The following is a 144,179-nucleotide window of genomic DNA, read 5'->3' as shown; positions in this document are numbered from 1 at the left end:
ATCCAAATCTACTAATGATATGCATATTCTAGATTTTAGGACTGAGAAGCAGGTAGTTTACTCTGGGCACCTTTTTATCCAAGCTACTCAATACTGCCCCCCAGTCCCAAAGAAGTTAACAGTTAGTGGAGTTTGGTTGAGAGATTTAGGAGCAGCTGATGGAGATGGAATGAGAAAGAGTTGTGATTAGGCTACTACACAATCTCTGATGCCCCTCCGGGAAGAAGCTGGGTTCCCCTCACTCTCTGCATTCCCTGACACGGACAGACACCTTTCATTGGGTGCCAGGCTCATAATTTCAGTAATTAACCTACACATGCTTAGCAAAATAAGGGATGCTTTTTTACAGCTCCGGTGTGGCCAGAGCTGTCTGGTCTAGCTCTCGCTGCAAAATGCTCCCAGGGCACACTTTTGCGAGGGACCACACAAGACTGTCTATGCTGTCAGGTACTGGCTGAACTGTAGCAAGCTACACAGCGCTAGCCAGTCAGATGGGCAGCATCCAGTTCCCGCCATCTGCCAAGTATCCCAAATTGGACTCCCTCCGGTAGTCTCGGGGCCAGTAACAACTGTAATTGCACGGAATGTGTGCTTTTCCTGAGGTAACTGTGTTATTCCAAGCCGGGATAGTTTATTCCTTTTTATTGTAACGGAAAATGGGAATTGGTGGGAAAGTCGTTCCAAGTCAACGTTTGACTGTTTGTTTTAAAGCTAATCTCTTTATTTCATTAACTAATATGTGGCATGCCTGATTATTATTCCCATCATGGTTAAATAGGCTAATTATGTTTGAAGAGTTATGCTGAATATTATCCTAAAATGTAGAAGGACTGAGCCTAAATGGTAGTCTAACTAATGACAGGTGTGTTGCCTTTCACTTGTCTCTGTTGCAGCTTTCTTTTCTCATACAGTTGATGGTCTGAATGTCACTCATTGTTACTTGTCAGTACAAATTATTACAATCATACCAAATTAAACATATACTGCATGCCTTTTCAACAACAGCAACTACTTGAGTTCAATATTCAACATTGCAGCATTTCTACCCAAATGTACATCTCATGCCCAAATCATCCCAAAGGCTGTCACGACTTCCGCCAAAGTCGGTCCCTCCCCTTGTTCAGGCGGCGTTCGGCGCTCGACATCACCGGCCTTCTAGCCACTGCCGATCCACTTTTCATTTTCCATTCGTTTTGTCTAAGTCTTACACACCTGGTTTCACTCACCCAATTACCTGTTTATTATTTAATCCTCTGTTCACCATGTTCGTTTGTGAGTGATTGTTTTTTGTAAATCGGTCTGTTATTGTGAGCTCGTATATTTGCCTTGTATTTATGTATTTTGAGTAGAGTACGTTAATTACTCATTTCTGCTGTCCTGCACCTGACTCTCTACACCAGCTACACACAGGACCCTATTACAAAGGCTGTGTTTACACAGGCAGGCCAATTCTGATATTTTTTCCACTAATTGGTCTTTTGACCAATCAGTTCAGATCTTTTACCAATAATTGTGCACAATATGAGAATTGGGATGCCTGTGTAAACGTCGCCTAGTGTCTGAAAGTTATTGTGAATGAAGATACTTTGTGTCGGTAATTTAGTCTATAACATCCTAATTTGGGGATATGGACTTTTTGGGCAAGCATGGTAAGGTTAGTATTTAGTGACAACAGCCAGGTAAATTAAACCAAAGTATGAATCGTTGTCTTGCCTAGTCCAAAGACTGCTTATTTTTTAAATATGTTTTATTGTCACATACACCGGATAGGTGCAGTGAAATGTGCTGTTTTACAGGGTCAGCCATAGGCCTCACAAGTTGTCAACTGGCAGCTTCATTAAATAGTACCTGCAAAACACCAGTCTCAATGTCAACAGTGAAGAAGCAACTCTGGGATGCTGGTCTTCTAGGCTAAAGTTCCTCTGTCCAGTGTCCATGTTCTTTTGCCCATCTTAATCTTTTCTTTTTATTGACCAGTCAGAGATATGGCTTTTTCTTTGCAACTCTCCCTAGAAGGCCAGTATCCCGGAGTCTTCCCTGTTGACGTTGAAACTGGTGTTTTGCGGGTACTATTTAATGAAGCTTCCAGTTGAGGACTTGTGAGGTGTCTGTTTCTCTAACTAGACACTCTAATGTACTTGTCCTCTTGCTCAGTTGTGCACCGGGGCCTCCCAAACCTCTTTCTATTCAGGTTAGGGCCAGTTTGCGCTGTTCTGTGAAGGGAGTAGTACACAGCATTGTACGAGATCTTCAGTTTCTTGGCAATTTCTTGCATGGAATAGCCTTAATTTCTCAGAACAAGAATAGACTGTCCATTTTGAGTCTGTAATCAAACCCACAAATGCTGATGCTCCAGATACTCAACTAGTCTGAAGAAGGCCAGAAGAAAAAAAAAAAGTTTTTTTTTCAAATGATCAATAAGCCTTTTAAAATGATAAACTTGGATTAGCTAACACAATGTGCCATTGGAACACAGAAGTGATGGTTGCTGATAATGGGCCTCTGTACGCCTATGTAGATATTCCATTAAAAATAAACCGTTTCGAGCTACAATAGTCATTTACAAGTTTAACAATGTCTACACTGTATTTCGGATTAATTTGATGTTATTTTAATGGACAAAAAGTTGCTTTTTAAAAAACAAGGACCCCAAAATTTTGAACAGTAGTGTATATATTTATACATTTGCAAAACAACTATGTCATTATGGGGAATTGTGTGTAGATTGCTGAAAAAAAGTTATTATTTAATCCATTTTAGAATAAGGCTGTAAAGTAACAAAATGTGGAAAAATTCAAGGGGTTTGAATACCTTCCGAAGGCACTGTATGTAGCCTCAGCTTGTTTTTATTACGCAGAGTTTTACTGGGTGAAGACCAAATGTATAGTTCTCCATAAATATTAAATGACTAACTGCTTTTGACACATTTTGCTCATCTTTTCCCGATGGCTACCACATGTGAGTCCTCTGTGGAATGGCCTGCCATACTTCCAGGTAACAAAAGCCACTTGGCATATAGGCTTGGAACACAAGGCCTTTTTTGTTTGATCAAAAAGCTTTACCCCCTCCATTTTGAGTTGATGTTTTCTCTCAAAGACCCTGTTGGGTGAAATGGAAAGTGGTGTAAGTCATATAACGGTGTCTAAATGTCACCGTATAAGACTTCTAGATTGGGTACTCTGTGAATGTAATGTTTTGGAAACATGCGGTAGTTGTGATTGCGATACTATTTTGGTAGCCTTGATTTTCTCATAAACAATTGCAAGCTAGATACACAATCCTTAAAGATGAATACAAAAATGTCAGTAACCTTTTCTTTGAAGTTCATCATCTCTTACTTTAATCATGATCTACAGTAATAAATATGCATACATGGCCCTTGACCTCACTATATCAGTGCAACCAGTTTGGCTGTAGATAAAGTCCTTTTGGAGGCTTTAGAAAACTAATTATCTTCCCTGTCTAGAGGGACAGCCTCTTTCTTTGAAGAATGATTGTAGCCCATTACCGGTACTCACTATTCTATATCTCCACTTCTTTCTCTGCTTTCCCATAGTTCTGTACGTTGGCACCAATGTACTACAGAGGCTCTGCGGCAGCCATCATTGTTTACGACATCACCAAAGAGGTACAGTATCCCCTCCTGTTTCCCTCTGGTAACATGGTGTGACATGACATTTGTTTTTTTTCCTCAAATGTTTAAAGGGACAATGCCACTTTTTTTCTGTCATTCCTATGTCAGCAGGAATCATTTGCAAAATAAATCAGCTCTCTCCATCACTGAGAAACTCCGTTTTTAAAATATTTTTTTTATGACCCCCGCTGACATCATAGGGACAGGTTTTCTTAGGACCTTTTTCTTCTTATATTTCTGACTACAGAAAAAATGCTCCAAATAGATTGACCTTTGTAAAAACGTAGGTATCCATGCACGGCATACAGCTTGTATGTCTACTATAGGCGACTATGGGATCCCACTGGTCACTTTGAGTCAAATATAGGCATGTCCAGTAAACATATACTATTCATACTCATGTGTCTGCATGTCCTGTTCACATCTCCTATGTTTCACACCTGTTTAAATCCCACACACGCACAGTTATGCGTTGCATAACATTATCTCAAACTCTAATATGTAACAATGTAAGATATTTACTATATGTATACTATAAAGTAGTAATAACTTTATAGTATAGTTGCCATGGCACCCTAGTAGCAGCATAAGCAGAAGCTCCTGTGCATTTGTAAATATTTTTGTAATTAATAAATTAAGGCTTTGTATAATCTTTTTGTTTTATGGATGAACAATTAATATAACTAATTAATATCATCAGAATCAACCACGGCATTAAGACTGCAGGTGAAGTTGGCTATTCATTTCTTTGTTTTGCTAGCTAGCAAGCATCTATCATTAGCTGGCAATTTTTTAAAATTCATTTAACATTTACATTTAAGTCATTTAGCAGACGCTCTTATCCAGAGCGACTTACAAATTGGTGCATTCACCTTATGACATCCAGTGGAACAGCCACTTTACAATAGTGCATCTAAATCTTTTAAGGGGGGAAGGGGGGTGTGAAGGATTACTTTATCCTATCCTAGGTATTCCTTAAAGAGGTGGGGTTTCAGGTGTCTCCGGAAGGTGGTGATTGACTCCGCTGTCCTGGCGTCATGAGGGAGTTTGTTCCACCATTGGGGAGCCAGAGCAGCGAACAGTTTTGACTGGGCTGAGCGGGAACTGTACTTCCTCAGTGGTAGGGAGGCGAGCAGGCCAGAGGTGGATGAACGCAGTGCCCTTATTTGGGTGTATGGCCTGATCAGAGCCTGGAGGTACTGAGGTGCCGTTCCCCTCACAGCTCCGTAGGCAAGCACCATGGTCTTGTAGCGGATGCGAGCTTCAACTGGAAGCCAGTGGAGAGGGCGGAGGAGCGGGGTGACGTGAGAGAACTTGGGAAGGTTGAACACTAGACGGACTGCGGCGTTCTGGATGAGTTGTAAGGGTTTAATGGCACAGGCAGGGAGCCCAGCCAACAGCGAGTTGCAGTAATCCAGACGGGAGATGACAAGTGCCTGGATTAGGACCTGCGCCGCTTCCTGTGTGAGGCAGGGTCGTACTCTGCGGATGTTGTAGAGCATGAACCTACAGGAACGGGCCACTGCCTTGATGTTAGTTGAGAACGACAGGGTGTTGTCCAGGATCACGCCAAGGTTCTTAGCGCTCTGGGAGGAGGACACAATGGAGTTGTCAACCGTGATGGCGAGATCATGGAACGGGCAGTCCTTCCCCGGGAGGAAGAGCAGCTCCGTCTTGCCGAAGTTCAGTTTGAGGTGGTGATCCGTCATCCACACTGATATGTCTGCCAGACATGCAGAGATGCGATTCGCCACCTGGTCATCAGAAGGGGGAAAGGAGAAGATTAATTGTGTCGTCTGCATAGCAATGATAGGAGAGACCATGTGAGGTTATGACAGAGCCAAGTGACTTGGTGTATAGCGAGAATAGGAGAGGGCCTAGAACAGAGCCCTAGGGGACACCAGTGGTGAGAGCGCGTGGTGAGGAGACAGATTAATATAATATAATATAATAATAATAATAATATATATAATAATAATAATATATGCCATTTAGCAGACGCTTTTATCCAAAGCGACTTACAGTCATGCGTGCATACATTCTACGTATGGGTGGTCCCGGGGATCGAACCCACTACCCTGGCGTTACAAGCGCCATGCTCTACCAACTGAGCTACACAGGACCAGATTCTCGCCACGCCACCTGGTAGGAGCGACCTGTCAGGTAGGACGCAATCCAAGCGTGGGCCGCGCCGGAGATGCCCAACTCGGAGAGGGTGGAGAGGAGGATCTGATGGTTCACAGTATCGAAGGCAGCCGATAGGTCTAGAAGGATGAGAGCAGAGGAGAGAGAGTTAGCTTTAGCGGTGCGGAGCGCCTCCGTGATACAGAGAAGAGCAGTCTCAGTTGAATGACTAGTCTTGAAACCTGACTGATTTGGATCAAGAAGGTCATTCTGAGAGAGATAGCGGGAGAGCTGACCAAGGACGGCACGTTCAAGAGTTTTGGAGAGAAAAGAAAGAAGGGATACTGGTCTGTAGTTGTTGACATCGGAGGGATCGAGTGTAGTTTTTTTCAGAAGGGGTGCAACTCTCGCTCTCTTGAAGACGGAAGGGACGTAGCCAGCGGTCAGGGATAAGTTGATGAGCGAGGTGAGGTAAGGAAGAAGGTCTCCGGAAATGGTCTGGAGAAGAGAGGAGGGGATAGGGTCGAGCGGGCAGGTTGTTGGGCGGCCGGCCGTCACAAGACGCGAGATTTCATCTGGAGAGAGAGGGGAGAAAGAGGTCAGAGCACAGGGTAGGGCAGTGTGAGCAGATTATTATTATTCGAATGCAAGCTAGTGTCCAGAGGTTGAGGATGGAGAGAAGTCCGAAAGCAAGACGGCAGATCGGTGCAGTGAGTTTAATCTTGAATTATTATTGAAATGTTGTGTGCTTTCTGGAGCCACGTGACTGACATAGCATCATCCAAGTTGCTTCATTTTGGCAGTAGTGAAGGAGTAGCTAGCTACCTACTATGGAGTCCATGGACTGCAGTGCCACTGGCTAAGCTCAAACCTGATTCCTACTATGGAAAAGACAGAGAGACACCTTGATGAGACCGTGCTGCCTGCCCCCGGACATTCCCTCCCAGCTTGACCACCTCCCTCAGATGACCACTCCATTAATTTTCTAATGACTGTCCATGTTGTGATGTTTTTTATAAATTGCATGTATTTTTTTGTTGCTTTAAAGCACTTTGAGATTCTTTATGAAATGAATAGCGCTATAAATGCTGAATAAGTTATTTATCATTAATAATAGCCTAAACCACACGGCCCTCCCAATATCGTGGTAGCCATCGCTGGCAAAAAGTGTGACCTGTCCGATGCCAGGTAAATAAATCCCTCAAGTCCCAGGTCAAAAGTAGTGAACAATATAGGAAATAGGGTGCAACTCAGCCATTCGCTTATTTTTACAAGTCAGCAGCATGGCCAAAATACAGTATTTTTTACCAGACGAATCGTTGAATCTTTGACATGAGATTTGCTTGTACTACATTTTCTAATGAAGATTAAATGACTCGCCGACGCAAGGGACGTCAACGGCCGAGCCAACCGTGTATCTTCAAACTTTTGGCTCCAACAATGTGAACATACCGTGGAACAGTAACTGCCAGCCATTGCGGCTCTCTGTTGGAGATACGCTGGAGGATGTGTATGTAATGTCACTCAAACATGCTCGCTTAGATTAAAGGACTTTAACTACTAGAGTAGCCTAATTGCATTGGAGCAGTGGAGAGAACTGATGCTTTAAATAATCTCCCATCTACTGTCCATCCATTAGTATTAGTCATTATTGACTCGCTAAGCAATTATTAGAAATGACTGTACCTCAAAATGGGACACAGCACAGGTCTAGTTCATAAAGAGAAACATGTATATGCTATTGCTTTCCGATCAGAGTGGGCCCCTGTGGAAACACAGCTTAGGATGCTCGTTTGCTTCCATCATGTGTAGTTCTGTCACGGCCGTTGAATGAAGTGGACCAAGGTGCAGCATGGTGAGCGTACATGTTCTCTTTATTAGAAAAAGATACAGAACAGAACAATAAACACTACAAAACAAACCGTGAAGCTTAAGGCTATGTGCCATAAACAAAGTCAACTTCCCACAAAGAAAGGAGGGGAAAGGGCTACCTAAGTATGGTTCCCAATCAGAGACAACTATAGACAGCTGTCCCTGATTGAGAACCATACCCGGCCAAAACATAGAAATACAAAATCATAGATAACAAAACATAGAATTGCCACCCCAAATCACACCCTGACCAAACCAAATAGAGACATTGAAAGGCTCTCTACGGTCAGGGTGTGACAAGTTCATTGTAATATGATGAGCATTAGCTGGATCGAATGAAGGTATAGCAGTACTGGGGGAAGCACCACGCAACACATAAGTCTAGTAGAGATGAGTGATATGATACTGGTGGGGAGTAGGGCTGTGATGGTCATGGAATTTTGGATGATGTAATTGGCCAGCCAAATGACCGCAGTCACCGTAATAACCGCTCAAAAAAATGTATATACAGTTGAAGTCGGAAGTTTACATACACCTTAGCCAAATACATATAAACTCAGTAAAAAGTCCCTGTCTTAGGTCAGTTAGGATCGCCACTTTATTTTAAGAATGAAATGTCAGAATAATAGTAGAAGAGTGAATGATTTATTTCAGCTTTTATTTCTTTCATCACATTCCCAGTGGGTAAGAAGTTTACATACACTCAATTAGTATTTGGTAGCATTGTCTTTAAATTATTTAACTTGGGTTAAACGTTTTGGTAGCCTTCCACAAGCTTCCCAAAATAAGTTGGGTGATGTTTGGCCCATTCCTCCTGACAGAGCTGGTGTAACTGAGTCAGGTTTTTAGGCCTCCTTGCTCACACACACTTTTTCAGTTCTTCCCACAAATTTTCTATGGGATTGAGGTCAGGACTTTGTGATGGTCACTCCAATACCGTGACTTTGTTGTCCTTCAGCAATTTTGCCACAACTTTGGAAGTATGCTTGGGGTCATTATCCATTTGGAAGACCCATTGCGACCAAGCTCTAACTTCCTGATTGATGTCTTGAGATGTTGCTTCAATATATCCACATTTTCCTTCCTCATGATGCCATCTATTTTGTGAAGTGCATCAGTCCCTCCTACAGAAAAGCACCCCCACAGCATGATGCTGACACCCCGTGCTTTACAGTGGTGGTGTTATTCAGCTTGCAAGCCTCTCCCTTTTTCCTCCAAACAAAACTATGGTCATTATGGCCAAACAGTTCTATTTTTGTTTCATCAGACCAGAGGACATTTCACCAAAAAAGTATGATCTTTGTCCCCATGTGCAGTTGCAAAGTTGAGCGGCCTTTCAGGTTATGTCGATACAGGACTCGTTTTACTGTGGATGTGGATACTTTTTTACCAGTTTCCTCCAACATCTTCACAAGGTCCTTTGCTGTTCTGGGATTGATTTGCACTTTTCGCAACAAAGTACCTTCATCTCTAGGAGACAGAACACGTCTCCTTCCTGAGAGGTGTGATGGCTGCGTGGTCCCATGGTGTGTATACTTGCGTACTATTGTTTGTACAGATGAACGTGGTACCTTCAGGTTTTTGGAAATTGCTCCCAATGGTGAACCAGACTTGTGGAGGTCTACAATTGTTTTTCTGAGGTCTAGGCTGATTTATTTTGATTTTCCCATGATGTCAAGCAAAGAGGCACTGAGTTTGAAGGTAGGCCTTGAAATACATCCACAGGTACAGCTCCAATTGACTCAAATTATGTCAATTAGCCTATCAGATGCTTCTAAAGCCATGACATCATTTTCTTGAATTTTCCAAGCGGTTTAAAGGCACTGTCAACTTAGTGTATGTACATTTCTGACCCACTGGAATTGTGATAGAGTGAAATAATCTTTCTGTAAACAATTGTTGGAAAAATGACTTGTGGCATGCACAAAGTAGATGTCATAACCGACTTGCCAAAACTATAGTTTGTTAACAAGAAATGTGTGGAGTGTTTGAAAAAAGAGTTTTAATGTTTCCAACCTAAGTCTATGTAAACTTCCGACTTCAAATGTACACTGAACAAAAATATCAACGCAACATGCAACAATTTAGAAGATTTTCCTGAGTTGAAGTTCAAATAAGGCAATCAGTCAATTGAAATTAAATCCTTTAGCCCTAATCTATGGATTTCACATGACTGGGAATACAGATAAGCATATGTTGGTCACAGACACCTTAAAAAGGGGCATGGATCTGAAAACCAGTCAGTATATGGTGTGACTACCATTTTCTTCATGCAGTGCAACATGCCTCTCCTTCGCATTGAGTTGATCATGCTGTTGCTTGTGGAACGTGGTCTACTCCTCTTCAATGGCTGTGCAAGTTGCTGTTGATGGATATGTTTTATACATTTGCACAAATGTATAAAACCTGTTGTTGCTTAACCATTATGGGGTATTCTGTATAGATTGCTGAGGAAAAACATGTATTTTATCCATTTTAGAATAAAGCTGTAATGTAACAATATGTGGAAAAAGTCAAGGTGCCTGAATACTTTCCGAATCCACTGTATATACAGTACCAGTCAAAAGTTTGGACACACCAAGGGTTTTTATTTATTTTTTCTACATTGTAGAATAATAGTGAAGACATCAAAACTATGAAATAACACATATGGAAGCATATAGTAACCAAACAAGTGTTAAACAAATCAAAATATATTTAAGATTTTTCAAAGTTGCCACCCTTTGTCATAAATGACAGCTTTGCACACTCTTGGCAATCTCAACCAGATTCATGAGGGAGTCACCTGGAATGCATTTAAAAACAGGTGTGCCTTGTTAAAAGTTAATTTATGGAAATTATTTCCTTCTTAATGCATTTGAGCCAATCGATGTGTTGTGACTAGGTAGGGTTGATATACAGAAGATAGCCCTATTTGGTGAAAGACCAAGTCCATATTTATGGCAAAAACAGCTCAAATAAGCAAAGAGAAATGACAATCCATCATTACTTTAAGACATGAAGGTCAGTCAATCTGGAAAATGTCAAGAACTTTGAAAGTTTATTCAAGTGCAGTCACAAAAACCTCAGAGTGCAGCCCAAATAAATGCTTCACAGAGTTCAAGTAACAGACACATCTCAACATCAACTGTTTAGAGGAGACTGCATGAATCAGGCCTTCATGGTCGAATTACTGCAAAGAAACCACTACTAAAGGACACCGATAAGAAGAAGAGACTTGCTTGGGCCAAGAAACACGAGCAATGGACATTAGACTGGTGGAAATCTGTCCTTTGGTCTGATGAGTCCAAATTTTTTATTTTTGGTTCCAACCGCCGTGTATTTGTGAGACGCAGAGTAGGTGAACGGATGATCTCCGCATGTGTGGTTCCCACCGGGAAGCATGGAGGAGGAGGTGTGATGGTGTGGGGGATGCTTTGCTGGTGACACTGTCAGTGATTTATTTAGAATTCAAGGCACATAAGGATCATATCACCTCCACCTTACCTGACACCCTAGACCTACTGAAATGTGCATACTGCCCCAATAGATCCACGGATGATGCAATTTTCATCGCACTGCACACTGCCCTATCCCATCTGGACAAATCAAATCAAATGTTATTTGTCATATGCACCGGATACAATTACAGTGAAATGCTTACTTACAAGTATGAGGATTCTGTGTTATGCACTATAGCCCGTTACCATATGTGATTGAATATTATCTGCTGTTGGCTTGTGTGGATGTATGTATGTGTTATGCAACATAGCTGACTTGAAACATTGTTAACAGATTCAGGGCCATGAACCTTTCTCATGATGGAAAAATACAGAATAACATAAAAACGGACACATACAGAACGTAGTGTAGCAAACCACAGACTGTTTTTGGTTAGAACTCAAACGTAACAATAACAGAAACCAGATATGTGATAACGGTATCTAGGGAATGAGCGCATAGATACTCGACACAGCAACAGCTACATCTATCAACTGGAGCGCCCGGGGGCTGGTACCAGCTCGGACGACAACAATCAACGATAGGCTGGGTGAGTCTAAACCACGCCCAGTCTCCACTCTGACAGGCCGGCTCGGAAGCAGGAACTATTTCTGTCAGAGTATATTTATAATATCTTTGTCAAGAACAAGTTAGTTCTCTGTTTTGCCCTGCGAGGTGGGACAGAGCCCGTATATACGAAAATTGCATTTACCACTTATTGTTTAGCTAATAAAAAATACATGGCATACAATCGGTGACTCATTGTCATATTTATCCTGATACCAGATTTGAATTGATGCAACCCTAACACAAGCCCTTAACCAACAATGCAGTTTTAAGAAAAGTGTTAAATAAAATAAAAAGTAACAAATTATTAAATAGCAGCAGTAAATTAGCAGTAGCGAGGCTGTATACAGGGGGTACCAGTACAGAGTCGATGTGCGGGGGCACCGGTTAGTTGAGGTAATTGATGTAATATGTACAGTGCCTTGCGAAAGTATTCGGCCCCCTTGAACTTTGACCTTTTGCCACATTTCAGGCTTCAAACATAAAGATATACAACTGTATTTTTTTGTGAAGAATCAACAACAAGTGGGACACAATCATGAAGTGGAACGACATTTATTGGATATTTCAAACTTTTTTAACAAATCAAAAACTAAAAAATTGGGCGTGCAAAATTATTGCTATACCAGGCAGTGATGCAACTATGCTCTCGATGGTGCAGCTGTAGAACTTTTTGAGGATATGAGGACCCATGCTAGATCTTTTCAGTCTCCTGAGGGGGAATAGGCTTTGTCAAGCCCTCTTCACGACTGTCTTGGTGTGTTTGGACCATGATAGTTTGTTGGTGATGTGGACACCAAGGAACTTGAAGCTGTCAGCCTGTTCCACTAAAGCCCCGTCGATGAGAATGGGGGCATGCTCGGTCCTCCTTTTTCTGTAGTCCACAATCATCAACAGGAATGCTATTAATTGACTACAGCTCAGCCTTCAACACCATAGTACCCGCCAAGCTCATCATTAAGCTCAGGGCCCTGGGTCTGAACCCCGCCCTGTGCAACTGGGTTCTATAATTCCTGACGGGCCACCCCCAGGTGGTCATCGTAGGCAACAACACCTCAACTTCACTGATCCACAACACATGGGCCCCACAAGGGTGCGTGCTCAGCCCCCTCCTGTACCCCTGGTTCACGCACGCCTTCAATTCAATCATCAAGTTTGCAGACTTGATTGGTGGTGCCAGGAAAATAACCTCTACCTCACCATCAACAAAATGAAGGATCTGATCGTGGACTTCAGGGGACACCAGAGGGAGCATGACCCCATCCACATCGACGGGCCACAGTGGAGAAGGTGAAAAATGGAAAGTTCCTCAACATACTCATCTGAAATGGTCCCCCCACACTGACAGTGTGGTGAAGAAGGCGCAATAGCGCCTCTTCAACCTCAGGAGGCTTTAGAAATTCAGCCTGGCCCCAAAGACCCTCATAAACTCTTACAGATGCACCATTGAAAGCATCCTGTCGGGCTGTATCACCGCCTGGTATGGCAACTGCAGGGCCGTCTGCTCAACGCATCACCGGGGTCACACTGCCTGCCCCCCAGGACATCTACAGCACCTGGTGTCACAGGAAGGCCAAGAAGATCATCAAAGGACCTCAGCCACCCAAGTCACGGCATGTTCATCCTGCTATCATCCAGAAGGCGAAGTCAGTACAGGTGCAATAAAAAAGCTGGGACCGAGAGACTGAAAAACAGCTTCTATCTCAAGGCCGTCACTAGCCGGCCTCCACCCAGTACCCTTCCCTGAACTTAGTCACTGTCACTAGCCGGCTACCACCCGGTTACTCAACACTGAACCTTAGAGGCTGCTGCCTTAAGTTACATAGACATGGAACTAGGGCTGGGCGATATGGGCAAAATATTTTAACAAAATTTGACGTTATGACGGTATTTTATGTTTTTGAATGATAAAAGTTCCAAATTTGCATTATGAGTAGTTTTTGACCCTAGGGTGACCCTACATACATTCTAAGTGATTTGAATGGGTCTATCTCTATTCTGATTGTTTTACACTGTTCAGTTCAACCCAAAATTATTTTCATACATTTTTGCATTTCCTGCACTCATTTCAGGTCATTTCCACACCACATAGGGCTACACGACTTGGCCTGTGATTTAGAGAAAAACACTTCAGTGAACTGTTGGAATCATGGAAATAGAATGATTATGCAAATTATATAGTTAGAATATAATAGTGGGAACTTTCAATACAGTTTGATATGACAACAAATGAAAATGCCAGGGAGGAGTTATTGTGACAGGGTAGTTGGGTTTTTAGTTTAGTTTATTAATTCGACCATTTAAAAAAAAACACACATAAAACTTGAAAAAGCCATACATGCACATGAATAAAATCATCGAGGATAACACAATAAGGTCTGGGACTTATTTCCATTGTGGTCCTCTAAAGGAACCAAAGTGTTAACAAGTGTTTCCTATGGGACCCTATAATCATTGGCTGCATTGAAAGTTCTCTCTTAGCCACTTCATATAGCTGACATTCTTGCTTCACATATTCCTCTTTGAATTAGAAGATACTGTTGCGCAAAAAAACATTTAGATGTAGGTCTACACTATCAGGCTGTATACCGATAGCTTTGACTCAGTACATTTATTAGTTAGCTAGCAAGCAATTAGCATTAGCAGCTAACAAGATTTAGGCCTAGCAGTTTGCAGATGGAAGAAAAAAAACAGAATAGTGTAATTATAGAACGCTTGTGGATTAATATTAAGAAGAAAAGTGAAAATAGCATTGTTGTCATCAACATTGTTTCATGTGCTGCATTGACCATGCAGAGGCAGAAAGCAAGTGTCGAGGTAGAGGAACAACAAAAAGCTGGACACAACATGACATTTTTTAAGCTTTTTTTCTGATAAAAACTAGTTCATTGCATTCGCCATAGAGCCCAGTTTCAGAATATCACCATGTGTCCCAGCTGCTTGCCATAGTTTTGAAGTATTCACCAAAAAACAGGCCTTATTTTAGGGCATTTTTCACCCTGCCAGTTCCTATTAGTTCTACTGAGCACCGTGGCACCAACTCACCTAATGAACGTTTCATTCCCAGCCCATTGTTCTGCCTCAAAATGCCAGTTCGCTATTGTTGGCATTGAGAACTGCCCTTGTTAACCTAGTAGGCTTACCTCGGGTAATTTATTTGTTTATGGCTACTTGGTGAGCATCTCACTGTTCGCCTTGGTACACGCTGTCTTGACACTCAGTGCTAGAGTTGGCTGGCACATAGCAATCAAATGTTAAATATTTTCTGCCCATGGTTAACTATCTATTTTTTCAGAGAAATGTGTAAAACCTAAACAAATGCATGTCCCTGTTCTCTTTTTTAAGTTGTGGATGATTTATACAGTCAGAATATTTTTTTTAAATGAAGAAATAACCTTACATGCGTCAATCTGTTAATTCATAGGCATCATACTGAGCAAATGCTGCGCAGTTTCACTTATTTGCAAACCAAAGGGATAGGTCTAGCTCATTGATTTATAGATCGGACACAGTTGTTACCTCAGATTATGAGCCGAGCAAGTGTGGCGAAAGAGGTATGTATAGTACCCACAGAATGCCACAGGGAGGAGCAAGAGCGCTATAAACCCATAACCTATTTTAGCCTTAACCATAGCCCTAGCCCTAACCCGGTATAACCTATTCTAGCCTTAACCCTAACCCTAATTCTAGGGTAGGGTAGCCTTGATCACTTTTAGAAACTGTTTTAGTGATAATATTGTTAGTAAATACCAAATCAACCTATGTATGCATTTTTGCAGTTTGTTTTATTAGTTATTTTATGATATTTATTATTGCAAGGCAGACCACTTTATAAACAAGCCACATTTTATGTTTTATTTTTTGAACTGGGTATGTCCAATAGATGGCAGCATAAGTCTATGAAAAATCAGTTAGTCGACAAGCAGCAATATGAATGACATAAAATAGAATGCAACCAGACTATATGTGCCATGATTTTCTAAAATGGTCACTCATTACTTCACAGTTTTATATTTATATATATATATATATTAGACACATAGTGCCAGTCAAAAGTTTGGATACACCTACCCATTCCAGGGTTTTTCTTGATATTTACTATTTTCTACATTGTAGAATTATAGTGAAGACATCAAAACTATGAAATAACACATATGGAATAATGTAGTAACCAAAAATATTTTATATTTGAGATTCTTTAAAGTAGCCACCTGTTGCCTTGATGACTCCTTTGCACACTCTTGCCATTCTCTCAACCAGCTTCATGAGGTAGTCACCTGGAATGCATTTCAATTAACAGATGTGTTTTGTTAAAAGTTCATTTGTGGAATTTCTTTCCTTAATGCATTTGAGCCAATCAGTTGTGTTGTGACAAGGTAGGGGTGGTATACAAAAGATCGCCCTATTTGGTAATAGACCAAGTCCATATTATGGCAAGAACAGCTCAAATAAGCAAAGAGAAATGACAGTTACTTTAAGACATGAAGATCAGTCAACCGGAAAATGTCAAGAACTTTGAAAGTTTATTCAAGTGGAGTCGCAAAAGCCATCAAGCGCTATGATGAAACTGGCTCTAATGAGGACCGCCACAGGAGAAGCAGAGTAGGTGAATGGATGACCTACGCATGTATGGTTCCCACTGGGGAACATGGAGAAGGAGGTGTGATGGTGTAGGGGTGCTTTGCTGGTAACACTGTGATTTATTTAGAATTCAAGGCACACTTAACCAGCATGGCTACCACAGCATTCTGCAGCGATACGCTATCCCATCTGGTTTGTGCTTAGTGGGACTATCATTTGTTTTTCAACAGGACAATGACCCAAAACACACCTCCAGGCTGTATAAGGGCTATTTGACCAAGAAGGAGAGTGATGGAGTGCTGCATCAGATGACCTGGCCTGACCTCAACCCAGATGGTTTGGGATGAGTTGGACCGCAGAGTGAAGAAAAAGCAGCCAACAAGTGTGGCATATGTGGGATATGTGGGAACACCTTCAAGACTGTTGGAAAAGTGTTCTAGATGAAGCTGGTTGACAGAATGCAAAGCTGTCATTACGGCAAAGGGTGACTACTTTAAAGAAACTAAAATCTAAAATATATTTAGATTTGTTTAACACTTTGTTTTGGTTACTACATGATTCCATATGTGTTATTTCATCGTTTTGATGTCTTCACTATTATTTTACAATGTAGAACATAATAAAAAATAAAAACCCTTGAAAGAGTAGGAGTGTCCAAACTGGTACTATGTGTGTGTGTGTGTGTGTATATATATATATATATATATATGTATATATATATATATATATATATATATATATATATATATATATATATATATATATATATATATATATATATATATATATATATATATATATATATATATATTCGCACCGAAGTACGTTCAAATCATCCCAGAACAACAGCAAAGGACCTTGTGAAGTTGCTGGAGGAAACGGGTACAAAAGTATTATATCCACAGTAAAACGAGTCCTATATCTACATAACCTGAAAGGCCGCTCAGCAAGGAAGAAGCCACTGCTCCAAAACCGCCATAAAAAAGCCAGACTACGGTTTGTAACTGTACATGGGGACAAAGATCGTACTTTTTGGAGAACTCTCCTCTGGTCTGATGAAACAAAAATAGAACTGTTTGGCCATAATGAGTATTCAGACTTTTTTCAGCCTGATTCTAAAATGGATTACATCGCTTTTTCTCCTCATCAATCTACAAACAATACCCCATAATGATATACAGTGTGTGTGTATATGTATATGTATGAGTATGTGTGTGTGTGTGTGTGTGTATATATATATATATATATTACTTTTACCCCTTTTTTGTGATATCCAATTGGTAGTTAGTCTTGTCCCATCGCTGCAACTCCCCAACGGACTGGAGAGAGGCGAAGGTCAGGTGCCATGTGTCCTTTGAAACATAACCCTTCCACTAGTCTTGAAGGAGTTCCCACATATGCTAAGCACTTGTTGGCTGCTTTTCCTTCATTCTGCGTTCCAACTCGTCCCAAACCATCTCAATTGGATTGAGGTCAGCTGATTGTGGAGGCCAGGTCATCTGATGCAGCACTCCAACACTCTCCTTCTTGGTCAAATAGCCCTTACACAGACTGGAGATGTGTTTTGGGTCATTGTCCTGTTGAAAAACAAATGATAGTCCCACTAAGCGCGAACCAGATGGGATGGTGTATCGCTGCAGAATGCTGTGGTAGTTATGCTGGTTAACTTGCCTCAACTCACTGTAACGGATGTGAAACGGCTAGCTTAGTTAGCGGTGCGCGTTAAATAGCGTTTCAATCGGTGACGTCACTTGCTCTGAGACCTTGAAGTAGTAGTTCCCCTTGCTCTGCAAGGGCCGCGGCTTTTGTGGAGCGATGGGTAACGATGCTTCGTGGGTGACTGTTGTTGATGTGTGCAGAGGGTCACTGGTTCGCGCCCGGGTATGGGCGAGGGGACGGTCTAAAGTTATACTGTTACATCACTTCATGCATGAAGTGAGTGCTACGGGGCAATAGTCATTTACTTCAGCTATCTTTGTTTTCTTGGGTACAGGAACAATAGTGTACATATTGAAGTAAGTGGGGACAGCAGACTGGGATAGGGAGAGATTGAATATGTCTGTAAACACTCCAGCCAGCTGGTCTGCAAATGCTCTGAGGACATGGCTAGGGATGCCGTCTGGGCCGGCAGGTTTGCATTTACATTTACATTTAAGTCATTTAGCAGACGCTCTTATCCAGAGCGACTTACAAATTGGTGCATTCACCTTATGACATCCAGTAGAACAGTCACTTTACAATAGTGCATCTAAATCTTAAAGGGGGGGGGGGGGTGAGAAGGCTTACTTATCCTATCCTAGGTATTCCTTAAAGAGGTGGGGTTTCAGGTGTCTCCGGAAGGTGGTGATTGACTCCGCTGTCCTGGCGTCGTGAGGGAGTTTGTTCCACCATTGGGGGGCCAGAGCAGCGAACAGTTTTGACTGGGCTGAGCGGGAGCTGTACTTCCTCAGTGGTAGGGAGGCGAGCAGGCCAGAGGTGGATGAACGCAGTGCCCTTGTTTGGGTGTAGGGCCTGATCAGAGCCTGGAGGTACTGAGGTGCCGTTCCCCTCACAGCTCCGTAGGCAAGCACCATGGTGTTGTAGCGGATGCGAGCTTCAACTGGAAGCCAGTGGAGAGAACGGAGGAGCGGGGTGACGTGAGAGAACTTGGGAAGGTTGAACACCAGACGGGCTGCGGCGTTCTGGATGAGTTGAAGGGGGTTTAATGGCACAGGCAGGGAGCCCAGCCAACAGCGAGTTGCAGTAATCCAGACGGGAGATGACAAGTGCCTGGATTAGGACCTGCGCCGCTTCCTGTGAGGCAGGGTCGTACTCTGCGGATGTTGTAGAGCATGAACCTACAGGAACGGGCCACCGCCTTGATGTTGGTTGAGAACGACAGGGTGTTGTCCAGGATCACGCCAAGGTTCTTAGCGCTCTGGGAGGAGGACACAATGGAGTTGTCAACCGTGATGGCGAGATCATGGAACGGGCAGTCCTTCCCCGGGAGGAAGAGCAGCTCCCTCTTGCCGAGGTTCAGCTTGAGGTGGTGATCCGTCATCCACACTGATATGTCTGCCAGACATGCAGAGATGCGATTCGCCACCTGGTCAAGTGTTAACACACTTAAAATGTCTTACTCATGTCGGCCACGGAGAACAAGAGCTCACAGTCCTCGGGAGTGGCCCGCGAAGAAGTTGTTTAGCTTGTCTGGGAGCAGGCATCTGTGTCCGCCATGTGGTTGGTTTTCCTCTCCTCTGCTCCTGACTGCATGTGCTGCGTTAAGAATATAATTGATAGAATAGACATCCCCATTCAAGTCAATGATGGCATAATACAACCCCTTGCTTTTTTTCAGCAAGGAGCTAAGTTTCATCACGTTTAGAGTCCATGTTACCGCAGAAATGGACTCAACCGCACAAATGCCCATTCACATTTGTTTGGTGAAAACAGTAGGATAATTACACATGTAGTTAGTCCATTCTAGTAAGCGGTGTTACTTAAAAAGTACATTCTAATAGAAAAGTAGCTATGGTCCCATCTTCAGTCAGCTGTTTCCGTCATGAAAATAAAATAACCAACATAACTGTAAAAAATATCAAATACATGTGGAACAAGATCATAAACGTTGGTTACACGGTTGTACCATAATTGTGTCAGTCCTAGTGGGGAAGTGCTGGCATGGGTCCCTTTCTCCTTTTCTGCTCATCTCCCATTTGGGTCCGGTCCATCTAATTTTTTAAGGGGTGTGTCTTGGAGCCTCCTCATTTTCTGATGTGAAACAACTGGACAAGCAACAATGATTTCTTGGCTCACGTGCGCCATATTGCTTTTACCTATCCTGTGTTTTCAGATCAGTGCACCTCTTTCCACTATTGAGATGCACCCCGTTTTAAGACTTGAACACTCTTTACAGGGAGGTCTTGGAGAAGGATGCCATGGACTACGCAGACTCCATCCATACCATCTTTGTGGAGACCAGTGCCAAGAACACCATTAACATCCATGAGGTCTTTATAGAGATAAGTAAGTGTTTTAAAAATATATATGTTTTGGTGTCATCCCATCCTTTGGGCCTAATTTGTGCTTTGTGGGATACCAGTGTACTAGTGGTGTACAATAGCTTACATTGACCTCATGGGTTTTTATAATTTTGTTTATTTAGGTGTCCCAAGTAATATTGTGTGTGCGCTTCTGCTGCACTTTCCTTTTAACCAAAGGTCTCTGGGTGTAACATTTTTGTTTTTTATGTCCCCCCTGCACATTTTGTTCTCCCCTACAGGTCAACAGATCACTGTCCTAGATGAAGGAGGAGGGAATGCAGGGAAGGGCTTCAAACTGCACCGCTAGCCCTCAGAGACCCAGACCTGCTGCTGATGCTGCCAGTAAACCCTGATCTTAGTCCCACCCTGACTCTTGACCCCTGACACAATGACCTTTCTCTGCTTGCAGCCTCCATAGTCCCTCCAACAGAATACCACTCCTCCATCGGGGACCACTGACTCCTACCGCCATTGCCTCCTCCATCTAATACTTCACTCTAAAGAGCAAGCCTATTGCAATTCACTTGGATATTGCTTCGGCTTGGATTTTGTGAAGCTGTCGGTTTGTTTCCTGTCTCCCTATCCAGACCCCAAAAGGTTCAACCAAAGTTCACAGCCTTTAGTATTTTGCCTTTAGGTTCCTCAAGAAGGTCAATGGAAGTATCACCCGCTCTCTTGCTGTGTTCACTTCTTCCTATTCCTATATAGTGCACTACTTTTGACCAGGGCCCAAAAGTAGTGCACTATATAGGTAAAGAGGGTGCCATTTGAGATGTATCCTCAAAGGTTTTCAGCGTAAAATGTCAATCTAGCAGTCCAAAGCCACAGCAATTGCTATGATTTGCCCAAGTTATAAGTGTTCCCTCCCTGCCTGTCTTTTATAGGTCTTGTAATAGTTCTGAAAAGAAGAAGAACATTAACACAGATTTTATTTCTGTTTCGATCTCGTAAACCTCTATACGGGTCCTGGCATCATCGGGTTTACAGCATGCTGTGATTTTTTTCTTGCAATGGCTACAGGGTCTATTTTGTAACCGTAGACAATATGGGGGTTATTTTTAACATACCTTTACATTTTCAGTTTCTTCTTAAAAAATGGCTAGGTAGGCCTGTATAGATGTACTTTCTCCACCTCTAAATGGACTAATACCAATCTCTTACTAAATCAACTAGAGTAAGTCACACTAAGTATTTTTTATTTTTTTACACTTATTTTACCAGGTAAGTTGACTGAACACATTCTCATTTACAGCAACAACCTGGGGAATAGTTACAGGGTAGAGGAGGGGGGATGAATGAGCCAATTGTAAGCCAGAGATGATTAGGTAACCGTGATGGTATGAGGGCGAGTTTGGGAATTTAGCCAGGACACCAGGGTTAACACCCCTACTCTTACAATAAGTGCCATGGGATCTTTAGTGATCACAGAATCAGGATACCCGCTTAATGTCCAAAAGACGGAACCCTACACAGGGCAATGTCCCCAAACACTGCCTTGGCGCATTTTTAGATCAGAGGAAAGGGTACCTCTTACTGGCCCTCCAACACCACTTCCAGCAGCATCTGGTCTCCCATCCAGGGACTGACCAGGACCAACCCTGCTTAGCTTCAGAAGCAAGCCAGCAGTGGGATGCAGGGTGGTATGCTGCTGGCCTAAGTAACAACAATTTCATTAAACTGGAGCGTACCAATTTGTTTTTTTACAGAGTGCCACTTCAGTCTGAAAATATTAACACCTGTATGGATTTATCTAATCATTGTGATCCAGATTGATGAGTCAGAAGTGCATGACAGGAAATGTATTTGTGTAGTCTAACCTATAATGGCCCTCACACAGTGCTTTGCAGCATAGGGCCAACTAAGGCAGGGGTTTACCAAACCGTTTGATACTAGAGTAATGAAAATCCCCAATGGGAGTAATGCTTTTTTAAAATGTATTTTGTGTTTTGTTTCTCTGTTACAATTTTGTATTCGTCAATATCGTTGTCACTTTCTTTCCATCTGTTTTAGCCTCAACACTTTGGAGGGGAAATTGGTTTTGTGATGGTAACGTGGCTGGTTGATTGTTGCCACTGAAAATGAGAGGACAGTCCTTTTATGGCTGACCTCTACATTGAGAGCAGTGATGTAGTGGTAAAAAGTTTTTTTAAATGTAAACTCTTATCGCCAGACTCGGTGAAAAAAGTAACACTCTCTATACTTTTAATGCATTTTTTCCACAAAAAGTGGGTAAACTGTGTTTACTTGCGTTTACCCTCCAATACACCACTGATTGGAAGGCTTTCATGATTCGGGCACTGTGGTCGTCTCTTAAAGGGCCAGCCTGTTTGAGTGCTAACAAGACTGGCAGTCCCTAAGTGTGAGATATAACTTCTCAAACTGCTCACATTTAGACTTTAATATTAGAGCAAATGAGCCACTCACTGGAATTCTGTAAATGCATGGCCCTGGAGTGCTTGGAGAATACTGCCAGCCGTTTTACAGTATTCATTGTGTTTCAATGTTTCTGAAATGGCATTTTAACTGTTTGTGTGAGTTGGCAACTCCGTCCGTCCTTGATCTCTTGCTGTTTTTCTTTTACGACCGTTTTACAGGAGAGATTGATTTTGTGAGGTCCTACCAATTCTTTAATTGTCCCATAAACATTTGTCTACTTTATTTTCTCATTCTTTTACAGAATAAGCACTGGCTCACACATCCAATGTAGTTTTACTACCTGGCCTGAGATAAAACATTTAAAAAAGGGCCATATCTAGAAACTTGTTCTGGGAAGAACTTGACTACACTCGTCGAGCTTAGATCTTTCTAAAGAAAAGGTTACACGAAGAGATCCAGGCACTGCGCTCCGTTGACATGCTGACCGGCTAACAAACAGTGCTCTCTTTTCCTCTCTGAATTCTATGCTGCACTCTGTATACCGGTCACATTTGTTCCCCTCGCCCCTTCTTTCCGGCGCCGGCTGCCTTTCCTTCCGTCTACTGTGATGCAAGCAATTAAGTCGAGCTTGAATATGGAGTGGAACTGGAACACCTTGTCCAGAAATGAATCATTGAAAGAACACTATGAGCAACATGTTGACTATGATGTCTTAAATTGCTCCTCTGTGTAGCACATTAATGTTAAGTCTCGAATGTTACAGTAGTCCATGAGCCATTGCCATTTGACTGGCAATTTAGGGATAACACTTAGCACAGAGTTGTCAATGGAATTGTTCCCCTTTCCTTTTGATTTCCTCTTAGTGGCTTTCCCTCTTGCCAAAAATACAGAAATGGGCCACATTTTTAACTCCAGTTGTAAACTGGCCACAATGCCTCCCAGTTGTCTGTCCTTTCTCTTAATGTGTGTATTTGTTCACTTCCCATCATGGATTTAATGACTGGTCTGAGAAATGTGTTGGATCCTTTTTACTCAACATGTTTTTTTTTATTGACCATTGTGCATTTTAGTGTTGATAGTGAGTTGTGTAAATAGCAGGGTAGACTGTACATTCTTCAGGAATTTGTTTTTACAACCATGTCAGTGCAATAATTGTCTTTATGGCAAGGGTTACTCAAATGTGACAAACAAGAATTCCTAGGGATCAAGGAGATTTATAGTATGGTTATATGTTATATTTAGGTGTGATGTGTTGATTTCTGATCATCGATTCTTCAAAAGGCCTTTAAAAGTTCAATGTTAATGATTTTGTGGCATTTTAAAGTGTTCCGCAATGATTTCCACTTGAAATTATATCGTATTTCGCAAGGACAAGGCATTTTTTTAAAGGGAAATGTATTATAGCTCTGGTACTTCTACAACTGCACTTTCAGATCAAGTATTTGTATTGATTTGTGCACCGAACCCTATCCCCTTTCAGGTATATTGTTCCTGGTAGCCTAGTGGTTAGAGCGTTGGGCCAGAAACCAAAAGTTTGCTAGATTGAATCCCCAAGCTGACAAGGTAAAAATCTGTTCTGCCCCTTAACAAGGCAATTAACCCACTGTTCCTAGGCCGTCATTGTCATGCAGGTGAAAGAGGACCCAAAAGCGACTTGGCGAAAACAGAGTCTTTAATCCAGTAAAGTAAATACAATCAAAAAAACACAACTTTCACTCGAAAAGACGAGGACAAACTGGAGACTCGATCTTGAACAGCAGGTGAACAGCAGGTTGCCTCGGGAAGGCACTTGAACCAAACAGACTCAGACACCTGCTCACCACGCAGCATCTGAGGAAAACACGACACGACAGGGCGATACACAAACACAGCACGGTGAATTCTTGACAAGGAACCGACAGGGCAGAAACGAATAACAAGGAGAGAAATAGGGACTCTAATCAGGGAAAAGGATCGGGAACAGGTGTGGGAAGACTAAATGATTGATTAGGGGAATAGGAACAGCTGGGAGCAGGAACGGAACGATAGAGAGAAGAGAGAGCGGGAGAGTGAGAGAGGGAGGGGAGAGAGAGGGATAGAAAGAGGGAAAGAACCTAATAAGACCAGCAGAGGGAAACGAATAGAAGGAGAAGAACAGGGACAAGGCATGATAATCAATGACAAAACATGACAGTCATTGTAAATAAGAATTTGTTCTTAACTGACTTGCTTAGTTTAAATATATATATATATATATATATATATATATATAGTTTAAATATATATATATATATATATATATAAAAGTGGACTAATTGCCATTTTTCTGAAGAAAACATATCTGAAAAATACTAACCAGACAAGTCCCAATACATCTTGCACTGTTTGAGTGAATCAACTTGATTAATTGTTTTTGTAATGCCATTGCATCACATGCTGCCTTTGCATTCCAGCAGTAATTATTTTACAGTATAGCTTTTTATTTTGCACTCTGTTGTAGATGGTGGTGCAGCTACTCGGTGCCATTTAAAAAGTCATTTTAATAGCATATCATATCACTATTTCATTGCTCACATTTGATAGAATGCTTAATGGTTGGAAAAGTGGGTATTTGTAATACATAAATAACAATGCAATGTCTAAATTGTACTGATTATGTCTGGTATGTGATAAGATAAAGTTACTGCATTTGGCATGTTATATGAGGCATTATAGTGTTTAGGGGGTATCATAGAAAGACCCCCAGTCTTACATGAATTATGTTTTGGAAAAATACAAAGTCTTGAGCTGGTCCTGGGAATGTGTTGCTGCCAAATCTATGTTTAAATTGTCTGTTTTTCAGTGTAGATACCACAAAACATGGACAGGATATTGCACAAAAAGCAATTACTATTTAGCCTGTAAGATTGAATATAATTAATTGTACATTGTCTGAGATGCTAGAACCAATATATAAACGCAACATGTAAAGTGTTTTTTTGTGAGCTGAAATAAAAGATCCCAGAAATGTTCCATACACACAAAATGCTTATTTCTCTCAAATTTTGTTCACAATTTCTTTACATCCCTGTTAGTGAGTATTTCTCCTTTGCCAAGATAATCCATCCACCTGACAGGTATGGCATAACAAGAAGCTAATTAAACAGCATGATCATTACACAGGTACACCTTGTGCTGGAGACAATTAAAAAAACACTCTAAAATGTGCAGTTTTGTCACACAACACAATGCAACAGCTGTCTCAAGTTTTGAGGGAGCATGAAATTGGCATGCTGACTGCAGAAATGTCCACCAGAGCTGTTGCCCGAGAACTTAATGTTAATTTCTACACTATAAGCCGCTTCCAACGACCTCACAACCACAGACAGGCATAACCTACAGACAACGAACACAATTGCATTTTATCGATGGCATTTTGAATGCACGGAGATACTGTGACGAGATCCTGAAGCCCATTGTGAGGCCCATTTTCTTTTAAGGTATCTCTGACCTGCAGAGGCATATCTGTATTCCCAGTCATGTGAAATCCATACATTAGGGCCTAATTAGGATTGAAGATTGAATCGTACTACGCTGGCTCCGATGCTCGTCGGATGTGGCAGGGCTTGCAAACTATTACAGACTACAAAAGGAAGCACAGCCGCGAGCTGCCCAGTGACACAAGCCTACCAGATGAGCTAAATTACTTCTGCTCGTTTCGAGGCAAGCAACACTGAAGCATGCATGAGAGCATGCTTCTCTGTAGCCCGATGTGAGTAAGAGCTTTAAACAGGTCAACATTCACATGGCCGCAGGGCCAGACAAATTACTTCACTGACATTTTCAAACTGTCCAAGACCGAGTCTGTAATACCAACATGTTTCAAGCAGACCACCATAGTCCCTGTGGCCAAGAACACCAAAGTAACCTGCCTAAATGACTACTGACCCATAGCACACACATCTGTAGCCATGAAGTGCTTTGAAAGGCTGGTCTTGGCTCACATTAACACCATTATCACAGAAACCCTAGACCCACTCCAATTTGCATACCGCCCAAACAGATCCACAGATGATGCAATCTATTGCACTCCACACACTGCCCTTTCCCACCTGGACAAAAGGAACACCTACCTGAGAATGCTATTCAATGACTACAGCTAAGCATTGGAACTAAACATTTCCCTACGCAACTGGATCATGGACTTCCTGATGGGCCAACCCCAGGTGGTAAGGATAGGTAACAACACATCTGCCATGCTGATCCTCAACACGGGGCCCCTCAGGAGTGCGTGCTCAGTCCCCTCCTGTACTCCCTGTTCACCCATGATTGCATGGCCAAGCACGATTCCAACACCATCATTAAGTTTGCGGATGACACAACAATGGTAGGCCTGATCACCGACAACGATGAGACATCCTATAGGGAGGAGGTCAGAGACCTGGCAGTGTGGTGCCAGGATAACAACCTCTCCATCGAGCACACCCCGTTCTCATCGACGGGGCTGTAGTGGAGCAAGTTGAGAGTTTCAAGTTCCTTGGTGTCCACATCACCAAAAAACTATTATGGTCCAAACACACCAACGCCTATTCCCCCTCAGGAAACTGAAACGATTTGGCATGGATCCTCAGATCCTTAAGTTCTACAGCTGCATGGGCCAGTACATCACTGGGGCCAAGCTTCCTGCCATCCAGCACCTCTATACCAGGCAGTGTCAGAGGAAGGCCCTAAAAATAGGCAAAAACTCCAGCAACCCTAGTCATAGACTGTTCCCTCTGCTACCGCACAGCAAGAGGTACCGGAGTTTCAAGTCTAGGTCCAAATGGCTTCTTGACAGCTACCGCAGAGAAAACTGACTGATTATTATTATTTTTATTTCATTTTATTTTAGTAAATACTTTCTTAACACTTCTTAAAACTGCATTGTTGGTTAAGGGCTTGTAAGTAAGCATTTCACTGTACCTGTTGTATTCATTTATCTCAATTGACTGATTTCCTTATATGAACTGTAACTCAGTAAAGTCTTTGAAATGTTTGCATGTTGCAATTATATTTTTGTTCAGTATAAATAATTACACTAGTATTTTGCCATATTTAGCTTTCATACTTCTCATAATGATTGTAAATATAAATAAAAAGCCTGAAAACATTTGTTAGCAGTGTGTTGCTAAATGTCTAAAAGGGGTTACTAATAATAAAAAATATATTAAAGGAAGGTGTGTACGAATACAGTCTAATGGGCTGGGCTGGGAATACCTTGGTGGTAGCTCTGGTCAAGGGCGTAGGAGCACACTCCTCTTCTAAGACAGTAGAGGAACACACTACCTCCCTGGACCAGAGCTACACTGGAGTGGGGTAAACAATAGTCACTTCATGTAGTGAATTCATAACATGCACGTAACACAGGTTTACTTGAAATAACTAAAATTACTAGCCCTCGCCGCCATTGGACTCTGGAGCAGTGGAAACGGGTTCTATGGTGTGATGAATCACGTTTCACCATCTGGCAGTCCGACAGACTGATCTGGGTTTGTCGGATGCCAGGAGAACACTACCTGCCCAAATGCATTATACCAATTTTAAAGTTTAGTGGAGGAGGAATAATGGTCTGAGAATGGTTCGGGCTTAGTTCCAGTGAAAGGAAATCTTCACGCTACAGCATACAATGACATTCTAGATGATTCTGTGCTTCCAACTTTGTGGCTGGGGAAGGCCCTTTCCTGTTTCAGCATGACAATGCCCCCGTGCACAAAGTGAGGTCCATACAGAAATGGTTTGTCGAGATCGGTGTGGAATAACTTGATTGGCCTGCACAGATTTCTGACCTTAAATCCATCCAACACCTTTGGGATGAATTGGAATGCCTACTGCGATCCAGGCCTAATCGCCCAACATCAGTGCCCGACATCACTAATGCTCTAGTGGCTGAATGGAAGCAAGTTTCTGCAGCAATGTTCCAGCATGTAATGGAAAGCCTTCCCAGAAGAGTGGAGGCTATTATAGCACCAAAGGGGGGACCAATTTGAGAATGAGATGTTCGGCGAGCAGGTTTCCACATACTTTTGGTCATGTAGTGTACCTTGGAGGGTGTGTGTGCTTATGTGCTTCAGGGAGATAGTGACAGTGTTAAGTAATAGGTCCTCTTGCTCCAGTGACAGCCAGCCCTCTGGCTATATATACACTTCAGGTATGTGTATCACTGGGAGATGGTTCCACACTGCAGTTTGAATAGTAATATATGCCATGTGTATCACTGGGAGATGGTTCCACACTGCAGTTTGAATAGTGCTGAGGGCTAGTCATTTTTGTTATTTCAAGTAAACCTGTGTTACATGCATGTTATGAATTCACTACATGAAGTGACAATTGTTTAGGGGATACCTAAATAGGTGCACCACAAAGCTGTGTATTGGGACTGTGACTCTTCCCACATTTGCAGATATGGTTTACAGACACACCTACTGACATACAGACGCATCATAAATTATATATCTGTCCTTTCATGAGTAAATCCTTTATCAAAGTGATTTATTTATTGAAGTGTTATCAATTTACACTTGTCTGATAAACTGTACACGATTAACAAAATGTATAACATTGTAAAACTAGAAGTGCATGATTTATGGGATTAATTTTATGAAGCCATAACGTGGCAGGTAGCGGTTAGAATGTTAGGCCAGTAACTGAAAGGTTGCTGGTTTGAATACCCAGCCGACAAGGTGAAAAGTGTTGACATGCCCTTGAGCAAGGCACGTAACCTTAATTTGCTCCAGGGGTGCCGTACTACTATGGCTGACCCTGTAAAAACAACACATTGTCAGTGCACCTATCCATATGTGACAAGCATCAGTGTGTAGAAGGGAGATTCCTATATGTGAGAACAAAAAGCTGTATGTGTTAACTGTAGGATTACCCATGTGCTGGAGTGTCCAGTGAGAGAAAGGCAGTTCGAGCCGGTTGCCAGGATCAGAGTAGTACAGAAGGTGTCGTATGCTGAGGCAGTGAAGAGAGTAGTAGAGGAAGATGGGTCCAGGGCGAGGGATCTTAAGAGGCTCCCTGTGAGTAGGCCGAGGCCAATAGAGAGCGATAGGAATAACGTGTTTCAGTAAGACTGTGTTCTTAGCATTCATAGCCATGATTATCAACTGTACCGCAGAAATGGAATGGAATCACAGAAAATAGATTTTGTGGTGGCAGCTGCAGAGAAGTTCTTGGGTGTACGAGATTTTACTGCAGAAGAGTGTGTTGAACGATAGTATCCCATCCTCCCAGGCTGCCGGCCTGGTGTAGGATCAGATAGGGCCAAGTAGTGGAAAAGTGGTGAGATGTTAATGGGTGTAGGGTTATTCGATAGGAATATTTTTCTTCCCTTATCCCCATCCTATTCCCCTCCCCTTTTTGTATAAATACAGTAGGTGGCAGTGTATACACCTTAGTTGGATGTGATCCACCAATAAATTTAAAGGAGAAGAATAATCCCTCTCGCTTGTACCACAGAGTTTCTAAACTTGTACTGTCTGTACTTACCTACAGTACTGTGTCTGCCTGTACTTCTCGCATCCCCGGTTCCAGCCTGCCATGGTTCGTTGGACGAAGCCTATGTGGAAAATAATGGAGTTTTTGGATAAACTAAGAAAATAAGGTCTGTGGTAAACACAGGCTTAGAAAATCTTATAGGTTTTGTTCTATGAGATCATCTTCATCAGCTGACGTCACTTTTTGTGAATTTTTAAGCATTCATGTAATCAAAAGAAGCACAATAAAGGCTTCATAATTCATAATGGTCATGTTAACTGACTGATATTATCTCGTAGAACAAAACATATAAGATCTCCTAAGCCTGTGTTAACCTCAGACCTTATTTTCGGCGTTCATCCCGAAACCCTATTCTTTCCCCATTAATTATTCATTTTCCCCATAAGGAATGGCTGAACGAACCAGAGGTAGCCTTACCTCATTTCCGTTTTTAGGACTACAAGCTTGCGAGCTATATAGAATTTTGATTACACAAATTCTTCAAAATTCACAAAAAGTGACATTAGTTGATGAAGTTTACCTCATAGAACAAAACGTATTAGATCTCTTAAGCTTGTGTTTACCACAGACCATACTTTTTGGCGTTTATCCCAAAACCCCTCCAAATAACCCATTCATTTTCCCATAGGCTTTGACAAACGTACCACGAAGGAGTTAGGTGCCTACAAAAAGACGCCATTACAATTGAGTGGCTATGCAGGTTCAGTGACGTCGCACGAAGCCTCTCTCACTCTCACTCCCTTCCTGCTGCATCATCATCATCATCATCATCATCACAACAGCCGCTAGTAGCACCCTGTCTAATTGCGGTGACCGGGGGACTGGATAATCGTAACTAATTAGCATAATACTAACTCTAAACATAACACTAGTTAACATCACCATAACAGAGTAATCTACGGAAACCATTTACATTGAGCTACCCCCTTGGAACCGCTGGGACATGGCCAGGCAAGATCAGGTCCTGCTCTTGGAGCCACAGCACGAACTGAAATTCCGAGGTAAGAGACTGAGGGGAGGGCCCAACTCTGAAGGGAGGGGGGAGGTAGTAACAGGCCCAGCGTAATGAGGGGGGGGGGGTGACATCATTCCCTTCATTTGTAAAAATCTTAATAGTGAATTAAGGAGGATAATCATTTCGAATTAACATTGACTTGCGTTCCCTAGCTAGCCAACGTTTTAGCCAGTTTACGTTACCTTGACCAGGCAGGCCTGCTGGAAAAAAAGCTAACTAACGTTCTAACTGCAGCGCCCTGACAGGTCTTTGGCGCTATTAATAATGTCTAGTTGACCTAGTATTTTAACTACTTAGCTAACGTTGGTGCATTATGTTTCACGTGCATTGTGCAATAGCGTTCCAGTAGGCCAGTCAGTCGTTTTATTATCGTGCTTGACTGACAACATTATGTCAGTGTAGGTAGCCCTTTGAGCTAGCAAGCTAGCAATGAATGCCAGCTGATTGCCCCTACTTTCAAGCATAATGATAGCATGCTAACAGTAGTTTGTGTCCTAGCTAGCGAGTAGCTAACTTGTTAATTCGCTAGCTGTCATTCTAATGGCTTGCCAGCTTTCAGGTGGAACTAGGTATGAAATACCATTTATATCTGGAGGTTTTTCTCATCGGTGACCAGGTGTGGTAAGGAGCACAATATGGCCCAGGGTGCCATATGGACAGTTTGTACTGAGCATCCTAAGAATTACAATGTGTCCAGGTACATATGCATGTATTGACCCACTGAGTAAGAGCTTCTGTATGTTTCCTGAAGCATTATCACAAATTAATTTTAGGTCATTTTTGAGATCCAAAATAATGAATAGCCTTTCATCTGTACATGTTGTATTAGTGTCTTTCTACATACATTTACATTACATTTAAGTCATTTAGCAGACGCTCTTATCCAGAGCGACTTACACATTGGTGCATTCACCTTATGACATCCAGTGGGACAGTCACTTAACAATAGTGCATCTAAAACTTAGGGGGGGTGGGGTGAGAGGGATTACTTAACCTATCCTAGGTAGGTTTGAGATGCCCCACGGCCTTGGTAGACATGTCAAGCCAAAATAATCCATTGCTATAACTGCCCTGCTTGTTGTGAGGGTATGTTCTTATTTGTCTTGGCTCATTGCAAGCTGAGCCAACTAAGATAATTGCTAATGACAAGAAGTAGGCTGGCCTAACCTCAAGGAAATATAAAGCCACACAGGCCAGTTCAGGAGTATTCCAAACTTGGGTCCAGGTGCCCCTGGAGGTATGTAAGGGTGTTTCAGGGTCTTCGGCAAAGTGACAATTTTTGTTTTACTCATACCAATATTTAATTCACAAGAAAGTCAAGACTTCTGTCAGGCAATTCACAATCATAGGCGTCTCCTATAAGCCTGTTGTTCTTTTTGTTATTTAGGGGTCCTCTACATGAAGATGTTTGGGAACCCAGGGCCTAAGAAATGATTTTCAATATATTTTGAGAACATTACAAGACACCTGAACTAAGCTTTTCATTTATGCATTTTTGATTAGGCCTACTAGTAGTGATTTTCTATGTCTAGCCTAGTGGGGTGAGTCGTCTGAGATGGAGGTTGACATGGGAGTGAAAATTCATTCCCGTCTTGTCAAATTTTCCCGTACTATCCTGATCCCGCAACAGTTCTATAATCCAGGAACTTTCCTGTCCCATCTTGATAAAAATCACCCTTGCTCATTTTTACATGCAGAAATCAGAAATAACTTCCTCCATTAGCTGTTCGTCTGTCTGTCCCCTGCTCTGCATGTGAGTAATGTTACCCATAGAAACTGCTCCGTTTGGCTGCTGCTCAGCACTCACGAGACAGTTTCCTGCCCTGCACACCCAGCTGATAACAACCACATTACAAGATTTTGGCAGTGAAGGCAGCCGTTCTACTTACCCAGAGTCAGATGAGCTCAATTCCAGTCTTGAAGACATCATAATTCACTGACATACAGTACATTGGTAAAGTAGTGACAGCGCAGTGGCCATGGCTGTAACTGGAGCGGGACATTAGAGTGAGCAGATGGAAGGGGGGAATTTACAATTTATTTGTGATAGATCTGTATTAAGGTAAACTATATTAGGCCTACACACAGTTTATTTTTATGAAATGCTCCACACATGGCATATTTTTAAGCATGTCAGTTTCCATTGCGCTGTAACACTTAATTGATTGTGATTCATTATAAAGTCTGACTGGACAGAGAATCAAATCACCTAGCATATTAGGCTAAAATTGCCCATTGAAAGGTAGGCCTTTGGTGACAACAAATTCTGCTGTGGTCCTTTTGGGCTCAAGTGATCACCAATGAGCTAGAGCATCTTTAAACACTACCGGTCAAAAGTTTTAGAACACCTACTCATTCAAGGGTTTTTCTTTATTTTTACTATTTTCTACATTGTAGAATAATAGTGAAGACATCAAAACTATGAAATAACACATATGGAATCATGTAGTAACCAAACAAGTGTTATAACCAAACAAGTGTTATAACCAAACAAGTGTTATAAAATATATTTTATATTTGAGATTCTTCAAATAGCCACTCTTTGCCTTGATGATAGCTTTGCACACTCTTGGCATTCTCTCAACCAGCTTCATGAGATAGTCACCTGGAATGCATTTCAATTAACAGGTAAGGGTGGTATACAGACAATATCCCTGTTGGGTAAAAGACCAAGTCCATATTATTTCAAGAACAGCTCAAATAAGCAAAGATAAACAACAGTCCATCATTACTTTAAGACATGAAGGTCAATCAATATGGAAAATGTCAAGAACTTTGAAAGTTTCTTCAAGTGCAGTCGCAAAAACCATAAAGCGCTATGATGAAACTGGCTCTCATGAGGTCTGCCACAGGAATGGAAGACCAAGAGTTACCTCTGCTGCAGAGGGAATTCATTAGAGTTACCAGCCTCAGAAATTGCAGCTCAAATTAATGCTCCACGAAGTTCAAGTTACAGACACATCTCAACATCAACTGTTCAGAGGAGACTGTGAATCAGGCTTTCATGGTCGAATTACTGCAAAGAAACCACTAAAGGACACCAATAATAAGAAGAGACTTGCTTGTGCCAAGAATCACGAGCGATGGACATTAGACCGGTGGAAATGTGTCCTTTGGTCTGGAGTCCAAATTTGAGATTTTTGGTTCCAGCCTCCATGTCTTTGTGAGACGCGGTGTGGGTGAACGGATGATCTCTGCATGTGTATTTCCCACCGTAAAGCATGGGTTTGTTATGGTGTGGGGGTACTCTTCTGGTGACAATGTATGTGATTTATTTAGAATTCAAGGAACACTTAACCAGCATGGCTACCACAGCATTCTGCAGCAATACGACATCCCATCTGGTTTGCGCTTAGTGGGACTATCATTTGTTTTTCAACAGGACAGTGACCCAACACACCTCCAGGCTGTGTAAGGGCTATTTGACCAAGAAGTAGAATGATGGAGTGCTGCATCAGATGGCCTGGTCTCCACAATACCCAGACCTCAACCAAATTGAGATGGTTTGGGATGAGTCAGACCGCAGAGTGAAGGAAAAGCAGCCAACAAGTGCTCAGCATATGTGGGAACACCTTCAAGACTGTTGGAAAAGCATTCCAGGTGAAGTTGGTTGAGAGAATACCAAGAGTGTTGCAAAGCTGCCATCAACGCAAAGGGTGGCTATTTGAAAAATGTTAAATATAAAATATATTTTGATTTCACACTTTTTTGGTTACTACATGATTCCATATGTGTTATTTCATAGTTTTTATGTCTTCACTATTATTCTACAATGTAGAAAATAGTAAAAATAAAAATAAAGAAAAACCCTTGAATGAGTAGGTGTTCTAAATTATTTGCCCGGTACTGTAAATCAACTTAATCTGTAAAAATGTAAATTTGGAACTGCACATTCAAGGTACCAAACAGTCTTGCTCTCCCTTAAAACACACCATTCAGACAACATAGCAGCATCAAATATATGTCCTTCAGAACGCTATTTTTGTCACTGCCAGTTGGAAAGTATCCCAAGGCACTTTCGGGAAGTTGTAGAATCTTAGTGTATGTGCTAATTCCGACTGAGGCAGCTCACTTCCACATTTCCATTCACAATGCATCCATCTTTCCCTCAAATTCATGGCCTTCCTCCTCTATACCAGCTAGAAGGCAGGTGTGTTTTATTTTGGTAGCCTGAAATGGAGTCTTTCAGACTCAGATAATTTATCATTCCTCGAATCTTTCATGTTCTTCCTTTTAGAGCAAAGTGTACTCCGAGGTCCTGTGGAATGTTTTAAGGCTAGTTTGTAAATCCAGTTGAGGAGTTAAATCCTGTACAGCTGTATGTTGCTCAATGTCATATGGCCAAGTGCTTTCCGAAGGCTTTTGCTTCCTATCAAACTGGTTTCACAGAAACAAAAGTGTAGCTGACCTGAGTCATTCTGTTGAGGATATCATTTTGTGGTCTGGCTTGTGAGTTCACCCACTTAATGCAACCATCATGATTCAGAGTTGTAAAACAAAAGTGGTTTGATATTGAGCAATTCCACAACAGGCACGTGGAATTACAATGGAAGGTCACTCTTCAGTGAAACAACTCGGGTGGTGCAATATCATTTTGAAATCAGATTTGACTTAGTGTTGGCATTCCTGTAGGCTAGCGTTCTCTGTGAGGTACTTGATCAAGCTGGGTGTGAACTTGAAGTCTGTCTCTGCAGAGGGATTTGACAGAGATGGCTAAGTAGAGAAAATATCTGGTTGGATGTAGTGGCTTGAGGCTAGTAGTGTTCCTTCCTACGCCCCTGGTGCCTCAACTATCCTCTTGTTCTTCAAGGACAGCCATTAGCCTACCTTGTCCAGGCTATTTGTAGACTATTAGAGATTATTAGAAACAAATTGAAGGTAGTTGGATTCCTCAGCGACTCAAAGTATTCCACATAGTTTTGACCAAATGAAATAAAGCTGTTACAATATACCAAATTATTTTGATCTATTTTCACTGCATCTGGTTGGGTTACCGTTACAACCAGCTACGTCCTTCCTAATTCTCCTCCATAGCCGACTTTTCTTAAGATAGGGGCCCAGGCTACATGTTTTAGACTATACGGTTTAAGCAACTTTTATTTTTGATGGGCCTAATAAATTAAAAAGGCCACATTTCTGTCGCCTTGGCACCAGTGCCTTCTTTCAAGATGCCACTGATGTTATTTCTCTACAAGATCCTAGGCATTATCTTAGATTTCACTGTTTTTGTGAGGTGAACCTAGTATGCCTAGGTCCATGTTTTATTGTTCTGTAGCACGAGAGCTATTAGACATGATACCACTGATAGCTAATCCTTTCTTGAAGTTAAAAAAGCTGCTCTTGTATTACTCTTGTTGATTTTTTTTTCTTTTTTAAGAGGACTTGGATATTGATTTATCATTGTTCGCTACCGCCGAGGAATTAATGGAACTCTAGACGAAGGACCCAAGGATGTGGTTGGCATGAAAACTGCTTTCTAATTAGGCTAGTCATGGCCTTAATAGCATCAGCTGCTCTACTTATTAAAATTGAGGGGAGATATCTTTGACGTGACACAGTCTGTGCTTTCTCTTTGAACGTTTTTGACAGTAGCAAGAATGGTTGTTATTGACTGATATTAGTGAGGTTAGTAGAGTGAGGTTACTGTATTATTATTCAGGCAATGACAAAAGGCTGGGGTTGCAATTTGGTGTGCGCTTCTGGCCTAATGTGTCAAGATCCATACACCTCAAACGTGTGAATCAATCAAATTTATTTATAAAGCCCTTACATCAGCTGATGTCACAAAGTGCTGTACAGAAACCCAGCCTAAAACCCCAAACAGCAAGCAATGCAGGTGTTGAAGCACAGTGGCTAGGAAAACCCCCCTAGAAAGGCCAGACCTTAGGAAGAAACCTAGAGAAGAACCAGGCTATGAGGGGTGGCCAGTCCTCTTCTGGCTGTGCCGGGTGGAGATTATAACAGAACATGGCCAAGATGTCCAAATGTTCATAAATGACGAGCAGGGTCAAATAATAATAATCGCAGTGGTTGTCGAGGGTGCAACAGGGCCAGGTAGTCCTGAGGCATGGTCCTAGGGCTCAGGTCCTCCAAGAGAGTGAGAATTAGTAGAAGCATAGCCCCAGATAATAGTTTGATGATGATTAGGACTACTGCCATTTCAGTGAAGCTGTCATTGTCGGGATGTGGGTCATTAACACAGTTCATTGATGTCCCCAGTGAAAAGCATAGGCCATTATAACTCAAAAGTAGGCCTGCTATTATTTTGTTTAGAAAGACTAGTATTCAGACTTGTTGTCCTTAAGATGTGTTCTTCTACCATTGCGTAATGTGAATCTCTTTAATCATGATTTTTGTATTGTTACTTCCCTTTCTCTCTTCAAACTCCCCCCTTCCTCAATGGCGATCCAGCGATTTAAAAAAAAAAAAAAATTATGCCTTTGATGTGCTGATTCAGTAACCCTATTCATTTGATTAGCCCATCATGTATTCTCTGCAGTTTGCATCTTTCACATGCAGTAGTCTGTCTGCTTGTGGCAATTTCATACTCTTCTTTTTCTGTCATTGTTACCACCCATGAATCCAGATGTTATAGAATGCGATAGCCTTGTGCCCTCATTGCCCCTCAGTGTCTCAAAGCAAAGAATGAGGCATGCCCATATTGGTAAAATCCGCTAGTGGCAGTCTTGTCAGATATATATTGTGTTGTTTTAAAATGGTAAAATACTATTACTGAATCTACCTTTTAAGATAGTCTCCAATATTTTCTCTGTCAGTGTATAAGCCTACCTCTGTAAAGTTTTTATTTATATTTGATAAAACCTTCTTCTCCCACCACAGGTCCCTTCTCAGATGTGGTCAACACAACCTTAAAGCTCTCCAACCCCACAGACAGGAATGTGTGCTTCAAAGTCAAGACGACAGCCCCGCGCCGGTACTGCGTCCGGCCAAATAGCGGTGTCATCGACGCCGGCACCTCAATCAACGTCTCAGGTACGCAAAATTACGTAAACTTAACCAAAGTTCCCAGGTTTTTCATAAATCCTGGTTGAAGGAATTGTGCAATGGGGGCTTTGGATCACTAATGGCTATATCCAAGGCTCAGCCAATTGTTTACATAACAGAATGCAGCACCCGACTGAAGAGAGAACCAATTTTCTAGTAAGAGTATCAGTGTGTGCTCTGGAAAGACCGCAGAGAGTGGAAAGGCAGTTTCCCAGTTGCAGCAGCACGTCCCCTGAACAATAATGAAGAGGTAGGTGAGAAGCATGACCACGGAGACGGGGGTGAAAAGGTGATGAAGCGTACTTCATGAGCTGTAACTGAAAAACAACTGGCATTTGGAAAGTTTGATGTGAGGGAGAAAGTGTGGTGGAACAAGTATTGTGGGTCGGCAGAGTAGCCTAGTGGTTAGAGCGTTGGACTAGTAACTGGAAGGTTGCAAGTTCAAACCCCCGAGCTGACAAGGTTCAAATCTGTCGTTCTGCCCCTGAACTGGCAGTTAACCCACTGTTCCTAGGCCGTCATTGAAAATAAGAATTTGTTCTTAACTGACTTGCCTAGTTAAATAAAGGTAAAATTAAAATTAAGTATCTTGCAAGCTGGATCGAATTCTCCATTAGCTAGCCAGAGAAATGTTGAGCAATATTAGCCAACTTAACTGATAAAATAATTGAGTTTATGGTGTGAAAGTAAGCTGGCTAATAAAGGCAGACAGCTAACGTTAGCTTACATACAACATCAATGAGTTAACGTTAGTAACTTTGGTATACGACTCCTTGCCGTTCCTCAAATTATAATGAATTAGTTGCTTACTGGACCCTGGCAATCTGAAATATTAATTAGCTAACAAACTAACTACTATCTGTGAACTTATGGTTTCCCTCTACGATATGTGGTTCATTTTCAGAATGAGAGAATTAGGGGAAAATTAGGTGTTGCTTATTAAACAAGTGGATTCAGGGATCAAGTGTTGCTGGAGCTGGGCCTGGCTTAAGCTGGATGCCACTATTGAGGTGAAAGGAACACCACCACTTTCCATCTTTCTCACTTTTCAAAACAGTGGATAAAAAGGGGTATGCCAGGTGTACTCTCTGCCTGAAAGAGATCAATTATGCCAACAAAGGGTATCTGGCTCTGCTGGCACATTGTAGAACAGATGTCCACAGGCAGAAAGTGTTAAATGTAATAATGTGAAGTGTATTGCTTTTGTTGTGTTGAACTTGACAGTAACGTGTGTGAGAGAGTGAGGGGGGAATATACTATTTTTTTACTCGGTGAACGTTATTTTTGCACACAGGTAGCCTTGTGCACTTGATCGACGTTCTACTTTAATTAAGACAGCCTTTTATAATAGAACCAGTGTTCTATTATAAAGGCTGTCATGGCTAACTGCAATATGAGTGTATTGTTTTTTCTCAATACTTACATTTTTAGTTAGGTTCACAGTAACCACTTTTTATTTTACACACAGACTGATCATGTAGATCATATTCTTTGTTGTTTAATTAGTTAACCTGCATTTCCCCTAATAGGGATGTTTTTGCATGTTTCAGTGCAAAAACAAGTGTCACCTTTTTGGGCCCTCACCAGTTTGCATCCCTGAGTTTTTCAATTTAAATAATCCATTACTTTGACAATATTATTTCCCTTTTTCTTTGTTGGCGCAAATAAAAAGTAAAAATCTCCTTATGTTCGCTGCGGTTCTCAGTTATCTATCAGTCTTCTGCTGTTGATAAAAACAGTGCAATTTTTTTGAGGAATTACTGAATAACAGTGGGGCAAAAAAGTATTTAGTCAGCCACCAATTGTGCAAGTTCTCCCACCTAAAAAGATGAGAGGCCTGTAATTGTCATCATAGGTAGTACACTTCAACTATGACAGACAAAATGAGAAAAATGAATTTATTTGCAAATTATGGTGGAAAATAAGTATTTGGTCAATAACAAAAGTTTATCTCAATACTTTGTTATATACCCTTTGTTGGCAATGACAGAGGTCAAACGTTTTCTGTAAGTCTTCTCAAGGTTTTCACACACTGTTGCTGGTATTTTGGCCCATTCCTCCATGCAGATCTCCTCTAGAGCAGTGATATAGTTTTGGGGCCATTTTATATATATATAAAATGTATATAAAAAAATGTATATAAAATGTATATAAAATGTATAGCTAAGTGAAAACTATATATAATATATATATTATATATACATATATAGTTTTCACTTAGCTAGCGAATGCAGCTAACTAGTTTAGCCTACTCAAACACCTGGCTCAAACGGAGAGTGATGCTATGTTGGCTATGGCTATCCAACACTGGAACTCTTCCAAGTCAATGTAAGCTTTTGGTAACTGCTAAGTACACATGTACTCCATGATTGTAGTTTACTAATGCGTTAGTTCTAGTAGCTATGTTGACTATGACGTTAGCCTACATTGTCATCACCATATTAGCTGTGTGTAGCGGTTATGATATGGTGTGGCTTGAAAAGGTTTTATCTCCCAGTCACAGACAGCGGATGTGTTGTGCACTGAAGTCCACAAGCGAAGGGAAAAGGTGAAGGAGAGGAGGAGAGTGCATGGATGCGAGTTGGAATTATACAACGACCAAAAATGATCATGCTGTTTGTATGTGGCTGCTATGAGAGTGAACTGCATTTGCATGTGGTCAGGGGTGTATTCATTCCACGGATTCTGTTAAATCGTTTCTTAAACGGAAGAAAACTGAACAAAATGGGGATAAACATACCTGAATTTGTCCAATAGAAACTCTCATTTGCAACTGTTGGACTAATTATTACACCCTAGATCAGCTAGATGCAGGCAAGAGTGCAAGGCGGTTTTGGATGTGTCACTGTTACCTTGATTTTTACATTTTCTCTCGACCTGTGCACCTACGTTGTAAACTTTAATTCATAAGCTAGGTTGTACCAACCTCATGATGAGTATAGGGACAATGTAGTCGCCTTAACTAGTAATCCGGAGCCTAAACTACGGTATGATGGTATTTTTATGTTTTTGAATAATAAAAGTTCTAAATGCTCTTTTATGAGTAGTGCGTGACCCTGGGGTGGCAACACATACATTCTAAGTGATCTCAATGGTTCGTTCTCCATTCGGATTGTTTTATACTGTACAATTTAAAAGTAAAATAAGCAAGTAAAAAGTTTTTATTTATTTTTATTTTTACATCCATCCAAAAATCTTTACAGCTCTTTTTTAGATAACCATTCAGTGTGAAAGGGGAAAAATGTCATGCTTTGATCTGGTGGAAACATTATAAAATGGGCCTATCCCTTGCGCAAATATCCTACAGCTTTGTCTGTCTGGAGCTCACTGGGGCGAGAATATTTTTGCATAATTGGCAATGTCAATAGAAGTTACTTTTAGAATTTTGATTAACCACATTTATTTTGAGATACGAATACTTTATTTTAAACTGAATGAAACTGTTCCACAAAAAGTTAAGACAATCACAACTGGCACGCAGATCGGTAGATATGGTAAGATAAATTGGCCCTCCAAATGGAAAAGGTTGCCGACCCCTGGAGTAGCCTATTATCGGCAACTTCAGGAGCTTAACGGCAGAATATTTGGAGAAACAGCCTAACCAGAAGGTAAAAACCTATCTTGATCTCTGGCTCCCTCCTTGAGTCATGTTTAATTATTTAATCACAGTGTGCTTAAAGCATCAGACAAGCTCATTAGCCTACATATGTCTATATAGGGAAAAATACATATTTAACAGATGACTCTCGGTCTACAATGTTTTTTTTTTGGGGGGGACAGCCCTAGTGGGTATGCTGACCATTGCCACTGTGGCCCCTCGTGATGTGTTCAGATTTCTTGTGGCCCCCACCATCATAATTGCCCATCCTTCACCTAGGTGAAGACTGAATGTGGCCCCCACGGCAAAATTAGTTTGACATCCCTGCACTACTTGGAATCAAAGATTTATTCCAATTTTAATACAAGTGATTCTCAGTAAAAAATAATAATATTGAAATCAGTTGAGAATCCAGGCAGTTCTGCAGAACATTTATGCAGACAGAACATCTCATTGCAGTGCTTTCTGTTGGCTAGCGGTATGGCCGTCTCTATTTCTCCCTGGGCCAACAGCTGTGTTCTCACCCCGGTGCCGTTCTTTGAGGGAGACAACTCTACCCAGAGCCTTCCTGGCTTCATTAACACGGCTATTTGCTGCCACAACATATTTTTTACCAGTCGGACTGCAAGTCAGCAAGGGGATCAGTAGTGGGCAACAAACAACCCCCATTCAGACAGTCACAGTACCCTGACAGAGGCTTTTCCCTATAATTGTAACAGCGCAGCACAAAAGGCAATGTGGAAATCCACTTTGGCTAGACTGAAAGGAAACACTTTGCCACAGGATACCTAAAATCCCTAAAGTGTCATTTACAAGCTTAGTTGGTGATCCACATGGAGCTTTTGAAGTGTGACCCCCGCAAAACGTTTGTTAAAACGCACACCACAGAAGTGCTCAACTTGATTTGTATTGTGCTGCGTTGGATGGGAAACTATGTAGCATGGATGTCTCAATCAGAGAAGGGGCCCTTGTGTCAACAAATGTTGTGTGCCAAAACCATAGGTCTTAATTGTCTCAAAGGCCTTTTAAACCCAGCATTCTACAGTAAGCTTACTTAAACATTCTTATATTGCAATTCCTGTCATTATGGCTGGCCATAAACAACTTTTTCCTTCATGTTATTGTTCCATATTATTGTTGTGTGATCCAATAATGACAGCATGCTCTAAATAGTCTCCTCATCAAGGTGTATATCCGTATCAAGGGTGATAAAGTTGCTTAATGAATCATCTTACTCCATTTGTATGATATTTCTTCTTTCAAGTCACAAGATGTATCCACAACTCCCGAGCGTTTTTTTGAGATGCACAGTTTATTGAGACGCTTGTCTCAATAAACCTCTGGGAAGCATTAACCTCTTGCTCCTACCTGGCACGCAGGCGTCCCATCTAGACATCTGGAAATGCAAATGCGCTATGCTAAATGCTAATAGTACTAGTTAAAACTCAAACATTCATTAAAATACACATGCAGGGTATTGAATTAAAGCTACACTCGTTGTGAATCCAGGCAACAGATTTTTAAAATGCTTTTCGGCGAAAGCATGAGAAGCTATTATCTGATAGCATGTAACACCCCTAAAGACCCGCAGGGGACGTAAACAAAATAATTAGCATAGTCGTCGCTACACAAACCGCACAAATAAAATATAAAACATTCATTACCTTTGACCATCTTCTCTGTTGGCACTCCTAGATGTCCCATAATCACTATTGGGTCTTTTTTTCGATTAAATCGGTCCATATATGGCCTAGATATCGATCTATGAAGACTGTGTGATAAACGGGAAAAAAATAGCGTCTTATAACGTAACGTCATTTTTTTAAATTAAAAAAGTCGACGATAAACTTTCACAAAACACTTCGAAATACTTTTGTAATGCAACTTTAGGTATTATTAAACGTTAATAAGCGATCAAATTGATCACGAAGTGAAGTATATTCTTTAGCTGTCCGTCTGGAAATAATGTCCGGGTAATTCTCAACCAAAATATCCGGTCGGAGACTGGAAGAAATGCGTTGCCTTGCGTCTGTTTGACCAAGAAACAAAGCCTAGGCAAATGACAAGACTCTAGACAACGTGTGGAAGCTGTAGGTATTGCAACCTCAGCCCCATTAAATGTGGTTCACCTTTATCAATGGGTTCAAGTCGCGCATGGATATATTTTCCCATTTTCAGTGATCAGATTTTCCTGCGCTTTTCGATGAAATGCACGTTCTGTTATAGTCACAGCCGTGATTTTAACCAGTTTTAGAAACGTCTGAGTTTTCTATCCACACATACTAATCATATGCATATACTATATTCCTGGCATGAGTAGCAGGGCGCTGAAATGTTGCGCGATTTTTAACAGAATGTTCGAAAAAGTAGGGGGTAGGATTAACAGGTTTTAAAGAGTTGCGCATATTACTTATTTTTTTTATTCGGGGCTCCAGGCTGCGACCATTTAGTCACATTTTGCGACTCCCTCAAAACGTCCTTTTTTTTAGGAGGCTAAAACCATGATTTGGGAAAGTGGTTTTACCTAGTCAGTTGTACAACTGCGTGCATTTAACCCCTCTGAATCAGAGGTGCAGGGGGCTGCCATAATCGACATCCACGTCTTTGGCGCCCAGGGAACAGTGGGTTTAACTGCCTTGCTCAGGGGCAGAATGACAGATTTTTACCTTGTCAGCTTGGGGATTCGATCCAGCAACATTTCGGTTACTGGCCCAACGCTCTAACCACTAGGATACCTGCCGATTTGGTCAAACAGTAAAGTACATTATCCTCATGATTCCTGTAATGAAAGTGTCTGCTAGCCCCAAAGTTCAGTAAAGTATACGTTGCCTGGTCTTTGGTCATCTGGTCCCAAAGCAAATAGCATAGCCAGCAATACACTCCTAACCCCCCGCAACCACCGACTACATAAAACATAATCCATTCAGGCTGCAAAGGCATCGGTTTTCTCCTAGCTTTTAATGGCTTTCCTTAATAAAACACAATTTCCACCACCATGCCAGGGTGGCTACTGTGTTATGTACAGTGTTCAACCAATCACTTTCCACCAGTCTGTTTACCCCTGCTGTACACAACGTCCAGAAGTAGCTAACCCCATATCATGGTGGTGGAACATTGTTTTATTAAGACGGTATGCATTTTTGTAAATTTTTTTGTGGCCCTTCTTTAAATCTACTTAAGGAAGACTTTAGCAGCCGCTCTTATCCAGAGTGACTTAGATAGGATGTTTTATGTACAATCCGGTCCCCAGGGGACACGAGTGTATTAACGGCTGGGCTGATTGCATTGATACCTAGAGGAAATACACAATGTCAAGAAGAACTACGCCCTCTAGAGGTCTCAGTTCTAAGTGTCTGCTTACCTGACACTGTACCCGTTTCACTGGGGCCTGCTACTTTGTCAAGCGAACCACTCTCTCTTCTTTACACTCCAAAAAAGTGCCTGGGTAGAAAAAAGTGTCCTGAGTTGTATAACATTTTTTTAAATCCAGTTGGATAGAGGATTTTCTCAGGTTGTTGTAGGTGTACTTTAGTGATGGGGGATCAATAGTTATATATATGTGACCGACCGGCTCAAATCGGTGTTATTAAGCAAAAATTGCTACAATTATTATTATTTTTTTTATACATTGGATAAAAGTAGAGACTCAGAGCTGCAAAATGGTATATCATACATTTTTGGGGAAGTCATTTTGCTTTGGAAGTTGAAAAACTTGGCCTTTGAATGTTTTGGTACTACTACTGGAGAGCCCTTTGTCTACAACCATTCAGCATCGATCCCACCCTCTTAAGCTTCAGCCCCACCCATCTCTTTAAGCGTTGATCCGAGCATTCTGTACTAACAACACCAGTCAAGCACCCAACATATGCCTAGTTTACTGAAAAGGGTCACATATCAACATTTTTTTTTTCTAGGCAGCATTAGCTAGCTGTACCTGCGCTAAAACAATGGCATTTTTCATCCTATAGCATGTTCTGCATCTTTTTTTTAAATGGTGAGCCAACATTTTTTTCCACACTCATGCGTGCATACATTTGATGATTTGCGCCTCGCATACATTTTGCGGCATGCATACATTTTACGCATGTTATTTGCATGACTGATCATGCGCTCTCTTGTCCTTCTGCAGCAGACAGTGAGCAATATGTTTGGAACATCAAATCGCAATACAAATAGAATCGTGAGAATCGCAATACATTGTATTGGCGGCTAAGTATCGTGACAATATCATGAAGTCCCTAGCAATTTCCAGCCCTTGTATACTTTTCCATTCTCAACTTTCCATTTTTTAGCTCAACAGCAACTATTTTACAAACAATTTATTTGATATGGTTTTGAGATACTGAGTCTGTGAAATGTATCGTGTATCGTCACAGCCCTGTATTAATCTATCTCAATATTTATTCCATGGCAAAAATTAAAACAAAGCACACAAATATTGTCTGCTATAGCTATGAAAATAAATACATGTGACTGAGCGTTCGTGACTAAGTCATTTTTTTCATCATTGTATGATGCAAGGAACCACTTTACAAAATATAGTGGTATTTTACCATAGAGAATACGACACAAATGTAGTCTACACCAAGCCTTCAATTGTGTGGCCGTAATCCCCCCCCCCCCCCCAAAAAAAAAATCTATACCTTGCGGCCAAAGTGACCATTGTGCCCTTGGGTTGAATTTCATTATTAGAATTCCAAGCTGCCAGTCGCCTTGCTCCGAATCACTTTTCACTCGCATGGCTCTCTCAGATATCTCAATTCTTATTAGCCAATACCAGTCACGTAATCAGGTCCTTATCACAGCGCCGAAGTACATATCGTGGATGCACCGGTGCATATTCTTATCGAATTACAAGGCACACGTTGAAGATGTTAGAACAGGTACTTTTCCAAAATCTACTATCCCCATAGTAAAAAGTTTTTACCATTCTGTGCAAGAAATACATATGTCAAACAACTGTGGATGTGGAACTGGAGACGAGTGGGAGTGGAGTTGCTGGGTGGGGGATAGAATGCCAGTCAAAGATAAAATACAAAGTCAATATACCCCCCCACCAATTATTTTTTTAAATTAACATGTTTTGAATGACACTGATGGGAAACGCTGTTATATCCAATGCCTGTTAGTCTGAGGCTGATGCTGTGCAAATGCTTGTATGTGCATACACACACACACACACTCGCTCTGAATGGGAGTGTTTGCTAGATGACTCAATGTAATGTAAATGTTGAGCGGCTTCACTGCAGGTAGATTGTACGTTTTAATATTCAATAAAACAAATATAATAATAAAATACATTTCAAAACAGAGTTTGGGACAGTTGTGGGACAATAGATTCCAAATTCATATAACCATTGTACATCAAAAAAAGTTTCAAAGCAATGAGGCTGATGCAACAGATCAGAACGTTTAGCTTAAAATGTTGATAAACTATTTATTCATATTAAAAGTGCAGCAATGTGCACACGGCAGTAAGCTATACGTATGAGTATTCTAAAATGCAATTAGCGGGAAAGAGGGATGATGTAAAGATTCAAAAATTAGCATTAGTTGCTAATGTGTGACCCACCACGTGGATTCAGTCCTATGTAACAAATAGTATAGAAAATGATTTTATATATATATATATATATAACTTTAGATAAAACTAGTCTCTAGAAAATTGTTTATCATGCACTGCATTTGAGGAACAATGGGAAAGTAATTCTGCTTTCAAAGTTGTTTAACTTGTAACTAGAGGTCAACCGATTATGATTTTTCAATGCTAATGCTGATACCGATTTATTGGCGGACCAAAAATGCTGATACCAATATATATATTTTTGTAATAATGACAATTACAACAAAACTGAATGAGCACTTTTATTTTAACTTTAATATAATACATAAATAAAATTCAATTTAGTCTCAAATAATGAAACATGTTCAATTTGGTTTAAATAATGCAGAAACACAGTGTTGGAAGTAAAATTACAATATGTGCCATGTAAAACAGCTAATGTTTAAGTTTCTTGGTCAGAACATGAGAACATATGAAAGCTGGAGGTTCCTTTTAACATGAGTCTTCAATATTCCCAGTTAAGAAGTTTTAGGTTGTAGTTATTATAGGACTATTTCTCTCTATACCATTTGTATTTCATATTCCTTTGACTATTGGATGTTCTTATAGGCACTATAGGCTGGCAATACTAATCTTGGGAGTTGATAGGCTTGAAGTCATAAACAGAGCTGTGCTTCAAGCATTGCGAAGAGCTGCTGGCAAACGCAGGAAAGTGCGGTTTGAATGAATGCTTACGAGCCTGCTGCTGCCTACCACCGCTGTCAGACTGCTATATCAAATCATAGACTTAATTATATATATTAAACACAGAAATATGAGCCTTAGTTTCTGGATTTGACCATATTAATGACCTATCATTTTGAAAACAAAATGTTTTTATTCTTTCAGTGAAATACGGAACCGTTCCATATTTTATTGAACGTGTGACATCCATAAATCTAAATATTGCTGTTACATTGCACAACCTTCAATGTTATGTCATAATTATGTAAAATTCTGGCAAATTAATTACGGTCTTTGTTAGGAAGAAATGGTCTTCACACAGTTCGCAATGAGCCAGGCGGCCCAAACTGCTGCATTTACCCTGACTCTACTTGCACAGAATGCAAGAGAAGTGACACAATTTCCCTAGTTAATATTACCTGCTAACATGAATTTCTGTTAACTAAATATGCAGGTTTAAAAAATACACTTGTCTATTGATTTTAAGAAAGGCATTGATGTTTATGGTTAGGTACATTGGTGCAACGACAGTGCTTTTTTCTCGAATGCGCTTGTTAAATCATCACCCGTTTGGCGAAGAAGGCTGTGATTCGATGATAAATTAACAGGCACCGCATTGATTATTTTCAATTCAGGACAAGCTAGTTAAACTAGTAATATCCTCAACCATATGTCGTTAACTAGTGATTGTGTTACTGACCATTGTGTGTGCAGAAAGTAGCCCATCACAACCTTTTCCAACTGATCTGTCAATTGCGCCTGCTAAATTCAGGGCATCAATGTTGTTGAGGAAAATAGCAAAACATTTGAATTCATTAACTATTGATGAACTCACAAGTAATTCATTTCTTGATAAATAGATTCCGTTAAATATAAGTTACACAACGTATCAAACTTTTCAGAGGGGATGGATGTGATTCTGTTCAAAGAGAGAGATGAAGGAATATAATTACTTTATATAATGTTAGTGAACAAAGCATGAGAATGATTAGGGTTAATTTATTGTGCTTCTCAGTCTCTTATGCCAATGTAATTATTATTTGGGGATGCACTCAACACTGGGAAAGAATAATATATATATTGAAAGTAAAAGCACAGTAAAGAAATCTGTTGTGGGGTATTATTGTTATTATGATCATGGTTTTGGATCATGCCGCCCCACGCAAATAAATAAATTAAAAATCCTACAATGTGATTTTTCTGGATTTTTTTTCTCTCATTTTGTCTGTCATAGTTGAAGTGTACCCATGGTGAAAATTACAGGCCTCTTGTCTTTTTAAGTGGGAGAACTTGCACAATTGGTGGCTGACTAAATACATTTTATTGCCCCACTGTAGCACAGGATTAAAAGGAGCTCTGTCAGTACCAGTTTAATTCTGTAGTTCAAAGAGTGAGTTTTTAAAATCTTATTTGACAGTTGGGACTTATTTTAGGTTATTCAATGCACCTCAAAGAATTTGCACGCTTTCTTTCCCTCCGTTCTCGAATATTGTCCCTTTGAACCCAAGTTGGATGGCGGCGCAAATTAGGGCTGACAGCAACAGGACGCTCTGTCTGTTTCTGGTTTGCGATATTGAACTCGCTTGAGGTTTTTCATACTTCGGGAAGAATTGCATGTGCCATATATATATATATATCAGACCCGTCCTAATAGCCACATCTGAGAGCGCGAGCACTGACTTTGTAATTAAAAGGTAACTTGTTATTAATGAAAGTTATCCCCCCGAAATCACGCACACAGTCTGCATTGATGTTAAATGCGCAGCCCTTTGAATCCGAACACGCTTCTCTTAAGAGTAATGAATAGGAGAAAAATATTTACCCATCAATACCCATTTTATTCTCTGCAAGAGCAGTTGAGACGCCGACCTAAGGAAGACATCATTGTAAATCATTGAAGGAGCTTGAAAATATATTTTGGTCATTGGAATGACATGAAATAACACTCCATTGGAGGATGTGACGAGATGATGGGTTAAAGAATATTCAGACTCAAACCTGTTTTTTGTTAGGCCAATATGTAACGCTACAAAGAAAAACAACTAAGCTGTTAGAAATATTGCTCCCAGGGGTGTGTTCTGTACATCCATCAATGTTTTGCAGTCATGGTAAGATGAACATGTTGTGTCCAATATGGCACCTTATTCCCGTTTTATATTGCACTACTTTTGACCAGAGCCCCTATAGGAAAAAGTGGTGCACTATAAAATGAATAGGGTGCCATTTGGGACATACCCATGGCCAATAAGTACCTAATATATGGGCATTTAATACTTAAAATACTTCATACTTAATCTCCTTCTAATCCGAGCACTTCAACTGGAACATCGAATTAGGGAAATGTGCTGAAGAGTGATTTCATGAATTGCCAACATTTCATTAACATACAGTGGGGAGAACAAGTATTTGATACACTGACGATTTTGCAGGTTTTTCTACTTACAAAGATTGTAGAGGTCTGTAATTTTTATCATAGGTACACTTCAACTGTGAGAGACGGAATCTAAAACAAAAATCCAGAAAATCACATTGTATGATTTTAAAGTAATTAATTTGCTCTACATAATTTGCAAGTAGGAAAACCTGCAAAATCGGCAGTGTTTCAAATACACTGCTCAAAAAAATAAAGGGAACACTAAAATAACACATCCTAGATCTGAATGAATGAAATATTTTTATTAAATATTTTTTACTTTACATAGTTGAATGTGCTGACAACAAAATCACAAAAAAATTATCAATGTAAATCAAATGTATCAACCCATGGAGGTCTGGATTTGGAGTCACACTCAAAATTAAAGTGGAAACCACACTACAGGCTGATCCAACTTAGATGTAATGTCCTTAAAACAAGTCAAAATGAGGCTCCGTAGTGTGTGTGGCCTCCACGTGCCTGTATGACCTCCCTACAACGCCTGGGCATGCTCCTGATGAGGTGGCGGATGGTCTCCTGAGGGATCTCCTCCCAGACCTGGACTAAAGCATCCGCCAAGTCCTGGACAGTCTGTGGTGTTGGTGGATGGAGCGAGACATGATGTTCCAGATGTGCTCAATTGGATTCGGGTCGGGGGAAGGGTGGGCCAGTCCATAGCATCAATGCCTTCCTCTTGCAGGAACTGCTGACACACTCCAGCCATGAGGTCTAGCATTGTCTTGCATTAGGAGGAACCCAGGGCCAACCGCACCAGCATATGGTCTCACAAGGGGTCTGAGGATCTCATCTCGGTACCTAATGGCTGTCAGGCTACCTCTGGCGAGCACATGGAGGGCTGTGCGGCCCCCCGAAGAAATGCCACCCCACACCATGACTGACCCACCGCCAAACCGGTCATGCTGGAGGATGTTGCAGGCAGCAGAACGTTCTCCACGGCGTCTCCAGACTTTCACGTCTGTCACATGTGCTCAGTGTGAACCTGCTTTCATCTGTGAAGAGTACAGGGCGCCAGTGGCGAATTTGCCAATCTTGGTGTTCTCTGGCAAATGCCAAACATCCTGCACGGTGTTGGGCTGTAAGCACAACCCCCACCTGTGGACGTTGGGACCTCATACCACCTTCATGGAGTCTGTTTCTGACCATTTGAGCAGACACATGCACATTTGTGGCCTGCTGGAGGTCATTTTTGCAGGGCTCTTGCAGTGCTCCTCCTGCTCTTCCTTGCACAAAGGCGGAGGTAGCGGTCCTGCTGCTGGGTTGTTGCCCTCCTACGGCCTCCTCCACGTCTCCTGATGTACTGGCCTGTCTCCTGGTAGCGCCTCCATGCTCTGGACACTACGCTGACAGACACAACAAACCTTCTTGCCACAGCTCGCATTGATGTACCATCCTGGATGAGCTGCACTACCTGAGCCACTTGTGTGGGTTGTAGACTCCGTCTCATGCTACCACTAGAGTGAAAGCACCGCCATAATTCAAAAGTGACCAAAACATCAGCCAGGAAGCATAGGAACTGAGAAGTGATCTGTTGTCACCACCTGCAGAACCACTCCTTTATTCGGGGTGTCTTGCTAATTGCCTATAATTTCCACCTGTTGTCTATTCCATTTGCACAACAGCATGTGAAATGTATTGTCAATCAGTGTTGCTTCCTAAGTGGACAGTTTGATTTCACAGAAGTGTGATTGACTTGGAGTTACATTGTGTTGTTTAAGTGTTCCCTTTATTTTTTTGAGCAGTGTACTTGTTCTCCCCACTGTACATTGACTTTGAACATGCACATTTTGAATGGTATTTGTTTTATTATCCCCCACCAATCATGTTGTGTACAGGCCTGCCCTGATTCAGAAAAATAATGTATTCATGAGTCAACAAAAATAGCTGTTATCTTACAGGTTAACTACAGGTTAATGAAAGCCAGAGACAACAATGTTATAGACAACCTTGCTGTGGTCTGGAAAGGGATAAAGTAATGTATTAATAATAATATGAAGTCCTACATGCATATTTCCGTGCCAACAGCATTTTTTTTTAAATTCCATAATTTAGAATTTGTATTAGGGTATTGAATTTAAAAGCATTTGGCTACACTCGCATCTGCTAATCATTTGTATGTGACCAATAATTTTGATTTACATTTGAATGTAATATTTTTGAAAATGTAATGCACAAATTGAATCTTTGAATAAAACTTGTATTTCATATGATTTGAAACTGAATTGAATTAATATTACATTTCAGTTTTGAATCAAATTCATTGATATATTCTGTTTCAACATGGTAGATATTGCATTTAATGTCTGTGTATCAAGTTTACAAACTATAATTTAAAGTTGATATAAGTTTCATATATTAAACTTCCGTTTAATGCGTTCAGATTCAGTTCTAAAATACAGTGCTCTAAATTCAGATTCAAAACCAGAGACATCCTGGTACTTTGCCAACCAGGAAAAGTAGAGGAGAACAGATAGAATCATACACTCTTTGAGGTCTGAAGCAAATGTGGCATGTTACATCTATTTTCATCCTATGAATTTAGCTCTAGCATTTAAACTGTTTTGCCTATAAGCTATTCCTAAAAGCTAAGACTCTGGAACATGTGCCTTCTGTTCCCCTTTATAATGATCACAGGCAGCGCAGGACACGTTAGAAGGGAGTGTCACAAAACACGCCATTTGCCCCCCTATAAGAATATTAGCTAAAGCTTATAGGGATATATTCAGGAAGTTCATGTAAAGGACAAAGAATATTTTTTGCTACTATACTTTATTTTTATTGATCTGAAAATAAGTAATCTTTGTGACAACTGATGTGTCCCCTCCTTCAGTGTCGAACTAAGTATGTAACTGCGTTGACAGTCATTGATCTACAAGTCATTTTGCATGTCGAATAACCCTAGGCAATATCAGTAGCCTAGTCAAACTGTGCTCTATGTGCTGCTTTGCTTGCTGACCAAAGAGAGGTGGGTGTATTCCTGATCAGGAATATCTGCGTGTCACCTTAAGCATTCAAATGCGTGTAAAATGGCTTGTGCAATATTAGGCTTTATTTAGTTGAGTGACAACCAATTTTTCTGCTAGGTTGTTATCAAATGCACTGTTGAGGCCCAACTCTTATATGGCTATAAACTACCTGATGATGACTTAAATGTATGATCATAGCTTAGCATAAATTAGATTTTTCTTTGTTCAGGTTCACAATCAGCAATTGTTTTGGTAGTTTTGCTTGCTTTAAACAATCAGTGTATATAGTATTTTTTTTAAATATACAGGATACAGTTAATAATTTCATAACGAGGACAGCAATCACTTTTGCGAGCAGCACTGCATGGCCATAGCCGGAGGAGAAGAGTAACTCACTCTGTAAAAATGTAGGGGTTGAAGTCCAAAGTTGTGCTATATATTCATTGGTTATGTCATAGCTGATATTTTTAAGATAAATATTAATACATTACTATCTCAAATGCTTTTCATCTTCAAAAATGAAAAGTAATGCTTAAATTAATATAGAAATAAATAGGTTTTCGCATGTCATATTAGTTCTGTTATACTCAGACAATTTTTTTCAGAGTGTTTTCTATCCAATGCTACCAAGTATATGCATATCCTAGCTTCTGGGACTGAGTAACAGGCAGTTTACTTTGGGCATGTCAGTCATCCGAAATTCAAAAACAAAAACAAACAACAAAACAAACAAAAAACAGTCTCCAAAACAGGTTAAATGCATTTGGCATTTGGCATTCCGACTGGCATTCTGGCATTTGGCATTCTGACTTCAACTGTATATTCATGCCACCAAATAACTGACTAAAATGCACTGTTTTGCAATGGTCTATAGTAGCTCAACAGCACTCTCTCGGGTAGCACCATGGTATAGCCGTAGGACAGCTATTTTCTCTCCTCCTTTGGGTACATTGACTTCAATACAATACCTAAGAAGCTCAGTTCTCACCCCCTGCCATAGACTTCCGTAGGACGTCATCCAACCTATCAGAGCTCTTGCAGTATGAACTGACATCTAGTCCTTCCAATCAAAGGATCAGAGAATGAATCTAGTACTGAAAACATAAGCTACAGCTAGCTAGCACTGCATAAAATAATGTAGGTGTGTAGCAGTTATGGAATGAAAGTTTGGCTTGGAGAGGTTTTTGTTCCTGGTCACAGACAGCTGTTGTGTCGTGCACTGAAGTCCACAAGTGAAGGGAAAAAGTGAGAGGAGGAGATCGTGTAGATGCGGGAAGGAATTATACAAAGAGCTAAAGTGATGATGCTGTTGTATTGTGGCTCTTACGAAAGTGAACTGTGTGCGAGTGTATTCATTCCCCCGATTCTGTTGCAAAACGCTTCGTCAATGTAAGCAAACGGTGAGGAACCTATCTGAATTTGTTGAATAGAAACTTACAAAAATTAAATAAAAACTTGTTTTAGTTTTTGCAACTGTTTGGACTAATGATTACACCCCAGATCAGCTATATGCAGGCAATAGTGTGCAAGGCGGTATTGAATGTGTCATTGTCACCTTGATGACTCCAATTTTTTGCACTCGAGCTGTTTGTTATGAACTTTCATTTGTAGGCTAGATTGTAGCAACCTAATGATGTGTATAGGGCAAATTAGAGTCAAGTATCATGTAACCTATCGACGTTACATTGAGCTGGGTGGATTGAATATGAATGATAGTCATCCAATTTGCTGTATTAGAAATAAGAAAAAAAATCCCTCATCTTAAACGGCACCGACTGTCAGTGTTTTAAAATGATCGTTTGTAAACTAGATACACAGACAATAGAATATTGAAACTGAATATATAAATTCAGAATTTAAATATTAAATTGAATTTTAAAACTGAATGCAACATTTATGAATTCAATTTGTGCATTACAAATTCAATATCTTAATACAATATTTATGTTGGCACTGAAATCGCTCCATACATGCGCACTACTCAGCTAAAGTGGTGTTCTGTTGCCCGAATTCTCATAGACCTACAGAAGGTTGTGTTCATTAGGGCACACCATAGGAAAAAGTTTTCAAATTCTAGAAAAAATATGTGTTTAATGGATAGGTCCAGGCAGTCCCTCCCTTTTTGTCTGTTTTCTTCCATTTGGTACCTAATGAACACAATTGTGTTAATGTATTTGTTTATTTCTGCTGTGCCCTGTATTCCAGTGATGCTGCAGCCTTTCGACTACGATCCCAATGAGAAAAGCAAACACAAGTTCATGGTGCAGTCCATGTTGGCTCCCCCCGAAATGACGGACATGGAGGGAGTGGTGAGTGTGTCCCATCACCCGTCCTCACAAACGCACACACACACATATTAGAGAAGAGATGCACTAATATGAAAATCTGGGCTGATAATAATAACAGATATTTACCTGACCACGTATGCTCTTATGGTTGATATCATCCATACCTGATCATTTTCTACCAATATGACTGATATATTGTGCATACCTGACACACACACACATCCCATAGGGCCTAGGCTGATATCTAGGTTCTAAGGTCACGCCCTGAGGAAGATAAGGACAAAGAATTGATAGTGGATCAGTGACCCTAGGCCCACAGCCTGGAAACATTCCTTTTAAGTGAGATTTTTTTTATTTTTACCATTCCTCTCCCTTACCTAACGATTTGTCCTGTCTGAACTAGTTTCATTTGGCCAGACCTAGCAACAAACCATACAAACAGTGCATGCAATATCCACTGTCACTGCTTTGTGTGTGGTCTTGTTCTCTCTCACACAATATCTGTCTGTCTTTCAGTCTTGTTTGCATGCAGTAGTAGGCCTAATCAATCTCTTGTGGGCTTTCTCTGCAGTGACAGGACTCTTGAGAATTTGGTTTCATATTGCGATTAAGAAACACACACAGGAATGGTGAGAAACTAGACACCGCCGAGCCTGAAATCAAGCCGACGCTTTTGTCAAGCCCTCTTGATTGTGACAGAACAGAAAGGTTAGATAAACACTTCACACAAGTGGAGGAGGACAATGGGAAACAAATCTCACTGCCGGTAAACCACTGTCTAGTGTGGTTTCCCTTGCCATTGCTGACAAGTCTTGGCTGTGGTCTCTCCCTCCATGTTTCTCTTCTTTGTGGCCTGTGGATATGGCAGTTGGTGCAGACGGGGAGATGCTTTTTCAGGCACTACCTCAGGCCCAGCTGTACCTCTTCCCTACTCTAACCCCGATTTTCTCTCTGTCTCTCTCCACCATGTCTGTCTGCAGTGGAAGGAGGCAAAGCCAGAGGAGCTGATGGACTCCAAGCTGAGGTGTGTCTTTGAGCTTCCAGCGGAGAACGAGAAAACGGTGGGTCCCATAGTCTCTCTCACCTCGCCCTCTCTGTCTTCTCTCTTGCAGTGTTTCTATATGTACTTGTCTCTCTTTGTCTTCCGATCTCCCTCCCTCGGTCTCTCTCTTTATTGCTTCGCCCTCTTTTCTCCTTCCCTCTTTCAGTGCTCCTCTCTGTTCTCATCTCCTTCTGTCATCCTCTCTTTCCTCTTCCGCCTCTCACACACACTTATTTTTCTCTCCATCTCAGCCATTACACGCCTGTACAACTGGTGATTAGGTCGGGTGGAGAAAATCCCTGTCGGCCTGTCATCGGGACAATGTGCCGTGGAGAAGAGGCAGAGCTCCCCTTGCCAAGCCCCAGCCATAGCCATAGTTCCCTGGGCCACTCACTTGTCACACACAGTTTATTATTGTTCTGATTACTCTGCAAACCACACTCGGCTCTTAGGAGATCATTTCCTCCCAGGATGAGCAGAAAATGTAATCCCCGTAAACAAAATGAAGGGGAAAATGTGCTTGGGCTGTTGTTGTTTTTTGTGAATTATGAACAGCGAGATACAAAAGCCGGTTACCATTTTCACTCCAAACTATGTGGCACAACGTTGCTGCTCCCAGCCATGTATCTCATTTTGGAAGCTCCCCGGGTGGATTTATTTGGGGATTGTGGGTGTGGGTGCTCCCTCTATGTGCGCGTGTGTGCACCTGCCTCCCTGTGCGTGTGTACGTCATGACTGCAATCACTACCAGCCGGGCCTGCAGCTGAAGAAGTTACCAAATGCATTTTCCCAATTGTATGACATCACATTTTAAGTATGTTTCTGCATATGTACCGAGATGTTCAAATAAACCTAAACCCTCCTACCCCTCCACCCACAGCATCATGACTTGGACGCCAACAAGATGATGTCGTCCAACCTGCTCAAGTCGGAGTCATCCACACTGTCCATGAAGTCCATGAGCTCCACCCTGGACGATGGCGAGGTGAAGAAGATCATGGAGGAGTGTAAGAGGTTGCAGATGGAGGCACAGCGGCTACGGGAAGAGAATAAACAGATCAGGGTAAATAATTCTGTGTCCCAAATGCCCCCCTTTGTAGGGAAAAGGTTGCCATTTGGGATGTGGCTGGATATGTAACCCCTATCAAATTCACTGACCGGGATATGGATGCAATGACTCAATCAATGGCTATGTATCAATAATTTAAGAGTAGAAAATGTATGAATCAATCCCAGATTGCCTCTTTAAAGAGGAAAGGCGACGAGTCTGACTGAAGCAGCCCACTTCCCGGCGCCCGCCACCTCCCCTTTTAAGTAGTGCCAGAGGCGGAATGGCTCTTGGCAGCTCCCGTCCCAGGGCCCAGATTAAACTAACAGAGACCCCCACCCGCTGTTGGGAAATGAAGTGTGTTAAAAGCTGGCGCTTGGCGGAGTCCAAAGGGGCTTTGGTGACGATTTAGGATGAGGATAATACTGATGGTCATTCCCCCCCTCTTTCTCTCTTTCTATATTTTTTTTATCTTTCTCCATATCTACCTCTACCCCCACCTCCCCATATCTGTCCCTCTCTCCCCCTCTATCCCTCTCGCTCTTTTCCTCTCTCTCTGCCCCCACCCTTTCCAGGAAGACGATGGCCTGCGGATGAGGAAGAGCAGCATGATGTCCTCCCAGCACTCCTCCCACTCCATGGTGAAAGAGGAGGGGCTGAGCCTGCGCACGGTGGCCCTCATCGTGCTCTTCTTCGTGGTCGGAGTCATCATCGGCAAGTTGGTCTTGTAAGAGCAAGTGGCAAGCGAGAGACGGCCAACCGCATGCTTTCAGGGGATTGAAACAAACGACGGATTTGGGATTTTTGGTATTCAGAAATGCCATATCAATGGGGAAGTTTTGAAATCGTTCATTTATGTACTAATAAAAAAAGGAGATACAAAAAAAAATCCATCATGTTATGAACAAACCAACGAGAGAGTTAAAAAAGCATAATCATTCTGGCCTTCCTCCCAAATACTTGCACCACCGATACAAGATGACGAGTAGGAGGAAGAAAAATGCAGATCATTAACCAGGTTTCCATCCAACTTTTTTTTTATGCGAGTAAAGTACGTTGGATAAGTGTCACGACAAGCCGGATGGAAACAGCAAATTTGTCAGTAAACTTTCCAAATGTCGACAAACCAAAATACACTAGACAAGGTGGGATCTTTTTGTGTCAGTGAGAAGGTGGTGGAGATGCCTTTATGCACAAATATTGATATAATAACCATCATTTCGAAGTAAACATGGAGTCACTCGATGATCTAGTATGTGGTTCTCTGACTATGACTCGGGAAAGCATTCAGTTTATTAGGCTACAGATGAAATAAGTTATGATGAACTTCACAGGGTGGTGAAAGTGCACGGTGATGAGCTTGATGCTCCTTTCCATTAAATAGAGGGGTTCTTATTCTGGTGACATGATCATCGATGCTTGGCTGCCGTATGACAAAAATAATCTTGCTCTTTTGTCCATAATAATCTCATCATGTAGTAAGCTTTACCCACACTATCTGCAAGATTTTGGCTAGACTGCACGTGCCAAGACCAGAGTGGGCACATTCGCTAGGTTATGTAACGCAACAGTTTTTGTGACAAAACCATCAGTAGATTTGAAAATGCGATGGAAACCTATTAAAAAAAATATATATGTACAGTATATTCGGTACATGGGGAATTTAACTGCAAAAGTTATTTTTATGTGCCCTATGTCATCAGCACAGCCTTTTATCCGTCAATTTGATGGAAACATCTCTGGTGGGAAAATGTGCATAATTTTTTTTATGACTATTTTAGAATATTCGCATGATTATCTGTCGCCAATTGGATGGAAACCTAGCTATTGATAGTAATTCAAAGCAAAGGATTTTCTAAACACCGGTGGGTGCAGTTGAGTCAGTTTGCGTTGTGTGTATGTCCTTTTCACATATTGTTTATTTTTCCCAGAGGCCAGAGGCATACTCTGTGTAAAGAATCGATAGTAACCCTCTAGTAAAGTGATGCAAGGTGCGCAGCGCTGCACTCTTTGTGGCTCACCTCCTGTAGAAAATGATTGACAGAGATGCTTCAGAAAGTAGGTAACCCCACCTATTTCTGAAGCATCTCTGTCAATCATTTTTTACAGGAGGTGAGCCAAAAAGAGTGCTGCACACCTTGCATCACTTTACTAGAGGGTTACTATTGATTCTTTACACTGAGTATGCCTTCGGCTTCTGGCAAAGAGGAATAGCTGCTGCTTTGGCAAAAGCTAATGGGGATCCTTGTAAACCAATACGCACAGGGCTATTGTCAACCAAACTGACTCCTCCAATCAGGCTTTGCATAGACCGGCGATTGGGGAATACCCTTAATCGATACAGCAACCCCCCACCTCCCCCTTATGTTTGTCCAAGTGAGAACATTACCCCTCCCCTTTGATTGCAAATACCCAAGTTGGCAGTAGATTCTTGATTGCATGCCTCCATAAAAGATTATTACTTTTTTGGGACATTTTTTATTTAATTGAATTGCTTTTATCATTGTGATGTTTCTTTTCAGCTGTAGGTTTGCACAACTCAATCTTCAGATTATTATTATTATTGTTGTTATTTTGTAGCGTTTTTATGATTTGAAAGTTGTTGTTTTTTGTAGGGATTGAGGCATTATTTAAAAAATAATGCAGCTAAATGAACTCCGGGTCGGTTGGGACTGGGTTTCTGGATGTAATCCTTTAGCCTTGTGACCACTATTGCTAAGTTATTCTATGGCAGGAAGGAAGTGACAAAATGGGAGAAAAGGTGCATGTAGAAGTGAATTAGTTTTGGTGAGGTCTAAACCAAAAGTAATGTGCAATACTGCTGTCAGATTTAGGCCTGTGAGTCGTATGTCAGGGATATTGGTCTGTTTCTTCTTTTTTGTTTTGTCAGGATTTTTCCTTCTCCATGCCCATACATTTGTTGATCTTGACAGGCAAATGTATGTGAGTCATCATTTGAATGGTTTATGCTGTCTGTTCACCGTGCTGTGACAGTCCACTTAACTCTTTTAAAGAACACTTCTCCAACTATATGGTCATTGTCTTCATCAGCCCCACTACAGACATCATCAATAGGTTTTGATGCTTGTTTATTTGTTTCTCATTGAACTGTTATTTACATTTACATTTAAGTCATTTAGCAGACGCTCTTATCCAGAGCGACTTACATACCCATCACTGCACTGAAGTCATGTTAATTTGAATGCACTATTCTCAAGAATGCTTTTTCCCAGTATCTATCAATGTAACTGTTTTGTTAGTTAGCCAACTCACTGCATTTAACTCACACAAAAAATGAAAGCACACAAAAGCTATATCCTGAAGGGACCATTCTTTACTATTTAAACGTTTTGTCCTTAACAGGATTCATGTCATACACTCAATTTATTTCATCTCACTGTTGCCTATTATGGATTAAAGAATGGATAACTTGCAGATGGAGGTATGGAGTTGAGGAAAGCGAGAGAGTGTAACCTACTGTATCTATCTACGTGTGAGCGGAGTGAAGGATAACTTGCTGCTTAGGGAGAGGGCAGAACAGGCCTGAGCTAAGTCTTCCTGACCGTGAGTCACAGCTCGCTGTGTAGTCACGTGAGTCACGCGTTAGCCAGGCTACCATCCCAGGAGTTGTGGAAACACTACAATTGACCTGTCCTGGAGTATCTGACCATCACCGTGATCGATGTAAACAGTCAGGCAACTGTTTTGTATGTATATAAATATCTAAGAAAAATGCATATTCCTAGTCAAGTAGTCTATGGTGTATAAAAACCAACCTTGTTGGACTATGTAGCATCTTAATAAATTCAATGAATAAACCCTCTACCAAATTGTGTGAAGTTATTTCCACTTTGTTCAACGAGCCATCCGGCCCATACTCCATCTGACTGAGGAAGATGAGTACAATTACAGCCCTGTTGACAGGTTTCATCTAGCTAACACATTAGGTTGTCACAAGTCAGTTCAAATGTTTCTGGTGTTTGGTGTCAAGCTTATCACTGTGTCAGGAGGACAGTTGGAAGACACCACTTTCCCAGTCAAATAATTTCTTAAATATTTGAGAGGGGGAAATGTCAGCATCTGAAATTAGCATTCCCCTCGCAGCCAACTGATATCTGGCTACATTAGTGAGCTTGTTCATTTTTGCTTTATTTGGCTGCGGTTCATTTATTTTTTACTTTGAAAATAAGGTTTCCTTCTGGTAATGAATGACCACTTGGCCTTTAAAGTGTGGTGTTGAACAAGAAGTTGTTTTATTCATATTGTATCTTTAACACCCTGCAAACTTTCTGTCAGCACTTGAGCTTTCGGTAGTTAAGCATGAGTTCAGTGAAGTGTGCTCTCAGGGCGACCTCTGAGGTGCACCTGGAGTTTGTAGCAACTGTGGAGTTTAAGTTGGTGGGGTTTAGGTACATATGGAGACACCGTTGTTGAAATGACCCCTTATTAATTTAAGTGTTTCTAGTCAGCTTGGGAATTGTGTAATTTCCAAGAAAAATCACAAAGGAATGTTCTCAACTGTGATAATGATAATCGACCGCATGCGATGTACCTGAAAGCGGGAACCAGAAATACCCCTTAGCATTGACATGGGGTTGATGTGACAATTTTCCAATGAAATGTTTATATACACTTAAAGGAGGAATTTACACCAGAATACTTGTCATAGAGATTTAGGAGGAAATGGATGGTTTCCAATAATTGTCCTCACAGACTCTGACCTTATGCTAGTCTGGTGGATGAAACACTACAGACGGTTTTTACCCACCGTGACCACAGATGTTCAGAGTTTTGGCCCTTGATTGGGTAAGTTGCAGTGTACAGCATGGCTATTTGAATGCTGGCAGACTGATGGAGTGGGTCCCAGAAAGTGCCAGTCTATGGCTAAATTGCCCTTTAGGCCTGAATTATCTCAATCCTAAAATAGGTTGTGCTAACGTCGAAACCCATAAGCAAAACTAGGTAGCTAGCTGACGCAATTTATATTTATTTATATTCAAACAAGAAAGATTAAGGTTATACAGATGTAACTGTCCTCCAAGAAAATGTATCCTCTGTAGGATGAGACAATGAGGTGTGTTGCAGATCAGGACTGTATCCACTTGTGCTCCAGTTTAATGGTTATCCTCCCCCTCGGGGGGTTGTGACTTCAACAACACTGCATAAGATTACATGGATAGTCAGATTTATGATAAGTTTCTTTAAAATGTTTACATGCTTTGCAAGAACAACCAATTCACTAATCCTGTTTATATGGATACATCTGAAATCCGGCTGTTGAAATAATAGCTGAAAATCGGCAATTAAAATAAACATTCTACTTACTTTTTCTTTTTTTGGCGAAGCCTATATGATTCTGAGTTTGGACATATAAAGGTTGTATGTGAAAACTATTTCTAAGATGCTTACTTAAAATGTTTCAAAACTCACTTCGCTCGCACATAAGAAGAAGGCTTACAACTACCGGTGCTGGCACATGCACAGATCAAATGCACTGCTGGAATTCCGATTAAGCCATTTACATGTTTTAATAATTCAAAAGATTGCTCAGAAAACCAGCTGTTATTCTTACTTTGATTTTGACCTCACCGATTAAGTAAATCAGAGTAGTGTTTACAGGACTATTGCCATAATCGGTATAATATTGAATGATTCATGTGCATTTAAACTGACTCACTATCTCTCCCACCACTGTGTTTCAATTAATCTGGTACTCATTGAGGTGTGTGCTATAGAACGGATGTATGGCTGTGTTTCTAAGTTGGAAAACATATAAAACATTACTGTCCAAGTACACTGCATTCAACTCTGCATCAAGCACACTTATTCCCCATCAAATAAGTTTCTTGGTGTTAACTGTATACCATAATTAGTGTTGGCAAAGAACGGACTATTGTTTAACTTTTGCTCAAATTCATGGGGAAAATAATCCTCCTTCCAACAGTTTGAGCAACAAATAAACTAGCATATGTTCAGCTTTTATTTGTTTTTCCTTGCAGACCTGTAAGCTTAACCCTGTACATTTTGAATGGCCCTCAAGGCAGAAATATTTTGACAAAGAAACAGATTGCATACATACAACCCATTTCAACCTGTAAATATGGTCAAGTAAAGACCATGTTAAGTTCTTTGTGCTGAAGCTTTCTCCAGTAACATTAACAGTAACAGAGCCCTCACAATAGATTGCTATTTTGGGAGTCCTTCAATGCACAAAGGTTGATCTTGTTTCTCAATCAGAGACAACAGTACTGGCTGTTGACTAGTGGGACCTAATAGATTTGTTGAGAGTAACTTACTGAGGGTTTCTCTTCCATTTTTCCAGATGAACATTAGGTCATGATATACAAGACCCTGCTCCTGGCAACCAATGAGACGAGTAGAGTACGCCTAGTGCAGCAGCTCTGTGGTCGAACACTGCACTTTCTTCATTTGTTTCAACGAGGAAAGGAGTTTACATTTTATAATAGCAATGCATTCACTGAGCCAGAGAAGCTAACATACATATTTTTATAGGAAGCTGTAGCTCATATACGCACAAAAATAATTGGATTTTCTTTTTTAACTGAGCTTGAAAGTGTGAGAGAGGAAGCCTATGGAAGTCATTGATGCAAACAGTGACGTAAAGCTTTTCACTACTTTGGCTTTGTTGTAAAGGGTTAATGTATGGCCTCTGCTGCATATAGAGGATTAAAGGCTGCCAACCATAATGAATATGAGATGAGATGCTACAAAAACAATTTCAGTATGTTGGCCCTTGTTGCACATTTTTCTCAGTAGTCTACAATCAAAAGACAGGATGAAGTATTCTCTTAGAGGGCATTAGTAAGACAAACCCACTGAAATGGTTGAGGTTTGGAAACCCTGTTTTGCTGAAAGAAAACCTTCTCAGCATTGTTTTGCTTGTCTTTTCTCCACTTATTTTAAGGAGCATTCTTTTCCTGTAGTAATGCAGAAAGTATGAGACTTATCTGAGACCCCACTTCAGAATCCAAACTTTCCCACAGTTGGTGAACCTCTCCAGATAATTGAATGTCTGAACACATTTTTAGATGGCATTGCGCATCAGTTTGACAGTTACAATGGCATCACAATGGAGTTCTGGTTTTGCTAAGCTTTCATCCTAAATCAACCTCTCAACAAACTCTGCAGCCAACATTGGACACAATGACACATGTACCTGGAAGCATTCGGGGCGCCGCTGTTTCACCAAATGGGAATCTGTAAAAAAAAATGTTGTTTTTTAAAAATAATTTCTGTTTAATGATGCCTTTAACGAGCCACTGCCTTGATTGCAAACAGTTTGGCCCGTAATTTGCCCTTGCCCGCCGCTCCGTTTTTATGACGTGCAACAGAAACCGCAAACAGATTGATGAAAAAGCATTTGTCAAACCCCCCCCCCCCCCCCCCTGCCCTTCTTCAAACATCACCACCCTCCACTCAGCCAAACTCGTACACAACCAGGGTGGATCCATTTGTTGTTATTGGCCCAGTGGTGGAACATGGATTTAGGAGGCTTTAGAGTCCATTTAATGACAGATCCTGCACATTCGTGTTCTGATAAATATCAGTCATCTTTTCTCTATCCCTCCCTCTCTCGGTTTTTCGTTAGATTCTCAATCCAAGACTGGAGTACACTTGCTCAAACCCGAAAGATTACCTCATGGGGCTAGCAGCCACCATCACTATCCTGACGGGAGTTAAATCAGAACAGTATGTTGCCTTTGGAAGTATCTTATATGCCTCTTTTCTCCTCTTCGACTTGTTCTGCACCAGCGGAGCCAGCTACCATCTTTTGTCCGTTCTTTCACAGAACAGCTACAGTCTTCCTATTTTATTATTCTAATGCTGACTTAACAATAATATAAATGGACAGGTCAACTACCAACCAAAATGATAATCGTCACAGTATCTATAAATTATATGGATAGAGGTGAATAGTGAGAAGAATTGAAGACTTCAAACTGTTGCATATACCCTGACTCTGCGTGCAATGAAAGCAAGATAAGTGACAGAATTTCACCTGGTTAATATTGCCTGCTAACCTGGATTTCTTTTAGCTAAATATGCAGGTTTAAAAATATATATTTCTGTGTATTGATTTTAAGAAAGGCATTGGTGTTTATGGTTAGGTACAGTCGTCCAACGATTGTGCTTCTTTCACAAATGCGCTTTTGTTAAATCATCCTCCAGCGTTGCATTGATTATATGCGACACACTAGATAAACTAGTAATATCATCAACCATGTGTAGTTATAACTAGTGATTATGATTGATTGATTGTTTTTTATAAGATAAGTTTAATGCTAGCTAGCAACTTACCTTGTCTTCTACTGCATTCGCGTAACAGGCAGGCTCCTCGTGGACTGCAATGAGAAGCAGGTGGTTAGAGAGATGGACTAGTTAACTGAAAATCTGTCATTCTGCCTCTGAACAAGGCAGTTGACCCTCTGTTCCTAGGCCGTCATTGAAAATAAGAATGTGTTCTTAACTGTATTACCTAGTTAAATAAAGATTAAATAAAGGTATTTTAAAAATCTGCAAAATCGGCACCCAAAAATACCGATTTCCGATTGTTATGAAAACTTGAAATCGGCATTAATTAAATCGGCCATTCCGATTAATCGGTCGACCTCTAGCCTCAACCCTAACCTTAATCCAATTAATAATTAATGAATGTACCCCCTCCCCCCACTACATGGCCTAACTTGAAGCCTGACCTAGAGTTAATGTTATTTTGAGTGACATCGGCAGAAGGGTTGAACCAAGATATGGAGATGAAGCGAAGGTTAAGTTTAGGGTAATGGTTAGAGTTAGGATTGAGCTTGGAGTTGATATGAAGCTAGGGTTAGGGTTAAGGCTAGGTTTAGTATTGAGCTGGAATATGGACATGAAGCTAGGATTAGGGCCTCAACCCTAGCCATAACTCTAACCTTGTCCAATTACAATTAATAAATGTACCCCTCCCCCAACTACATGGCTGAAAGGTTGACCTCACTTGAAGCCTGTTATGTGCTTTTGAGTGACAACTGCAGAAAGGTTGAGGCTAGAAACAAAATTCACCCATGGGATTGTTCAACAGACCCTCCCGATGAATGCAAGCCTATATCTGAACATGTGAATTTGACTCTTCACAGAGGAAACTTGGTCCCACAGAGAACAAGGCTTTTCTTTCATAGACAAGCATTACCAACAGCCCTCACATTACCTGTTGACTGCGATTGAGCTAGCTAACCGTCCTTGCAAACAACCAATCGTGACCTTGTGGGGATGCCCCTGTATTGAGGTTCAGCTTCCTGTGGAAACAGGAAGTGCCTTAATTCATCCTCAACATGGTCCTTCATTATCTCTGCAGTTACACAATTTCCCACTTCTGCTGAGGAGGGTACATTGTGTTATAGGCTGGCTTAACTGTGAGCATTCTAATCAAATGCATCAAAATAGATATTGCTCTGTGTTTTACTCTTGAGTTATGCTCCAAAAGTTGGAGATGCATAGCAATGCCTAATGTATGAGCCATATGACAGTTAGTTCTCAAATAGCAACACTCCTATCCAGTAACTGGGCAGTCAAACTTGGACCATTGTTTGGAAAGCTCCTTTAATGGAAGAATCCCACCTTTAATGTAGTACTGAGGTGACTATTTTATCTTAAGGATTAATAATTGAATATGATATGAAAATTAAACATGATTAATAATGATTATGATTAATTTCAAAATCATTATTTATGACTAATTATTAATTTCACAGCCAACTTTTTTTTTTCTTTTGAAAGTTTGGCATTAATGTATCATGATATAAATGATTTCTCATGCAGTTCAATGGTTAATCAATATAACACATCTAGTGGAAATATTTAAAAAGAGAAAGAAGCTCCAAGGACAGACTGTACATAAAAGATAAAAACAGACACGCGTATGCAATAATTACAGCAATATCTTCCTTTTTAATATCAAAATTAGTAAATCAATGACAATAAATATGGTTTGTATGTCTTCTCTCTACAATGAGTTCACCAATGTTACATTGGAGGATATTGGGCAGCAGTACGCTTGTGGGCACTCCAACATTGTGAGTAAAATGTATAAAAGCATTCTGAACTAGGGTCTAATTAGTGCACTGGTCATGTCTGGTTTTCCTCCTATCAAAAATGGACACAGATCATAGATCAGGACCAATTAGAATCAATTTGCTTCTTGTTAACACCTGTTGACAAGATGCAAGTTTGCATTTCCTCCATGATATCCAGTTCCTGATTTGCACAACCTGAAGTCGATTGGAATGTCTGTTGCTTGTGCTTTGAAGGTATTGGTCAATATTGGTCTTGTTTTTTGTGCTTTGTTTGTTAGAAAATATACTGCATTATTGGTGGAATTCCGACCCGAGTTAAGTGTGCGTAAATGGAACATACAGTACTTCCCTTTTTATGCACTTTTCTCTACCCGTATCCTGACCTTAAAGTTAAGCATGAGAATAGCCTGCTATTCACCAGCTATTTGTTTAGGGTGGAGATCAAATAAATGAAGATGTTGTAGAGGTATCTACAGATAGCTGTATTCTGACCTTGACTTAACTAATAATTCAACCACATTTACCTGTGAGGAAACCATGAATAAGGTCTAGCGAACCTACTGGTTCCAAGTGGAAAAAGCCTCTACTAGATTTTTTCTGATTGAGATAACAGCATTCTCCATGCACTGTCATTTATAACTTAATTAGAGCTTGATAAATGAGTAATCCGTTGAATAAGGTACATTTGTCATGTTTTGTCTTAGATTGTCTTGTCATTTTGCTTTTCCCTCTGTTCATTTTCCCCCTGCTGGTCTTTTTAGGTTCGTTCCCCTTTTTCTCTCTCCCTTCCTCTCTCTCTTCTCTCTATCGTTCCGTTCCTGCTCCCAGCTGTTCCTATTCCCCTAATCAATCATTTAGTCTTCCCACACCTGTTCCCGATCCTTTTCCCTGATTAGAGTCCCTATTTCTCTCCTTGTTTTCCGTTCCTGCCCTGTCGGATCCTTGTCTATTGTTCACCGTGCTGTGTCTATGTATCGCCCTGTCGTGTCGTGTTTCCCTCAGATGCTGCGTGGTGAGCAGGTGTCTGAGTCTGCTACGTTCAAGTGCCTTCCCGAGGCAACCTGCAGTTCTTGATCAAGTCTCCAGTCTGTTCTCGTCATTACGAGTAGAATTATGCCTTTTGATTGTAAAGTTACTTTACTGGATTAAAGACTCTGTTTTCGCCAAGTCGCTTTTGGGTCCTCATTCACCTGCATAACAACATTTAAATGTCACTTTTATATCTATTTAACCTTAAAATCGCTGGGGAGAAATGTGAAACCAGTCATATGCCAGAAAACTGAAGCATATAAACTTTCCAACATTAAAGTTTATGAAATGCCGTGCCTTTTTTTCAGAATTTAAATTGTATGGCCTTTTAACTTGCAAGGATGACATCCTGGTCTCATAGACTAGACGTAACATAGTAAACGTAAGTCCTGGACACTCAAATTAGAATGATGTATTACGTTTGGTAGGTTACACAAGACAAAAGGTTACTTGAGGCAAGCATTTTAGTGAGGTGGGTATATAATGCAAACATCTAGCAACCCAAAGGTTGCATGTTCAAATCTCATTATGGGCAATTTTAGCTAATTAGCAACTTTACACCTACTTAGCATGTTAGCTAACCCTAACCTTAACCCCTAGCTTAGCTAACATTAGCCATTTAACTTTACTTTAGAGTTAACTTTATCATTAGCCACCTAGCCATCAAGCTACATTTAGCCACAACTAATTTAATTGGTATCATATCATATATATTCCACATTCGTAACAGATCATACGAAATGGATGATGGGCATCCACCAATTAATACAGTGCCTTCAGAAAGTATTCACACCCCTTGACTTTTTTCCCCATTTTGTTGAGTTACAGCCTGAATTTTTATTTTATTTATTAAATTGAGATCTTTTGTCACTGGCATAGACACAATACCCCATAATGTCAAAGTGGAATTATGTTTTTCAAAATGTCTACAAATTAATAAAAAATGAAAAGCTGAAATGTCAATAAGTCTTCAACTGAGTTTAACCTCTTGAAGCTCGGGGGCACTATTTTTATGTTTGGAAAAATAATGTTCCCAAAGTAAACAGCCTATTTCTCATGACCAGATGCTAGAATATGCATACAATTGACAGATTAGGATAGAAAATATTCAAAAGTTTCCAAAACTGTAAAAATATTGTCTGTGAGTATAACAGAACTGATATTGCAGGCGAAAGCCCGAGGAAAACCCAATCAGGAAGTGTCTCTTATTTTGAAACCTCTGTGTTCCTATGCATGCCTATCATCCATTGAAAGGGATATCAACCAGAGTCCTTTTTCTGTGGCTTCCCTAAGGTGTCAACAGTCTTTAGACATAGTTTTAGGCTTCTATTTTGAAAAATTAGCGTGCTGGATCACATTGCGTTAGTGGAGATGTTGTGGCTCTCAGAGTGAGTTTGTGCGCAATTGAGTAAAGCGGCCATTGTTGCTCCCGCTGTTATGGAAAAAGCTACACACTCGGTTGATATATTATCGAATATATATTTTTTAAACTACCTGAGGAATGATTATAAAAAATGTTTGACATGTTTCTGTGGACATTATGAAGAATATTTGGAATTTCCGTCTGCATTGTCATGACCGCTCTTTCCTGTGGATTTCTGAACATAACGCGACAAACAAACATCGGTATTTTGGGTAGAAAAATTATCTTTATGGAACAAAAGGAACATTTGCTGTGTAACTGGGAGTCTCGTGAGTGAAAACATCCAAAGATCATCAAAGGTAAACGATTAATTTGATTGCTTTTCTGATTTTCGTGACCAAGCTTCCTGATGCTAAGTGTACATAATGCTATGCTAGGCTATCGATAAACTTACACAAATGCATGGATTGCTTTCGCTGTAAAGCATAATTTCAAAATCTGAGACGACAGGGTGATTAACAAATTTGCACTTGTGATTTCATGAATATGAATATTTTTTAGTGATAGTATATGACTGTTGCGCTTCGCTATTCAGCGGTTGCTGACGAAAATGATCCCGCTACAGGGATGTGTGCGTCAAGTGGCTGTGATAGGAGAAAACTGAGGATGGATCAACAACATTGTAGTTACTCCACAATGCTAACCTAATTGAGTGAAAAGAAGGAAGCCTGTACAGAATAAAAATATTCAAAAAAATGCATCCTGTTTATTTACTAGGCAAGTCAGTTAAGAACAAATTCTTATTTACAATGACAGCCGACTGAGGAACAGTGGGTTAACTGCCTTGTTCAGGCGCAGAACAACAGATTTTTACCTCATCAGCTCAGGGATTCTATCCAGCAATCTTTTGGTTATTGGCCGAACGCTCTAACCCCTAGGCTACCTGCCACCCCTGTTTGCAAACAAGGCACTAAGGTAATACTGCAAAAAATGAGGCAAAGCAATTCACTTTTTTGTCCTGAATACAAAGTGTTATGTTTGGGGAAAATCCAATACAACACATTAAGGAGTACCACTCCCCATATTTTCAAGCATAATGGTGGCTGCATCATGTTATGGATACAGTATGCTTGGGGAGTTTTTCAGGATACAAAAATAAATGGAATGGAGCTTTTTGGATCAGAATCTCTCTTGGCAGAATCTGTTTTGAAGCTGAATTGGACTATTATCGAACTTTGCATCTATGTCCACATGGTTAAAAGTGATTTAGCTCCATCATGTCTAACTAGCATCCACTTTTCATATTTTGTAAACCTATTTTTTCCTACCATGTTTTTGTGTTAGGATTTGTATTTAGTAATGGACACTTTTTTACATAGAGGAAAACCTGTCTCAGTATCCTTTCCACCAGACACTGGGAGATGAATTCCCCTTTCAGCAGGACAATAACCTAAATCACAAGGCCAAATCTACTTGAGTTGCTTCCTAAAGAAGGCCGTGAATGTTCCTGAGTGGCCGAGTTACAGTTTTTACTTAAGTCTGCTTGAAAATCTATGGCAACCATTTTAAAAATGGTTGTCTAGCAATGATCAACAACCAATTTTTACAGAACTTGAAGAATCTTGAATAGAATAATGGGCAAACATTGTACAATCCAGGTGTGCAAAGCTCTTAGTGACTTACCCAGAAAGACTCACAGCTGTAATCACTACCAAAGTGGATTCTAACATGTATCGTCTCAGGGCTGTGAATACTTATTTAAATGGGATATTCTCTATATTTGCTAACATTTCTAAAAACATGTTTTCAGTTTGTCATTATGGGTTATTGTGTTTAGATGGGTGAGAAATCAAATCTATTTAATCAATTTTGAATTCAGGCTGTAACACAACAAAATGTGGAATAAGTCGAGGGGTATGAATACTTTCTGAAATGTATCATACTAATTAGAGTGTTCCGGATTTACATTTACTATGTTACGTCTAACCATCCAGGTTGGGGATAAACACTCTCAAATGTCTTTATTTTAGGCTATCCAGACTTTCTCAGTTTCCTATTTTCCTCATGTTAAATATTAGCCACTATCAGTATCGACCGTCAGTAAGCCTAATAACAACACAAATTCAACTGCTGTTAGTTCCCTTCAGTTGGTATATCCTACATTATCATTCCAATTAATTACATTGTTTTGTTTACCTTCATTTGCTTCCTCTGTAAACTCCGTCACGGATCATTAGTAACAGTTAGGAATATTGAAAAGGTAGGCTAATTAAATCGTTATGGGACTGAGCACAGACCAAGCTGTAACAGTTTGAACCCGATGCATGGCTTGTAATCACACAATTCCATGGTTAATACAGGCAATATACGAGGGTATAGCCTACTATTGTACAGTATTCTCCCTAATATAATTATATGTACACTAATCTTCCAACATTAACATGGGTTGAAGATATGAATGTGGCAACTTTCAGGATGAACCAAACCATTCTACATTTTACCAATCAATATACAGTTCCAGTCAAAAGTTTGGACACACCTACTCAAGGGTTTTTCTTTATTTTGACTATTTTCTACATTGTAAAATAATAGTGAAGACATCAAACTAGGAAATAACACATATGGAAGGAGTCATGTAGTAATGAAAAAAGTGTTAAACAAATCAAAATATATTTTATATTCTTCCAAGTAACTTTTGACTGGTACTGTATTTTGTGCATAAAGGCTCTCCAAACCTGTTTTTTTTTTATTCATAGATTATTTCCTAAACCTAAATAATCTACAAAATCAGAATATTTTCAGTCTACCAATTGCTGCTGAAACGGATATGAATATGCATGTATTTAGATGGCTTTCTCATTGATCACTAATATTCAGAGCCCGTTCTCGCAATATGTTCTGTTGACAAAATTCTAACTAAAAGGTACACCCTATTTAAAGGGATGGCCAGGGTTGGGTAGGTTACTTTCTAATTGTAATCCATTACTGTTACTAGTTATCTATCCAAATTTGTAAATCAGTAACATAACTTTTGGATTACCCAAACTCAAACAGTGTTACTTTTAGATCACTTTCCCCTTAAGAGGCATTTGAAGAAGACAAAAATGTATGATACCAATTGAACGACATCTTTTGCAGGATAAATCAATGTTAAAGTTTACATAGCTGGCCATATATGAATGTTACATTTTACTTTATGGGTTGGTTATGTAGGTTTCTTATAACCCATCGCTTTCTACTACATATAATAAATAATATGATTAAATATTTACATTAAAAAGTTATTCCAATAAGTGTTATACTTAATTAATCTTCAAGAATAGGACTTGAAAATATGGAAATCTAGATTAGCCAAATTGTTTTACCTGAGCATGACCCCAAAACTAAGGATTTATTAGCTAGCTCAACACTGTTGTTTATGATTTTCTTTTACATTTACATTTACATTTACATTTAAGTCATTTAGCAGACGCTCTTATCCAGAGCGACTTACAAATTGGTGCATTCACCTTATGACATCCATGGAGGACTGATTGGGCTCATTGATTCGAGTTGAAAAATAAATGCAGCGCTCATGGAATGGCATGCTTTGCACTACTGAAGAAAAAAAGCCCCACTTGTATTACATAGGCTTGGATCTGCACTGTGCAGCTGCTGCTCAAGCACATTTTTTACTGGCTGTCCACTGGTTTCAAAAACAATGATTGATAGGCAGCTTAAACTTCTAGAATTCAACCATTATTGGGTTCAAATACACATTTAGATTTGTGAACAGCCATCCACAACAACCACAATCCGTACGGCGCCAATAGCTAAATGAGAGAGCAGCAGTTGTTATTCACATCAATGCATTATGTAGATATCAATAATAAGTTATATTCGTATCGCCGTAGACTAAACCACTGCTGTCATCCTTACCTCCAAGCATTTTTTTCAAGTTGGATAATCTTTAGATGCCGACAGCAGTCAAACCATTGTAAGACATAGCTTGGACTGTAGCCTACAAAAGCCTATTCCTTCTCTTATCCCGCCATCCATCAAATACGTTTGGTGTGTCATCATAGTGGTCTCTGACTTGTGGTCAGACTCGCTCAGGTGGAACAAATCTAAACTAGTGCCTTTTCTCAATGCTGATTTGAATGTCATTGAGCGAACAGATGAGTGTCAAAGATTTTTTCCGCAAACATAATTTCTGAATTTAAAAGTAATCCTCGAAGTAATCATCTAGTTTTTCAAAAGTATCTGTAATCTGATTACAATATTTTTTAATGGTAACGTAATGGATTACAGTTATCGTTTTTAGTAATCCCCATGTAATCCATTACTCTCCAACCCTGGGAATGGCTTAACATAAATGTACTGAAATCCCATAGAGATAGATAGACAACTCATCTTTTTATCTGTGCCATCATAGTGTCTGTGATAGCATGTTTTACAAGCATTTCGCTACACTCGCATTAACATCTGCTAACCATGTGTATGCGACAAATCAAATTGGATTTGATTTGAGCATGGGCGGCTCCATCTCCGTTTTGAAGTAGTCTATTTTCTTCTTTATGATTGGCTGATCCCTCCTGATGACCTGGTTGGACATAACTCTAACAGGGTCATCAGGAGGGATCAGCCAATGAAGTTGGAAGTCCCACCAAGTTGACTACATTAAAATGGTGGAAGCCCTCAATGGTGCTGCCCATGCTTATATGGCCTTTTGGCAGCTAGAAGCCTCTATCATTCTCTATGTGAAAACCCTATTGAATGAAAATTCCATGAGAAAATCTGTTGGCCAGTAAGTGGGGAGGGTTTTCATTTGATTAATTACATTTATTGGGAGCGCAGAAGGTAGCCACACCTGCAGAGAGCGTTACGTGACGGAATAAGGTAAGTCTGAATACCAAATACTGAGAAGTACATAAGAAACGCACGCCTTTCCTAAGTCTGAATATGCCACTCTTTAGAAAAGGAACGCTTATGTGACTTAAACATTTGCCAAAAGGCATCTCCGGTTTAAAAGAAAACAAAATGAGACACATATAATATGATAGATATGCAACATGGATACACTGACAGTCTATGTACAGTTTTCTTGAAGATGGCTTTGGCCATCTATTATGTGGTCTGGCATTATCTTGATATTGAGGAGGAGCACATGGAGTTTCCTTATAGACCACGAGCAGCTCCACCATCATTTGTGTGTTCTTCTCCAATGTTGAGTTTGTCTCTAGAACACACAGTACCAACCCCACAGTAAAGAGACCAGTACTAGGACAAAGAAAGGGAGCCGTGGTAGGTTATTGGTTCCACTAGCTGCTAGCTTGAGCTGGTTGGTGTGGCGTTGCGACGTGGGGGTGTCTTCCTCGCAACAATGCACCAGGGCGGCCTGGTAAGACGTGGGCCTCTTCTGGGGCCGGTCAGGGCTGGAGCCATCCGTCGGCCTCTCCCCGATGAACAGCAGAGTGCGCCGTCGATGGTCCAGCTCCGTCTTGACCAGCTCATACTCCTTGTGCGGCAGCTTGATCCCCAGGACAGTACACCCATCCGTGGGGGTCACGTCCTGCTCCACTCCCACCTCCCACCCCCCCGCCTTCCCGCAGCTGCCCCGCCTAGTCTCGTTGAGCACCCTGGCCGTGGCCCCTTCCAGAACGGTGACTCTGGCCCGGGTTACCTTGAAGACGAACTCAGTCCCTCCCGCCACTTTGGCTGAGGGGCCTCCCTGGGCGTAGTGGCCTGAAGCCCGCAGGGTGAAGGTGGGCTGGCTGCAAGTGGGTTCCGAGTAGTGGCGGTAGAGGCCTTCCCAGGAATGCTCATCTGGGCGGAAGGTGAAGTCTCGGGTGAGGAAGAGGACGGCGGGCCGGGCTTCGCAACGTTGGCTCACCCATCGGCCGTCCAAGGACAGAGGCGTTGCTGCAGGGACATGGGGTAACACGGGGGGGCGCTGTTCTGAGGCCCGGAACAGCAAGGCGCACGCTGGGCAGGGGTGGATGTGGTGCTGGTGGAAATAGGTATAGAAAGGTTAGGGTTATACAGTAGAACTGTCATCCAAAATGCCGGGCTATTATGAAGCCTAGTATAATATGAAGCCTTTATTGACCATAAAGAGTATGCTTGTTTGGAGATTGGGACACTGTTTTATGTTTCAGTTAGTTAGTTTATCACTGGAAGGTATTCAGCATCAGATGAAGAATGATAGAGAGAGAATTACCAAATTCACTTACAATGTCTTGAAATACATGTGAATAAAATCCCTGCCTTGATCTACATGTATCATATTAATGGGGAGTCGGTAATCTCACCATAGCATTCTGCAGTGGCTGTTGGTAGCCCATTGGTCGATAGTATGTCCTCTGGGTCCAGTCTGTGTGCACGTCCCCAAGGAAGAGCTCCTGAACCAGACCTCCATGGGGCTGATGCTGGGTCTCCACTCTCACCAAGCCCAACTCCATCATCGAGTACCCCGAGGCACCCAGACAGTCCCTCCCTGCCCGGGCATTGTACAGCTCGTACAGGCGCCCGGGCACCATACCACCCAAGGTGAGGCCCACACACACGGAGGGTAGACGGGCTGCCAGCTGGTGCATTGCGCCTGGGCTGTGGATGACAATGCCCACTTTGTGGAGGTGGTGCTCCGTCTTGGTGGCACCACGGGTGATCCAGGAAGCCTGGCGCAGACGGAGCTTGCCCCGGACCACCAGAGAGTATGCGGGCTCCTCGCACCCACTGTCAGTGTAGTAGTGTTGCAGGGCTTTGAACAGGTGGCTTGGGTAGAAGGTGTAGGAACGGGTCAGGAACTCAGGGCCAGGCCGAACTTCGCATCTACTCGGGAGAAAGAGGTTGAAGGGTTGTCATTTCCATTTTAGCAGCTAGCTGGATGGATGATTGTTTGATTTGAATGAAATGTGATGAAATAATGAATTATCTAGGTGTCTTATGCAAACAACAACCTTCTGAATCACATTTAGGCTCATTGACTGAGCACACCTCCACAAAGACAAAAAAGGTGACAGTTGTGGAAGAGTTTCTCATATTCATCATTATATTGCAATGGACGTGATAGACATAAATGGTACATATTCAGGAAATAGCCTGTACCGTTCTAAACTTTATTTGGACAACACTTGCCTTGTTGACACCCAGCTGCCCTCCAGTCTTGGGGGAATGTCGGCTGTGATTCTGATGCCGTCCTGCAGGTGGGGATACTGACACTGTGGCTCCCATTCCAGGCTAGTCGTGTGGTTGGAGAAAGATCCAAAGAGGGCTATGGGTACCTCCCAGAGCTTACTACCCGACACAAGATCAGCTAGAACCAAGAAAAATAAGAACACTCCCGGTTATCACTCTGTCACAGTTTATTTTTACTCCATACTATTTATACGAATCAGAAACACAAAAAAATACGCTTAGAAGATGATTATCAACCTCGTCCGTCATAAATCAGGGGTTACACACAGAACAACTAATAGCCAAAGGAAGATATTCACTCCCTGGGCTTTTCAGGTCCAAACAAGATTTGGTTGACTGGAAGCAGTTTGAGGGTTCACATTTCTGTAACTGTCCATGTAATGAGGTGATGGGCTCCATTACAGGCCATATATAGATTTGAATCAGACCTTGGCCACATCCACCAAGAGGACCTTTTCTAGGTTTGACACATCTATCAGCCAGCAGCTGAGCTCCAACTCCAACTCACATTTTCCCGATATGTGTGTGTGTGTGATATCTACATTGTGAAATTGAAGTTTTAGACATGATTTGACACTTTTTTATGTACTTTCACTGTGTTGGAATTATCATAGCTCAATCAAGAGTAGCACACACTAACATGACAGCATGATATATTTACTCCTATCAAAAGCAATATATTTTATTCAATTTTATCAACATAAGGTATCTGACGCATGTACATCTGCAATCTCTTTTCCTTTCTTTTGACTGCTATAGCCACACATGGTGATGTACCTATGTACTCGTTTATGTGCATCGATTGGCCTGCCTTGGATGGAGCAAGGCCCACAATTTTAACAGAGACCAAGACAATCGTGTCCGAGTTGATTTCTTTGATTGAACCCAAATGATGCGAGCGTGAGGAGAGGGAATGATATCCAGCACGGAGATAACTCATTGGTAATAGGACGCTATGGCTCAGGTTTCAGTCTCCCCAGCCAAATGTCAAACAACAAGGGGATGAGTCTCCATTGACACCCACTAGTTTTCCCTCACCCACCCTGTTCTTTCTCTTTTTCTCTATCTGTTCCCCTCTTGTTCTGTCTTGTTTTCCTGTCCCTTAGTCCCTATTCGTGGCTCTCTCGTTTTTTTGTCGCTCTGCTGTCTCTCTCTCTCTCTCTCTCTCTGTGTCCTTATGTTGTCCCCCCTCTTTCTTTTGCTCTCTCTCTTTCTTTGTCTCTCTCTCGCTCTCCCTTTCTTTGTCCCTATGTACATATTATATTCATCCCTTTACATTTGTGTGTATTTGTGTGTAAAAGGTAGTTGTGGATTTGTTAGATTACTGTTAGATATTACTGCATAGTCGGAACTAGGAGCACAAGCATTTCGCTACACTCCCATTAACATCTGCTAACCATGTGTATGGGACCAATAAAATTTGATTTGATTTGCCTGTCTGTTCTACCACCACCCCGGGGGTTGGTGGGCTTTGTCATGGCCCTGTGGACAGCTTTATGGATGTTCTCTGGTTCAGCTACCGGAGGTTCGTCTCTATGTCCCATGTTTGTCCCAGATAAAGCTCACTTCGCTGCCCGAGTCGCCACCAAGGCATCCTACTAGATGGCACTTTTCAGCTACTTCTTTGATTAGAGAGAAACCAATGTTTATTCAAAATCAGCCAATCTACTTCCTTTTAAATCTTTCGGAGAGTAATTGGACAGCTTTTATTTTCTGTGTCAATGTCAGCCAGGGGATGTTTGTTCCTTAGATGTTGGAATGGTTTCTGTGTGTCATTGAAGCTGCCTTATAGGCATTGTGTGAGACTCACTTAGATAATCTCTCTGCTCAGCATGATGTTTGGTTTGGGAGATTTTTATCTTGAGGCACTTTTTGGGGAAATAGTGATCAAAGTACATTCGTTAATATACAAAATAATTGTCCAAAGCAGAATAAACATGGTGTCACAACTTCCGCCAAAGTTGGTGCCTCTCCTTGTTCGGGCAGCATTCGGTGGTCGTCGTCACCGGCTTTCTAGCTGCCACCGATCTACGTTCTTTTTCCATTTATTTTGTCTTGATTGTACACACCTGGTTCCCATTATGTTATAATATATTCCCTATTTAACCCTCTAGTTCCCACATGGTTTTGTGCGTGTTTGTTCTTTGTTTTTGTTCTGTGAGCTGGTGTGTTTTCCCTGCGTGGAAATTTACTTGTTTCTTTTCGAGTAAAGTATATATTTTACGCAGTTCTGTGTCCTGCGCCTGACTCCGTCTTAACCTCTGCACATTGACACATGACACATGGTTGCAATTTTCCCTCCCTGAAGATGTATTTGTTTATTCTCTGTCTCCATTATTGGCGAGCACCACCGTCAAATTGACTCATTTTGTTCCCTAGAGAGGTCTTTGCTGAAATACTAATCAGGATTAATTAATTTGTTCCTCTTTGGTCATCTGACAAGTCTGTTTTAAGTTAGTAGAGAAAATGTGAATCACCACACTATTGAATGGACAGGACTTATGAGATATGGCTGAAGAATCTTTTAGGGTGTAATATTCAGGCCTCTGTTTTGCCAAATCTTTCTGGTGTTTTTCAGGTGAGCAGTCATTCTGTTTCTCTCCTTCCTTGGATCTCATTCCAATGGGACATATGGTTGCATTTACCAAAATAATAGAAGTTTAAAAAAAAAGTGCTTTATAAAAACTAAATTGTACAACCTGGGGTTTAAATTATTGTACTTAGTCTAAAAGGGGTGTTATTGCATGACTTGTTACAAGGTAATGTAGTAGTTTTATTTTCCACAGGTTTACAACAATCTATTTTTCTTAATTTAGATTATTAAGGTAGTTGTTTCTTAATTCAATGAATACCACTGATTCTTCACCTGTGGTCAGGGGCATATTCTAATTTGTTATTCAGCGACTCCTTGGTTTGCTATGAAGCTTAGGAATGGGGAGACATTTAAACCAACCACTTTCAATTTGGAGCTATGGATGCAAGGACTGACTGTCCATGAAATGAAACTTGTAGTATTGAACATGTTTTGAAGCTATGCATTGTTTGTTAACAAAGAAAATGGAGTAAAACAACCTTATACTTTAGGTTATGATCTGGTAAAACTATTGGAATAGTAATCTCATGAGGTATTTATAACTTATTTTCTTCCAGAAGTGATGGCTGTATAATTAATTGTTATAGCCATCAAACACATAGCCATAAATAATGCATGTATCAATCCCGAATTGCCTATTTAGTTGAAATGACCATCAGCTGCACAAATTGCAGATTGTACCTTAAATTAATGTAATTTCTGGCTGACTACCAGTCCTGGCTGTAACCTATGGAGGGTGCCAGTGCACTGCCACTGAGCCTCTGCTCATCAATGGCCTCACCTGTAGTATCTGACCAGCTTGTGGTCACAGTTAGAAACTCCAGGAGACAATGCAGTGAATCAAGTGTGGTCTAACCCATAGACTGCATTCCAAAGTTACCCTCCACAGCAAGGATCAGTGATATAATAGCAGCAACACTTTAATAGACGCTAAGAGACTGTGCACTAATTTTGACCAGGGCCCATAAGTAGTAAAGTAGTACATTATAAAGGGAATAGGGTGCCATTTGGGACATTACCCTGGTCGATCAGACCTACCGCTGCCATCCGGAAAGACAGGCATGTCTGAACCCCAGCCTAAGTCATCTATCTACCTCCCTGGAAATTCCATCACAGGATCAATCCTACACACTGCAGACGTTGATTTATAAAAGGGATGCCATTTATGATGGACCTCTGGGCTCCTATTTGTTTGTTTGTGTTTGTGATTAGGGTTTGGCAACTCAGGCTTCTCCATCTCATGTCTCATCCGCCAACTACTGGAGGCCAAGCGCAAATACTTTTTATGTACCTCTCTATTTGGATCTGTCTAGGTGCAAACACACATGAGGTAGGATCCAGGCGGTTTTTAATCCGCCACCCACGTCTTGTGGGGGAGTTGAGTGCTCGACGCCAGCCAGCCAGTCTCTCAGCCAGCCTGCTGTCAGACTCGAGTGCCTGTGGCCACTGTTCTGTGTGTTTGCCTCTCTCTCTTTTTCTCTCACTGCTCGCCTTACTGCTCCAATGCTAGAGGAGAAAACCCACTTTAACTGTCCCTGAATAGCTCCTTCACACACTGCTACATGGCTTTGTGTGGAGCTAACACCTGCCTCTTGATTAGGGCAAACTTGATGAAAAAGCCATGTTTACGACTCATTTCTTTTGGATGGATTTCAGAATGTTTTCTCTCTTTTTTACTTTCTCATCTGTCTTTGTTTCTTTTTTTTGAGTGTGTGTCCGGGGTCTGATGAGGTACAGTTGGTCGGAAGGAAAAGCGGAAGCTTCTTTGTCTGGTGTAATGAGTCTCCCAGTCCCCTGATTACTGGAGGGGGGGGGGGGGGCAAAAGGGAAAGGGGATACCTAGTCAGTTGCACAACTGAATGCTTTCAGCCAAAATGTGTCCTCCACATTAACCCAATCCCTCTGAATCTGAGAGGTCCCTTAATCGACATCCACGTCATCCACGTGTGTTTGTGTATGTGCGTGCATGCATGCGTCTGTAATGCATATGTGCATCTGCCTGTATTTGTGTGTGTGTGCATGTGTGCCTGCATGTATGCGTTAGTGTGTGTGGGCGTCCGTCAGTGTGTGAGAAGCTTAAGTTGAGTGGTACAGTGCAGATACACTCTGTCTCCCAGGTTGAGTTGGCCCCGGCCCCATCAAGCACAGCTGCTTTTTCAGACACTGCTGCGTTGGCCTCCACAGCAAGGATCAGTGATATAATAGCAGCAACACTTTAATAGAGGGAAGTATCTCACCGCCCATGTACAGATGGATAAAAAATATCGCCAGGTATCCTCATAGGGACAACAACTTATTAACATTTCCACTATATTGATACTCGGCATACTGGGCACAGACATCAATTCTACATCTAATCCACATTGGTTCAACGTAATTTCATTGAAATGACATAGAAGCAACATTGATTCAACCAGTGTGTACTCAGTGGGAATGTTGTGCATTCAGCAGTACACAACACTGATGGAAATATAACATGTAAAACAAACATGCATCTCTGACATGTAGAATCAGGAATCATGTCAGCTTTATTCATGACATTTCTATCTTCAATGTTCTGTAATGTTTGCCTGAAGCTTACTCAGCATTTCCCAGGTGCTCTTTTTTCCATCAGTGGAGGCTCCTCAGAGGAGGAAGGGGAGGACCATCCTCCTCAGTGTATTTCATACAAATAAAAATGGTAAAACATAGAAAAAGTGATCCTTTTTAGATAAAACTATACCAAATATATTAAAGTCACCAAATAATTTATTAAAACACACTGTTTTGCAATGCAGGTCTACAGTAGACTCAACAACACTCTGTAGGGTAGCACAATGGTGTAGCCAGAGGACAGCTCGCTTCTGTCCTCCTCTTGGTACATTGACTTCAAAACAACACCTAGGAGGCTCATGGTTCTCACCCCCTTCCATAGACTTACACAGTATTTATGACAACTTCCAGAGGACGTCCTCCAACCTATCAGAGCTCTTGCAGCAACTGAAATGGTGTCCACCCAATCAAAGGACCAGAGAATGAAATTAGTACTGAACACATAAACTACAGCTAGTTAGCACTGCAGTGCATACAATGTGGTGAGTAGTTGCCTCAAAGAGAAAGACAATAGTAGAAGTTTTCAACAAATTAATTTCTTAAATGCAGGAGAAGCAAGCGAGAGAGAGATTTCGTAAAATAAAATCACTTTCAGTTTCACTTACTTAGCTAGCAAATGCAGCTGACTAGTTTAGTTACTCAACCACCCGGCTCAAACAGAGGGATGCTATGTTATCTAGCTGGCTTTAACTATCCAACACCGCACTGGAACTCTTCCAAGTCACGGTAAGCTTTTTGTTTTATTAATTTATTGCCACCGGGGGCCCTCTGGTGTAATTGCTTACTGCCTGTACACTGTAACGTTACTGCATGATTGTAGCGGGTTTACTAACGTTATATTAGCTACGTTGACTAGGACGTTACTTTAGCTAATATGGGAACAACGATGTAGGCCGTGTGTAGCGGTTATGATATGGTTTGGCTTGGAAAGGTTTTTTCGCCTGGTCACGTACAGCTGATGTGTTGTTCATTGAAGTCCACAAACGAAGGGAAAAGGTGAGAGGAGAAGAGTGCATAGAAGCTAGAATGAATACAACTTGGCTGCTGTGATCAGGGATATATTCATTCTGCCGATTCTGTCTGAAAAACACTTCTTAAACGGAAGCAAACAAAACGGGTATAAACATACCTGCATTTGTCCAATAGGAACTCTTGTTTACAACTGTTGGAATAATGATTACATCCTATATACGCTACTGCAGGCAAGAGTGTGCAAGGCGGTATTGAATGTGTTAGTCCGTCCACGTGTCGTTGTCTGTCATCTCAAATGTTTCTCTCGACCTGTGTGCGCTTATGTTGTAAATGTTCATTCATAGGCTAGGTTGTAGCAACCTCATGATGGGCATAGGGAAAATGTACGTTTCGTGTAGTAGCCTCAACTACGATGTTACATTGAACTGCGTGAATGGAATATGAATGACAGTCATCCAACATGCTGTAATAGAAGCTTAGCAGCTTAAATCAAATGTGACTTTGGTCTAACATGTTTATCATATCAAATTATATATATTTTTTTACTTGACTTTATTAAATCAGGTAAGTTATTGGAAATACACGATGACCTTACATACCTCTTATCATACCTCCTAGCTATGGGACGGTCTGTGTGGTCAGTAAATACAACACCGTGTCCCAAATAGAACCCTATATACTATATAGTGCACTACGTTTAACCTGAGCCCTAAGGGCCTTGGTCAAAAGTAGTGCACTATAAAGGAAATATGGTGCCATTTGGGACGCATTAAGTTTCAATGTACCAACAGCCATTCATCTCCTCAAGCTGTTACAGCCTCAGCCATTCACACTCTCTCCCTCTCAAAGACATCCTCACTGGAAACAACAATGTCAGTCAAACTGAGATGTCTTTTTGCACGGGTTTAAGGGCGTTTCACAGGGGGCACCAGGTCGGTTTTGTTTTTTCCCCATCTCCAGTGTCCCCTCAAGTCGTATAGCCACCCATTGTTGTCTTTTCATCAAAGTTAAACCTGACTTAATCCGACGGCCCTGTTTATTTAGTCAAGGGATGAAGGTGGTGGGGGGGGGGGTTCTTCCAATAAGGCCTGCCAGTTCCCTTGTGGTTCACTCTGTCTCCTATTAACCCAACAGTACTCCGTACATTCCTTTCTCCAAACACTACCAATATTCACCCACAGACACTGTGGTGAAGGCAGGAGCTTACCATCAAAAATTCCAGTGACGTTATGGAACCAGACGGTGGCTACTGTTATATAAATATATACACAGGTGATATACATTTGAATGAATGAGGTCAGATGGGTTAGTGAGATGAGTAGGGTGATAGGAATGTTAGGGATGGAAGGGATGAAAGGCAGGGATGAAATCGGGATTCTGAGCTCTGAGAATTCAGTGGCTGTTATTGCAAGTCTACTCGAGCTCTGATTGGTGCTTTCACTCTATCATTTGCATGTAAGTTCTACAGCAGGAGGGTCTTTAGGCCGTATAAACATAATTAATTTAATTTACAAAAAATGTATGTCCATTCTAGTAATTCTATTTCTATGGTTAATGCTGCCTCCATTTTGCAAGACTTGTACTTTGCACCAGGAGGGTGGTTCTACTGAATATACTCTAATAGGGATGTTTCACTCAGGGCCAGGGATATAAAACAGAGATCCAACTTTTCAAAGTTTGAAACAATCCCTAAGAGCAACAGTCAGCACCTGACATGCAATGCATGCTGGGCTACTTATAGAGAGCACAGTGGAGAAGATAACAGAGCGAGAGAGGGGGAAGTTGATTGACTATTGATGTTATGGGGCTAGAGCTAATTGGTGGGTTGGTTTAATCTTAAATAGATAGTTCACTTGTCAAATAGGTGAACTATCTCTTTAATTCTTACTGTTTGGGTTTGGTGAAATTCTAACAGTTGCTGGGTGTCAAGGATTTTCTCATATGATATGGTGTTTATCACATGCAAGATTCTATTTGATTCTATTTAGTCTAATTTAAACCCAGGGTTGCTCAGTCATATCTCGCCAATATGATTCAGGAGGAAGGGAGAGGGGTACAACTAAGAGAAAGGTGAGATCATTTGGAATTATGTAAATAAGCCAAGTATTGACATTGTTGGACATTGTTGCTGTGTTGTTGCAACGTTAAGGTAGAGTTGCCCAAAAGTCTGAATCAATATGGAAGATTCTTAGTCTAGTGCACGCCTAGTGCAGTCAACATTCTGTTTTTCCTGTGTTTTATATCCTATTTAAGGTAGTTGCCCAAAAGTCTGAATCAATATGGAAGATTCTTAGTCTAGTGCAGGCCCAGTGCAGTCAACGTTCTGTTTTTCCTGTGTTTTATATCATATTGTACAAGAGCTGATAAAACAAACACTGAAAAAGGGTGAACAAATTTGATTAGTGTTATTTCCTGACATTTGCTGATTGAAAATACACTCTACAAAGGACCTTCTAATCAGCAGGTTGGCATGGGCGAAGTTTCGGCTTTCCATTAGACATCACCATGTGGTAATTGGTTAACAGACCAATAACAAAGAGAGTTCCAAACATGTCTGCTAATAATAGCAAGTTTTCAGTTTCCCCCTCCCCACTAAGACCACTCCCAGCCAGTCCTAGCAAAAGTCTTGGTTGAGAATTTTTTTTTTGCTAAAAAGATATTCTTGTCCATTTAAAAGGAAATCTTTTACGCTAAGGTACTTTATTGTTACCCAGAAATTCTTTGGTATTTATATAAAAACAGTTGCATTGCTCCTTTAAGTTATTGCTTAAGTTATTGTCTTTTTGGAAACCCTTCAAATTAAGTAGTCTTGCATTGTTTGCGTGGCATTGTCATGAGACTAACATACCACCTGTCACAAGCTTGATGTAATCATTGCGTGCTATGAGTGTGGGACCAAATACAGTCTGCACTTTAACCTCATAGACATTATATTATTTTTAAATCCAAAGCGCTGGAGTACAGGGCCAAAACAACAAAAAATGTGTCACTGTACCAATACTTTTGGATCTCACTGTATATGGATCTAAATAACATAATTGCTTACTTAATTGTGTGCTGTGGATTCTTATCCTACATTAATTGTGTGATTTTGACACCAATCATTTTTGTCTCACTTCATAAACCTTTTGGAATTATGGTCACTGTCCCCATACTTTTAGAGCTCACTGTATGTCCAACCATTAATGAAAGTGAATGGAAGTTCCTTGGATAACACCTTTGATCTACAAACAATGAGAAACAGTCCCTTGGGTTGTGGTGTAAACTAGACTCATGGCATGTGTCTGGGCCCAGGGACTCAAAAGCTCCTGTCTACTACTTGACTGAGCAAAAGAAAAACAGCTTTTCAAATACCAATCTATTACGGTGATTATGAGTGGGCAGATGCCTCCCGCCGTCTCCCCCAAGGCTGCTGAGAGGAAAATCAACTCTAAACGCTATCCTGAGGTAGGGTCAGTTAATGGTAGTGTCCTGTTATTCCATCTATTACTATAATGGCAATATTAGTTCCAGGACCACGCTCCCCTGCTCCTGGGGAACCATGCTAGGCTTTTCAAGAAGGCTTTTCAAGAAGGACTCCTGGGCTTACTATGCTGTTTGTCTCTCTGGAGAGAGAATGATAGACTTTGATAACAGACTTATTCTTCACTAATCTAATTTCAGTAAGCAGTTTTTTACAAGGTTATAATATAACTTTAAATATGGGACTTTTTGCAAGGATTTTAATCTTTCATCAACAAGTTGCATCATTGCTAAAGTCCTCAGCATATTTCTCGTAACTTAATGTCCACTCCATGTTCTTTCTGATAGACACACAGTTAGAGGCACAGTCAATTGTTCTCTGAATTTAACTTCATGTCAGACAAGTTTAATACAATTTTGAAAGCAAATCAGCTGGTGTGAACCATTGGATGCTTTTAACTACTGCCCCTTAAATGGTGGTTACCTGCTCAAAGTTTCAACAACTTCTGATACAGTGATTTCAAAATTTCAGCAATTCAAGGTTAGACGACAGCCCTAGAGGTAAAAAAAAATAATCAACAAGCTATTCGCTAGTTTATTTGATCACTGATTATGTATGCAATCATTCAGTTGTATGCTTTGTTCCAACTTTGGATGAGTCGACTAGAAACAAATTGTTAAAGACAGGTCAAACACACGATGCATATTTTTGTAAGCGTTTAAGCTATCCTTTAACACCGCAGAAAAAGCAGTTCACCTTAGATTATGTTTTTGAGGAATCTGATTCTCGGCGATAGTTTCAAAGCAATGTGCTTTAGATATATGTGCTCATACATTTTTTAAATCCATGTTAAATATATGTTTTAAAGATCATGAAAACTGTATGGGAAAATATTGTATCAAATTCATGGTGCTGCATTGTAATCTGATTCCTCAAGTTAAATAAATAAACCATCAAAGTAGGCTTTCATCTGAAATCATGTTTCAGTGAATTAAATAACATATAAATGAATACATGTAGCCTTTAAAATCTACTTCTGAAAATATAACATTTTGGTGAAGATTCACCATAATTGGCATAATATAAATCAGCTATCATCATGGAATCATATGCACACAATCAGGCTTCAGTTTCATTTGAAGCTTGGCTGTTAAAGCTGTTACTGTCCAGATGCACAGTAAGTGGACAAAAACTGGGTCGAGGCAACCAGAGGACACAGACAGACAGAGAGAGAGAGAGAGAGAGAGAGAGAGAGAGAGAGAGAGAGAGAGAGAGAGAGAGAGAGAGAGAGAGAGAGAGAGAGAGAGAGATAGAGCGTAAGTGTAAACTTACCTTGCCACAGCCACAGTACCCAAAGTCCCCTCAACAGGAGAGTGAAATGTCCTTTTGACATGATCCTGCTCACACACACACACACTCACTCACACTCAGAGAAAGACCCGCAAAGTCCACTGTGGTCCAGAACAAGCAGCCTCTTCAATTCAGTGCTGGTAATCTAGGACATCACCATGCCAAAGATTGAGAGAGGAAAGCCCAATAATCCAGTATGAAATGTGGTCCTTTACAGATAGTGTTTGTTGGTTTCTTCTTCTATTTCAGTTTGTCCTCCCATGGTATGAAATACAGTCCACTCAGTCAGAATAAATTGCTTGAACCTCCTCACACTAAACTCAGTGGTAGAGAAGAGGATTTCTCTCTCTCTCTCTCTCTCTCTCTCTCTCTCTCTCTCTCTCTCTCTCTCTCTCTCTCTCTCTCTCTCGGTTGTCTATCTTGGTCCTGGGCTGCACTCTGTTTGCATCCTGTGCATGTGTGGCTGTGTGTGTGCTCCCGTCTGACTGTTGGTTTGACTGGAGAGGAGTGAGTGTGCGAGAGAGAGAATAAAAGAGAGAGTAAAGGAGAGTTTAAAACTTCTCCAACTGAAGCCTCTGGGAGTTTTCAGAGTAAGTTGCAAAAGCGCAAAGAAAGAGCTGCAGGCTACAACACAAGTGAGAAACAATCGAATCCCCAACATATCTATAAAGCGAAAAAGTCTTAATACTTGAGAGAATTACCATGTATAATGTTGTTTTTTTTTGCAATTTCCTTCCTTTTCCACTCGCCTCACTGTACGATATAAATTATTATGCCTCTAATTTGTGGTAGCTACATAGCAACACAGTACACAGCCCCCAGATCACACCTCCCTGCTGAGGCACACACACACACATTCAAAGGGCGGAGTTGACATTGCTAAAGTGGGGGTTTGCTGGGATTTCAAAGGTGGCTGCCAGGGCAGTGTTGGCAGGGGTTCTGGGATCAGTGGGCAGACTGGGGCTCTGGCTCAGCCCCACAGATGGGTAATAGAGGTGGGTGGCTTTTTGGCTGATCCCAGGCCAGCCAATTGGTTCCCTGAGGAGGTTCTACCCTGGGTGTGAGGAGCTTTGATCCACTCCACGCAAATGGCTGGAATTTTCATACACTCGCACACACCAGTAGCATAGCCAGAAATTAATTGGTGGGTGGGCCTAAAGAGATTGAGGTGGGGGGACAGCTAACTTCCTGTGAAGAGAAAATTGTTGTTTAAAAGATAATCTCATGCTATTCTACACATTTTGCCACGAGGCTGAGGTAATTTCTATATAGTTTTTTTATAGCTAATTAAAGCTAAAATATAGGTGTGTGACTGTGATAAAGCCCCTCCTATGAGGGGTTCATAGCTCTGTTCAGGTGTGTCTTCGACCATCCACCATAGCAGAGAGGGGGGTGAGTGCCTACTACAACTACGGCAGGATGGCCAGACACCGCGGAGTACGCGCTCACCTTTCGGACAGTGGCAACATCCAGTGGATGGTATGAGTCAGCGCTCCACACCCTATTCAGAATAGGATTGTGCAAAGAGGTCCAGACGCAGTTGGCGTGCCGAGACGACCACCTATCCTTGGATGCCCTCATCGCGATGGGCATCCATCTGGATAAACTTCTTTGGGAGCGCCGGTACCCCCATCGCCTCTCTCCCTCCTCCATTGATCATTCTGAGTCAGAGACTGAACCCATGGAGGTTGGGGCCACATGTCTGTCCGCGGCAGAGCGATGCCGTCGTAGACAGCTGGGGCTCTGTCCTTAATGTGGACAGGAGGGGCACCAGCTTCAATGGTGTCCGGTACGTTCTAACCAGGGTTCCACAGGAGCAGAGAGACAGCCATTGGGGTCATGGTCAGCCTCACTTCTGGGTACCGGCCTCAGTCTAACGGGCAGGTGGAGAGGATGAAACAGGAGCTGGCGAGGTTCCTGAGGTGCCATTGCCAGAACCGGCAGGGGGAATGGGCCCGATTCCTTCCTTGGGCTGAATACGCAGAGAATTCATTGTGACACTCTTCCACCAGGCTGACATCCTTCCAGTGTGTTCTGGGTTATCAGCCAGCTTTGGCTCCGTGGACTCCTCCAAGCCAGACCGAAGATCCTGCGGTGGACGAGTGGTTCAGGCGCACAGAAAAGGTTTTGAATGATGACAATGTGAGACTCCTGCATGCCGTCCCCTGTCAGAAAGAGCAGACGGATTGCCACCGCAGTGAGGCTCCCGTGTTCCATCCTGGTGATTGTGTCTGGCTCTCCACCAGGAACCTCCCACTTCACTTGCCCTGTGAGAAGCTGAGTCCCCGGTTTATGGGGCCATTCTAGGTCCTCAGGAGGGTCAACGAGGTAATTTATTTATTCCAATTTGTAAGTCGCTCTGGATAAGAGCATCTGCTAAATGACTTAAATGTAATGTAAATGTAAATTTACAGATTACAACTCCACACTAACATGTTTCCCTCCTCAGGCCAGTGGTTCCCAGTCCCCTGGCTGTTGCCGTCCCCCACGACATCCCTCCGCCTCACCTTGGACATTGAGGGTAGCCCTGCCTATGCCGTCAGATCACTCCACTCTTATCATCAGACACACCTGAACTTCATTAATCCCTTGACTACTTACCCTTTATATAGCACTATTTTGTTATCATTCATTAGGTAGTATTGTTTATGTTTCTTTGTCAGATGCTTCTCTTGTTTTGTATCGCTCTCATGTTTGTTATTATTAAACTCACTAACTGCACCTGCTTCCTGGCTCCCTGCATCGACGTTACACATGGCTTATTGGGATTGTGGCTTTCAGTTAGTTATTTTTGAGCCACAAATCCCACGAGAGTGAATTTCATTCCAGTTCATCTGAATATCATTCCAGTGCACTGCTTGCTATGAATTCTATCTGATGGTGTTAGCCATTAGGTAAAAAGACAATGTCCCGTTTGCAAAGGTGGATAGAGTACTGAAAATCTGTACTTTAGTAAAAGTTGTGGCTTGGGGGTAGATTGTAATTTACTCAAGTAAAAGTAGCCCTCCTAAGAAACGTCTCAAGTAAGAGTACAAAAGTGTCAGAAAACTACTTAGGAACTGTACGTTATTTATAATGGAGATATGCTGATCCTCAACCCAGGGGCTCCTCATGGGTGTGTGCTCAGTCCCCTCCTGTACTCCCTGTTCACTCATGACTGCACGGCTAGGCACGACTCTAACACCATCATTAAGTTTGCCGATGACACAACAATGGCCTGATCACCGACAATGATGAGACAGCCTATAGGGAGGTCAGAGACCTGGCCATGTGGACAACAACCTCTCCCTCAACGTGATCAAGACAAAAGTGATAATTGTGGACTATAGGAAAAAGAGGACCGAGCACACCCCCATTCAGACCCTTTGCTATGAGACTTGAAATTGAGCTCAAGTGCATCTTGTTTCCATTGATCATCCTTGAGATGTTTCTACAACTTGATTGGAGTCCACCTGCGGTGAATTCAATTGATTGGACATGATTTGGAAAGGCAAACACCTGTCTATATAAGGTCCTGCAGTTGGCAGTGCATGTCAGTGCAAAAATCAAGTCATGAGGTCGAAGGAATTGTCTGTAGAGCTCCGAGACAGGATAGTGTCTTTCTTTAGCATTGAAGGTCCTGAAGAACACAGTGGCCTCCATCCTTCTTAAATGGAAGAAGTTTGGAACCACCAAGTCTATTCCTAGAGCTGGCCGTCCGGCCAAACTGAGCAATCGTGGGAGAAGGGCCTTGGTCTAGGGAGGGGACCAAGAACCCAATGGTCACTCTGACAGAGCTCTTGAGTTCCTCTGTGGAGATGAGAGAATCTTCCGGAAGGACAACCATCTCTGCAGCACTCCACTAATCAGGCCTTTATGGTAGAGTGGCCCGACAAAAGCCACTCCTAAGTAAAAGGCACATGATAGCCCGCTTTCTCAATCCATGAGAAACAAGATTCCCTGGTCTTATGAACCCAAGATTGAATACTGGCCAGAATGCCATGTGTCACATCTGGAGGAAACCTAGCACCATCCCTACGGTGAAGAATGGTGGTGACAGCATCATGCTGTTAGGATGTTTTTTAGTGGCAGGGACTGAGACTAGTCAGGATCGAGGGAAGATGAACGAAGCAAAGTACAGAAAGATCTTTGATGAAAACCTGCTCCAGAGCGCTTAGTGCCTCAGACTGGGGCAAAGGTTCACCTTCGAAAAGTGTCTGAGTGCCTTGAGTGGCCCAGCCAGAGCCTGGACTTGAGCCCAATCAAACATTTCTGGAGACCTGAAAATAGCTGTGCGGCAACACTCCCCATCCAATCTGACAGAGCTTGAGAGGATCTGCAGAGAAGAATGGGAAAAACTCCCCAAATACAGGTGTGCCAAGCTTGTAGCGTCCATCATACCTAAGAAACCTCAATGCTGTAAATCCCTACCAAAGGTGCTTCAATGAAGTACTGAGTTAACGGTCTGAATAGTTATGAAATCACATTTTCATATTTAAAAATAATTATTAGCCAAAAATTCTAAAAAAAAGTTTTTGCTTTGTCATTTTGAGGTGTTGTGTGTAGATTAATGAGGGAAAAAAAATAATGTAATAAATTTTAGAATAAGGCTGTAACGTAACAAAATGTGGAAACTGTCAAGGGTTCTGAATACTTTACGAAGGCACTGTATGCTTCGCCACTTTAACCCTACCTACATGTACATATTACCTTGACTAACCTGTATCCCCGCACATTGACTTGGTACCGGTACCCCCTGTATATAGCCTCGTTATTGTTATTTTATTGTTGCTCTTTAATTTTTTACTTTAGTTTATTTTTCTTAACTCTTGATTTTCTTAAAACTGCATGTTTGGTTAAGGGCGAAGGGCTTGTAAGTAAGAATTTCACGGTAAGGTCTACTTGTTGTATTCGGTGCATGTGATAAATAACATTTGATTTGAAATGCTGAGCACTCCTGCCAGGCTATAGCTTGTCACAAATTCCTCACTATATATTTCTTAAATGGCAGGTTATAGCCTTGAAATATAATAACAATTCATTTGTTCTCCCTTCTTAGGATACCTGGTTTGCTCCTGACTGATTTAAAGTTAGTATGTTGTGTATTAATAGCACGTTGAAATGTCCCAAGCAAAGTACATTTTTGGTCTCCTCGTCCTCGGCTATAGAAGGTTGTAGTGCAGCCTCTGAATGTCATAGAGACAAACCGAATATATCCCAGAATGTGAGCAGTTTATTTTTGGATGCAATGTTCAGACATTCACAGAAGTAGCTACAGCATAACACAATCATCCAAACCTGAAAAAAATGTAGGCTACAGTTGTCCTAGCGCTAACTGAGGCAAGATTGACAACACAAGCGGTCATATTATTCTAACTCTCAGCTGACAAACTGAAACCACAATATGAATGAGCTAATAGTAATGACTATTTATAATTAAATTCAATTGATTAATTCACACCATGGGTGAGCTCACCATTGATCGAAATAATTTAGTAAAACACTTAATCGAAATCGAAAGTAATCCGACAATGGGTAGTTTGGTGCGGGCCGCCATGTTTGTTTTTTGTCCTCATCAACCAAAGATGATAAAAGGAGACAAGATGAGTATTGTTTGGTTATAGTATGCATGTTGAAGGGGGTGTGTCGTCTACGATCATTTCGGTTAGTTTACCCAAAATCATTTGTTTGGTAGATTACGTGCCACCCAGAATGCATTGTATAGTGTCAACAAACATAGCGCCACACATAGCTGGCAAACAGCTTAGCTCATTATAATCAGTACAACCTTTAAAAAAGTATTTTGCACGCATTGTCGGTGTCCATTGCAATATATGCAATCATCGGAATGCATTATTTGTCACCAGTAATTGAAAACCTGAATAAAACTAAGTAAATACATTATGCTCCATACATTCATACAGTTGAAGTCAGCAGTTTACACACACCTTAGCACACCTTAGCCAAACACACCTTAGCCAAATACATTTAAACTCAGTTTTTCACAATTCCTGATATTTAAAAATTCCCTGTCTTAGATCAGTTAGGATCACCACTTTAGTTTAAGAATGTGAAATGTCAGAATAATAGTAGAGAGAATGATTTCAGCATTTATTACTTTCATCACATTCCCAGTGGGTCAGAAGTTTACATACACTCCGTTAGTATTTGGTAGCATTGCCTTTAAATAGTTTAACTTGGGTCAAACGTTTTGGGTAGCCTTCCACAAGCAATACATTGGGTGAATTGTGGCCCATTCCTCCTGACAGAGCTGGTGTAACTGAGTCAGGTTTGTAGGCCTCCTTGCTCGCACACGCTTTTTCAGTTCTGCCCACAAATGTTCTATTGGATTGTGGTTACGTCTTTGTGATGGCCACTCCAATTCCTTGACTTTGTTGTCCTTACGCCATTTTGCCACAACTTTGGAAGTATGCTTGGTGTCATTGTTCGTTTGGAAGACCCATTTGCAACCAAGCTTTAACTTCCTGACTGATGTCTTGAGATGTTGCTTCACTATATCTACATAATTTCCCTACCTCATGATGCCATCTAGTTTGTGAAGTGCACAAGTCCCTCCTGCAGCAAAGCACCACCACGACATGATGCTGCCACCCCGTGCTTCATGGTTGGGATGGTGTTCTTTGGCTAGCCTCCCCCTTTTTCCTCCAAACATAATCATTATGGCCAAACAGTTCTATTTGTTTCATCAGACCAGAGGACATTTCTCCAAAAAGTAAGATTTTTGTCCACATGTGCAGTTGCAAACCGTAATCTGGCTTTTTTTATGGCGGTTTTGGAGCAGTGGCTTCTTCCTTGCTGAGCGGCCTTTCAGGTTATAGGACATAGGACTCCTTTTACTGTGGATATAGATAATTTTGTACCGGTGTCCTCTAGCGTCTTCACATGGTCCTTTGCTGTTGTTCTGGGATTGATTTGCGCTTTTTGCACCAAAGTACATTAATCTCTAGGAGACAGAACACGCATTCCGCTCCTTCCTGAGAGGTATGACAGCTGCGTTGTCCCATGGTGTTTATACTTGTGTACTGTTGTTTGTACAGATGAACGCGGTACCTTCAGTTGTTTGGTAATTGCTCCCAAGGATGAACCAGACTTGGAGGGCTACAATTTATTTTGTCTTGGCTGATTTCTTTAGATTTTCCCATGATGTCAAGCAAAGAGGCACTGAGTCTGAAGGTAGGCCTTGAAATGCATACACAGGTACACCTCCAATTGACTCAAATGATGTCAATTAGCCTATCAGAAGCTTCTAAAGCCATGACATAATTTTCTGGAATTTTCCAAGCTGTTTAAAGGCACAGTCAACCTAGTGTATGTAAAAAAAAACTTCTCACCCACTGGAATTGTGATGCAGTGAATTATAAGAGAAATAATCTGTCTGTAAACAATTGTTGGAAAAATGACTTGTGTCATGTACAAAATAGATGTCCTAACCGACTTGCTAAAAGTGTAGTTTGTGAACAAAGACATTTGTGAAGTGGTTGAAAAATAAGTTTGAATGTTTCCCACCTAAGTGTATGTAAACTTCCGACTTCAACTGTATATACTGTATACACCTACAGTAGAGTCGAGAACAGATATATGGAACTTACTTTGATAGGAATGCACACATGTCCGAAGTTATTATATGTAAGAAAAACAACAAGGAAAGCACCAGTAAGAAAATGTTCCAATTCTTTCAAGACTGCGCAAATATATGCATTCTTGATCTGCGCAAACATGAGTGAAGTGCGGTGGATTCTCCTGGAAGAGAGAAGTTTATCTGGCTCAGTAAAGCCTCAAACATAAATCGTCCGCAACTCTGAAATTGACTACTTCTATGTGAATTAATGAGGAGGCGGAACACACCTGAATTCAAACTGTTGTTAGAAAATACAACTTGTTAGAAAATCATTTGAAATTGACAAGTTGAAACATAGTCTAAAGATAATTACAGATTCTACCCCCAAGCCATAAGACTCCTGAACATCTAGTCAAATGGCTACCCAGACTATTTGCATTGCCCCCCCTCTCCACACCACTGCCACTCTCTGTTGTCATCTATGCAGTCACTTTAATAACTCTCCCTACATGTACATACTACCACTGTACCTGCACCCCCCTGTATATATTGTTATTTTTACTGCTACTTTTGATTTACTTGTTACTTTTATCTCTTATTCTTATCTGTATTTGTTTTCAAACTGCGCTGTTGGTTAGTGGCTCGTAAGTAAGCATTTCACTGTAAGGTCTACCTACACCTGTTGTATTCGGCACATGTGACTAATACAATTTGATTTGATTAGCAGGCAGCACGTGTTAACTGTCCTGTTAACTGTCCCATTTTGGAACAGTGAGTGCATCCTGACATCATGTGTATAAAACAACTCACGCTGGGGGTGACTGTTTGAGATATTTAGAACTCACATGTGAAAAGGATCAAAGAAATAAATGAGGTCTTCTCGAATTGGCATACTTTCAGCACCCGTGTGCTGTCCACCTCCGCTGCTGCCGCTTCATAGTAATGTATGTAAATGACTAGAATATGGCTTATTGTGAGGTAAAAACTCTGATAAATAGCTCCATTATGGGCAACAAAACATGTTGTTTTTATTAAAATTCATTATAGCAATACCAAGCTTACCTTCCGGTCCTCCTTCTCATCTTCAAGCTCTCCCTCTCAAGCTGAACAGGACATCAGCAGGCCGGGGCTCATGATTGGGAGTGCCTATCCATTGCATTGTGTAATTACTCAATAACGCCTGAGGGGGTGTGGTATTTGGCCAATATACCCTGGCTAAGGGGTGTTCTTAGGAACAACGCAATGTGGAGTGGCTGGATACAGCCCTTAGATGTGGCATATTGGCCATATACCACAAACCCCCATGGTACCTTATTGCTATTATAAACTGGTTACCATCATAATGTTTTGTCATACCCGTGGTATACGGTCTGATATACCACAGCTTTCAGTGCTATCAGCATTCAGGGCTCGAACTACCCAGTTTATAATGCACAGCCTGGTCTCAAGGGCAGCAGGTAGCCTAGTGTTTAGAGTGTTGGGCCAGTAACCACAAGGTTGCTGGGTCAAATCCCCAAGCTGAGAAGGTAAAGATATGTTGTTCTGCCTCTGAACAAGGCAGTTAACCCTCTGTTCCTAGGCTGTCATTGTAAATAAGAATTTGTTCTTAACTGACTTGCCTAGTTAAATAAATAAAATAGACCGTTTCACCTGTCTTTGTGCTTGTCGCCCATTATCCCCTGTCCATTTATACCTGTGTTCTTAGTTTGTCTGTTGCCAGTTTGTCTTGTCAAGTCTACCAGTGTGTTTTTGTACTCCTGTTTTCTTGAGCCCCTGTTTTCTAGTTTGATCATTCTGCCTGCCTTGACCCTGAGCCTGCCTGCTGTTCTGTACCTTTTGACACTGCCTTGGATTACTGACCTCTGCCTGCCCGGACTCTGAGCCTGCCTGCCGCTCTGTACTTTATGGAGCCTGAGCCTGCCCTTCTTGACCTGTCGTTTTCCTGCCCCCTGTTTTATAAATAAACGTCTGTTATTCAAACTGTCTGCATCTGGGTCTGATCCTGAGTTGTGATATAGACTAGACATAACATAGTAAAGGTACATCCGGGACACTCAAATTAGAATGAAATGTTACGTTTGGTATGGTTACATAAGACAGATGATTACTTTTGACAAAAACAAAAGTAGGGTGGTTGGTAAGGTTGAATGGATGGGTGTATAACACATCTAGCAATCCAAAGGTTGTGAGTTCAAAGCTCATCATGGACAATTTTAGCTAATTAGCAACTTTTCAACTAGTTTATAATATGTAGCTGCTACTTAGCATTTTACCTAACTCTTCTCCTAACCCTAACCTTATCCCTTTAACTTCCCAACTCTAACCCAAGCTCTGGCCTAGCTAACATTAGCCAACTAGCTAACGTTAGCCACCTAGCTAGAATACATAACATATCATACAATTCGTAAATTTCTTAAAATATAAGAATTGTAAATCCTAACATATCATACTAAATGGTTGATGGACATCCACAAATACATACATACCATACGAAATGTAACATATACATACATGGAGTGTCTCGGATTTATGTACAGAATAATACGAAATGCTGTGAGATCAGGTTGTAATGCAGTGTAGCCTAGTTTTATATATACCATCCCAGCAGAGCAAAATACTCGGTACATTTTCATAACTTTTGAGCATGCTCTACTTTTAGCCTAGGCCTATAGTATACTGAACTAAAATATAAATGCAACATGCAACAATTTGAACAATTTTACTGAGTTACTTTTCATATTAGGAAATCAGTCAGTTGAAATAAATAAATTAGCCATGGCTAGGCAGGGGTGCAGTCATGTGTGGGTGAGGGAGGGCATATGCCCACCCACTGGGGAGCCAGGCCCAGCCAATCAGAATGAGTTTTTATTACAGACAGAAATGCTCCTCAGTTTCATCAGCTGTCCGGGTAACGGGTCTCAGATAATCCCGCATGTGGAGGTGGAGGTCCTGGGCTGGTGTGGTTACACATGGTCTGCGGTTGTGAGGCAGGTTGGACGTACTACCAAATTCTCTAAAACATTGTTTTAGGCGGCTTGTGGTAGAAAAATGAACATTCAATTCTCCGACAACAGCTCTAGTGAACATTCCTGCAGTCAGCATGCCAATTGCACAATCCCTCAAATCTCTTGAGACATCTGTGGCATTGTGTGTTGACCACAACTGCACATTTTTGAGTGGCCTTTTATTGCCCCCAGCACAAGGAGCACCTGTGTAATGATCATGCTGTTTAATCAGCTTCTTGATATGCCACACCTGTCAGGTGAATGGATTATCTTGACAAAAGAGAAATGCTCACTAACAGGGATGTAAACAAATTTGTCTACAAATTTGAGAGAAATAAGCTTTTTGTGCATATGTAACATTTCTGAGATCACATTAAAACGAGCGTGCAGGCCTTGGTCACAGGACAGTTCCAATAGTTTATCATCATCTCCCTGTCATATTACATAATTTATGCAGCCGCATACAAGACATTTCTGGACTCACCTTGTCGTGCTCACTTGAACAGGAAGGTGGCACGGCGGTCCTTCGTGGGCAAATTTTGTCATCAAATCTGACATTCTCTGGATTTATGGAGCTTTCAAGACAACTGGGAACTTTGAAAAAAACAAGGTTGAATCATGATGACGTTGATCTTCAGGTTGTAGCTCAAGAAATAGGCAAAATTTACAATTCCGAGTTGGATGACCGTACAAAGTGTATTTCTCAGTTGGAGCTCAATTTTTCCGGAATTCCCAGTTGTCTTGAACACAAATTTTCGCAGTTGTTCCGAGTTAACAGTTGTTTTGAGTGCGGCACAAATCATGCTTCATTGACAGCATGGCCAATGCTGAATGTTTATCATTTTAAACTTGGAAAAGAGACCGCTAATCCCAGATTTGGAACCACACAGCCACTGTCACTGATTCCTTCCAAACCACTCATTGTTGAATTTGCGATTTGTTGTATAATGTTTATGTCCAAAGGTCGATGAGAACCGATACGTTATATCTATAATTCCTCTTCATTATCTATTTTCATGTGACAAGGATTAAAAAGGATTTGCCAGTAGATTGTTGACTTGATACATGATGATGACTGCTAGCTAAGATTTTGAAAGTATGATGTTGACATGATCAGTCCAATCAAAGCTAATTTTCGAGGTCTAACCTTAGACTTGGCGGTGAGGTAGTGTCCCCATGCTCTCTAATTTGTCCTGGGATATAAACATTGAGTTGTAAGAGCTTTCATTGTCTGCTTGTCAACTTATATTTTAGTGCCTGACAACGCAGACGCTCTTTTTGGCGCACGCGAACAGTTTCTGTGCAATGATTGTGTACATTTATGTGTATGTGTACATTTATTTTGCAATGCTCGCACATGCGACGCATCCGGATTGTGCATGGTGTTACTCAAGAAAACAGAAAAGAGACCATGTTTGTATGTGGCTTTATTAACTCAATGATTGTTTGCAAACTGATATGGGACATGTATTAATGCTAAAATAACATTCAAAACAGGCAAGCCACCCAAAAATATTGTTGCTCTGCCCCACCTGCCCTGAGTGAGGGGTCGCCACTACCCATGTCAGACAAAATTGATAATATGTGTACCATATCGAAAATGCATCTATTCACACGGTCTCTCCAAAATTTTCTTGAAATCTGCAATTGTATTTGCTTGGAAAATGTCACTTGCTAGTCCCTGCATGGATAGGTTGAGCAGCAGTCCTAGCTAGCAAATCGCGGCCCTATTCCGGTGCGCTGCAACTGATTTAATCGGCTGAGTCAGCTGCCGAGCTCAGCCTGATATTGAATGACTGTCTAGAATCGGCCCGATGATTCCGTCTGCCATAACTAAGCTGACACTTCCGATGCCTTGCCAGAATCTCCAGAAGTGGCCCGATGCAAATCCACCACCATGATAGTTTTCAATTCAGTTGCATTGTACTATATCAAAATAAAAACAGCTGTAACAACCTTCAACAATGAAAAAGTAGACATTTACTCATTGCTCTGAATTGTATTTTCTAATTGTTTTATTTTAACAGGAAAGATATTACAATTCATTTGAAAAATCACATAGGGGGTAGGGAGCAAAAAAATGGTTTGACGTTGTAAGACCCCAACTAGCAATGAGGAATTGGCCCAGATGCTTCTGGGGACCGGAACTGATTGAATCGGCCCGGAATCAGGTGTCTGACTCGGCCCGGAATCAAAATGAATGATTGCCCAGAATCGGCCCAAGTACATCGAGCCATTTCCGTCTACCGGAATTCAGAAGACTTTTCCGGCATCTCACCAGAATCCCCCCAGAAGCAGCCCGATGCAAATGTAAATAAATGTATACAAAATTACCCAATTTAGTCATTTTAAATATTACTATTATACCCATCCACAAAAAAAAATTGTGTCGAGAAAACACCGTACACCTGGTGACCGTGTCAGCATGCATGAGTCGCTACAGTGCGAAGGGACAAGGACATCCCGGCTGGCCAAACCCTCCCCTAATTTGGACAATGCTGGGCCAATTGTGCGTCGCCTCATGGGTCTCCCGGTCGCGGCCCACACGGGTATCGAACCAGCATCTGTTGCAAGGCAGTTTGCGCTGTGACTGTTTACCGAAGTCAACCGACCGGCCCGCCACAAGGAATCGCTAGAGCATGATGAGACAAGGACATCACAGCGAAACCCTCCACTACCCAGGACAATGCTGGGCCAATTGTGCGCCGTCCCATGGGTCTCCCGGTCATGGCCGTCTGTGACACAGCCTGGGATCGAACACTGGTTTATCTCCAATGGCCAATGAGCACTGATACGTTTTATCTATAATTTTTCTTCATATGACAAGGATTGAAAAGGATTTGCCAGTAGATTGTCGACTTAATGCATAATGATGACTGCTTGTCCAGCTTACTAGCTAAGATTTTGAAAGTATAATGTTGACATGAGAACATTACCAACCCCTAAACTACGTATTTTTCACTGGCTGCCACACCACCACAGAAAGCACTGAGCTAGGATGAAGCACATGCATTTTGGAGCTGCCTTACTTAAGAAAGCAAAAAAAGAGACCATGTTTGTATGTGGCTTTATTAACTAAATGTTTTTTTTTTTTTACATTGTTTGCCAACTGATATGTGACACGTATTAATGCCAAAATAACATGCAAATAGAAGAAAACAAATACAATAAATGCAATACCAGTCAAAGTTTGGACACACCTTCTCATTCCCGGGTTTTTGTCTTTATTTTTACTATTGTGTACATTGTAGAATAATGGTGAAGACATCAAAACTATGAAATAACACATGGGATCATGTAGTAACCCAAAATATATACCTGCACCATCTACACGCTGCAAAGACTCCCTAACTCTTTGTGACAGACATATTGTGTTCTTTCATCCTTCTGTAAGCTACAGTATGTAAAAGTTGGATGGAAGAACACACAGTGCTGCTTACAGTCCTTTTTAATAGGTGTCCGCTATGACTTTCTTTGTATCGGAAAAAAGTTGCTTTCAGAACATTTATTTTTTCGGAGTGCCAAGTCTAGGACAAAAAGCCTTCTCGACAGTTTTTACCCCCAAGCAATAAGACACCTGAACAGGTAGCCAAATGGGTACCCAGTCTATTTGCATTGTGTGACCCCCCCAAAATCCTATTTTACGCTGCTGCTACTCTCTGTTTATCATATATGCATAGTCACTTTAACTATACATTTGTGTACATACTACATCAATTGGCCCGACCAACCAGTGCTCCCGCACATTGGCCTATAATAAAAATATTTATTTTTATTTGTATCTGTTGGCCCCAGCCACGAACTCAGGCTCAGTGTGTAGTTAACTGACCCTCTCTGCCCAGTCATCGCCATTTTACCTGTTGTTGTTTTAGCTGATTAGCTGTTGTTTTTTTGCCCGTTGTTGTCTTAGTTAGCTCGCCAAATCAACACCTGTGATTACTTTATGCCTCGCTGTATGTCTCTCTCATATGTCAATATGCCTTGTATACTGTTGTTCAGGTTAGTTATCATTGTTTTAGTTTACTGCGGAGCCCTAGTTCTACTCATTATACCTCTGATACCTCCTTTGTCCCACCTCCCCCACATGCGGTGACCTCACCCATTATAACCAGCTTATCCAGACATACATCCTCTATTATCATCACACAGTGCCTGGGCTTACCTCCGCTGTACCAGCACCCCACCATACCTCTGTCTGCACATTATGCCCTGAATCTATTCTACCACACCCAGAAATCTGCTCCTTTAACTCTTTGTCCACAACGCTCTAGGCGACCAGTTTTGATAGCCTTTAGCTCTACGCTCATCCTACTCCTCCTCTGTTCCTCGGGTGATGTGGAGGTAAACCCAGGCCCTTCGTGTCCCCAGGCACCCTCATGTGTTGACTTCTGTGATCGAAAAAAACCTTGGTTTCATGCATGTCAACATCAGAAGCCTCCTCCTTAAGTTTGTTTTACTCAATGCTTTAGCACATTCCGCCAACCCTTATGTCCTTGCCGTGTCTGAATCCTGGCTTAGGAAGGCCACCAACAATTCTGAGATTTCCATACCCAGCTACAACATTTCCGTCAAGATAGAACTGCCAAAGGGGGAGGAGTTGCAATCTACTGCAGAGATAGCCTGCAAAGTTCTGTCATACTTTCCAGGTCTATTCCCAAACAGTTTGAACTTCTAATTTTAAAAATTAACCTCTCCAGAAATAAGTCTCTCACTGTTGCCACCTGCTATCGACCCCCCTCCGCTCCCAGCTGTACCCTGGACACCATTTGTGAATTGATAACCCCCCATCTAGCTTCAGAGTTCGTTCTGTTAGGTGACCTAAACTGGGATATGCTAAACACCCCGGCAGTTTTACAATCTAAGCTAGATGCCCTCAATCTCACACAAATCATCAAGGAACCCACCAGGTACAACCCTAAAACATGTGCAACCTCATTGACATTATCCTGACCAACTTGCCCTCCAAATACACCTCTGCTGTTTTCAATCAGGATCTCAGCGATCACTGCCTCATTGCCTGTATCCGCTATGGATCCGCGGTCAAACGACCACCCCTCATCACTGTCAAACGCTCCCTAAAACACTTCTGCGAGCAGACCTTTCTAATTATCCTGGAAGCATATTGACCTCATCCCGTCAGTCGAGGATGTCTGGTCATTCTTTAAAAAGTAATTTCCTCACCAACTTAGAGAAGCATGTCCCTTTCAAAAATTGCAGAACTCAGAACAGATATAGCCCTTGGTTCACTCCAGACCTGACTGCCCTTGACCAGCACAAAAACATCCTGTGGCGGACTGCAATAGCATCGAATAGTCCCCGCGATATTCAACTGTTCAGGGAAGTCAGGAATCAATACACGCAGTCAGTCAGGAAAGCAAAGGCTAGAAGTTCGCATCCTGTAGCTCTAACTCCAAAAAGTTTTGGGACACTGTCCATGGAGAACAAGAGCACCTCCTCCCAGCTGCCCACTGCACTGAGGCTAGGTAACACGGTCACCACTGATAAATCCATGATAATCGAACATTTCAATAAGCATTTCTCAACGGCTGGCCATGCCTTCCTCCTGGCTACTCCAACCCCGGCCAACAGCCCCCCCCCGTACAAATCAGCTGGGCTAGACAATCTGGACCCTCTCTTTCTAAAACTATCTGCCGCCATTGTTGCAACCCCTAATACCAGCATGTTCAACCTCTCTTTCGTATCGTCCGAGATCCCTAAAGATTGGAAAGCTGCCGCGGTCATCCCCCTCTTCAAAGAGGGTGACACCCTAGACCCAAACTGTTACAGACCTATATCCATCCTGCCCTGCCTATCTAAAGTATTCGAAAGCCAAGTTAATAAACAGATCACTGACCATTTCGAATCTCACCGAACCTTCTCCGCTGTGCAATCCGGCTTCCGAGCCAGTCACGGGTGCACCTCAGCCACGCTCAAGGTACTAAACGATAACGTCTTCATCGACCTGGCCAAGGCTTTCAACTCTGTCAATCACCGTATTCTTATCGGCAGAATCAATAGCCTTGGTTTTTCTAATGACTGCCTCGCCTGGTTCACCAACTACTTTGCAGACAGAGTTCAGTGTGTCAAATCGGAGGGCATGTTATATCCGGACCTCTGGCAGTCTCTATGGGGGTGCCACAGGGTTCAATTCTTGGGCCGACTCTTTTCTCTGTATTAATCAATAATGTCGCTCTTGCTGCGGGTGATTCCCTGATCCACCTCTACGCAGACGACACCATTCTGTATACTTCTGGCCCTTCCTTGGACACTGTGCTAACTAACCTCCAAATGAGCTTCAATGCCATTACAACACCCCTTTCCGTGGCCTCCAACTGGTTTTAAACGCTAGTAAAACAAAATGCATGCTTTTCAACCGTTCGGTACCCACACCCGCCCGCCCGACTAGCATCACCACCCCGGACGGTTCCGACCTAGAATATGTGGAAAACTATAAATACCTAGGTGTCTGGCTAGACTGTAAACTCTCCTTCCAGACTCATTTAAACATCTCCAATCAAAAATTGAATCTAGAATCGGCTTCCTATTTCGCAACAAAGCCTCCTTCACTCACGCTGCCAAACATACCCTAGTAGAACTGACTATCCTGCCGATCCTCGACTTCGGCGATGTCATCTACAAAATAGCTTCCAACACTCTACTCAGCAAACTGGATGCAGTCTATCACAGTGCCATCCGTTTTATTACCAAATCACTTTATACCACCCACCACTGCGACTTGTATGCTCTGACCCTCGCTACATATTCGTTGCCAGACCAACTGGCTCCAGGTCATCAATGCTAGGTAAAGCTCCGCCTTATCTCAGTTCACTGGTCACGATAACAACACCCACCCGTAGCACACGATCCAGCAGGTATATCTCACTGATCATCCCCAAAGCCAACACCTCATTTGGCCGCCTTTCCTTCCAGTTCTCTGCTGCCAGTGACTGGAACGAATTGCAAACATCGCTGAAGTTGGAGTCTTTTATTTCCCTCACCAATTTTAAACATCAACTATCTGAGCAGCTAAATGATCGCTGCAGCTGAAGTAGTCCATCTGTAAATAGCCCACCCAATCTACCTACCTCATCCCCATACTGTTTTTATTTCATTTACTTTTCTGCTCTTTTGCACATCAGTATCTCTACTTGCACATCATCATCTGCTCCTTTATCACTCCAGTGTTAATCTGCTAAACTATTCGCTCCTATGGCCTATTTATTGTCTACCTCCTCATGCCTTTTGCACACACTGTATATAGACTTTATTTTTTCTACTGTGTCATTGATTTGTTTATTGTGTTATTGGCTTGTTTATTGTTTACTCCATGTGTAACTGTGTTGTTGTCTGTGTGCTAACCTGGTGGCCAACTATAAGAAACATCTGACCTCTGTGATTGCCAACAAGGATTTTGCCACCAAGTACTAAGTCATGTTTTGCAGAGGGGTCAAATACTTATTTTCCTCATTAAAATGCAAATCAATTTATACAATTTTTGACATGCGTTTTTCTGGATTTAGTTTTTGTTATTCTGTCTCTCACTGTTCAAATAAACCTACCATTAAAAATATAAACTGATCATTCCTTTGTCAGTGGGCAAACGTACAAAATCAGCAGAGAATCAAATACTTTTTTCCCTCACTGTATATTCATAGTCACTTTAACCATACCTACCTGTACATACAGTGCCTTGCGAAAGTATTCGGCCCCCTTGAACTTTGCGACCTTTTGCCACATTTCAGGCTTCAAACATAAAGATATAAAACTGTATTTTTTGTGAAGAATCAACAACAAGTGGGACACAATCATGAAGTGGAACAACATTTATTGGATTTTTCAAACTTTTTTAACAAATCAAAAACTGAAAAATTGGGCGTGCAAAATTATTCAGCCCTTTTACTTTCTTACTAGGGTAAGTTTGTCAGCACCTATGACTGGTGCACTTGATATCTCAAAGTGCTGTACAGAAACCCAGCCTAAAAACCCCAAACAGCAAACAATGCAGGTGTAAAAGCACGGTGGCTAGGAAAAACTCCCTAGAAAGGCCAAAACCTAGGAAGAAACCTAGAGAGGAACCGGGCTATGTGGGGTGGCCAGTCCTCTTCTGGCTGTGCCGGGTAGAGATTATAACAGAACATGACCAAGATGTTCAAATGTTCATAAATGACCAGCATGGTCAAATAATAATAAGGCAGAACAGTTGAAACTGGAGCAGCAGCACAGTCAGATGGACTGGGGACAGCAAGGAGCCATCATGTCAGGTAGTCCTGGGGCACGGTCCTAGGGCTCAGGTCCTCCAGAGAGAGAAAGAAAGAGAGAATTAGAGAGAGCATATGTGGGGTGGCCAGTCCTCTTCTGGCTGTGCCAGGTGGAGATTATAACAGAACGTGGCCAAGATGTTCAAATGTTCATAAATGACCAGCATGGTTGAATAATAGTAAGGCAGAACAGTTGAAACTGGAGCAGGAGCATGGCCAGGTGGACTGGGGACAGCAAGGAGTCCTCATGTCAGGTAGTCCTGGGACATGGTCCTAGGGCCCAGGCCAGTTGAAACTGGAGCAGCAGCATGGCCAGGTGGACTGGGGACAGCAAGGAGTCATCATGTCAGGTAGTCCTGGGGCATGGTTCTAGGGCTCAGGTCCTCCGAGAGAGAGAAAGAAAGAGAGAAGGAGAGAATTAGAGAACGCACACTTAGATTTACACAGGACACCGAATAGGACAGGAGAAGTACTCCAGATAAACAAACTGACCCTAGCCCCCCGACACATAAACTACTGCAGCATAAATACTGGAGGCTGAGACAGGAGGGGTCAGGAGACACTGTGGCCCCATCCGAGGACACCCCGGACAGGGCCAAACAGGAAGGATATAACCCCACCCACTTTGCCAAAGCACAGCCCCCACACCACTAGAGGGAAATCTTCAACCACCAACTTACCATCCTGAGACAAGGCCGAGTATAGCCCACAAAGATCTCCGACACGGTACAACCCAAGGGGTGGGGGAACCCAGACAGGCCGACCACAACAGTGAATCAACCCACCCAGGTGACGCATCCCCCCCAGGGACGGCACGAGAGAGCCCCAGCAAGCCAGTGACTCAGCCCCGTAACAGGGTTAGAGGCAGAGAATCCCAGTGGAAAAAGGGGAACCGGCCAGGCAGAGACAGCAAGGGCGGTTCGTTGCTCCAGAGCCTTTCCGTTCACCTTCCCACTCCTGGGCCAGACTACACTCAATCATATGACCCACTGAAGAGATGAGTCTTCAGTAAAGACTTAAAGGTTGAGACCGAGTTTGCGTCTCTGACATGGGTAGGCAGACCGTTCCATAAAAATGGAGCTCTATAGGAGAAAGCCCTGCCTCCAGCTGTTTGCTTAGAAATTCTAGGGACAATTAGGAGGCCTGCGTCTTGAGACCGTAGCGTACGTATAGGTATGTACGGCAGGACCAAATCAGAGAGGTAGGTAGGAGCAAGCCCATGTAATGCTTTGTAGGTTAGCAGTAAAACCTTGAAATCAGCCCTTGCTTTGACAGGAAGCCAGTGTAGAGAGGCTAGCACTGGAGTAATATGATCAAATTTTTTGGTTCTAGTCAGGATTCTAGCAGCCGTATTTAGCACTAACTGAAGTTTATTTAGTGCTTTATCCGGGTAGCCGGAAAATAGAGCATTGCAGTAGTCTAACCTAGAAGTGACAAAAGCATGGATTAATTTTTCTGCATCATTTTTGGACAGAAAGTTTCTGATTTTTGCAATGTTACGTAGATGGAAAAAAGCTGTCCTCGAAATGGTCTTGATATGTTCTTCAAAAGAGAGATCAGGGTCCAGAGTAACGCCGAGGTCCTTCACAGTTTTATTTGAGACGACTGTACAACCATTAAGATTAATTGTCAGATTCAACAGAAGATCTCTTTGTTTCTTGGGACCTAGAACAAGCATCTCTGTTTTGTCCGAGTTTAATAGTAGAAAGTTTGCAGCCATCCACTTCCTTATGTCTGAAACACATGCTTCTAGCGAGGGCAATTTTGGTGCTTCACCATGTTTCATTGAAATGTACAGCTGTGTGTCATCCGCATAGCAGTGAAAGTTTACATTATGTTTTCGAATAACATCCCCAAGAGGTAAAATATATAGTGAAAACAATAGTGGTCCTAAAACAGAACCTTGAGGAACACCGAAATGTACAGTTGATTTGTCAGAGGACAAACCATTCACAGAGACAAACTGATATCTTTCCGACAGATAAGACCTAAACCAGGCCAGAACATGTCCGTGTAGACCAATTTGGGTTTCCAATCTCTCCAAAAGAATGTGGTGATCGATGGTATCAAAAGCAGCACTAAGGTCTAGGAGCACGAGGACAGATGCAGAGCCTCGGTCCGATGCCATCAAAATGTCATTTACCACCTTCACAAGTGCCGTCTCAGTGCTATGATGGGGTCTAAAACCAGACTGAAGCATTTCGTATACATTGTTTGTCTTCAGGAAGGCAGTGAGTTGCTGCGCAACAGCCTTCTCTAAAATCTTTGAGAGGAATGGAAGATTCGATATAGGCCGATAGTTTTTTATATTTTCTGGGTCAAGGTTTGGCTTTTTCAAGAGAGGCTTTATTACTGCCACTTTTAGTGAGTTTGGTACACATCCAGTGGATAGAGAGCCGTTTATTATGTTCAACATAGGAGGGCCAAGCACAGGAAGCAGCTCTTTCAGTAGTTTAGTTGGAATAGGGTCCAGTATACAGCTTGAAGGTTTAGAGGCCATGATTATTTTCATCATTGTGTCAAGAGATATAGTACTAAAACACTTGAGCGTCTCTCTTGATCCTAGGTCCTGGCAGAGTTGTGCAGACTCAGGACAACTGAGGTTTGGAGGAATACGCAGGTTTAAAGAGGAGTCCGTAATTTGCTTTCTAATAATCATAATCTTTTCCTCAAAGAAGTTCATGAATTTATCACTGCTAAAGTGCAAGTCATCCTCTCTTGGGGAATGCTGCTTTTTAGTTAGCTTTGCCACAGTATCAAAAAGGAATTTCGGATTGTTCTTATTTTCCTCAATTAAGTTAGAAAAATAGGACGATCGAGCAGCAGTAAGGGCTCTTCGGTACTGCACGGTACCATCCTTCCAAGCTAGTCGGAAGACTTCCAGTTTGGTGTGGCGCCATTTCCGTTCCAATTTTCTGGAAGCTTGCTTCAGAGCTCGGGTATTTTCTGTGTACCATGGAGCTAGTTTCTTATGAGACATTTTTTTAGTTTTTAGGGGTGCAACTGCATCTAGGGTATTGCGCAAGGTTAAATTGAGATCCTCAGTTAGGTGGTTAACGGATTTTTGTCCTCTGGCGTCCTTGGGTAGGCAGAGGGAGTCTGGAAGGGCATCAAGGAATCTTTGTGTTGTCTGTGAATTTATAGCACGACTTTTGATGTTCCTTGGTTGGGGTCTGAGCAGATTATTTGTTGCAATTGCAAACGTAATAAAATGGTGGTCTGATAGTCCAGGATTATGAGGAAAAACATTAAGATCCACAACATTTATTCCATGGGACAAAACTAGGTCCAGCGTATGACTGTGAGAGTGAGTGGTTCCAGAGACATGTTGGACAAAACCCACTGAGTCGATGATGGCTCCAAAAGCCTTTTGGAGTGGGTCTGTGGACTTTTCCATGTGAATATTAAAGTCACCAAAGATTAGAATATTATCTGCAATGACTACAAGGTCTGATAGGAATTCAGGGAACTCAGTGAGAAACGCTGTATATGGCCCAGGAGGCCTGTAAACAGTAGCTATAAAAAGTGATTGAGTAGGCTGCATAGATTTCATGACTAGAAGCTCAAAAGACGAAAACGTCATTTTTTTTTTGTAAATTGAAATTTGCTATCGTAAATGTTAGCAACACCTCCGCCTTTGCGGGATGCACGGGGATATGGTTACTAGTGTAGCCAGGAGGTGAGGCCTCATTTAACACAGTAAATTCATCAGGCTTAAGCCATGTTTCAGTCAGGCCAATCACATCAAGATTATGATCAGTGATTAGTTCATTGACTATAATTGCCTTTGAAGTAAGGGATCTAACATTAAGTAGCCCTATTTTGAGATGTGAGGTATCATGATCTCTTTCAGTAATGACAGGAATGGAGGTGGTCTTTATCCTAGTGAGATTGCTAAGGCGAACACCGCCATGTTTAGTTTTGCCCAACCCAGGTCGAGGCACAGACACGGTCTCAATGGTGATAGCTGAGCTGACTACACTAACTATGCTAGTGGCAGACTCCACTATGCTGGCAGGCTGGCTAATAGCCTGCTGCCTGGCCTGCACCCTATTTCATTGTGGAGCTAGAGGAGTTAGAGCCCTGTCTATGTTGGCAGATAAGATGAGAGCACCCCTCCAGCTAGGATGGAGTCCGTCACTCCTCAGCAGGTCAGGCTTGGTCCTGTTTGTGGGCGAGTCCCAGAAAGAGGGCCAATTATCTACAAATTCTATCTTTGGGAGGGGCAGAAAACAGTTTTCAACCAGCGATTGAGTTGTGAGACTCTGCTGTAGAGCTCATCACTCCCCCTAACTGGGAGGGGGCCAGAGACAATTACTCGATGCCGACACATCTTTCTAGCTGATATGCACGCAGAAGCTATGTTGCGCTTGGTGATCTCTGACTGTTTCATCCTAACATCGTTGGTGCCGACGTGGATAACAATATCTCTATACTCTCTACACTCGCCAGTTTTAGCTTTAGCCAGCACCATCTTCAGATTAGCCTTAACGTCGGTAGCCCTGCCCCCGGGTAAACAGTGTATGATCGCTGGATGATTCGCTTTAAGTCTAATACTGCGGGTAATGGAGTCGCCAATGACTAGAGTTTTCAATTTGTCAGAGCTAATGGTGGGAAGCTTCGGCGTCTCAGACCCCGTAACGGGAGGAGTAGAGACCAGAGAAGACTCGGCCTCTGACACCGACCCGCTGCTTAATGGGGAGAACCGGTTGAAAGTTTCTGTCTGCTGAATGAGCGACACCGGTTGAGCGTTCCTACAGCATTTCCTTCCAGAAACCGTGAGAAAGTTGTCCGGCTGCGGGGACTGTGCCAGGGGATTTATACTACTATCTGTACTTACTGGTGGCACAGACGCTGTTTCATCCTTTCCTACACTGAAATTACCCTTGCCTAACGATTGCGTCTGAAGCTGGGCTTGCAGTACAGCTATCCTCGCCGTAAGGCGAGCACAGCGGCTGCAATTAGAAGGCATCATGTTAATGTTACTACTTAGCTTCGGCTGTTGGAGGTCCTGACGAATCGTGTCCAGATAAAGCGTCCGGAGTGAAAAAGTCGAGGAAAAAATAAATATATGAACGGTAATTAAAAAGTGAAACCCGTAAAGTTGTCAGGTAGCAAAATAGGTTGGCAACAAAACGCACAGCAATTTGAAAACAAGCCTGCAAGTTGTGACCGGAAATGACGATTGGGAAATGATGATTGGCTTAGCCCCTTAGCAAATGGTTCTTCCAAATGGACTATGACCCCAAGAATACTTCCAAAGTTGTGGATGAAATGGCTTAAGGGCAACAACATCAAGGTATTTTAGTGGCCATCACAAACCCTGACCACAATCCCATAGAACATTTGTGGGCAGAACTGAAAAAGCGTGTGCAAGCAAGGATGCCTACAAATCTGACTCAGTTACACCAGCTCTGTCAGGAGGAATGGGCCAAAATTCACAAAACGTATTGTGGGAAGCTTGTGGAAGGCTACTCAAAATGTTTGACCCAAGTTAAACAATTGAAAGGCAATGCTACCAAATACTAATTGAGTGTATGTCAACTTCTGACCCACTGAGAATGTGATGAAATAAATTAAATCTGAAGTAAATCATTCTCTCTACTATTATTTTGACATTTCACATTCTTCAACTAAAGTGGCCCGACCTAAGACAGGGTATTTCTACTAGAATTCAATGTCAGGAATGGAGAAAAACTGAGTTTAAATGTATTTGGCTAAGGTGTATGTAAACTTCAGACTTCAACTGTATTTATTATGAAATTATTAAAAAAGTTAATAAAATTCCACCAATGAGGACAAAGAGGGCACTTTTGGTCATTGACTGCAGGAAATGGCTAAATTTCCTGCCAAGTAGGATTTACCCTTCATCCTCCTCTCCCAAACCTTTCCTTTCCACTTTGAAGGGTCTTTTCTTGGCTGGCTCCTGAGTTGTGCAGCGGTCTAAGGCACTGCTTCTCAGTGCTAGAGGCATCTTGGGCTGTATTTACAACCGGCCGTGATCGGGACTCCCATAGGGCGGCGCACAATTGACCCAGCGTCGTCCGGGTTAGGGGAGGGTTTGGCTGTGGTAGGCCGTCATTGTAAAATAAGAATTTGTTCTTAACCGATTTGCCTAGTTGAATAAAGATTAAATTAAATAAAAAATCCTCCCCCTAGGTTGTGCTGCTACAAGCCAAAATGTATTTAAGTACATGTAACGCATGACTACCCACCTCTGCCCATTTGGAACACTGACAAGTAGAGAGCATAATTTATTTTATTTTTTAAGTTGTTGTTGTTGTTGTTCAAACTGATTGGGTGGGCCTGGCTCCCCAGTGAACACACACTCATGCAAGCACACATGTGCGCATGTGCACACACCCACACACTAATGAAAACACATGCATATACAGGCATGCACACAGTAGTGGAAAAAGTACCCAATTGTCATACTTGAGTAAAAGTTAAGATACCTTGATAAAGAAATTACTTGAGTAAAAGTATTTGGTTTTAAATATACTTAACTATCCAAATTACTAATGTAATTGTTCAAGTATACTTAAGTATCAAAAGTATAAGTGCACTCATTCAAAATGTAACGAGTACTTTTGGGTGTCAGGGAAAATGTATGGAGTAAAAAGTACATGATTTTCCTTTGGAATGTAGTGAAGTAAAAGTAAAAGTAGTCAAAAATATGATTAGTAAAGTACAGATACCCCAAAAAACGACTTAAGTAGTGCTTTCAAGTATTTTTACTTGAGTGCTTTACACCACTGCATGCACACAAAAACTGTACATGCTATATCTTTCACACACAGGTTTCATTTTTATATTCTCGTGGGTTTCTAAATTGGACTTTAGGTCCCCACAAGGATAGAAGAAGAACCAACCCACACACTCCGCCCATTCATGCACCCACTGTGTCCACTATATTAAAATATCAAATCAGATCCTTCAAAAAGCCTGGAGATGTCTCCAAGCACCAACTTGTGGTTACAGCGCCCCCATAGGGCTCAGTCTGTCTCTCCACCCATCAGCACATTAGGAGGGTCCTCTTCTTCCCCTCTCCCACCTCTCCTCCTGGTTGCCTCACTTAGCCCACTCTGCTTCCATTCCGATTGCTCCAAGCCTCATGGCCCGCACTCAAATCACACACACTCACACACTAAAATCAGTTATACAAACCTTAAATACTGCAACTCATCCCCTTGAACCACACAAACACCCACTCCATTCCATGCCAGCCCTGGCAACCTCCATTCCCCTATTTGCCTAAACACCCCTTCTTCCCCACATGCACGCACACCAAACTGAACTCACGGCCTTGAGGTGTTAAAGAGATACTGCGAAATTCGGGCAATTAAGCCGTTTTTCTACTTACCCAGAGTCAGATGAACTAGTGGATACCATTTTTATGTTAGAGGAAGTTAGAAGTAGTTTGTCGACTAGCGTTAGCGTAATGACGAGGAGTCCACAAGTTCGCTAGTGTATGCTACTGTACCTGTAGACTTCCAGTCATTGCTCTAACGCTAGTTAGCATTGGCTTGCGAAACTACCTCTAACTTCATACTGCACACAGAGACAAAAAATGGTATCCACGAGGTCATCTGACTCGGGGTAAGTACAAAAACATTGACAGAATCTCGCAGGGTATTCCTAAACAGGGCAGGATTAATGCAGGGGTTTACCGGGGCTGAAGCCCCCCTGAAAAATAAAAATGATACATTGAAATGTACAGTATTAAGGAAATATATACTGTATCTATTGTATAGATAAATTAAATAAATATGCAGTATCTATACAGTATGTGGTATATCTTGGATATATTTTGACTGCAACAGCCAACCACAGGAAGAATCGGGAGCCCGCTCTCTGCTGCCTGCTGCAGCTCTGCTAATCATCAGATGGGGGGAGAATAATACAAATAAAAACACATAATAAATAAATGTGACTGGTCAGTTGTGTGGCTGGGCCCGAGCCCATAGGAGACCCAAGAGGCAAAAAAATAAATAAAAAAGAATAAAAAAACATACCGTAATTTCTGGACTATAAGCCACTACTTTATTCCCACGCTTTGAACCTCGCGGTTCATACAATGACGCAGCTAATTTATGGATTTTTCCCGCTTTCACAAGATTCATGTCACCAAAAAACTGAGCACCGTCACATAATCGAGCGCGCTCAAACTTCCCATCATTCTGATTACGAATTTTGTCACCCTCATCATGGCAAAGACACGGAGAAATGCATATGATGGCAGCTTTCAAGTTGAAGGCGATCGATCTGGCTGTTGGAAAAGGAAACAGAGCTGCTCCACGGGAGCTTGGCCTTAATGAGTCGATGATAAGACGTTGGAAACAGCAGCGTGAGGAACTGAGTGCAAAAAGACAACAAAAGCTTTCAGAGGGAAGAAAAGCAGATGGCCCAAAGTATTTGCAGCCACTCGACATCAGTGTAAATCGTGCATTTAAGGATGAAAGTGACGAGAGCGACAATGAAAACGATCCAACATCGGATGAAGCAATTCTGAGGCTATTCAACTCCGACACCGAAGGAGATGACTTCAGTGGTTTCAGTGCACAGGAGGAGGAAGATAGTGACCAATGTCTTTCTTGGTAGGTTACTGTTTAAATTTTGTTACAAGCCGTGTTTCGTTAAAGCCTATTTATTTTTGTTACAAGCCGTGTTTCGTTAAAGCCTATTTATTTTTGTTACAAGCTGTGTTTCGTTTAAAGGCTGTGTAAAGTTAATTTGTTTCAATGTACCGTTAGTCACCTGTGGCTTATAGACACGTGAGGCTATTTATGTACAAAATACATCTTTTTTTATAATTCAGTGGGTGCGGTTTATATTCAGGTGCGCTTAATAGTCCAGAAATTATGGTACTTTTTTTCATTATACATTTCTTGGGTCCAACCACAGGAGCTCGCTACCCCTGAAAAAATCAGAATTAAAAAATAGGTCAAAAATCATGCCCTGAGCCTTTACTAGTACTGTATTAGCGGACTGATATAGCTATATGTAGTGCTGGGATTTTTTTTTTCCTGTGCCCCCCCCCAAACATCTTGACACTGTTATGGTTGCGCCTCCATGAGCTGACAGAACAGCTTCAATGTGCCTTTGCATAGATTCTACAAGTGGACCAAAACCATGCCAGGGAAATGCACCCCACACAATAACATTTTCTTTGTATCCCTTGTTTACTCAAGTATTTCCTTTATTTTGGTAGTTACCGGTATGCCTACAGTTGAGAAGACGGCAGTTTGGGCAGCATGAGTGCCAAATAACGCTCTTATCCAGAGCGACTTACAAATTGGTGCATTCACCTTATGACATCCAGTGGAACAGTCACTTTACAATAGTGCATCTAAAACTTAAAGGGGGGGGGAGAGGGAATACTTATCCTATCCTAGGTATTCCTTAAAGAGGTGGGGTTTCAGGTGTCTCCGGAAGGTGGTGATTGACTCCGCTGTCCTGGCGTCGTGAGGGAGTTTGTTCCACCATTGGGGGGCCAGAGCAGCGAACAGTTTTGACTGGGCTGAGCGGGAGCTGTACTTCCTCAGTGGTAGGGAGGCGAGCAGGCCAGAGGTGGATGAACGCAGTGCCCTTGTTTGGGTGTAGGGCCTGATCAGAGCCTGGAGGTACTGAGGTGCCGTTCCCCTCACAGCTCCGTAGGCAAACACCATGGTCTTGTAGCGGATGCGAGCTTCAACTGGAAGCCAGTGGAGAGAACGGAGGAGCGGGGTGACGTGAGAGAACTTGGGAAGGTTGAACACCAGACGGGCTGCGGCGTTCTGGATGAGTTGAAGGGGTTTAATGGCACAGGCAGGGAGCCCAGCCAACAGCGAGTTGCAGTAATCCAGACGGGAGATGACAATTGCCTGGATTAGGACCTGCGCCGCTTCCTGTGTGAGGCAGGGTCGTACTCTGCGGATGTTGTAGAGCATGAACCTACAGGAACGGGCCACCGCCTTGATGTTGGTTGAGAACGACAGGGTGTTGTCCAGGATCACGCCAAGGTTCTTAGCGCTCTGGGAGGAGGACACAATGGAGTTGTCAACCAGGATGGCGAGATCATGGAACGGGCAGTCCTTCCCCGGGAGGAAGAGCAGCTCCGTCTTGCCGAGGTTCAGCTTGAGGTGGTGATCCGTCATCCACACTGATATGTCTGCCAGACATGCAGAGATGCGATTCACCACCTGGTCATCAGAAGGGGGAAAGGAGAAGATTAGTTGTGTGTCGTCTGCATAGCAATGATAGGAGAGACCATGTGAGGTTATGACAGAGCCAAGTGACTTGGTGTATAGCGAGAATAGGAGAGGGCCTAGAACAGAGCCCTGGGGGACACCAGTGGTGAGAGCGCGTGGTGAGGAGACAGATTCTCGCCACGCCACCTGGTAGGAGCGACCTGTCAGGTAGGACGCAATCCAAGCGTGGGCCGCGCCGGAGATGCCCAACTCGGAGAGGGTGGAGAGGAGGATCTGATGGTTCACAGTATCGAAGGCAGCCGATAGATCTAGAAGGATGAGAGCAGAGGAGAGAGAGTTAGCTTTAGCAGTGCGGAGCGCCTCCGTGATACAGAGGAGAGCAGTCTCAGTTGAATGACTAGTCTTGAAACCTGACTGATTTGGATCAAGAAGGTCATTCAGAGAGAGATAGCGGGAGAGTTGGCCAAGGACGGCACGTTCAAGAGTTTTGGAGAGAAAAGAAAGAAGGGATACTGGTCTGTAATTGTTGACATCGGAGGGATCGAGTGTAGGTTTTTTCAGAAGGGGTGCAACTCTCGCTCTCTTGAAGACGGAAGGGATGTAGCCAGCGGTCAGTGATGAGTTGATGAGCGAGGTGAGGTAAGGGAGAAGGTCTCCGGAAATGGTCTGGAGAAGAGGGGAGGGGATAGGGTCAAGCGGGCAGGTTGCTGGGCGGCCGGCCATCACAAGACGCGAGATTTCATCTGGAGAGAGAGGGGAGAAAGAGGTCAGAGCACAGGGTAGGGCAGTGTGAGCAGAACCAGCGGTGTCGTTTGACTTAGCAAACGAGGATCGGATGTCGTCGACCTTCTTTTCAAAATGATTGACGAAGTCGTCTGCAGAGAGGGAGGAGGGGGGGAGGGGGAGGAGGATTCAGGAGGGAGGAGAAGGTGGCAAAGAGCTTCCTAGGGTTAGAGGCAGATGCTTGGAATTTAGCGTGGTAGCAAGTGGCTTTAGCAGCAGAGACAGAGGAGGAAAATGTAGAGAGGAGGGAGTGAAAGGATGCCAGGTCCGCAGGGAGGCGAGTTTTCCTCCATTTCCGCTCGGCTGCCCGGAGCCCTGTTCTGTGAGCTCGCAATGAGTCATCGAGCCACGGAGCGGGAGGGGAGGACCGAGCCGGCCTGGAGGATAGGGGACATAGAGAGTCAAAGGATGCAGAGAGGGAGGAGAGGAGGGTTGTGGAGGCAGAATCAGGAGATAGGTTGGAGAAGGTTTGAGCAGAGGGAAGAGATGATAGGATGGAAGAGGAGAGAGTAGCGGGCGAGAGAGAGCAAAGGTTGGGACGGCACGATACCATCCGAGTAGGGGCAGTGTGGGAGGTGTTGGATGAGAGCGAGAGGGAAAAGGATACAAGGTAGTGGTCGGAGACATGGAGGGGAGTTGCAATGAGGTTAGTGGAAGAACAGCATCTAGTAAAGATGAGGTCGAGCGTATTGCCTGCCTTGTGAGTAGGGGGGGAAGGTGAGAGGGTGAGGTCAAAAGAGGAGAGGAGTGGAAAGAAGGAGGCAGAGAGGAATGAGTCAAAGGTAGACGTGGGGAGGTTAAAGTCGCCCAGAACTGTGAGAGGTGAGCCGTCCTCAGGAAAGGAGCTTATCAAGGCATCAAGCTCATTGATGAACTCTCCGAGGGAACCTGGAGGGCGATAAATGATAAGGATGTTAAGCTTGAAAGGGCTGGTAACTGTGACAGCATGGAATTCAAAGGAGGCGATAGACAGATGGGTAAGGGGAGAAAGAGAGAATGACCACTTGGGAGAGATGAGGATCCCGGTGCCACCACCCCGCTGACCAGAAGCTCTCGGGGTGTGCGAGAACACGTGGGCGGACGAAGAGAGAGCAGTAGGAGTAGCAGTGTTGTCTGTGGTGATCCATGTTTCCGTTAGTGCCAAGAAGTTGAGGGACTGGAGGGAGGCATAGGCTGAGATGAACTCTGCCTTGTTGACCGCAGATCGGCAATTCCAGAGGCTACCGGAGACCTGGAACTCCACGTGGGTCGTGCGCGATGGGACCACCAGATTAGGGTGGCCGCGGCCACCCGGTGTGGAGCGTTTGTATGGTCTGTGCAGAGAGGAGAGAACAAGGATAAACAGACACATAGTTAACAGGCTACAGAAGAGGCTACGCTAATGCAAAGGAGATTGGAATGACAAGTGGACTACACGTCTCGAATGTACAGAAAGTTAAGCTACGTGGCAAGAATCTTATTGACTAAAATGATTAAAATGATACAGTACTGCTGAAGTAGGCTAGCTGGCAGTGGGTGCGTTGTTGTTGACACTACACTAATCAAGTCGTTCCGTTGAGTGTAATAGTTTCTACAGTGCTGCTATTCGGGGGCTAGCTGGCTAGCTAATAGTGTTGTTTACGTTACATTGCGTTAAAAGAACGACAATAGCTGGCTAGCTAACCTAGAAAATCACTCTAGACTACACAATTATCTTTGATACAAAGACGGCTATGTAGCTAGCTATGTAGCTAGCTACGATCAAACAAATCAAACCGTTGTACTGTAATGAAATGAAATGAAAATGTGATACTACCTGTGAATGCGACCGGGTTGTTGAGTTCTATTTAGAAGACGTTGGCTAGCGTTGGCTAGCTGTTGGCTAGCTAGCAGAGTCTCCCAGAGCTTCATCTTCATCATTAGGTGAGTCAGTGTGCTACTGGAATTTGTTATTTAGTAGCCTACTTTAGCCCATGCTATACAGTATATACTGTATTTATATACACTGCTCAAAAAAATAAAGGGAACACTTAAACAACACAATGTAACTCCAAGTCAATCACACTTCTGTGAAATCAAACTGTCCACTTAGGAAGCAACACTGATTGACAATACATTTCACATGCTGTTGTGCAAATGGAATAGACAACAGGTGGAAATTATAGGCAATTAGCAAGACATCCCCAATAAAGGAGTGGTTCTGCAGGTGGTGAACACAGACCACTTCTCAGTTCCTATGCTTCCTGGTGGATGTTTTGGTCACTTTTGAATGCTGGCGGTGCTTTCACTCTAGTGGTAGCATGAGACGGAGTCTACAACCCACACAAGTGGCTCAGGTAGTGCAGCTCATCCAGGATGGCACATCAATGTGAGCTGTGGCAAGAAGGTTTGCTGTGTCTGTCAGCGTAGTGTCCAGAGCATGGAGGCGCTACCAGGAGACAGGCCAGTACATCAGGAGACGTGGAGGAGGCTGTAGGAGGGCAACAACCCAGTAGCAGGACCGCTACCTCCGCCTTTGTGCAAGGAGGAGCAGGAATAGCACTGCCAGAGCCCTGTAAAATGACCTCTATCAGGCCACAAATGTGCATGTGTCTGCTCAAACGGTCAGAAACAGACTCAATAAGGGTGGTATGAGGGCCCGACGTCCACAGGTGGGGGTTGTGCTTACAGCCTAAATTTGATTTCCATTGATAATTTTTGTGTGATTTTGTTGTCAGCACATTCAACTATGTAAAGTATTTAATAATAATATTTCATTCATTCAGATCTAGGATGTGTTCTTTTAGTGTTCCCTTTATTTTTTTGAGCAGTGTATATATATATATTGTACCTCCTAATATTGTATGTGTCGCTTCAATGGCCTGGGCTGAATTTGTTTGAATTCAAGACCAGATTGATCTCAGTTTGTCAGAATAGCCACTCATTTTGGTCATTTGCGTGATATAAAAAAAAGTATTCTGTCAAGTAAATGACATAGAAATGGATGAAAGGCTGATTTCTTTTAGACCTCGGGGCCTATGATTTCTTAATCCGGCCCTGTACCCAAGACTTCAAGACCTCTAACATTAGCACCCACTTTGCCTCCATTTAAACGTAATCAATAACTAATACCACTTGAATAAACTGACCAATAATAGCTCATTACAGTGGTTAAGCATTATCACATGGCTCAAACTATGGATATCAACAATTGGCAATCTTTTGAGGTGAGTGCTGCTGCACATTGGTGGTGGGTGAGGTGGGTCCCCCTTTACAATGCACTTGGGAAACATAAATCCAGTCCAATATTCAATATATTTGTAGTAATTTGTAGGTGAAATACAAATTCCTATACAAATCAGTCAACAAAGTGTCTAAATCGTCATAGAATAACGTAAAACATTTTCACAAAGTTTCTTGTCTTCTCATACAAATTAGTACTTGTGAGTTACAGAGAGTTATCGGTCACAGGATGTCTCTTTTGCCTTTTCAATCCAACAATGCTGGACTTTTTTTGGGAAAGTTGGCTGCAGTGGTTCAAAGTCAGTGGAGGTTGAAGCATGGCAGCCTTCCAAGCTCCGGGAGATGGAGCCTTAGCCAGTCTTCTGTAGGGCGAGGGGAGGAGGGGGGCAGGCCCAGAACAAAGGGAACATGTGCCACCCCTACTCACACACACACACACACACACACACACACACACACACACACACACACACACACACACACACACACACACACACACACACACACACACACACACACACACACACACACACACACACACACACACACACACACACACACACAGGCACAGATAAGGGCAGGCCTCTAATCATCACACTTTCACATCTCTCTCGCTATCGGGCAGATGTGTAACCCCTAACACACAGACGTAGACAAACGCAGGGCAAACGTTCCCAGAACATTTCCTGCTTTTGTGTCGTTAGCTAATTTTCATCCCCATGTTGCTGAATGTCATATCAATGAAACAGTTTTTAAAAATGTTCCGCTGTTCAAATCACCCTCCTCTTTGATGAGAATATAAGTTTATTGACTATTTGGGTTTGTGTGATGTGGTGAGATTATACCTGGCTGCCTTGGTTTTTTGCAGCTTCTCAATGTACCGATGAGTAGATAAGCAGTATTTTGGTCGGCTTGAGTCCGTTAAACCTCATTCTCATTCCAGTATTAATATTGACGCCAAGCTATTGATTTGGACATGTTAGTGTTCAGCTGTCTTTTTTCTTGTGCCCTTTCCATCTGAACTGTCGGTGTGTCTGTCTCTATACAGTAGATATCTGAATCACTGGGAACTGGTGCATGGAGGACAGCTTATAGTAATGGCTGGAATGGAAAGCCATTACAATGAGCTTTCCTTCTCTCACCAACTTCCAGTGATCTCAAACTATTACTATCACCCACTTTTATTATTCAAATCAAGCAATAAGGATAAAAGCCACACCCCTGACCCACAGTGGGGGAATTTCCACCCACAGGTGCATGGCCTTCTGATTTTGTACTCTACCTACATGATGTCTGTATGTGCAAATATGGATAATTGTTCTGGTACTGTGTATAAGCGTGGAAATACAGTCACATGAAGCAGTATGGGACAAAAAACGAACTTGAATCATAGCCACCATACGACATCTGTGTGTCGAATGCAGTGGAGGCTGCTGAGGGAAGGATGGTTCATAGTAATGGCTGGAATGGAGTCAATGAAATGGTATCAACCACATGGTGTTAGCTAACATGAGCTATTTTCTATGGTAACATTACAAAAGAGGGCATACTGTATGCAGGCAGGAGGAGGGCGTATGCAGCTGGAAGAGTCAAGGATGTTGACGCGAGAGTTCATGGAGCAGCCTGTTGATTACAAACAAAACAGCGAAAGCAACTTTGTTTGCATTTTGTAACTCAGGATTACATCTTCGGTCGTCGTGGAAAAGAGGCATCATTAAAAACATTTGTAAACAACTGGTTGCAGTTCAGAGCCAACCTGGAAACTAATGAGATCCTGAGGGAAATCGACGAGAAATCAACAGCTTTATACTATGGAGGAACAACATACTCCATTGTGGAAAGACCCGGCTACCTCACAAAAGAACTCTTAACCCGACAAAAAAAGAAAGACAGACTCATCTACAGACACGGACAATTTACTTAGCATTGAAGTAGAGGCTAGTACTCGCTGGAATCCATGCAACACTTGACAAGTTGTGTGAGATGGTAGCAGGGCTGAGGGGGAGTTTGGAGTTTAGCCAGAGTGAAATTATCTCGCTCCATGGAGAGTGCAAGGCACTCACAACCAAGGTAAAAACCCTCAATTCCAACATGGATTGTCTACTCAGGGAAAACAGGGTGATAAAAGGAGTCTACTAGATATACAAAGCTGTAGCAAACGTGAAAATCTCATATTTTCTGGGATTCCTGAGGACGCATCCAATAACCCAGACGGGGCGATCAGAGAATTCATGCAATCCGCCTTGAAACGTCCTCTAGAGACTGTAAACAAGGTGACAAACTCCCTCACGACGCCAGGACAGCGGAGTCAATCACCACCTTCCGGAGACACCTGAAACCCCACCTCTTTAAGGAATACCTAGGATAGGTTAAGTAATCCCTCTCACCCCACCCCCCCCTAAGTTTTAGATGCTCTATTGTTAAGTGACTGTCCCACTGGATGTCATAAGGTGAATGCACCAATTTGTAAGTCGCTCTGGATAAGAGCGTCTGCTAAATGACTTAAATGTAATGTAAATGTAAATGTAAATGTGACTTTCCACAGAGTACACAGACTTGGAGCTCAAAGCAAAAAGACCAAGGGTCCCAGGCCTATAGCAAAATTTGAACACTACCATAAAAGGAGCTGATCAAAAGCAGAGAAAGGGAGCTAAAAGGGACCAAATTCTGTCTCAATGACCAATTTCCACGAGAGACAAAACGAACTTCGCAAGAGTCTGTATCCTGTACAGAGGCAACAGAGGGAGAGCGGTAAGCGTACCTTTCTCATTGTGGACAAACGATTTATTGACTCAGCAAAAAAATAAGTGTCCCTTTTTCAGGACCCTGTCTTTCAAAGATCATTCGTAAAAATACAAATAACGTCACAGATCTTCATTGTAAAGGGTTTAAACACTGTTTCCCTGTGTCACGGTTTTCATATGGTGAAGGAGAGTCGGACCAAACTGCAGCATGTCGATTGCGATCCATGTTTATTTTAACAAACGTAAACACGACTAAACACGAACACTACAAAACAATAAACGAAACGAAAGTGTCAACTAACATCGAACAAGGACATCAAGACACTCAGGACAATCACCCACAATACAACCAAAGAATATGGCTGCCTAAATATGGTTCCCAATCAGAGACAACGATAAACACCTGCCTCTGATTGAGAACCACTTCAGACAGCCATAGACTTTCATAGAACACCCCACTAAGCTACAACCCCACTAAGCTACACACAAAAACCCATGTCACACCCTGGCCTGACCAAATACATGAAGAAAAACACAAAATACTTCGAGCAGGGCGTGACACCCTGGCTTGTTCAATAAACCATAAACAATTAATGAACATGCACCTGTGGAACGGTCGTTAAGACACTAACAGCTTACAGATGGTAGGCAATTAAGGTCACAGTTATGAAAACTTAGGACACTAAAGAGGCCTTTGTACTGATTCTGAAAAACACCAAAAGAAAGATGCCCAGGATCCCTGCTCATGTGCGTAAACCTTCCTTAGGCATGCTGCAAGGAGGCATGAGGACTGCAGATTTTGCCAGGGCAAAAAATTGCAATGTCCGTACTGTGAGACGCCCAAGACAGTGCTACAGGGAGAGCCCAGTGTAACAACACCTGCACAAGATCGGTACATCCAAACATCACACCTGCGGGACAGGTACAGAATGGCAACAACAACTGCCCGACTTACACCAGGAAGGTGACTAAGGTCAGAACGTGACATGGCTGAACTAAATTCTACGGGAATGTCAGTTAACGGGGGAAAAAGTATGGGAACTGTAAAAATATCAGAAACACTATGATGTTGATTTGAACACACACACACACTCAATTACATGCTCGCTTACACATACAGACTTACACATACACAATTGATCTTTCTCTCTTCTCTCCCTCTTTCCCCTCTCTATTGTCGAGAACCTTTCTATAATTTAATGTTTTTTTTGTCTAACTTTTCTATGTCTTTGTCTACATGTTTATCTATGTTTACAATAAGCAAGGGGAAGATATAAGAATAAGGACCTTGTTGGATAGTAACTGTCATGTTTTGTCATTTATTATCTTGTCTTGTCCCTGTGCTTCCCATTCTATTCGTTTCCCTCTGCTGGTCTTATTAGGTTCTTTCCCTCTTTCTATCCCTCTCTCTCCCCCTCCCTCTCTCACTCTCTCGCTCTCTCTTCTCTCTATCGTTCCGTTCCTGCTCCCAGCTGTTCCTATTCCCCTAATCAATCATTTAGTCTTCCCACACCTGTTCCCGATCCTTTCCCCTGATTAGAGTCCCTATTTCTTCCTTTGTGTTCCGTTCCTGTCCTGTCGGTTCCTTGTCTAGAATTCACCGTGCTGTGTTTGTGTATCGCCCTGTCGTGTCGTGTTTTCCTCAGATGCTGCGTGGTGAGCAGGTGTCTGAGTCTGTCTGGTTCAAGTGCCTTCCCGAGGCAACCTGCTGTTCACCTGCTGTTCAAGATCGAGTCTCCAGTTTGTCCTCGTCATTTCGAGTGAAAGTTGTGTTTTTTGTTTGTATTTACTTTACTGGATTAAAGACTCTGTTTTCGCCAAGTCGCTTTTGGGTCCTCTTTCACCTGCATGACAGAAGGAACCGACCAAGGAATGGACCCAGCGACTTCAGACGCTCGTTACACTGCCGTCAAGATCCAAGGAGCCATGCTCGGCAGACACGAGCAGGAATTGTCTGCTGCTCGCCATGCCGTGGAGAACCTGGCCGCTCAGGTTTCCGACCTCTCTGGACAGTTCCAGAGTCTACGTCTCGTGCCACCTGTTACTTCCTGGCCTGCCGAGCCTCCAGAACCTAGGGTTAATAACCCACCTTGCTACTCCGGGCAGCCCACTGAGTGCCGCTCCTTTCTCACGCAGTGTGAGATTGTGTTCTCTCTCCAACCCAACACATACTCTAGAGAGAGAGCTCGGGTTGCTTACGTCATTTCACTCCTTACTGGCCGGGCTCGAGAATGGGGCACAGCTATCTGGGAGGCAAGGGCTGATTGCTCTAACAAGTTCCAGAACTTTAAAGAGGAGATGATTCGGGTTTTTGACCGTTCAGTTTTTGGTAGGGAGGCTTCTAGGGCCCTGGCTTCCTTATGCCAAGGTGAACGGTCCATAACGGATTATTCTATTGAGTTTCGCACTCTTGCTGCCTCTAGTGAGTGGAACGAGCCGGCGCTGCTCGCTCGTTTTCTGGAGGGACTCCACGCAGTGGTTAAGGATGAGATTCTCTCCCGGGAGGTTCCTTCAGATGTGGACTCTTTGATTGCTCTCGCCATCCGCATAGAACGACGGGTAGATCTTCGTCACCGGGCTCGTGGAAGAGAGCTCGCATCAACGGTGTTTCCCTGCTCCGCATCGCAACCATCTCCCTCCTCTGGCTCAGAGTCTGAGCCCATGCAGCTGGGAGGGATTCGCATCTCGACTAAGGAGAGGGAACGGAGGATCACCAACCGCCTGTGCCTCTATTGCGGAGTTGCTGGACATTTTGTTAATTCATGTCCAGTAAAAGCCAGAGCTCATCTGTAAGCGGAGGGCTACAGGTGAGCGCAACTACTCAAGTCTCTCCATCAAGATCCTGTACTACTTTGTCGGTCCATCTACGCTGGACCGGTTCGGGTGCTACATGTAGTGCCTTGATAGACTCTGGGGCTGAGGGTTGTTTCATGGACGAAGCATGGGTTCGGAAACATGACATTCCTTTCAGAGAGTTAGAGAAGCCTACGCCCATGTTCGCCTTAGATGGTAGTCATCTTCCCAGTATCAGATTTGAGACACTACCTTTAACCCTCACAGTATCTGGTAACCACAGTGAGACTATTTCTTTTTTGATTTTTCGTTCACCGTTTACACCTGTTGTTTTGGGTCATCCCTGGCTAGTATGTCATAATCCTTCTATTAATTGGTCTAGTAATTCTATCCTATCCTGGAACGTTTCTTGTCATGTGAAGTGTTTAATGTCTGCCATCCCTCCCGTTTCTTCTGTCCCTACTTCTCAGGAGGAACCTGGCGATTTGACAGGAGTGCCGGAGGAATATCATGATCTGCGCACGGTCTTCAGTCGGTCCCGAGCCAACTCCCTTCCTCCTCACCGGTCGTATGATTGTAGTATTGATCTCCTTCCGGGGACCACTCCTCCTCGGGGTAGACTATACTCTCTGTCGGCTCCCGAACGTAAGGCTCTCGAGGATTATTTGTCTGTGTCTCTTGACGCCGGTACCATAGTGCCTTCTTCCTCTCCGGCCGGGGCGGGGTTCTTTTTGTTAAGAAGAAGGACGGTACTCTGCGCCCCTGCGTGGATTATCGAGGGCTGAATGACATAACGGTTAAGAATCGTTATCCGCTTCCCCTTATGTCATCAGCCTTCGAGATTCTGCAGGGAGCCAGGTGCTTTACTAAGTTGGACCTTCGTAACGCTTACCATCTCGTGCGCATCAGAGAGGGGGACGAGTGGAAAACAGCGTTTAACACTCCGTTAGGGCATTTTGAGTACCGGGTTCTGCCGTTTGGTCTCGCCAATGCGCCAGCTGTTTTTCAGGCATTAGTTAATGATGTTCTGAGAGACATGCTGAACATCTTTGTTTTTGTCTATCTTGACGATATCCTGATTTTTTCTCCGTCACTCGAGATTCATGTTCAGCACGTTCGACGTGTTCTACAGCGCCTTTTAGAGAATTGTCTCTACGTAAAGTCTGAGAAGTGCTCTTTTCATGTCTCCTCCGTTACTTTTCTCGGTTCCGTTATTTCCGCTGAAGGCATTCAGATGGATTCCGCTAAGGTCCAAGCTGTCAGTGATTGGCCCGTTCCAAGGTCACGTGTCGAGTTGCAGCGCTTTTTAGGTTTCGCTAATTTCTATCGGCGTTTCATTCGTAATTTCGGTCAAGTTGCTGCCCCTCTCACAGCTCTTACTTCTGTCAAGACGTGTTTTAAGTGGTCCGGTTCCGCCCAGGGAGCTTTTGATCTTCTAAAAGAACGTTTTACGTCCGCTCCTATCCTCGTTACTCCTGACGTCACTAGACAATTCATTGTCGAGGTTGACGCTTCAGAGGTAGGCGTGGGAGCCATTCTATCCCAGCGCTTCCAGTCTGACGATAAGGTTCATCCTTGCGCTTATTTTTCTCATCGCCTGTCGCCATCTGAGCGCAACTATGATGTGGGTAACCGTGAACTGCTCGCCATCCGCTTAGCCCTAGGCGAATGGCGACAGTGGTTGGAGGGGGCGACCGTTCCTTTTGTCGTTTGGACAGACCATAAGAACCTTGAGTACATCCGTTCTGCCAAACGACTTAATGCCCGTCAAGCTCGTTGGGCGTTGTTTTTCGCTCGTTTCGAGTTTGTGATTTCTTACCGTCCGGGTAGCAAGAACACCAAGCCTGATGCCTTATCCCGTCTGTTTAGTTCTTCTGTGGCTTCTACTGATCCCGAGGGGATTCTTCCTTATGGGCGTGTTGTCGGGTTAACAGTCTGGGGAATTGAAAGACAGGTTAAGCAAGCACTCACGCACACTGCGTCGCCGCGCGCTTGTCCTAGTAACCTCCTTTTCGTTCCTGTTTCCACTCGTCTGGCTGTTCTTCAGTGGGCTCACTCTGCCAAGTTAGCTGGTCATCCCGGTGTTCGAGGCACTCTTGCGTCTATTCGCCAGCGCTTTTGGTGGCCGACTCAGGAGCGTGACACGCGCCGTTTCGTGGCTGCTTGTTCGGACTGCGCGCAGACTAAGTCGGGTAACTCTCCTCCTGCCGGTCGTCTCAGACCGCTCCCCATTCCTTCTCGACCATGGTCTCACATCGCCCTAGACTTCATTACCGGTCTGCCTTTGTCTGCGGGGAAGACTGTGATTCTTACGGTTGTCGATAGGTTCTCTAAGGCGGCACATTTCATTCCCCTCGCTAAACTTCCTTCCGCTAAGGAGACGGCACAAATCATTATCGAGAATGTATTCAGAATTCATGGCCTCCCGTTAGACGCCGTTTCAGACAGAGGCCCGCAATTCACGTCACAGTTTTGGAGGGAGTTCTGTCGTTTGATTGGTGCGTCCGTCAGTCTCTCTTCCGGGTTTCATCCCCAGTCTAACGGTCAAGCAGAGAGGGCCAATCAGACGATTGGTCGCATACTACGCAGCCTTTCTTTCAGAAACCCTGCGTCTTGGGCAGAACAGCTCCCCTGGGCAGAATACGCTCACAATTCGCTTCCTTCGTCTGCTACCGGGTTATCTCCGTTTCAGAGTAGTCTGGGTTACCAGCCTCCTCTGTTCTCATCCCAGCTTGCCGAGTCCAGCGTTCCCTCCGCTCAAGCGTTTGTCCAACGTTGTGAGCGCACCTGGAGGAGGGTGAGGTCTGCACTTTGCCGTTACAGGGCACAGACTGTGAGAGCCGCCAATAAACGCAGGATTAAGAGTCCAAGGTATTGTTGCGGCCAGAGAGTGTGGCTTTCCACTCGCAACCTTCCTCTTACGACAGCTTCTCGTAAGTTGACTCCGCGGTTCATTGGTCCGTTCCGTGTCTCCCAGGTCGTCAATCCTGTCGCTGTGCGACTGCTTCTTCCGCGACATCTTCGTCGCGTCCATCCTGTCTTCCATGTCTCCTGTGTTAAGCCCTTTCTTCGCACCCCGTTCGTCTTCCCTCCCCCTCCCGTCCTTGTCGAGAGCGCACCTATTTACAAGGTACATAAGATCATGGACATGCGTTCTCGGGGACGGGGTCACCAATACTTAGTGGATTGGGAGGGTTACGGTCCTGAGGAGAGGAGTTGGGTTCCGTCTCGGGACGTGCTGGACCGTTCACTCATTGATGATTTCCTCCGTTGCCGCCAGGATTCCTCCTCGAGTGCGCCAGGAGGCGCTCGGTGAGTGGGGGGTACTGTCATGTTTTGTCATTTATTATCTTGTCTTGTCCCTGTGCTTCCCATTCTATTCGTTTCCCTCTGCTGGTCTTATTAGGTTCTTTCCCTCTTTCTATCCCTCTCTCTCCCCCTCCCTCTCTCACTCTCTCGCTCTCTCTTCTCTCTATCGTTCCGTTCCTGCTCCCAGCTGTTCCTATTCCCCTAATCAATCATTTAGTCTTCCCACACCTGTTCCCGATCCTTTCCCCTGATTAGAGTCCCTATTTCTTCCTTTGTGTTCCGTTCCTGTCCTGTCGGTTCCTTGTCTAGAATTCACCGTGCTGTGTTTGTGTATCGCCCTGTCGTGTCGTGTTTTCCTCAGATGCTGCGTGGTGAGCAGGTGTCTGAGTCTGTCTGGTTCAAGTGCCTTCCCGAGGCAACCTGCTGTTCACCTGCTGTTCAAGATCGAGTCTCCAGTTTGTCCTCGTCATTTCGAGTGAAAGTTGTGTTTTTTGTTTGTATTTACTTTACTGGATTAAAGACTCTGTTTTCGCCAAGTCGCTTTTGGGTCCTCTTTCACCTGCATGACAGTAACATATTGTATGGGATACATTTGTACTGTAGTGAAGCAGTCTCTATAGTAATGCAAGGTCTCTTTCATAATCATGTAAAACGTCAATTGCTATGGAAATGCTGGGATGTGTTTTTCTATAAAAATGATGTAAAAGGTAATTATGATTCAACTATGATGGTGATATGATATGGATTACAATTATCATCCTGAATACTTAGGCTATCCTTCATGTTCCACACATAGACACTCAACCATGCAAATTGGGTGGGTTATTATTTATTTGGACATCACACATTAGTCTTTTTTTTCACAAAGTCTGCTGCCTCAGTTTGTAGGATGGCAATTTGCATATACTCCAGAATGTTATAAAGACTGATGAGATGATTTGCAATTAATTGCAAAGTCCCTCTTTTGCATGCAAATGAGCTGAATCCCCCCAAAAACATTTCCACTGCATTTCCGCCCTGCCACAAAAGGACCAGCTGACATCATGTCAGTGATTCTCTCGTTAACACAGGTGTGAGTGTTGACGAGGACAAGGCTGGAGATCACTCTGTCATGCTGATTGAGTTCGAATAACAGACTGGAAGCTTCAAAATGAGGGTGGTGCTTGGAATCATTGTTCTTCCTCTGTCAACCATGGTTACATGCAAGGAAACACATGCCGTCATCATTGCTTTGCACAAAAAGGGCTTCACAGGCAAGGATATTGTTGCCAGTAAGATTGCACCTAAATCAACCATTTATCGGATCATCAAGAACTTCAAGGAGAGTGGTTCAATTGTTATGAAGAAGGCTTCAGGGCACCCAAGAAAGTCCAGCAAGCCCCAGGACCGTCTCCTAAAGTTTATTCGGCTGCGGGATCGGGGCACCACCAGCTTGCTCAGAAATGGCAACAGGCAGGTGTGAGTGCATCTGCACGCACAGTGAGGTGAAGACTTTTGGAGGTTGGCCTGGTGTCAAGAAGGGCAGCCTTTATGTGGCTAAAAGAAAAGGAATATAACATATACCGTTTACAGGAAACCCACTCTACATCCTTAGATGAAGCTGCGTGGAAAAGGGAATGGAGTGGTGAAATAATTTTCAAAGGAATTCAAAAGGTGTGATGATATTGATTAACATTTCGATCTGAATATGCAAATAGTCAAGAATGTTTCGCAAGGAAGGTGGATCTTTTTGAATATGATAGTGGACGAAAAAGAGATCTATATGGTCCAAATCAGAACTTATTCAAGAACGATCTAATGTAATCTATTACAAAAATAAAGTAATCTGGATGGAATATGGAGGAAAATGCACCAAATTCTTCCTGAATCTCCAACACAGGAACGTTAACAAAAATAATTTGCAGAAACTCATTACTGAAAATGCAGTAATCTATGGTTCTCCGAATTATATTTTGAAAGAGGAAGCTAAATATTTTAAGCAGATGTTCTCTTTTTCTTCTCATCCTCACCCACTGAATGACAATTATTGTAAGGAATTATTTCCAAATAATAATAAAAAATAGAAAAGTAACAACTGTACAGAAAGATCCGTGCAAAGGCCAAATTACCGAATAATAACTTTTTAAGGCTATTAAATCATTTTCAGTGTGGAAAAACCCCAGGGCTTGATGTCATACTGGTAGAGGTATATCAAGCCTTTTTTGATATTCTCAAAGCTCCATTGCTAGCTTGTTTGAACTACTCCTATAGAAATCCTGTACTCAGCAGGATTTCAGTCTGATTTCACTATTATTAAAACAAGACCCAGATGGCAAATATAAAGACCCAGTCTATCTAAACAGAAAATGGAAGACTCTTACTCTTCAATGTTGTATTATAAAAATGCTAGAGAAATGCATAGCACTGAGAGTTAAAAAGGTTTTTACCAGGTATTGTTCATCAGACAGGTTTTTTACATGGACTATACATTGGAGATAATATACAACTACTAGAAATAATAGAACATTATCATTTATAGCAGATTTTGAAAAGGACTTTGATAAAGTAAGACTGGATTTAAATTACAAATGCCTGCAATCTTTCAATTTTGGTGATTTGCTTATAAAATGGGTAAAAATAATGTATAACAACCCCAGGTGTAAAATAGTAAATAGTGGCTACTTCTCAGAGTTTTGAATTATCAAGAGCAGTTAATAAACAGGGGTGTCTGCTGTCACCATATCTATTTCTTATGGCCATCGAAAAAAGTATATCTATTAAAATCAGACCAAATAACAACATTAAAGGATTAGAAATCCAAGGCTTAAAAACAAAATATATGCCGATGACTCAAGTTTTATATTAAGTCCGCAAGCTAGATCCCTACAATGTCTCATTGAAGATCTAGATAGGTTTTAGTCTAGAGAGTCCAGGAAAGTTAATTATGATAAGTGTACAATATTAAGTATTGCAGTATTTTACATGACCCTGCAGTTTACCTATAAAATGTTCTAGAGGTGAAGTAGACAAACTTGGTATTCAAAAATTGACAAGATCCTGCAACCGTGGAGAGGTAAATACCTGTCTATTTATAGAAAAATTGCCCCGATTAACTCCTTAATCATATCTCAGTTTCCTCACTTACTTATGACGCTGCCTACTCCTCATGATTAATATCTCAAATCATATGCGCAAAAAGTATTTTGCCTTATCTGGGGTGCTAAACAAGGTAAATAAAGCGTAGCTACAGTTGAAGTCGGAAGTTAACATACATTTAGGTTGGAGTCATTGAAACTCATTTTTCAACCACTCCACAAATTTCTTGTTAACAAACTATAGATTTGGCAAGTCAGTTAGGAAGTATCTATTTCCACAGTAATATGCGTCCTATATCGACATAACCTGAAAGGCCGCTCAGCAAGGAAGAAGCCACTGCTCCAAAACCGCCATACAAAAGCCAGTCTACGGTTTGCATCTGCCCATGTGGACAAAGATTGTACTTTTTGGAAGAACACCACCCAACTGTGAAGCACGGGGGTGGCAGCATCATGTTGTGGGGGTGCTTTGCTGCAGGAGGGACTGGTGCACTTCACAAAATAGATGGCGTCATAAGGAAAGAAAATTATGTGGATATATTGAAGCAACATCTCAAGACATCAGCCAGGAAGTTAAAGCTTGGTCACAAATGGGTCTTCCAAATGGACGATGACCCCAAGCATACTTCCAAAGTTGTGGCAAAATGGCTTAAGGACAACAAAGTCAAGGTATTGGAGTGGCCATCACAAAGCCCTGACCACAATCCCATATAACATTTGTGGGCAGAACTGAAAAAGCGTGTGCGAGCAAGGAGGCCTACAAACCTGACTCAGTTACACCAGCTTTGTCAGGAGGAATGGGCCAAAATTCACCCATCTTATTGTGGGAAGCTTGTGGAAGGCTACCTGAAACATTTGACCCAATTTAAAGGCAATGCTACCAAATAGTAATTGAGCGTATGTAAACTTCTGACCCACTGGTAAAGTGATGAAAGAAATAAAAGCTGAAATAAATCATTCTCTCTACAATTATTCTGACATTTCACATTCTTAAAATAATGTGGTGATCCTAACTGACCTAAAACAGGGAATTTTTACTAGGATTAAATGTCAGGAATTGTGAAAAACTAAGTTTAAATGTATTTGGTTAAGGTGTGTGTAAACTTCCGACTTCAACTGTATCTAATTAAGATATTAGTATTTTATTTTTCATATTTCTTCTTATTATTATAATAAGAATTATAATTATAATTATTTTATTTTACAAATGTTAGAATTTTATTTACACTGACGTTACAGAGTATTTTGTTTCGATAGTTGACACATTTTTTTTTACAATTTGCAAACTATATAGTAGGACAGGTTAGATTTTTTTCTATTTGGTGGTGGCCAATAATATTCCAATAGGCCTAGGGCCTATTTTAGATGCTTTTCACTGATGGCTGCAAATCAGCTTTTTCTGAGATGCTGCGCGCTGCCCAAATTGGGGGCTTCCCGACTGTAGGTTATGCCCTGGCCTTGTGATTTAAAACAATCCACCGCAAGTCTTCAACCCAAAAGGGATGCTAACAGCACCAGTCCACACCTAATGCTGAATAAATACTACCTCTTCAAGCTAGTTGGGTAGTGTAGTGAAATTCTAGCTAATTAATGAGTTTTCAAGACAGTTGTTGTTCTGCCGTGATTAGTTCAACATGTTCTGCAGCTGACAGCTCTACCTGCCTACGACGTTATCGCTTTGGCAAAATGTTATAAAGTAGTGAGCCACACCAGTGCCAGCTAACAAAGTCATATGTCAATTTCTTGAGAATCAGTCTTACTCCTGAGACTCAGAGTGAATACGGGCTCTGAACATTGAACCCAATACAGAAAGATTTTCTTCAAACGTTTGTCCCAAACCACAGGGTCTGTTTGTGTTGACTTTCTCTTGAATGCTGTGTCTGTCTGGGGTTGGGGGAGAAAAGATGTTGTTAGGAGAAACAGGATAAGAGCTATTGATGTTCCTGAGACCCCTTCAGACCACACATGCACACATACACACAAGCATGCACATGCGCACACATACACACACACACACAATTATGCGCAGGAAGGCACACACACATACACACGCGCACACACACACACACACACGCACACACACGCACACACACACAAACTGCTTGTGTAATCAAGCAGTTTGGGGCATGTCTCTGGTCTGTCGCTAGCATCTGCTCAGTCTGCGGGGAATGGAGATAGATAACCACATACCACAGTCTCTTTGGTTGCATTTAGACAGGCAGCCCAATGCAAGAAAACGTATATGTGACATAAATAAAATGATAATAATTGACATCAAACATCATTATTTGATATCCTCTCTACTAAATAAAGTGGTTTTGCGAGACTTTCATGGCGTAATGAGCGGTATTTAAAACAACTTTATGTACACAACTAAGATTAATGGACAGACAAGCTTCATTTGTTTTCTGCTGCCGATGAAAACCATTGAAATGTCAAAAAACGAACAACAAAAAATGAAAGGAATGGAAGGACAGACAACGAAAGACATTGAAGGCTGCAGGCAAACCCTATTTTAGTCATAAGGGTCAAGTAAAATTATCACAGGCATCAGTTTAGTTTTGAAGCTTAATGAGATATTAGTGCCTGACTAGTACATGAACCCGGCTCTTTGTGACTGTCAAAAGTGGGATGGCGCGATGATGTGAACATCGTCAAAACTGTCAAGGCTCTTGGGGAAATGTGTTGATTGACAGACACAGGGACTGAGGTCCTGGTTAGGCAGTAATAATACTGTCACGTCTACTCCCGCACCCCCTATCCGGCGCTCAACGTCGCCGGTCTACTAACCACCGGTCCTTAAAACCCATCATTAGGTACACCTGGCAACCCTGTGTTGTTGTCTGTTCACACGGCTATGCTTTATCTTGGCCAGGTCGCAGTTGTAAATGAGAACTTGTTCTCAACTAGCCTACCTGGTTAAATAAAGGTGAAATAAAATAAATAAAAATAAAGTCATACCACAGATTATCAATTGGATTGAGGTCTGGGCTTTGACTAGGCCATTCCAAGACATTTAAATGTTTCCCCTTAAACCACTCGTGTGTTGCTTTAGCAGTATGCTTAGGGTTATTGTCCTGCTGGAAGATGAACCTCCATCCCAGTCTCAAATCTCTTGAAGACAGAAACAGGTTTCCCTCAAGAATTTCCCTGTATTTAGCGCCATCCATCATTCCTTCAATTCTGACAAGTTTCCCAGTCCCTGCCGACGAAAAACATACCCACAGTATGATGCTGCTACCACCATGCTTCACTGTGGGGATGGTGCTCTCGGGTGATGAGATGTGTTGGGTTTGTGCCAGACATAGCATTTTCCTTGATGGCCAAAAAGCTCAATTTTAGTTACATCTAACCAGAGTACCTTCCATATGTTTGGGGAGTCTCCCACATGCCTTTTGGCGAACACTAAACATGTTTGCATATTTTTTTTCATTAAGCAATAGCTTTTTTCTGGCCACTCTTCCATAAAGCCCAGCTCTGTGGAGTGTATGGCTTAAGGTGGTCCTATGGACAGAAAGTCCAATGTGGTGCTTTGCAGCTCCTTCAGGGTTATCTTTGGTCTCTTTGTTGCCTCTCTGATTAATGCCCTCCTTGCCTGGTCTGTGAGTTTGTTGTGGTGCCATATTCTTTCCATTTCTTTATAATGGACTAAATGGTGCTTCATGGGGTTTTCTCATTTCTGATATTTTTTATAACCCAACCCTGATCTGTACTGCTCCAAGCAGAGGAAACGGCAGTTCGGAAATGAAGACTTCTGCCTGAAGCCCATACGCAGCGTACATGTTGGACCTCAAGTATGCTGGCAAGAGCATCTTGTCTGGTGCAGAGATCAACAAGGCCTATGGTGTCATCACTACCGTGTCTCGCCACCTTGGCCTGGATGAGGGCAAGTACACTTCCAAGCAAGGGCATTGGGATGGAGATGCAATATGGCAGTCGTGCTAACATATCTTATCAGCCACCTGGTGGAAGGGACTTTGTGGAACTGAGGCTCTTTCCCCTGTTGCTTCCATCATCCTCCAAATCCCATCAACATCAGTCGCCTCAGAGCACAACTGGTCCTTGTTTGGGAACACACACACCAACGCACGCAACAGGCTGACCAATAGAAGGATTGAAAAATTGGTGGCCGTCCGGGCAAATATGAGACTTTTTGAGCTTGACAACGAGCTATCCTCAACATGGTTGTAAATTGACAGTGAAGATGAGGCCTCGGTCTGATGTTCAAGAGATGGACATTGAGGAGGTCCAGGGAGAAGTCATGGAAGCCTGAGAGGAAGACAACCAAAGCTTTAGTTTCTAGATGATCATTTTACAGATGTATGTTTGAAAACATTTTTGGGAGATGCGATGGATCATTTGGAATCATTCAATATTCCCTTTCTTTGGTTGTTCAATGAAATCATCCCATGTGAAAAGTCAACTCATTTAATTAAAGTTCATTTCGTAACTAAATCATTTTTAAAGGATTTAATCATTTGAAATTATGTCTACTTATGATAAGGTAAAAGGTTTATGTTTCTGTCTCCATATGATATGGTAAAAAACATCTACATTTTAAATGGTATTAATATTAATTTGCATATATTTCTGTTAATTTCCATGTATTTCCGTTAATACCCACGGAAAGTTTCCACCTCTGTATATTCCCCAAAATGTGCAACCCTAACCAAGACAGTCATGAAGAGGGCACGACAAATCCTATTCCCCCTCAGGAGACTGAAAAGATTTGGCATGGGTCCTCAGATTCTCAAAAACTTCTACAGCTGCACCATGTGAGCATCCTGACTGGTATGGCAACTGCTCGGCAACCGACCGCAAGGCACTACAGAGGATAATGCATATGGCCCAGTACATCACTGGGGCCAAGCTTCCTGCCATCCAGGACCTCTATACCAGGCGGTGTGAGAGGAAGGCTCTGAAAATTGTTCAAGACTCCAGCCACCCTAGTCATAGACTGTACTCTCTGCTACTGGATGGCAAACAGTACCGGAGCGCCAAGTCTAGGTCCAAAAGGCTTCTTAACAGCTTCTACCACCAAGCCATAAGACTCCTGAACATCTAATTAAATGGCTAGCCAGACTATTTGCAAAGCCCGGGAGGCAGGGATTTCTCCTATAGAGCTCCATTTTTTGGAATGATCTGCCTATCCGTAGCACGCGCTCCAGCAGGTGTATCTCACTGATCATCCCTAAAGCCAACACATCATTTGGCCGCCTTTCGTTCCAGTACTCTGCTGCCTGTGACTGGAACGAATTGCAAAAATCGCTGAAGTTGGAGACTTTTATCTCCCTCACCAACTTCAAACATCAGCTATCCGAGCAGCTAACCGATCGCTGCAGCTGTACATAGTCTATAGGAAAATAGCCCACCCATTTTCACCTACCTCATTCCCATACTGTTTTTTATACTGTTTTTATTTATTTATTTTTCTGCTCTTTTGCACACCAATATCTCTACCTGTACATGACCATCTGATCATTTATCACTCCAGTGTTAATCTGCAAAACTGTATTATTCGCCTACCTCCTCATGCCTTTTGCACACATTGTATATAGACTGCCCATTTTTTTCTACTGTGTTATTGACTTGTTAATTGTTTATTCCATGTGTAACTCTGTGTTGTCTGTTCACACTGCTATGCTTTATCTTGGCCAGGTCGCAGTTGCAAATGAGAACTTGTTCTCAACTAGCCTACCTGGTTAAATAAAGGTGAAATAAATCAAATAAAATAAAATTTAAGTCTTTATTGAAGACTCATCTCTTCAGTATGTCCTATGATTGAGTGTAGTCTGGCCCAGGGGTGTGAAGGTGAACGGAAAGGAACTGGAGCGACGAACCACCCTTGCTGTCTCTGCCTGGCCAGTTCCCCTTTCTCTACTGGGATTTCTCTGCCTCTAACTCTATTATGGAGGAGGCTGAGTCACTGGCTTACTGGTGCTCTTCCATGCCATCCCAAGGAGGGGTGCGTCACTTGAGTGGGTTGAGTCTCTGACGTGGTCTTCCTGTCCGGGTTGGCGCCCCCCTCGGGTTCTTGACACGTGGGGAGATCTTTGTGGGCTATAACCACCAACTTACTATCCTGAGACAAGGCCTCTAGTGGTGTGAGGGCTGTGCTTTGGTAAAGTGGGTGGGGTTATATCCTGCCTGATTGGCCTCCTCAGGGGATATAGTCGGACGGACCCCGCCTGTCTCAGCCTCCAGTAATTATGCAATAGTTTGTGTCGGGGGGCTAGGGTCAGTCTGTTATATCTGGAGTATTTATCCTGTCTTATCCGGTGTCCTGTGTGAACTTAAGTATGCTCCCTCTAATTCTCTTTCTCTTTCTTTTTCTCTTCTCTCAGAGGACTTGAGCCCTAGGACCATGCCTTAGGACTACCTGTCCCGATGACTCCTTGCTGTCCCCAGTAAACCTTGTTGTACTGTTGCTCCAGTTTCAACTGTTCTGCCTGCGGCTATGGAACCCTGACCTGCTCACCGGACGTGCTACCTTGTCCCGGACCTGCTGTTTTCAACTCTCTTTACTTCACCTGCTGTCTCTAACTCTGAATGATCGGCTATGAAAAGCCAAATGACATTTACTCCTGAGCTGCTGACCTGTTGCAACCTCTGCATCCACTGTGATTATTATAATTTGACCCTGCTGGTCATCTATGATCTTTTGAACATCTTACTGTTATAATCTCCACCCGGCACAGCCAAAAGAGGACTGGCCACCCTTCAGAGCCTGGTTCCTCTCTCGGTTTCTTCCTAGGTTCCTGCCTTTCTAGGGAGTTTTTCCTAGCCTTGTGCTTCTATATCTGCATTGCTTGCTGTATGGGGTTTACGCTGGGTTTCTGTATAGCACTTTGTGACATCGGCTGAAGTAAAAAGGGCTTTATAAATTAATTTGATTGATTGTGAGGAGGAGCTGGGTTCCTATGAAGGCTTCATGGCTCTGTTCAGGGGGGTTTTGACCGTCCACCGGAGGGCAGAGAGCATCAGCTCCCAGATTCTGTCCTCATGCGACCAGCTGGACTACACATCACCTCACTATAATGTGGCTCAAACTCTAAGGTACTTTACAAAAAAATCTCTCTCTGTCTCTCTCTGTTTGTCTATCTGTTAGAGGGGTTCTGCACACTGCTTTTTACCAAATTTGATGGCAGGGCATTTGGTTGACAAAATAACGCCGAATTGTATCGTAAATGTTCTTTATATTATATTATATTTATAATTTCAGCTGATGATCCTTGGAACATGCACACCATGTACAGTGGTTACTCCTTTAAATGTTGCGAGCTTACACTGGACTTAGAGGTACTCAGCGTCACGGGGGAGTTGGAACCACAAGGGGGAGTTAGAGCACTCATTATGCATTTGGGTCCCAAGGTTTTTATATGACCAATCATATCGAGTGGTTCCAATGACAAATTTGACTCATTTTTTTGTCATGAAGTTAATTCATGAAAATTAGCAAATGATCTGACTAGCTAACATTAGCCAGCTTGCTAGCTAGCTAGTGTTATGACATGTTTTAGGGACTCTTGAGAAAACCAGCAACAGTGGATGTAAAGAATCTAGCTAGCTTAAATATTTACTGCAAATTGAATGCACAATTGTGTAAGCATGCTTTGCAATGCAGCTGAAGTTGTAACGGTTTTCTAGGTGTGGTGAAGGAGAGTCGGATCAAAACGCAGCGTGTAAATTGCGATCCATGTTTAATGAAAAAAAACGTAACACGAATCTAAAATACAAACACTACAAAACGTAACGAAAACCAAAACAGCCTATACTAGTGAACACTAACACAGACAGGAACAAGGACACTAAGGACAATCACCCACAATCCAACCAAAGAATATGGCTGCCTAAATATGGTTCCCAATCAGAGACAACGATAAACACCTGCCTCTGATTGAGAACCACTCCAGACAGCCATAGACTCTGCTAGATCACCCCACTAGCTACAATCCCAATATATACCAAAACCCCAAGACAAAACACACCACAATACAAAAACCCCATGCCACACCCTGGCCTGACCCAAACATGAAGATAAACACAAAATACTTTGGGCGTGACAGAAGTAACATAGCTAGTTAACTTATTTGCTTATTGTGTAGTGGAGGATAAAAATAACTGTATGCCTATGGATGTGTAGCTAACTACAGTATTTAGTCGATCTGTGTATGGACCCTAAAACGTTAGGTTCTGAACTAATATTCATACAAATCTATGAACCTCATCTATCATAGTTGTTGTATCAACTTCAAGTCTGAATGGCATTAATGAAGCCTATGGAGAGAGTAGAATATAATAACTTTGTTGTGCCATGGATTCAAGTCACACTTACTGTAGTTATTACAATGCATGAGATACCCACATTGTAGCCTATACATTGAATATATTCACTGGTCTTGTACTCTTCCTTGGCAAATAAGGGTGCGGTTCTGGTATGAATCTCTGAGACATTCTTTTTCAGTCATATCAAACTCCATTATTTGAATGATGCTGTGTCTGCATGTATGTATTGCAGTTATACACTTCAGCAGTGTTTACCACTCCTGCTCCTGGGACATCATTGATTCCACATAGTCTATTGCATAGTTGCAGAAACATGATTTAAGTAAAGGCTGATTTGTAATTCATATATACTTTTTTAAAACAAATCATATCTAACTCCCTTCATCTGCATTAATCTGAGGACACAGGATAGTATTTCAATGAGATACTTAATTTCAACCAGTGGAAAATGTGAAACGCTTTATTGAAAGAAGTTCATTATCCAGGTGTTATAAATACATAATACATGCATTATAATTATGATAATTGTAATATAATATTACAAATGCAAGTTCAATCTGTACTTCTATGCACATATGTTGTGCATTATAAAACGAGGAAGAAGGATGAGGTGGGGAGAGAGGTGTAGAAGACAGAAAGGGAAAGAGGTAAGAACAGAGGCAGACAGCATATGATTAATGAATTACAATGCTACCCTAATATTCTCTCAGTTCATCACAATTAGTGTCTCTAGCAGTGTCTCCTAACCAGACTTCTGCCCCCAGTTGGCCCGAAGGTTATCTTAAGAGCAGGTGAGGTGATGACAGGATTGTCTTCCTCTCTCACATCAAACGTACCTGCAGACGAGACACAGATGGATAGTCCTTTTATAAGAGGACAGCCAGCGTTCGCCTCCCCCTGCTGTCTCTGGTGGATTGATGCTTAAACTGACAGATTTTGATGGTTTTTAAAAATATCTTACTTAGATTGACGCACAGGTGCATCAATCAGACTTGCTTTAAAATGAATAATAATAACAATGTTAGCTCCCAGCATATTCATGCAGTGTAGTAAAGATATGATTTGGCACTATGTTCATTGTTGTTTAACTAGCTAACGTTAGCTGGCTGGCTCGTTAGCTAACGTTACATGACGTGTGATTTTTCATGATGTTTACCTAGCTAGGTTCATTGTTTACCAAGCTAGCTAGCTACATGTCAAAGCTAAAGCTGTACTGTTAGCTAGCTAGCTAATGTTAGCTGGCTGGCTCCCTAGCTGACGTTGTTATTCGTATCCCACAGCTGTTTGCTTGTTGTTTAACTAGCTAACGTTAGCTGGCTGGCTCGTTAGCTAACATTACATGGTGTATGTGATTTTACATGTTTTTTACCTAGTTAGGTTCATTGTTTACCTAGCTAGCTACAATACTTAAGCTAAAGTGTACATCATGTGTTGAATATGGCCGGTGTCAGTAAACATCTGCAAAGAAATGTAATGAAATTGTTGCCAGCAGGGCTGGTTCGGCTGTTTTCATGAATGACAAATCATCGGCCAGAGCATCAAGTGTGGACTCTGACCGCTCCTAGGGCGAAACAAGATGGGTGGGGCTGAAGATTAAGAGGGTGTGAACGATGCTGAATAGGTGTAAACAAAGAGGAGCTCTTCAATAGATACCAAAACATTCAAGGCCATTTTCTCAAAAGTGAGTTTACAAGTTTATCAACTTTCAAAGCAGAATTACTTTCCCATGGTTCCTCAGTATGAGGAACCAGTATGATATACAATTTTGTAGCTCTGAGTCTCTACTTTTATCCAATGGGAAAAAAACCACAATTTCAAATAAATACATTTGATTGTTTGTTATATTTGACATATGATAAGGCCACACAGAGGGCCAGCGATAAGACACTGTGATAATCTGAAAATGTAATCTTATAAAATTCCCCCCCAAACTTGAAAGTTACTAAACTCTGGTAGTTTCCAAAAATATTCCCTTCCTTTGCAACACTAGGTATGAGGAACTGATAGGAAAGATTGGTCTCTGACCTGACAGATGTCAGGTGCAATAAAAGCTCCAGGAGCAACATAAGCCCAAGAACTAGAGAACCCAAGGAACTAGAGAAGCCAAAGGAGCTAAAGAGGATAATAGAGTGGCTACCCAACACCAACTTGGGCTGGCCGGTATTTGGACCAGTCAGGAGGAAAATCACCTCCTTGAAGAAAATTGAGCTGTTCGGCGACACATGGTGTTTCTCAGCGGGAAAGAACAACCTCATAGCTCTACATGATAACATGGTTAGATAAATTGTCAGTTTCATGAATAATGATCTAGAAGCCTATCAGAGGTGCGGGTCTTATGGTTGTTACTCAAACTTTTGGATGACATAGAGAGGCGGATCAGTTTTGTGAAAGAAGTTACCGAAGAGATCAGATGGGAGGCTTTGTGACCTCCAGACTTGCAGCCAGAGGACTACGTTAGGAGCTTCAGTCCATCTGATGAGCTCAAGACAAGGCTGCAGATTCCCCTGGACCATGAAGGTTCAATTAGCAGATCATCAGATG

The 144,179-nt window shown here is 42.2% G+C and overlaps 2 protein-coding genes and 1 pseudogene across 2 annotated transcripts; 2 read left to right on the top strand and 1 right to left on the bottom strand.

Moving 5' to 3' along the window:
• Window positions 1–3,574: 3,574 nt before the first annotated feature.
• On the top strand, window positions 3,575–23,588 carry LOC124004137 (annotated as a pseudogene).
• Window positions 23,589–30,852: 7,264 nt separating this feature from the next.
• Window positions 30,853–61,654, top strand: LOC124003462 (vesicle-associated membrane protein-associated protein B-like). The gene is made up of 6 exons (XM_046311739.1): window positions 30,853–31,151; window positions 38,006–38,158; window positions 55,657–55,760; window positions 56,720–56,800; window positions 57,662–57,844; window positions 58,405–61,654. The coding sequence occupies exons 1-6, from the start codon at window positions 31,094–31,096 to the stop codon at window positions 58,558–58,560; spliced, it is 735 nt and encodes a 244-aa protein (XP_046167695.1). The 5' UTR covers window positions 30,853–31,093; the 3' UTR covers window positions 58,561–61,654.
• An 11,266-nt stretch (window positions 61,655–72,920) lies between these two features.
• On the bottom strand, window positions 72,921–88,985 carry LOC124003475 (protein APCDD1-like). Its single transcript, XM_046311757.1, has 4 exons — window positions 88,420–88,985; window positions 77,408–77,585; window positions 76,582–77,101; window positions 72,921–76,277 (listed from the first exon to the last, which is right to left on the bottom strand). Exons 1-4 carry the CDS (start codon window positions 88,478–88,480, stop codon window positions 75,510–75,512), a joined length of 1,527 nt encoding a protein of 508 aa, XP_046167713.1. The 5' UTR covers window positions 88,481–88,985; the 3' UTR covers window positions 72,921–75,509.
• Window positions 88,986–144,179: the final 55,194 nt, after the last annotated feature.

Source organism: Oncorhynchus gorbuscha, linkage group LG18 (assembly GCF_021184085.1).
Source record: "Oncorhynchus gorbuscha isolate QuinsamMale2020 ecotype Even-year linkage group LG18, OgorEven_v1.0, whole genome shotgun sequence".
In the NCBI taxonomy this organism is placed as follows: Eukaryota; Metazoa; Chordata; class Actinopteri; order Salmoniformes; family Salmonidae; genus Oncorhynchus; species Oncorhynchus gorbuscha.
The sequence above is the reverse complement of the archived record's forward strand: the minus strand, read 5'-3'. Positions and strand labels throughout refer to the sequence as shown.

Bases quoted from the DNA above. Each gene is read 5' to 3' on its own strand.
- LOC124003462 (XM_046311739.1), top strand. From the start codon at position 31,094: ATGGCCAGGCAAGATCAGGTCCTGCTCTTGGAGCCACAGCACGAACTG. The intron at 55,761-56,719 runs GTGAGTGTGTCC...GTCTGTCTGCAG, and splicing joins TGACGGACATGGAGGGAGTG to TGGAAGGAGGCAAAGCCAGA. The intron at 57,845-58,404 runs GTAAATAATTCT...CACCCTTTCCAG, and splicing joins AAGAGAATAAACAGATCAGG to GAAGACGATGGCCTGCGGAT.
- LOC124003475 (XM_046311757.1), bottom strand. From the start codon at position 88,480: ATGTCAAAAGGACATTTCACTCTCCTGTTGAGGGGACTTTGGGTACTG. The intron at 77,586-88,419 runs GTAAGTTTACAC...TCTTGGTTCTAG, and splicing joins GGTACTGTGGCTGTGGCAAG to CTGATCTTGTGTCGGGTAGT. The intron at 77,102-77,407 runs GCAAGTGTTGTC...TCTCCCGAGTAG, and splicing joins GGCAGCTGGGTGTCAACAAG to ATGCGAAGTTCGGCCTGGCC.